The sequence below is a fragment of the Thamnophis elegans genome, chromosome 4 (assembly GCF_009769535.1).
Source record: "Thamnophis elegans isolate rThaEle1 chromosome 4, rThaEle1.pri, whole genome shotgun sequence".
In the NCBI taxonomy this organism is placed as follows: domain Eukaryota; kingdom Metazoa; phylum Chordata; class Lepidosauria; order Squamata; family Colubridae; genus Thamnophis; species Thamnophis elegans.
In genome coordinates this window covers 92,990,220-93,112,115 of record NC_045544.1, presented here as the reverse complement: position 1 = coordinate 93,112,115, position 121,896 = coordinate 92,990,220, and the positions used below count along the sequence as shown (strand labels likewise).

Genomic DNA, 121,896 nt, shown 5'->3' with positions numbered 1-121,896 from the left:
GCTCGCGGAGGATGGGTGTAATGTGGGCGAACCGCGGTGCGCCCACTATCACTCGCGCGGCTGCATTCTGGACTAACTGCAGTCGCCGGATGCACTTCAAGGGCAACCCCATGTAGAGCCCATTGCAGTATTCCAGCCTAGAGATCACAAGGGCTCGAGTGACTGTTGCGAGAGCCTCCCGGTTCAGGTAGGGCCGTAACTGACGGACCAGGCGAACCTGGGCAAATGCCCCCCTGGTCACAGCCGACAACTGATGGTCAAAAGTCAGCTGTGGATCCAGGAGGACTCCTAGGTTACGGACCCTATCTGAGGGGTATAAAATTTGACCCCCCAGCCTGAGTGTTGGAATATCGGCCAAATTGTTGGGAGGGAAACACAACAGCCACTTGGTCTTGTCCGGGTTGAGTACCAGTTTGTTAGCGCTCATCCAGTTCTTAACGGCCTCAAGACCCTGGTTCATCACGTCCACCGCTTCATTGAGGTCCTCTCATTTATTTTGAGAGGGGCATGGAGAGAGAAGGAAAATTTCATAAAGTAAGTTGTACCAAGCTAAACTAGAGAAATTGCCTCATCTGTTATCATGACTAGAAGAGTTGATAATGCAAATGAAAGTAATAAGTGTTTTAAGAATTTCAATGTATAAAAGTGTTCTTTCCAAAGGTTGATTTTGCATAATCAGAAACTGAAATGGTCCCCAGACATTTCACTGTGCCAAGAATTAAAGCCTTTAATAATCTTATTAAATGTGGCCCATTTTATGGAGCATTACTATGTAAACATTATGCATTATGTGTTATTACTGTATATAATTGTTATAGGAAAATATGTGGAATTGGATAAAAAGTCTGAATGGGAATATAATAACATTTTCCAAATATCTGAAAAGGCTCTAATGACACAAAGACTTGCTTTCTGCTGCCCCAAAGAACAGCAAATAAATACATTAGAGAGATATGATACAATGTTTTTCTAGATGTTGCTGAATGGAGTTCTCATAATCCTGACAGAAATTGTACTCTAGTACTAGTTTAAAATGACAGCTTCACTACACCAGATATACTTATTCCCAAATCACAGGTCTGCAAAAAAAATTTTTTTTCGAGAGCTGTTTTGGTTATTCCATGTAATCTTTATGTTTTTGGGGGTGCTGAATCCGAAAATGACCTCCATTTTGTCATAGGACATCACGTTTCCTGACAATTTAGGTAACTATATTAAATAAAGCAATACCTCAAAAAAAATGGAAATAGACTTATAAAATTAAAGTTTTATTACAATATTTTCATGAAAATCCTTTTTTGAACTGAACTGAGCTCACCTACACACACTAAACTCGATTCTTCTTCCTTGTGACGCTCCTCTTGGTGCATTTACGCTTGTGAGTAGCATCTGGGATGTCTCTCTGAAGCATCCAACAGTAGTCTGCCATCATTGTAATGCTCCATTTTTCTTGGTATCTCCTTTCCATCTCTTTAATGTCTTGGTGGAATCATTCACCTTGTTCCTCACTCACAGCTCCCAAATTTTCAGGAAAGTAGTCAAGGTGGGACTGGAGGAAATGCACTTTCAAATTCATCAGGCAACCTAAAGCTTGAAATGCTTTCAGCATTCTTCCGACAATCTTTTTGTAGTGAGGATCTTTGTTACTGCCTAAAAATTTCTGTACGACTTCTTTAAATGCAATCCACCCTTCTTTTTGAGGATCCGTCATGGTATCGACAAACTCTTGCTCAACTATAAGCCTTCTAATGTCTGGTCTGATGAACACACCTTCCTTCAATTTTGCCTCCGACAGGAATGGAAACTTGGTGACCAAGTATTTGAAGCATTCTCCATCTCTTGGAAGTGATTTTACGAATTGCTTCATCAATCCCAATTTTATGTGGAGAGGTGGTAGAAGAACTTTATGGGAAGGTACCAAAGTTTCTCAGAGGACATTTTTTTCACCAACTGTTTCACCCTCAGCTGCCAACTCTTCTTGGTCCAGTGATTTTGTCGGTCTCGACTGTCCCATAGACACAGAAAACAAGGGTATTTGGTATACCCAGCTTGTTGCCCAAGCAGCATGCATAAGATCTTCAAGTCCCCACACATTTGCCAACCATGGTCTTCATATATAAGTTTCCGAAGAACCAATTCCAAGTTCTCATAGATTTCCTTCAAGTGTACGGTGACCTACAGATATGGAAGCGTAAAAACCATTGTGGAGTAAAACTGCTTTGAGACTTCTTTTTGAAGAATCTATAAAAAGACGCCATTGCTCTGAATCATATTGGATTTTAAATTGACCCATCAGACCTTTGACATCGATGCAATAAACCAACTTGTCTTCCTGGGTGAAGTAAGGAATGAACTCCTTTTCACGATGTCTGAACCATGAAGATGACACTCCTGGCAACAATAAATTCCTGCTTTTCAGCCTTGATCCGAGTAACTCAGCAGCATCTTTGGGAAGATTCAAGTCTCTTACCAAATCATTCATCTCCTCCTGAGAAAACAATTTTGGTCTTGTATCATCTTCAAAGTCAGAACTTGATTCGTCATCTGGTTCAGGTATGACTTCACCTTCATCGGAGCTAGGTATCTCTTCCAAGGGAGCAGGGGGCTTGGGTACTGGTATATCTGTGCCATGGGGGATGAGACGAATTGCTGAGTGAAGATTGGGGTATGAAATGGAATGCTTCCTTTTGGAATTAAACCCTTTCACATTGCATGAACAAAAGTAACAGTCATCACTATGGTTCTTTTGCTCTTGATATACCATAGGAATCCCATAACGGAAAGATTTTTTCTTACCCTTGAACCAGTTTCGGAGGTTCTCAACACACCATTTGCATACTTTATGAGGCGCCCAAACTTTATTTTGATCTCCAATTTTTAGTCCAAAGTATGCAGAGTATACTTTTTTCACAAAGTCTGTAATATTCTGCTGTTGCTTCAACACTGCATATTCACCACCGATGAAGCAGAAACTGGCGAATTAATATACTTTCGCGGAGCCATAACATAACGGTTGAAGAATAATGAGCTAACATGAATTGCGATGGAAAAGTGTGAACAGCCTAGAACCAAGAACCTGATGATGATTCGTGCACAAGTGTGGCTTGCAGGAGAGAGCAGCTCTGTGTCTTTACACGAGATGTCACAGTGCTGGCCACGCCCCCTGCACTGACCAGAGATGCTGCTATCTGCCCTGTGTCTCCCTCCCACTGGATTCTTCAGGCAAGATTAACCCCTTCTACCATTAGAAGCACAGACTTAAAACTTGCTTAGCTTATGTATATATTGCTGACCATCAGATTTACAGTGCTATATTTTTTTTTACATAACTCGGACAAACCCTTTAAGGTTTTTTTGGCATTTTATATCTTAAATGCACTTATGTGAATTAATTAATAGTAATTTGGACTTTAAATTGTTTAAAAACCGATAATATAAAAAAATACCAAAATTTTTAAAAAATGATAAATTTGAAGACAATTTTGCATGTTGTATCAAATCATGACATCTAGGAGTTTTTTCAATATTTTATTTGTTTTCAGCACACCAAAATATATGGAAATTAGATGAAAATAATCAAACAGCTTTTTAGTCGCAGACCTGTGTAATGTTTTAGTAGAATAACAAGGACAAACACACATACACACAGAGCCCAAAATAGACATGTTGATTAAAGAATTATTTTTATTAGGCTAGATCTCTGATAAGAAAATGGACTATAATTTTCAGTTCTCCATAGATGAGGTAAAATAGTAAGCAAAGCAAAAGGAAAAGTACAATTGCCATTTACTTACTGGTAGCCTTCCTTAATCTAGTTCCCGAGAGAGATAATAGACCACAACTTTCATTCTTCCCACGCGTCACATATACTGATTTGGGAGAAGGGGCTAATTCTACAAAAAGACCCTCAGAGCACAAAGATGTCTTCTGTGGTATCCTTCCACTTAAGCAATTGCAACTTTTCTCAAAACCAGTCAGCAACTATAGACAGCAATTATGCATGTCCAGGAAAAGATGCATTTGCTTTAAAGATTTACGGGTCGATCCCATGTTTATTCTGTCATGCACTCTGAAGCACTTTTTGGAACCAAATCCAAAACACTGCACAGTGGGGGCATTGGTGGTTATAGTCCAATATATCCATAGGGAATCAAGCTAAGTTACACTCTTAACTTAGAAATGTCAGAAGAGTTTTCAAATACTCAAATTATGTTCTGTCTAATCCACCATCTATAAAGCCTTTTATGGTACAGGTAGTCCTCAACTTACAACAGTTCACTTAGTGACAGTTCAAAGTTACATCACTGAAGAAAATTATGACCATTTTTCACATGACCTTTGCCCCCATGGTCATGTGGTTTACATTTGTATGCTTGACAACTGACTCACATTTATGACAGTTGCAGTGTTCCGGGGTCATGTGATCACCTTTTGCAACCTTCTGACAAGCAAAGTCAATGGGGAAACCAGATTCACTTAACTGTGTTGCTAATTTAACAACTGCAGTGAATGACTTAACAAGAAAAGTCATAAAATGGGGCAAAACTCACTTAACAAATTTCCCACTTAGCAACATAAATTTGGGGCTCAATTATGGTCATAAGTTGAAGACTACCTGTATAGGGTCTATTATAGGGACCATCTCTAGGTCATTGTCCCATAAATTCTAACAGGATTGGTGTATTCTAATCCATCTAATAAATAATACCATCTTATTGGACCCATGAGGTGTGCATTCTGTGTCCTTTGGAATAGCAACAACTTCTGAAGTATGGTTAGCTCTAATTCTGCCGCCCTTCAAGATAGCTCTGAAGACCTCGCTGTTCCCCCCATGCTCCTGGCTAGGGAATGTTTTGCATTCACTGTTGAAAATATATATGTTATATGTGCTTTCAACCATTTTTCTTCGCCTGTTTTCTATTAGGAATTTTAGTGCATTCATTTTTAATCATTTGCTGTATATCGTGGAACATAATAATGGAGTTGAGGCTTCCTTGCTTGCTTCTTACATTTTAGGATATGGCTCAAAGACTTTTAACTCAGTTTTTTTTCCAATGTATTACAATGCAATTTTATGCATGCATGTCCAAATAGAAGACTGAAGACAGAGACAAGGGAAGCACTCTGGTTTTTTCTTTCTTTCTTTCTTTCTTTCTTTCTGTCTTTCTTTCTTTCTTTCTTTCTTTCTCTCTCTCTCTCTCTCTCTCTCTTTCTTTCTTTCTTCCCAGTGAAGTAAAATGGCTGTGCACACACAAACATATGAAGACAGCTAGAAGCAGCTTGTGAAGCAATGGTGCAAATCTTAAAAAAAAAAAAAAGGTCACAGCTCCTTTATTTATTCAAAAGTTGCTTTGGACACATTCCCCTGTATTACAAAACACTTTCTTATTCTATAGAATTTTGTATTACAAAACACTGTCTTATTCTATAGAAAATGCATCAATAGGCTCTTCAACAAACTCCAACATTAGTTAATATACTCTTCCTGTTATAAAGACTTCACACATCCGTTCTTTTAGCATCAGCCAAATGCTGATGATGATTACTAGTACTATTTAATAGTACTAGTGCTATTTTGAATTTTTTTTATTTCACCACATCAGAAGCTCAGGATAGTCTGCTTGGCTTTTTCTAGTTTACCCTGCTAAAACAAAACCCTATCAGATGGGTTAGGCTGAGAGACAGTAATTAGTTTATAGTTATCTCAAAAGGTACAAGCCTCAGCTCTTAATTCGCCCAGTTTAATCCAACACACTAACTACTACTTTCCGCATCGAGTCCTGATGACTCAAACTAGTTATCAAAGCCTTCTGACCTTATTTTGGTCATATAAATCTAGAGGAGGTGGTTTACTGAGTCAATTCACTAACAATAGACATAGAGTTTAAAATATGTATCTATGCTGAAATACTTTACCCTCTTTTGCAACCACTTCCCTTGTGGGATGAAACGGTAAAGTTACATCAGAACATGTGCCCATTATATGAACATTATACACACATCCAGTTCTTTTTCTCCGCAGTATCTACTCCTCACAGTATCTACTCCAACAGTAGAAACCAATTACCTTGTATCTAGTTTTATTGTATAGGGAGCTTCAAACAGAATGGGAAAAAATCTGCAACATCATGTCACCATAGTTTGTTATGAATGCTACTGAACAATATAACAACTACAACAACTGCACAGTTGTAACGTTTCAGTTATTCTACAAATCTCATTTCTATTTATAGTCTCTTTCTAGAAGGATTGCAAAATGCTTTTCTGTCATATGGATTTCAGTTATGATTTGCTTGATGCTCTCTATTTTATATAGTTATAACTATTTTATTTGTATATTGCCTTACACTTGTTAAAGGCAGCTAATCCAAAGGTAGATAACTCATCTCTAAACTGACGGTTGGTAATGGGGAGATACTTCTGCTACTTGGAGAAAAATGGCTCCAAGGAGAATCTGCAGGAAAGCAAACCATGAAAGAATGGAATCTATCATTTTTAAAATCAACTTCTAGTGACTAGGCCATGCTTAAATTTAATAAGAGTGTTGCCTCGGTTCTGGTATTTAAAGCATTAAAGAGTTAGATATGAGAGTAAGCTGTAGTTTTGGATGTTTTTAAATGTTTTATTTAAAAAGTCCAAAAGGACATTTCAAAGGAAGAATGTCCCATTCATAGGTGAGCAAATGTTCATGCATCCTTTACCCCTTTTATAGGTAAAATACAGCTGTAACTGTTTTAAAAGTTGCAAAACCTAAATTAACCAACTCCTTGAAGCAGTTAGCTTCTTTTTCAACCTCATGAGAAAGACAGACTTCTTTCATCACTAGTAGAGGTGCTACACATGAAAGCCATCTGAACTTCTTATTCATTTTCCAAGGATACTCAACCATACTAGCGATGAATGAGCGGAATAATTTACAACAGAAATATTAAAAGAAGCATACCATCAGAAGTAATACTAGTTTCAAACTCAGCAGAAGATTCTTAAACACTTGACAGATTGTCTTGGTAAGAATCCTTCACCATCCCACCTTCACAGAAAGGAGGATTCTTCAACCATTTTTTAAAAGCTAACATTTTTAAAAGAATACAAAGTTACGGAAATCTGAGCAACTGGATAATATTGTTTAGAAAATTCTTTAGAATTCAGTTCATCACCTTAGTTTAAGGCTTTCTTAGTTATTCATTGCTCCTGTGTAGGAGAGGCTGTTCTATAAACAGATAACAGAGGAATGTCCAGCTGGTTAACAAGTGAACTTCTCTCCGTGAGAAACACATACTACACTTTTTTTTTTTACTGTTGTGGGGTCGTCATGATTAAGTCTATAGAATGAAAGGCTGGAAGTCTCAAACCCCAGAGACCTTTTGAGACTATACACCTAACTCCATTTCCTCTTGCTATATAGCTTGGAAATTACTGCTGCCATCTTATTTTTTCAAGTGGATACCTCTTTCTGGTGCAATTCCATTAAACCTGCTTTATGATATAGGACAGTGATAGCTAACTTTTTTCGGATCGTGTGCCAAAAGCGGGCCGGAGCACAGGGATGTGTGGGTGTGGGTGTGCCTACACCCATAAAGCTATGCATGCGACCACACACACACACACATGCATGTGTGAGGGCCCCCCCTGCATGCATGTGTGCACGACCCCCACCCTTCCCCACTTTTGGCCCACGATGGACCCATTTTTTGCCCTCCCCAGGCTCCAGAGGCTTTCTAGGAGCCTGAGGAGTGTGAAAACATCCTCCCCCGCACCCCCTGGAGGCCCTCCAAAGGCTTCAGGAGGCTTTCCTGAAGGCTCCGGAGGGCAAAAAATGGTCATATGGGCAACCCGGAAGTCCGTTCCTGAACTTCTGGTTTATGTGTTGGGGTTTTTTTGCCCTCTGAAAAACAACCAAAAAACAAGGCTAAAGTCAGCCTTGTGTCCCACCCCTTTCTCTCCTGGGAAAATGAAATATTTTAGGAAATATTAAAGAGGCAGAATATTATATTTCACTGGATGAGAAAAGGAGGAACATGTTTTTAAAGTCAAAGCATCTCCCTTTCCACCCGCCCCACTACCTTTGTCAATGGGACATTAAGGCCTGAGCCAGTCTGTTCCACATAATGAACGTTGAATTAACCCTCTACCCATCTCACCATATGGCACCTGGGAAGATTACATCAGCCCGCAAGGCAAACAAGCTTGGGTATCAGGACAGCCTACAAAGTTAGCTAAGACCCCTGTCCCTGGGAGTCTGACAACCAATCAGAATACATTTCTTACACAGGGACAGGAATAGGAAATGGGGCCCAGGAGAAGATATAAAACTCAGGGACTCTCAGTATCTCGGCCCTTTTTTTTTCTTCATCCAACATATTGAACCATGTGATCCCTCTTTTTACCCAGAAGCTCCAAGCCATGTGATCCTGTCCACCATTAAACCATTTTTCCAAGCAGCCTCCATGTTCTCCGGGTCTTTTTCTCCACTTGGAACTGAACCCAGGACATTTCTTCCAACAATGAAAAAGACAGGATTTCCACAGTCTATACAAGAGAAGAAAAAAATGAAATCAGTTCTAAAGCACGACTTCTGCTCCTGCAATCTTGATGTGCGTGACTAGGCAAATCAGCCCATCCTCCTTTGTGGGGAGGTAGACCAATTTCACAAGAGATAAGTAGAATTAAACTTCATATATATATACTAAAATCATCAAATGGTAGAGAATACAAAGATATATTGCTGTTCAAATCACTGACAAATATCTTAAAGGAACCTTCAATAGAGAAATATACAGGAAAAGATAAGACTCTGAATAGATATCAACATGATGCTGATCTTCTCTTATGTGGAAGCAACTCTGGTGCAAAGAGATGCCAATTTGCATAAAGCACACAAAATCTGAGCGTATAAAGATACAATAATAACTACAAATATTAAACTTAAAAACAGAGCAACCACCCCTCCCCCATTCTTCTAAACAACACTTAGAACAAATGTTTCCTTTGTTCAATGTGTTACCTAGAATATTTTTTTTCTTGCTACAAATTCCAACTTTAATAAAAGACTGGGGGAGGGTGTATTAGTTTTCTCCTTCTCCCTCTCCTGTCTGCAGCACAGTTTCTCACTTATCTGTCTTCTGCCAGAAAGTTTCCAAAACATTAAAACATCTTTTGTGTACTATAGACAGGCTTAAGAATGTCTGCTTTATCATTTTAGCTCGCGTATATTCAGTCACTGAACATAGATATAGAGAGATCATACAGTGCCATGATGGCGAACCCATGGCATGCATGTCACCCTAGCCCTAGCCCAACTCCACTGTGCATGTGCACGCATCTCCTGCCAACCAGCTGGTTTTGGGGTCTTGGCTGGGCATGCGCACGGGGGGAGCAGGGGGCATGCAGGAGACATGTGTGCATGTGCAGGGAGTGGGGTGCATGGGGGGTTGTGGACACATGCGGGAGGGTCACACATACATGTGGGGGTAGGGTGTGGGGGGTGTCACACATGCATGTATGGGGATACTCATGCACTCATAATGCAATGTGCATGCCACTTTCAGCATGCAACAACAAAAATGTTAACCATCACTGATACAGTATATACTAACAAATTTGAGTTCTAGTAGATGAGACTGTGCAGACTTCTAAAAAAAATCAAGTATTTAGGAGGCGAGGGCTTGGCAGCATAAGGAAACAACAGCCAAGAACAAGTTAATAACCAGCCATCAACACTCCAATCAACAACTAAAAAGACACACACAATCAGGGACCATATAAATACCACACAGACAATAGCCCAAAGCACATATGCTGGTAGAGAGAAGTTGCCTAACAATGGGCTTATGCATGAGTCGGAAAGCTTGGATCGACCATGACCGACCCAGAAACCCATAGAACCATGCTACAACAAAAACTTAACTTGAATAAAATAGAGAAAGCGTGCACAGAATAATTTCTAAAATTCTTTCTAAGCCTTTTTATATTTTCTTCAGTGTAATAAAGTAATGTACAGGTAGTCCTCAGGTTATGATCCTTTATTCAGCAACCATTCAAAGTTATGGTGGCACAAACCAAATCCCACCCTCCCCTTCAAAGTTATACTTGTTGCAGGACCTCTATGGTCATGTGATCAAAATTTGGTTGTTTAGTCCCTGCTGCCCATGAGTCCTGCTTTGCCCAACTGACCATAGCCATCCTCCTCCTGCTGCTGCTAAGGCACACACAGCCTGGGTCTATGTGAGATAGCTGCTGGCTACCCCTGTCCTTTCTGAGGCCGCTTGTACCATTCTCCAAATAGCACACTATATTTCTTTCCTGAAATATATTTCAGTATGTTTAATTTATATGTGCAGATGCCATTTTAGTAGATATAATGCAATGGTTAAAATTGCCATGAAGTCTAATATATATTAAGAGAGATCATCATATTAAACCCTGATAGATATTTTATGGAGAGAGATAAGCTAATGGGGAAAAAAAACCATATGGCAGGCTAAACTCTTGGGATATCTCTGGCTAACATAAAGCTACCTTATGATGATGGCAGCTTTAACTTAGAGCCTTTTATTTTAACATCTATATTTTGGAAGGAATGGTTTGTTTGTTTTTAATGATTCTGCTCCCCTGTTGCCCTATTTGGAGAACAAATATATAGTGTTACAGCTCTGAAATGCTGGCAAGTTTTAGGGTTCAGGTAAGCTGGGATCTTCATTTTCGTCTTAAAAAGTAGCCAAATACATTTAATTGTTGATAGAAACTGATGCTGGGGAATAACCCATACTTGAAAATAGTGGGGAAGATGTTTCTTTGGAATGCTTGGACTAAACAAGGGATCAATATTTGAAGCAGTTGGCTTCTAACAGTGATTTTAAAGACTTGGAAAGATTGCATGTTGAATATGACTAACCAAGAATATTTGCTTAACAAATTATACAACCAAAGTCTAGCTAAACAGTGTGACCAGATGCTTTAGCAATCTATGAGGCACCTGCAATTTTAGGTTCCTTAAGAAATGCTATGCTGTAACAGAAACCCAGAATCTGATTTTATATGGAATTAAAAAGTAAAAGTAAAATTAGTATTACTGCAGTTGTACACCTGAATTGTGAAATGAAGAACTGCAATATCTAAAAGAATCAATAGATACAAGGGTTAAGAAATGTAACATTTGTTACGATTTAAACATCAATTCATCATAAAATATTATCTCATGTTAATTGGACCTCTTTTAAAAAAAATTTAAAAAGGGGGGGAGATTGAATTGTTCATGTTAGCATTATTTTAAAAAATGTAAAGGATTGTAACTCATATAATACAGTCTTATCTAACTATTATTTTGTTTTGGTTTCAAATTGCCTATGTCAATATTTTGACCAGAAATATACTTAAGGATTTCAGTATGTATCACTCCTTCAAGACAGGCCAGACTTGGAAACCAAGGTCATACATGCTAATACTACTTTCATTATAAGGTTATAGTAACAAAATCTTCAGAGCCTGAATATATACCCTCCCCCCTTTTTTAATGTCTGTGAGAATACAGAGGGTCTTGACTGAGATGTTTATTTTCAGGTTATAGTTTTGGCCTGGATTTTTTTTATCTGACCACGCTCTTGGTTGCAGCTACTCCTCTTGTTTCTTGAGGTTATTCCTTCCTTCTGCTATTACTGTACAGTATGATGAACTATCTTCTGAAAACATGGAAAATGTCATGTCATCAAGAATTTTGACTGTATCTAGCTGGAGGTACAGAAGATTTATATAATTGGAAAGAAACTTATTCTACTGATGTTATTGCATGGATTCAGGATACACATTATCTATTTTTTTAAAAGTATCTTCCATAAAATTGAGAAGATAACCCAATATGTTGTGATGTAGACTAGATTTATTGATAGCCCTAAGGATTGAATTAACTTTATATTGTTATAAAGTTTGACATGGATTGTCCCCCATTTTTTCTTTTGGTCACATTTAAAATAAATGACTGTAAGACTTTCCAGATAGTCCACAAAAAAACAGATGCTGGATTTTCAGAAATGCTACTTTATTGTTTTAGCATTTTTTAACATAAACTTGAAAACTTGTTCGAAACCTTCACTAGTACCTTTTTAAGGTCAACATGTTCAAGTTGAGCCCCTAGTCTTTTTTTAAAAAAAAAATATATTTTATTCATTTTCACATTCCATTTTACAATCACTTATATACAGAGTATTTGCTATAAGAAAAAATAAAAATAAAAATAAAATAAAAAAAAATAAAAAAGAAAACACAACTCATCATTCACAACCCCACCTGACACTTCCATCCTCCATACACCCCATCTACCCCCTCCAACTTTCCTTTCCTCCCTCTAACACTCCCCTCCTACTACTTCCCTTTCCCCTCAAACCTTCCTTCTCCCCTTACTCCCAACACGCCCTCCTTACATTCCCCTTACTCCTTCCTTACTCCTCCCTCTTCTTTCCCTCTACCTCCCTCCTTGGTGTATGCCTTTATTCAAGTGTTGTTTAATCTGATAAAAAGTAAAATAAACCAAGGAAAAAAAAATATAAAGAAAGAAAAGAGAAAAAAAAAGGAAAAAAAACAACAACCGTATATAAGTGCATTCTTGTTCTTATTGAGACTATGTTAACACCCACCCACCCACCCCCCATAAATCCCCATCCCTAATCCTCCCGACTTCCCGGGGCCCACACCTGGCACTGCCTTCTATCTAAAGTATCTTGTGTTCGTATGGATTAAAAATAAAAGTAATATATTAAAGGAAAGAAAAACAAGAAAAAAGAAAGAAAAGAAAAAAGAAAAAAGAAAAAAGAAAAAGGAAAAAAAAAGAAAAAGAACTCATTGTGTTAAGCTCAGCCCCCCATCTTTATCTATGCTTAAATAGTGTAAGTCATTCTATCTATATTTTATTCTCGTCTCTTACTTCTTTGTTATTTACCCCAACCTCCTGTAGACTCTCCCGTTCCTCTTCCTTAACCTTGTATTCAGATAAACATTTGTACAAATTTGTATAGACATCAATATACAATCTAGCTCAAAAATAATCCCTTCTAGTAAAATTTAAGCAACGTGGATCATTCCACATATTCAAATATTAATTTACAGAAGAATATTCAAACTTTCCCTTCTAATAGGATTTAAACAGCGTAAATAATCTTTCTTAACCTTATTTTCAAACAGTAATTCAAAATAATCTAACCAAACTTTCCCTTCTTAGTAAAATTTAAGCAGCGTGAATCAAGTATTACTTTACACAAAAATCAGTTTACATTCTATCTTAAGATGATCCCGACCGGCTTTCCCTTCTAATAGGATTTAAACAACGTAAATCATTCCGCATGCATTTTACCCTCATCCCTTGCTTGTCTGATATTTACCACTATCAAATTTATGCAGACATTAGTTTAAGATCTAGCTCAAAATAATTTCACCAAACTTTCCCTTCTAATAAGAATTAAATAGCATGGATCATTCCACATATTCAAATAATACTTTCAACAAGAATCAGTTAACCTTCTGTTTTAAAAAATAATCTCGTCCAGCTTTCCCTTCTAACAGAATTTAAACAACATAAATCATTTTGCATCCTTTTACATATATACATTCAATATCACCCCACCAATATACGTAAATCATTCCGCATGCATTTTACCCTCATCCCTTGCTTCTCTGATATTTACCACTATCAAATTTATGCAGACATTAATTTAAAATCCAACTCAAAATAATTTCACCAAGCTTTCCCTTCTAATAGAAATTAAATAGCATGGATCATTCCACATATTCAAATAATACTTTCAACAAGAATCAGTTTACCTTCTGTTTTAAAGTAATCCCTTCTAACAGAATTTAAACAACATAAATCATTCCGCATTCATTTTACATATATACAATCAGTATCACCCCACCAATAAGTTCCGCTTTTTCTACCGGAGAGAGGTCGCAAACCCCCATTCAGTCCACAACTTTGGCAAATATTTTAAAATGTCTAAATCCTCGATCTCCGCTTTTCTGCTTCTCCGAGGGAGGAAAGGCTACCCCCTCCATCTTGCAGCCATGTGGTCTGTTGCTTGCCTTCTCCTTCAGCTTGTCTCTCCTCTTTTCCAAGTGAATCAGGAAGTCCCGCCTTCAAAGTCTTGTAATAGAAATCTCGAGCCTCCGAAACAGAGTTAAGACGAAGTCTTTGATTCTCAAATGTGACCGTAATGCCGGCTGGGGCCTCCCATCTATATTGAATCTGTTGATTTCTAAGCTCTTTAGTTAAAAAAGCATAGTCTCTTCTTGCTCTCAACATCTGGAAAGGTATTTCTTTAAAGACAATCAAGTCCTGGTCATCAACTCGCAGACTATTATTATGAAACTTTTGCATGATCGCGTTTCTGGATTCTTTTGTGGAAAAATATATAATTATGTCCCTCGGGAGCTGTCGCTGTTCCGCTACCAACGAATTCTGGCAATAGATTTTCCGAATCTGCCAATCAAAGTTAAGTCCCGGGCTTCCCACCGCATGGCTGAAGGCTTCAACAAAGGTCTGTTTCAGATTCTCTCGCTCCTTTTCGCGGAATCCTCTGACTCTTATTGCGAATGCCTTCTTATTAAAGTTTATCATCACGAGCTGTTCTTGAGTGTCTCTAATTTTTTGTTGTAATATTTGAATATTAGTAGTCAAATTAAAATTAGCCTCCTCCAAGCTTTCCAATTTATTCTCTATTTCAGCAGAATAATCTGACAGGGCAGACACGGCTGCAAACGTATTCGCCTTCATTTGGTCAATTTTAGACTTTAAATCATCATATAGCTCCAATACAAATTCCTTAATTTCTTGTTTAAAATCATTAAGCATTTGAAAGAAAAATTCCTGTGTTAAAAATTCTCCAGTAGAGGGCGTAGGAGACAAGGGCTGCGATTCCAGTATAGATTCTTTAGATTCTTTAGGCACATTTGTAGAGAGACGCTTCGATTTTGACCTGGGTGCCATTATAAATAAACAAATAAACAGCGCTTTCGCTCCCCTCTGTTTCCAAAAAAAAAAAAATTATTTTGTTAAGGAGCGGTCTGCAGGAAAGTAAAACCGGCTAAGTACATCCCCTATCAGTCACCAACGGGGAGAAATCGCCATTTTGAAGTCCGTTTAAACAAAGAAGCCTCTAAGACAAATGGTGCTGGTGTTTAAGATAGTAATAAAAGCATAAATCTCACAGGGGTGGGACCCGCCCGTATTAATCCTAGCTTCAAACAACTTTGCTTTGTCCTGGGGGGGGGGGCTCGCCTGTCTGGGGCTGCAAAAAAGGCAGCTGAGAAGAACTGGCTGGAGATAAAAGCTCCGCTCACGCTGGATCTAATCTCTGTCCACAGCCAAAAAAAAAGAGAAAGGCTGTGAATTACGAATAGACCCTAGCACACAGAGCTACTCCCTGCCCCTTTCTTAGCCAAAAAGGGGTGATATCTATGATCTTATTTAGATATACAGACCAGATCTCTGAGAGGAGCTCGGTTGAGCCCTCCTCGGCAACAGGCTCCGCCCCCCCGGTCCCCCTAGTCTTTTTTCTTATGCTTGTACTTTCCCAGGAATTAATAACTATTTTGCATATCCTATTTTCTTTCTAAGGACATGTTACATTTCTATACCATCACTATATTGCCCACAGTTGCTATGATGCACTGTTTCATTCCAGATCTGAAACTCCAAATATCCCTAGTTATTCCATTTTTTTTTTTGCATCAGTACCAGGGGGGCATATAATAAATCACAATATTCCAATCAATCAAGCCCAGTGTTATGCAGTCTTCTGATGTATTGGGCATTTCCTGATATATTTAAGTAAAAAGTAGTAGGAGAGGGCTGTATAAGCAGGGCAATTTATTACAGATTGCAGGAGGATGGGATGCCCACACACAATTATACAAGGCAGCAAGTTTTCTTCTCTTTCCTCCTGTTTGGGGTCTCTCCATCTCAAGCTATGTGTCTGTAAAAAGTTTCTTGGGTGAGCTATGAACTAAACAAAGTGGTAATAGATAGTTGAAAGAAGCCAGAGAAAAACATATGTTGCATATATCCTGCCTTTCCCTCTAAATGATAATCAAGAATCTAATTATTTCTTGCCCTTTCTCCTGACTGAGAACACTTTTGTTCAATCTGAATCAAGTATCAATTTGCCTTCCTTTATCAAGTCCATAACTGATATCAGGAATTGTTTTAAGATTTGAACACCTTCCTTGGATGTCAGCTTTTGATCATTGATAATCAAAAATATTGTCTAGATCTCCTATTTCCTACTGGGTCTTCTTGGAAAACATGACAGAGTCAACTATGACACTTTATACCCAAACAAAAAGTGCAACAACTATTTTTAAAGGCCTCCAGTCCCCATGGAGTACATCTAAACCTTTCCACTCCTAGTTAACTTTAACAAAACTCTTCAGTATGCCAGTTAAGAACATAATCATAAAGAATCACACACACCCTTTCCCATGGGGATAAGGAAAGTTAAAAAAAAAAAAGGTAACAGAGATGGAACACTTAGGAAAGCTACACTTTCTTATCCCTTGTCACTGGTTTGAGGATAGAGAGACCATTTTTGGGGTTACTGGAACAACTTGTGGTGCTTGCACAACCACCTCCCATCTCAGTGACTAATTGAAGAGTGCTCTGTGAGCAGAACCACAGCAATTATCCCAGCTGCCAATTTTTCATAATTTGAGCTATATGCCTTGATGGACCACTTGCCTTGATGGACCACTTGCCCAACATCTCCAGCCACAGGGAACTGACCCATCACAGGGACTGGTTGTTCTTCAGCATTCAGTACAGACTTTCTTACATAGTATTAGCAAGGGAAGTCCAAGGCTGGGGAGTTTCCTCTTTCCCCCTCCTGTACCAGTCCAAGTCAAACTAATACAACCTTATGCAGGCAAGGAACTTAGGAGTTTATTTTTGAAAGATTGTTGTCATGCTCTGGTACCATGAGAAGATGTTTTACTGGTAGCCAATATTTAAGTATACAGTGGAGGCACACGCTGGAGTTAGATCCAAGTTACCCTTAAGTCTGTTCAAATTCTAGAGAGGTTGATGCTACCCAGCAGTGATGAAACGAGCTAAACACACCACGCGGCCGTCATACTTTGACTGCAGTTTCACAGCAAATTCTGTGCTTTTGACCGCCACCCGACATGTAAAAATTAATTCTTCGGCTACTAAAACGGTACTTGTTCTGCTGTGAAATTAAAGCACGGGAATCTTACGAGGAGAAAAAGCACATAACGTCTGAAAACGAGCCGCCTGGAAGGCTTTCAGTTCCACTCTATCTGACCACATTTAGCGAGAAGTGGGCTTCCTTTTACTGCAATTTAGCGGACGGAAAGGAAAAAAAAAACCACCCCGAGAAAGGCGATTGGCTATAATTAATACAACTTTTCTTTCGCTGCGTTTGAGAAGGGCTTGAGGAGGGAGGGACAAACCGGGAAACGCAGCGCCAATTACAATCCGGTTGGGGGCGCTCCCAACAGCGGTCCCAGCTACGTATTTCACTCCCTTCCTCCTTCCACATGTTTTGCAGTCATGGCGTTGTGAAAAGAAATGGGGGAAAAAGCGTGCAGCACAATACAGCACCCTTCTTAGGCTCACGTGTTACTCCTTGGGAACGAAAGGGGGAAAAAACTAAAAACACCCGAGTCAGCCTTTCTATGGTTTGATTTGAAAGACGTTTACTAGCGAGTAAAGCTACGGGGTAATCTGTGGGACTTACTTTCAGGTGCCTGGAGATCCTCCAGCCCAGCTTGTGGTGCATTGTGGGGAGAAAAGGTCCCTTTTATTTTCTTTTTTGCTGCAGTCAAATATAAATTCATCCGAGACTGCGCCCTGTGCAGCACGGACGGGGTTTACTTTCGAGTAACGTGCACAGGGCAACATCGGGCTCTACTCAAATCCACCCCCACCCTTCCCGGCATGTGCTTTAAACCTTTACATGAAAGCAACCCCAAACCGGTCACATTCAAGAAAGCTTATCAGGGCCCCTCTAAAATCTAGCTACGAGCTGCCAAAGGAGGAAGCGGTGCGACATCCACGCAGTTCTTTTTGACTCTTGCCTGCCCGGAATTAGCCCAATATCATTCTCGGCGTAGCAAGCCGAGCCGAGGCCGCTTACGGGTTGGAGAGCTCGAGTAAATGGGATTCATTTCGTGGGGTGGATCTACAGCTTTTAGGAAAGAGCGAGATACGGGGTAACCGAACCGCACCCCTAATGCCTTAGAATTATCAATGCGATTAACTGGTAAGGGAAGCTATCTAGCCCTGTGTCCTGTAATAGCTATAATAGGAAACGGCACCTTACACAGGCTACAGTACTCCACCGAGGGGTTCCAAGGTATTATTACTAGAGCTATTACTACAGCAGCAATTGCTGCTGCTGCTACCTTACTTCCGGGTTTGCAAACTCAGGACCAGACCCAGACCCATCTCGGCGGAGGGATTCAATTTTCTCTTCTAGCCTCCTCCCCCTTTTTTGCTTCTGCGCTCCCCCCTCTTTTTTTTGCACGAAAATAATTTGACAGCGTTTTGCTGACACTGGAATTTTGTACCCGGGATGGGGGGGAGGGGGCAGAGTTCCATTCTACGAAGCACGCATGGAATTTATTGAAAAGGTAAGTCTAACTCCCTTGAGTCTCTCCCTCCCCCCACGCGTGATCTTGCAATTAGTTATTCCACCCTCCCCAATGCAATCGCCAAGGGGAGGGTACATCGCGCGCTGCTCGTGGAGGGAAGAAGCGAAGGAGGGGGAGGAGGTTGAGTATATTTCCTGGCGGAGCGATATTTGTTTACAGGATGGGCTGTAATGTAAGCAAAGTAGGACCGCAGTAAATAGCACTGTAGTAAATTAAAATTGCAATTGCCTTATCGGTGCAAAACAAATTAAGGGGGAAAAATTGCGCCCTACAGTGATCTTGGACCTGCATGCACTTGTTGCAGAGTTGCACCAGGTAGGCAAACGCTTAAGAACTTCCATTCTTTCATTAACCTACAAGCTCAACTTTTTTTTTAAGTTTGCAGTTTAGTCACTTTCGGTGTGTACGGTTAAGTAGGCGAGGCCCTCCCTGCCTCCTCCTCCTCCTCCTCCTTGCTGCAAGATATCCCAGTAGGAAAAGAGCAGAGCACCAAGGTTGGCAGTTTTTTTTTTAAAAAAAAAGATGTCCCTATTGCTTAGAATTTCCTTGGGCGGTGAGTTGCTTAAAACTGAAATCGTGTGCAGGCGAATGTCTCGAAGGACGGCAATTAAAACTGAAACGACCGTGTGTCATATTTTACATATAGTGCGTGTCTGTGTGTGTGTGCAAGCTCTTAAGTTTGTGTGCGGGCTGACAAGGTACCCATCTGCGTGGATCTGACACTTGATAAGGCGCTGCTGTACCTGCTTGCAATCGGTGGGAAATTGGAAAGCTAGAGATTTGCATCTTGGCCACTCCCTAACTCCCGTACACCCATGCTTGTTTTCCCTATGGCGTCTGCTGCTTCGCAGTCGACCAAGCAAAGAGACACTTAAAGTAAGATGGATGCACTTTTTTTTTTTAATCCGGAGACATGAGTCAGATTTAGTCCTTGAAAATTGAGAAGATAATATGGTTGAGGTTTTTTGTTTTTAAATAAAAGAGGAATACGAAATGTCAGCCCTGAGGCTACAATATGCCTTCTTTCGAGAGACTGGGAAGTTTGATTCAAGATCCTTCTTCTGTGCGTGACATCAATAGAATCAAAGAGTGTGTGTAGTTCTGAGTATTGTAATGCAATGATTCCCAACATACTATCAAGGGTTATGTTTTTATGCAACTTTTGGTTGATACTTGCTGAAAAGTATTGTGGTGTGAAGTCACAAAATTCTTAAAAATGGTTCCACTGGTTTTTGTTTTTTTGGTGGGGGTTTCTTTTCTTTTTTTGTTATACAAAGAGTTCTAAACATGTGGCAGCTGGCCTTCCTACAAATGTATTAGCATTTTTTGTTTTCCTGCACAAAAGCTTCCCTCCCCCGCTTATGGAAAACATTTCCTTTTTCCTTTAGAAACATTTTATTTTCATCCATTGGTCAGTTTAATAAACTCATGGTAGATAATAAGAGCTGAATCTAGACTTTGCTTTTACCATACCTAAACTATTACAGTAAAGCAGAGTCACTATTAATTTGCCGTACTGATTTGAATAATTATAGCTAAGTTATAGCCTAGTTGATATAAAAACAATATGCTGTAATAATACCAATATGCTAAAGCAATCCATGGTGATTGAAGGAATTGATATCCTTTCTACTTAAACAGCAAGCCATTGCTTTATTCCCAAGACTTGCTATTTTGGAGCATATCTCCAGAGTTGCTGGCAACTTAAGATTCACAGTTAAAAATTTCTGAGGTTGAAAAACATTATAGTTTAATAGAAAGAAGGACTAGCGGAGACATGATAGCAGTGTTCCAATATCTCAGGGGTTGCCACAAAGAAGAGGGAGTCAAACTATTCTCCAAAACACCTGAGGGCAGTACAAGAAGCAATGGGTGGAAACTAATCAAGGAAAGAAGCAACTTAGAACTGAGGAGAACTTTCCTGACAGTTAGAACATTTAATCAGTGGAACAGCTTGCCTCCAGAAGTTGTGAATGCCCCAACACTGGAAGTCTTTAAGAAGATGTTGGATAGCCATTTGTCTGAAATGGTATAGGGTTTCCTACCTAGGCAGGGGGTTGGACTAGAAGACCTCCAAGGTCTCTTCCAACTCTGCTATTATATTATTGTATTGTATTATTATTGGTCTGGGCCATACGTATTTAGACCAGCTGTGGAGATGACAACAAATATTGTCTTCTAGTTATGCGCTTCCTAGAGGCCCCTGTTAGCCATGCAGGGGTGTCAAACTCACATCACTTAGACCGGATGCACTGGCCAAGCTCACCCTTGGTTTAGTGAAGAGCAGAAAAGTCATGATACAACATATAACAATGCGTTTGACACCCATGCACTACAGGTAGTCCTTGACCTACAATCATTTGTTTAGTGACAGTTCAAAATTACAACTGCACTGAAAAAAGTGGCTTATGACAGTTTTTTGCATTTAGGACCATTGTAGCAACCATGATCAAAATTCAGATTCTTGGCAACTGGTTCATATTTATGACGGTTTCAGTGTCTTGGGGTCATGAGATCACATTTTGCAACCTTCTGACAAGAAAGTCAATGGGGAAGCCAGATTCAATTAACAGCAGTTATACTCACTTAACAACTGAAGTGATTCACTTAACAACCTGGTAGGAAAAGTCATAAAATAGGAAGCAACTCATTTAACTGTCTCGCTTAGCAAAATAAATTTCATGCTCAATTATGGTTGTAGGTCAAGGACTACCTGTATGTGAACAAGGAAGCTGGAGTAGATACACCTTTTTTCTTTTTTTAAATCTAAATCAGTTTTTCTCAGCCTGGTAACCTCCAAATGTATTCACCTGCAGTTTACACTGTCCCTAGCCAGAGTTGGGGAAAGTTAGTAATTTCAACCATGAGGACTTAAGGGAAAGTAGCCTGAAGTTGTACATAAATGCATTTTATATATTTAGCCTCAAGATTGATCTATATAGTATGGCTCAGTTTCGATGCTCTTCTCAGCTACTTCTGTGTATGTCCATGCACATATGTACAGTGGTATGCATACACGCTAACAGCACACAGTGGCTATTTTAACATGTGCTATAATGTTAAAAGACATAATGATAATATAAGCATCGTGATAATAATAATGGATTGGTAGTGTAGACATTGTGCTGAACCATAATTTTATTTGATTCATGAGTTAATAAAACCCAGCCAGAATGGATTGTCACAGAAAATTTTCCTCACATTGACAGATGCTCTCCACTGCAATATCTCACATCTGAAGACAAAGGCTACATGAATAGATTTTAAATGACCTTTTTGTGGTAACTGTACCATTTGCTTTTAAATGAATACTAATTTAAAAGTAATTAACATGTATTAAATTGCATTTTGCTTGCTTGATTACTGAAGCCTTTTGAATTTCCTGACAATAGAATCCTATGTGCCTGTTCACGTGGGAGCTCAGATCAATGGTGCTTCCTTTCCAGGTAAGCATCAGTGTGGGATTGCTGCAGTCTTATATCTGTGAATTAAAATGGGACTGATTTGGAAATAGACCTGCACAGAAGTCGCCCTTAAATATTGCAGTCCTGTTTGAATCTAATATCTATATGGGGCTCATTTGTAATTCATTAACTCAGGCTTCAGAATTTTGGTCTGACTGTTTCTAATTGGCGATAACTCACTTTTTAGGAACACGGTCAGTTAGCATTAGTAAGTTTTTAATGTGCTTTACAAATATATCCATGGCTTTCTCCCTTTCTTTCTCAGAAAATGACTTTTTCAGTTCCTTGTTATTTTCAGGTTCAAGTATTACACGAAGATGTGGCTTTTTTATTTCCCTCTTTGACTAAAGCTTTGAAAAATTTATAGAATATAAATATAATATATATTTATAAAATATAAATATAAATGTGTGTGTATATATATGCAAATGTATGTAAATATTTGTGCGTAGATGTATATATGTGTCTGTGTTTTTAATATATTATCATTGATTATTTTGCTTTATGAACTTGGGTTTATGATAAGAAAAGCTTATATATAATATTGTTACCAGGCCTTTAAAAGGAATTTGTCATGAGCCAGAGTTTCACTTTGAAATCAGACAAGAGTAAAGTGTTTGATTTTATGAAATTCTGTGCTTTTGGCAGAATCGCAAACATACTTTTATCTTCTAGTGTATCTCTGCATTTTAATGCATTTTGACAAAGTGGATTTGGGGGCTGATTTCAGTGTGTGCAAATTTTTCAGCTAATAAGATTTTTAAAAAGCATTGGTTACCAGATACTGTACCCACATAACATTAGAAGCCATTATATGCTTAAGGCTGACTTATTCAGTAAATTACAATTGAGTTTGCACAGCATGCTTAGTCATAAAGCCATGGTTTACAAACTAACTGCATGGTTAATGCCACCGCTAAATAAACTGCATTATTTTTGACGTGATGCTTGTACTAGATCTTTAATAAAGGTGTACTGTAGAAAAACTGGAGTAGGTCTGGAAGAGAGGAGTGGAAATGTATCCTATAATAGATGGTAGACAAAAATAGCCTAAAATGAATAAGGTAACACATTTCAACTTGAGATAGTTTTCTCATAGAAATCTCACAGATTTTGTTCTTTGCCTTCTGAAAAGCAGGATTTAATATAATACTTTAAAGAGACATGTCCTGTGGGTCTCCCTCGTTGAAAGATTTCAAAGAGAGATTGAATAGTTATATAGAATTTTGGAGATGCAATAGCTTTGATTACTATGTATCAATGAGAATGAGGGACTGGATAGATTGTAAGGCCGCCTTCTCAGAAAAGTTACAGCCATGAAAATTGTTTGTTAGCAACCTAAAATGCATATCACATGGAAGATGGTGAAGTGCTATTTTGTATTGTCCAAAGTGGAAGGGAATGCACATCAAGTTAAATTGCAGGAAGTTGAGTTTCTATTGAATATTAATGGCCTAATGGTAGGAACAGTTTAACAGTACCACCAGTTATCTAGAGCAGTGATCTTCAAACCTTTTGATAGTGCACCCTATCAGGAAGCTGGGGAAAGGGGGCATGTATCCCAAAATTGTATGTATGTATGTATGTATGTATGTATGTATGTATGTATTCATTCACACATACATACTACATACATACATACATTTCGTATATGTGTGAGCTCTCATGATTATACACATTGTGAACCATACTCCAAAATAGAAATGAAAAAATAATGAGACAAAGGTAAAATAAACAGTATTCTAATATTGTCTTTCCTGCACCCGTGTGAATTCTTTTGTGCATCCCTAGGGTGCATACTCCTCCCTTTGGGGACTACCAATATAGGAGAGAATTGTGGTCCCTAAAATAGGTCCAAGTAGCAGCTAGACAAACCATCTGTCGGAGAGATGTTTTAAAATGAAGCTCAGCAATTTGGACTCAATGACTTAGTTATTCCAACTGATTTTTTTTGCCATTGTGCCTCATACTTCATTTATTTTACAGTATTGAATTGTACAGATGATTTCAAGCAAACCGTTGCTTTTACTCAGCTTCAGTGTGAAGACTGAGACCTGTTCCAGTAACATTAAAAACATAGTTTTTTTTAAATTGTGAAGGTATGTTGTGATGGTAGTCTTGTTGGCTTCTTGATAAATTTCACTCTCGATGATTCAATTCAGTGGGTTCAGTGTCATGATGATCAGATGTACCATAGGCACATTGAGTCTGAATTTACATGAGTATTATTGGAGTGTGCATAGGCAAAAGTATTTATGAAATTATAAAATTAGATTTTATATATAAAAATGCAACTGCATTTGATGTAGCTTCAGTTTTAGCCTAAAGGACTTTAATTAATAGAGTTGATACTTGTTTATTGTAGGAAGATATTCTCACTGTTCATTAGCATGTTCTTTCTAAATGCATGAAGATTTGAAATAGCTCAATTGATCATTTTGAAGCCGAAATCAATGGGAAGGATCTCTTAAGAAGAAAAGAATGACTGAATTTTACAGACTGTGGCAGTATTGTCAGCTCTTAACTCTTTGCCAGAATTGGAAGATACAGAACGTGAACAAAGCCTGCCAGTTCACCTTTCACTGTTAGCCTTTATGCATGCCTTCAGCCTGATCTGGATGTAGGGTAATGTTCTAGCATTACAGCAGCACCTGTCTGATTCATAGGTACTCCTTTTTAAACTTCTTAACAGACCATTTCAGAGTAAATCATTGCTTTTACTCAGCTTCAGTGTCAAGAATGTTCCGGTAGTATTAAAACAGTGGTTGCTTCCTCCCGGTCTGGTCCGGTATGGCCTTATTGGTAGTAGTCTGGAGCAGCTGACGGCATACTGGTATGGTGGCTCGTTTGGCCCGCCCACCTGCGTTCTATACCTGTTTTTAAAGCAACCGGCCAATTGCGCATGCATGCACAGTGTGTTTGTTCCCTGCGCAAGCCCCAACAAGCAGCTGGATGTTGCAGGGGTGGTAGATTGTACATGTGTGCGCAGTACACTTGCATGAACAGGATGCATGGCTTCATGAGCAGCATACCAGTAGCAACGGTAAGAGCAACCCACCGCTGTATTAAAACCGTAATTTAGCATTGTATTTGAACCTTACAATGGTATATGCATGCTAGGAATGCACAAAACTCAAAACAATTTGGAAATGGAATGTTCTCGAGAACGTCAGAATATCCCCCGCCCCCCCCGCCAAATCTTTTTCTGGATTCTGCCTTTCTGCATAAACTATTCTGGAAAAATATTTCTAGTTTGCAATATTTATGTGAATAAATCATTGAACTGCGCTCAGAATGCCATGGGCCAAGAGAAGGTTGATGTAGTCTGGAATGGAAACAGAATGTTCCAGAGTTCTTCAGAACATCCATTTCTGAATTGATGAGTTATTCACTTTGCTTATGTATGAATGTTAGGATAAGCTGTCTGTAAAGTCATTAAGGTTATAGTCTTGTAGACAGTTTTCATTAATCTTGGTGAGATTTATTTAAGTTTTAAGTTAGCACCTAAGAACTTGTCTTTCCTGTTCAGCTTAAAATATATATGTCCTTCCTGTTACTAAAATGGGAATTTTAGGAAGTCTATATGGTTAGATAAAGTAATACTAAGAATACTCTCTTCCTAACTCTTGTTTTGAAGGGCTTTTAAAAACTTCATTTAAAATACATTTTTGTTTGGCAAGTTGGTTCACAAGAGTAATCAAGTAGTTTAATGCTTGTTCACTCACTTGCTTACATTCACCCCCCCCACCCCCACAATATATAAATATATAAATGCAATGTTACCTTATTTTATCACAGTGAGTTACAGTAGATATGTTGGCAGAAATTTATTGCATTTTAAGTTTTGTGTAGCAGTCTGAAATTTTGTTTCTGGTACACAGTCTTTTACCCTAGCATAGTCTGAAAATACTTGTTTTGGTTTTGAATCAGAAGCACTGCATAGATTTATTCTGTATTATACGTCTACAGTTTGAAAGAAACATTTTATTTTGTTGAGTTGCATGACAGTTTACCCTAATGATGCTGTTGTGTTTTGCCATAGCATTGAGTTCCAAAAGGTTTGAAGCTGAAATAAAAATCAGTTGTACTTTGCATCAGTGACACCTAAGCTGTTAATTTACTGAGGCTCAAACTGCAACCAAGCTGATTAATTATTAGTTGAAATGCATAGCAAACCACTCTCAAAGCGATGGGAACTATAGTTAGAAGTATCCTGGAAGATGAAAGTTAACCTTTACTTTCTGGAGAAACTCTTCCTTATCTTACCTTCCTCTTATTTCAGCCCCACACTTAATCCACATATCCATTACTTTATTTACAAATATATGCTTGAACATGATTCTCTACCTCTAACAAACCTAAGACAGCAGATTATGTAGAATTTGTTAAATTTGTTAAACTGTCAATCTTAACTGGGAACCTTTTGATTCCGATCCAGTGAATAATCAAGCTGACTTAAATCCTACTGCAATTAGTGGCATAGATCATTCTCTGATAGAACAGAGCCATAGAATTCAAAACATTTATTACATTTATATGCTGCCCATCTTGCTATCTAAAGCAACTCTGGCACCCCTGGAAATGATAGCAGTGCCAGTTCCAAGATGGCTACTTGGAGACATTTTGCCATACCATCCATGCCTTGCTATCTGTGGCCAGGCAGAAAAGCATTTCTCCTTGAGAGGAATAATACAACCATAATGAATTAAACATTAAAGAGCTTGAACCAGTCTCATGATACCCAAAGCACCTAACATTAAATGTTGAGGGTAACTGTTTTAAACTGCTTAGTAATAGGGCCAGCTGCGTCCTCTGTTATTATCCTCTGTTATTATCTTAATATCTTACAAACAAAGCAGTTCGCTTCTTTTACTCCCCCCACAACTATTGTTTAAAAATAAATATCAGTGCTGAACTCTAAGGAGTTGAAGTCCATTTTCTCAAAGCAATTAGATCGGAGCTGGATGGAGTAGGGCAGAATAGTGATAGGATCAATATTGAAAGAGAGTTGGTTCAAACAATTTAGTTATCTAAATAGGGAAACTGGCAGAAGAGCAGATATTATTGATGCCATTTAGAGCCTGCTTTTCTATCCAGAGTTGGGGAAGCAACAGAAAAATGTATAGAAGATAGAAGCAAAACTTGGATACAGTGTTTAAGGGTGAATTTGCAACGTTGGAAACAAGGCCATGTGATAGATTAGACTGGTACATGTGAGAATGTAGCTCATGTCCAATATTGATCCATTCTGCAACTTTGTGAGTTCATTGAGAAGGTCCCTAGTACAGAGGATCATGTAGCTCGCATGTTAAATTTGGCTAATCTTGACCAAAGGATTACATGACAAAGCCTGTAGATTTAAGTCAAGGGATAATTATTAAGGATGCTTGAGATGAAAAGAGGTCACTTTTTCGTGTGTGCGCTTTGAAATGCCTTGCCATTCGAAATTTTCTGTGACTATGAATTCTTAGTGCCATCTTGTTTCTTTGGACCTCTTGCAATCCATTTCCATTTTTTTAAACTTGGAATTGTATTCAAATAATATTATTTGTTATTAACTTTCATTTTTACTATCCCAGAAAGAAAAGACAGATGCATTCTACACTATGTTCTATTTAGATTTTGTCACCTCTGAAGTGTTGACTTGCCATGTTTCAGTTGAAAACTGAAGTTGCAAGAGGAATACAGAAATGGCAGCTGGTTTGCTGTTATTTTTTTTTACTGGTGGTAACTTCAAAAAGAGTTGTTTTGCATCATAGTCAGCTGCATATGCAAAAAGTCTTATTAGTAAGGTTAGAAGAAGTTCCATCAAGAACAAAGTAATTGGAATTAGGATTTACTTGTAAAACTTCTAAGCTCTTACCAACCAAATCATTTCTCAGTGCAATTTAAGAAATCGAGATAACAGAGTTTAAAAATAATTAAAAACACACACAGGTAACTTGCATTTTAAATTTGAATGGCACGTTGAAATTAAATGTTTCGGGATTTGAAAGTTGCTTATGTAAATTCAAATTATGATTGTTTAGCCTTGGCATTGGCATATTTGTGGGCTGATGACAAATGAAATGTTTTCATTTTTTTTCAGTCTGCTAATTATGTTCCTTAAACGACTTAATTGTTTTTATTCCAGCTCATTAAAATATTACAAATATTCCATGTGGTCTAATATTACATTTGTTTACTCAGAAATAACATGCTATTAAATTAAAAAATATCTACTCTTAAGTAGGGCTCTATAAATCACAACCCTGAATATTGTGAGATGTGGAGCTCTTTATCTCAAATTTCATACATCTTAGTTTAGTTATGACCCCAGATCTGATCATTGTGGCGTGTCATCTTCAATGGAAATGAAGTTGTCTTAGAATCCAAAGAATTAATTGGTAATAAATAAAGATTAAAAGGTTAAATTACGTTTTTAGTTTAGCCAGTTTCAGTGGCGTTTAAGAAATAGCTGTGCTTTTTGTAAAGTCTGGTGATAAGTTCTCTTCAGATGTAAAGTCTTGTATATGTGAAGAATGGATGGGATCATGAACTTAGTTGCAAATTCTCTAGTCCTCTAATATATCTGGCTGAGAGTACAGTTATGATAGGATGGTGTGTGTTTTTAAATTTTTGGTTTTTTTGTCAAATAGAGATACGATGTCATTTCGTCAACATAGGGAGATAGGAGTGGAAGAAGAAACTGTTATACATGAAATAAAATTCTTGAAGAGGATTATGCAGTAGTGAGTAGCATGGGCACCCTGAGATATTTATGCCAGAATGGGGATTTCCAACTGGATGTCCTAGTTTTAGTTCGATACCTTGAACCAGGTTTCTACTTTGTTATCAGCTTAGTTACATAGCCCTACAAAACGAGGTTAAAATACTCATAATGGTATGGCTATTAACTGAGTTTTAATGTTCCTTAGATGTACTCAGCAAGGGTGACAATTCATAGGAAACTTGGTCATTAAATAACCACACTTCAAACTACATAAATCAAAGACTGTGTACATGAGTGTTGCTGAGTCTGCATGTTTTTGTGAAAGTGCTTTTTTTGGTGATGAAATGTAACAGCTGAACTAATAGAATTTTCCTTTGCAAAAGTAGGTTGTAGTAGGTTGGATAGTTAACGCTCAAATTGTCCTATTTTCCTTAGTTGCCATAAAACAATTACAATCCACATTTTATGTTGGACATAATACAACGATCTGTATTTTGTTGAAGAACCACAATTTGCTGAATTCGTATGACAAAACTTTGAAGCAAGATGGGTGGCAAATAAATCTAATAAACAAATAAACATTCCATATCTAGCCACATTAGAGATTTTTCACTACCCACCCATAGACAACTTGCTTGAAAATTGACTGGCAACCTTTAATTGGAAGAAAGCAGGGGTAAAATGCTACTGGTTTGGACCGGTTCACCCAAACTGGTAGTAAAAATCAGCGCACAGCTGATTGTTGCACAGCTGACAATCAGAACTACCGGTTCGCCCGAACTGGTAGCATTTTTTTATGTTCTAAAGATCAGCTGTATGACAACAGCTGATTGTCGCACAGCTGATTGTTGGAGCTACCATTGTTGGAGCATTTTTTTTACTACCGGTTCAGGCAAACCGGTAGCATGTGCACGCAAAGCGAACCAGTAGCAAACTTCACAGCATTTCACCCCAGGAAGAAGGTCTTAATTTTTCTATATATAGTTAACCTAACTAGTATAGAATCATTACTTTATGATTTCAATATTTTATTTTTTCTGCATTATTACTTTTATTTGCCTTCTGAATCCAATACAAAGTAAGCTACTATATATGCCCTTCATGACAACTTGAGATTCTGAGGGTTATTGCTATATATTTCCTCCTTCAGGAAAGTTTCAGGTGTTCTTTAATTGTAGGTAAATAGTGAAAAAATATTTTTTTTCCTCCCAGACTTGTGAAATTTAGCCTTAGTAAGCAGAGTGATGATAGTTTTATTGTGAAGTTTGCGTTCTGATTAAGGTTACAGTACAAGTTTGATTTGTGTTGTCTGTACATGTTCCCTGTATCATATACATTTAATTCTTACACTCTGGTAATTAATAAAGACCCTTGGAAATGTATCAAGATTTTGCTTTGACTTAAAAAAAGATCATGACATTATCTAGTGATACTTCACACATTTTCTAATGCCAATTCATTGTCTTGCTTATGTTTCTTAACTTATTTTTCTTAAGATTTTCTTTCTGAATATTATTGATAAAATTACTCTTACATTTTTTTTAAAAAAATGTCCTATTTTTACATATTTACAAAAAGTGCATTTTTCTGAGAACTCTGGTTACTGTAGAAAATTTGAGTTACAATTTTTTGTGACAAAATTCCTAATATTTTAAAATAGCTACAACTCAGATTTAGGGTTTGTTTCCTCCTCTCCCCCCCCCCCCCAATTTCTGCAAGTTATCAGACAGTGCTGAAGCACTATGGAGCAGTATATAAGTCTTATTCCTATTGCTATAAATAAATAAAATGTTGGAATTGGTGTATAACATAACTATTTCAAATTTATCATTTTGGTATTTGTGACACTTAAGTCTATGAGTGTCCTTATGTTGGAAGAAATGTCCATCTGGGTTCAGTTCCAAGTGGGGAAAAGACAGTGGAAACATGGAGACTCCTTGAAAAGATGGTTTTTAATGGTGGACAGGACCACATGATTTGAGGTCCTGGTGGAAAAAATGGGAAGAGATGCTGAGAGTGTCCTGGTTTTATGCCCTCTCTGGGCTTTTGAATTTGAGTTTGTATTCTGATTGGTTGTCAGACTCCCATGGGGCCATGCAAGGGCAACTCTGTAGGCTGTCCTGGCTTGGTTGAGCCTTGCTGGATGATGTAATCTTCCCAGGTGCCATGTGGTGAGATAGGCAGAGGGCTTTGGGAAATTCCTACTATTGCTCTGCCTGAAGGAGATAGATCTTTGTTATATAGCATAGACAGGTTCAGGCCTTAATGGCCTATTGACAAAGTGGGGGAGGCTGAATTTCTGTCTCCCTTTTAGGGGAAATATCTGCCCTTTTAATATTTCCTAAAATATCACATTTTTCCAGGAGAGGAGTGGGTGCTGACTTCCTACACTTACAAACTATATTTAAATGGGATTGCATAAATCTGCAACATGTTGTTTCTAACTTTGAATTCTTGGAGTTGTGTTTTGGATGTGGTTCTTTTGCAGAATTTTTTTTCTGCTTTGCAGGGAATACCTTCTGACTAAGTCTCTCTCTCTCCCCCCTCCCTCTCTCCCTCTCTCTTTCCCCCTCCCTCCTTCTTGCAAATCATGAATTAATCATTAATTAGCTAGGTGGTTTCCATTATCAAAACCAAAATGAAATAATTTTTATGTTTTCCACGAACATGCTTTTCTTCAGTTTCCATACATCTTGCAGTACTAAATTTATAGAGATGAGATTGTAAAGAAGGCTACTATGTGGCCGAAGGTTAAATGTTTGCAGAATTATCTGCATATTCCAGATCTATTATTATATAAGAAAATAATTAGAATTGTGATTTCTTTATCTAGAGAAGAAATAACATTCACTTTGTAATTAAGTGTGCAAGTACATTGTAATTTGCCAAGAACAATTGTCAGCAGTAAGCCTTATGCCTTATTTAACCATAGCTTTTGTTGCATATCAAATTAAATTTCTATATACTTTCAGGGATCCTTCCAGTTCTAATCCTTTAAGACACGAGAAATGAAAAACCAGACAAAGAACATACACAATTTATTTTAGGCATTGTAAAATGCAAATCAGTGTGTGCATGATTTAATAGTTGAAAATTCACTTGCATGGAATATGTTTATTATATGACTAAAATTAGTTTAAAACTAAAGCTCCAAGACTCTCATGCTTAATTGTTCTTGAGCAAGAATATGTAAATAATCAAGAACTATCTCTCCCTCCCTCCCTCTCTCCCCCCCCTCTCTCTCATCATAACTTGAGGACTACCTGTATATCTTTGATGTGCCATGGAGGATATATTTAATGAATAATTACCAAAATGAATGTATTATTTTATGGGAGGGTGAATAAGCAGGCCTCATCAGTGGCTACTTCAGCCATCTGATATTGCTTTTTTATGCTTTGAGATCTGTGATATTTATAATGCAAAAAAACCCTGCAATGTGGGTTCCTGGTAAATTTTGGCAGGAAAGTAAAAAAAAAGTGTTACATTTATGATAGATTTAATCTAATTTTAAAAGTTAAAAAAAAAGCTCTGAGATGGGAGAAAAATTAGTTGAAAAATTACCATTTCCAATAAGAGCATTATAATCATCATTCCCCAAATAATCCGTTCCTTTCTCTTGTTTTTACTATTCATATTTCAAAAGGAATTGTCATGTTTATGTGCCCTTTTCAATCTGTACTGTGCACAGGCATAAGCGTGCCTCAAAGAATGCATATGTGAAATGTTGCACAGCCTTTTAGTACAATACAGGGGAATGCCAAACAGAAAATACGCATCATATTTTTCTGATTAGCTAGGATAAAATTTCAGTTATAGTTTCTTCTACATTGTTGAAATAAAAATGCACAAGTTTGGAGTTAAGCACATTATTTTGTCTGAATGAATTATGGAATGCTTTTTATCTGAGTTGTTGGCACATCACTCTGAATGTTGTAAATTGCTCATCATTTACTGTAAATCTTTACGATGCTTGGCAGACATATGGCTCAATCAAACTATATGGTTATGCATTCTGGGAAGCAAATTATTGTAACCTTTTCTTCAGTGACTCAAAATTGGAAGTATGTTGAGACCGTACAGACTTCTGAAGATGAGAAAATATGAAAACATGCAGCTGTCTTGTGATGTGGCTATTTATTGTAACTTATGATGATCCTGTGAAATTATTATTGGGTTTGGTTCCACTTTATTAAAAGTTGAAGAGAGAGAAGAGAATATATGGCTATTCTGTTTCCAATATGTCCTATAAATGGGAAGATAGAGCCAAGATGTTGACAGGTGAACAGCTCTGAATTTAGGCTTATAAGTCTCTCTTTTCCTTTTTATTTGGTTTTGAAAGTATTAACAGCTGCCCGATTTATGTTTGATTTTTTAAATATATTAAATATCTGTCCTAAATGTGTTTATTTTGAAAACAGCATACAACATTTTACAAATTAAATGTTTACTCTCTCTCTCTCTTAAACAACTTGATTTAATATAGACCTTACCAATGAGACAGAGATGGAAAATAATTCTGCCCTTTTTGAAGGAAAAATTACACAGGTGCTATACTGGTGGAAACTTTTGTTGATGAACCTTTGTTGAAGAATACAGACAATTGGCTTTATACGTAGCTCTATGGTGTATGTGCAAGAAATCGGCTGGCAAGATGTTGGCATGGCATAATGGTGTTAGAATGCCGGTACTAACGATACCCCTGACTAATAATAGAAGAGATTATTGAACATCTCATTACTGACTATGTTTGAATGATGAGGTTTGGGGGGTTTTCTTTAAAGAAAGAAAATAAGATGCAACTGTAAAAGGAAGGCGTATAAGTGTGTTTATTAGACTTAGTTTGTAATAGAAATCTTGTTATTTCTGATAACCCTTAATTGACTTTGATTAGAATAAAATGATGAGGCTGTTTATAGAGATTGGAGTGTGAGATGAAGATACAGTTTCTGTACTTTAAGAGATGGTGATAAGTTGTTAAAGTTATCTGAACTTGCTGAGAAAAAGGGGGAAGCTGTTTCTTTTTCATTTTTTATTTTTCCATATTTTTATCTTTTGCAGTTTGTATTTTATCTAAATAATTTTCTCATTAATAAAATTAGTTTAAAAATGTATGTCAGTGAAACAATAGTGGGAGAAAAGCATGTCTGAAATTAAGAACTGTTAAAAAAAAGGCATATAGTGTATGCCTCCTTTCCGTGTATCATAGAGAAAGAAGAGATTATAAAATAACCAGTAATAAAATTTGGTTTTAGTAGATTAAATTGAGTGGTAGGAGCTAAAGAATAGACAAAATAAAGTTCTTCATTAGTGAATTGTGATGACTGTCATCCTAGTTCAATTTAAAGGGATTTGAATAAGTCAGGGTTGCATAGCACATTGATGGATGGTTGGATTGATTGATTGATTGATTCATCCATCCATCCATCCATCCATTCATTCAGTCATTCATTCATTATGGGCCATCAAGTTTTTTAAACTGCTAGCAAACAGAGAAATAGTTTGTCTCCATGATGGTCTTCCAGTAGAGCACTCATTGCCACTGTAACGTGAGTCCATCTACCTTGCTGTTGGTTGTCTCTTCTACTGTTTCCATCTACCTTGCCTAGCATTACAACTTTCTCCAGACAGCCAGGCATAAAAGTGAACAAAGTGAGAAGTTTGATTTGGTTTGTTCAATGATCTATTTTTCTGTCCACGGTATTTTCAGAAGTCTTCCCCAACACCAAATTTCAAGTGTCAATACTCTTTGATGACTATAAATTGTCTCCAATGTTGAATGCATATTCATCACTGAGGGATTATTATTATCCTTATTTATTTGTGGGTTTCTATGTAGTATATCCAGGGGTGGGATTCTACCGGTTTGGACTGATTTGGGTGAACCTGTAGCTCCGAAGATCAGCTGGGAGCGAACCAATTCACTCCCATGAGGAAGTGGGTCCACCCCCCCACCCCTGCACTTTACCTTTATCTTCTTAGCTGAGTCGCATGGTAGAATGGATTGCCATGCCTCAGCTGTTTTCCTTCCCAAGCAGCAATCTGAAGGTAAGTATATCTAAACCAGTGGTAGTCAACCTGGTCCCTACTGCCCACTTGTGGGCGTTCCAGCTTTCATGGTGAGTAGTAGGGTTTTTGTCCGATACTGAAGCACTTTCCTTTTTTTAATTTAATTGACTTCCCTACTTTATAAATCACCATTACTGTGGAACCGGTGGGCTGTTAGAAATTTTTACTACTAACAGAGATACAAAAGTGGGCGGTAGGTATAAAAAGGTTGACTACCCCTGATCTAAACTCTGCACACAAACGCAGCGACCCAGTTGTTAAACTGGTAAGATCCCACCCCTGAGTACATCTAGTTGCCCACTGAATGAAGCAGAGTGCTGGATTAGACAGGTCTTTGATCTGATCATAGAAGGTTTTTCCTCATGTTACTGAGAAGGAGGATAATTAAATTGGAAGATATAATATACAATATACAGATTATATATTGTTTTCTTGGATCTTGATACTTATGTGACTGCTTGGGAAAAAAGACAAGTCTGTGATAAATGACAAAGAGGATTTTGTTGTTGCTGTTCTGGACAGAATTTTAAAGCATAACAACATGATTTGAGAAAGAGTGTTAATTTTGGTAAACTTTGTTGTTTATTATAATTTAAGTGATCTACATAAATAACAAGGCTGCATAAATAGATAATGTATGGCTTTTTTCCCATTAGTGATAGAGGTGTAATATTTAGGAATAATGTTAGAAAAAATCAGTGAAGCTAGAATTTTCCAGGACGCTGCTCTGGAGTGTCCAAGCAAGGGTTAAATACAGCCAATCCGCCCAGAACTGAATTGAAACTTTAAGCCATGCCTCTGGTGCTGACTATCTTCTGTTTTTTTCAATTCAGCTAGCCCAATGGACACGCTTTTGAGTTTCTCTTCAATTCTACAGATTGCTTGGACTCTCCTAGAGTTAAAAGTAGGGAAAAAATTTCCTTAATTGTGTCCATTACGAGCAGGCTTGGTGAGAGAAAATTCCTTTCCTTTTAATTCCCATTAGTGGTAGAGGTGTAGTATTTAGGAATAATGTTAGAAAAAATCAGTGAAGCTAGAAATATAAACAAATGACATAAACTTAGCGTTAAAACTAGGTATGTCACATGTATGTCTGATTATGCACAAAATCCTTTCATATTATTACAGGGGTGTCAAATTGGTGGTCCACGGGCTGAATGCATTATGCACATTCACAGGCCCACCCCAGTTCCATGAAGGGGAAAAATTCACAACACGTCATGTGACGGCAACGTGACACCACGAGTTTGACGCTCGTGTACTATTACTTCTTTCACCAACTTTTTTCTAGGTCAGTAGCTAACATCAGATACAATTAACAGTCAAGGAACGGATTTATGCTGCTATTTCTTGTGCTATTATAGTATCAACTTGATTTGAAGTATTAACTCAATCGGAAGAGTATGAATAAGGTGGAGCTCATGTAGTAATGCTATTTTGGGAAATATATTTTCAACTATTTTTACATCATCAACTTCTCTTTTAAGCGTGGAGGAACTGACATCCTCCTCTCTGAATTGGGTGAGCCATTTTGTCTTCCACCTCACCAGAGCATAAAATGGATTGAAAGTATATAGATACAATTACATACTTAGTCTTTATTTCATTTTTAAAAAAACATTATAAACCTCAACGATACAATAATGAGAATGGGAAGACATGTAGGAATGGGTAATGCATAAAGATATTAAAACTAGGAAAATGAATGGTAATAAGAGTGAGTGTGTTTTCAACCTTGCCTACAATTATCTTAATTGTATCAAGAACTTAAAATTATCTTTTACTATCAGTTCTGAAATGTTGTTTTGGTTTACATCATCTTTGTCTCTTTTGGAACAATGCAGACACCAGAAAGGCTCACAGTTACTCACCAGCCTGGCAATTTAGTTTCTCTATGACTGGATGAGAACCAGAGACCTCAGTTTATTTAACCAGGTCTGGTTTCAGTGACATTTGGCATCTTTACGAAACGTTATTTTATGTACATGTAAACCAGGTGTGTGTATAGAGAATGTATAGAGAACAAGGATTCGTGGCAAGTAACATTTACAAAGTACATTGAACTGCATTTAGTTACTATGCTTTTTTTTTTTTAAAGACTTCGGGAGTGATGCAGCTCATTCCTTAGTGTTTTACTTGGCAGAACAGGAGCTTTTTTAAATTTAATATGAGTTTGTTTTTTTTTAAAAATTAAAAGTCAGTTTTGGGTAAGAAACTCAATAAATACCAAAGAAAGGAGTCCTGGGGGTGTGTGCGTGCATAAGGTGCCATGTTTCCTGTTCAAGTTGCTTAGCATCACATTTAAAGCAGTGTTTAAATCAATTGTGATGCCAGCCGTGAATTTCCTAGTTAGCTTTAGACAAACTCGACTGTATAATTGTATGCACACATTAACTCTCTGGTGATGTAGTGGTTAAGGTGCTAGAAAAGAAATGGGAAGATGCAAGTCCTATTCCACTCTCAGCTATGGAATCTCACTTTAAGCCAACCATTCTCTCCTGGACTAATCTACCTCCCAGGGTTATTGGTGTGTTTTTGTGTGTGTGTGTGTGTGTGTAATAGGAGCATTGTGTACGCTTATTGATAAAAAACCAATATGTAAATGAAATGAAATACAATAAAATAGAAATGGATCTAAATTAGCAATTTAACCTATATTTTAAAATGTTTACAATGAAACCAAACTTCTGTAGATAACAGATTTAAAATATAAGATATTAATCAACCAATGACAATCGTATGTTCTATTGCAGGGGTCCCCAACCTTGGCAACGCTGGCTCAGGAACTCTGGCAGTTGAAGTCCACAAGTCTTAAAGTTGCCAAGGATGGTGAGCCCCTTCAGAAGCTTGGCCTTCTGAAAAGTTAGAGTCCACTAACAGTGCAACCCTTTCTCTGTTCACACACTATATATAAGAAAACTTTTTTGTAAATAAGAGTGAGGAAGAGTTCATAACATTTCCTGTTTAGTGGCCCACGAAGGGACCATATTACAGATAGTCCTCGACTTACAACAACAGTTCACTGAGTGGCCCTTCAAAGTTACAACGGCACTGAAAAAACTGACATGACCATTTTCCAATACTTATGATGGTTGCAGCATCCCCATGTCACGTGATTTACATTCGGATGCTTGACAACTGACTCACATTTATGATGGTTGCAGTGTCCCGGGACCACGTGATTCCATTTTGAGACCTTCTGACAAACAAAGTCAATGGGGAAACCAGATTCACTTAACAACTGAGTTACTAATTTAACAATTACACTGATTCACTTAACAACTGTGGCAAGAAAAGTCACAAAACAAATGTCTCACCAACATAAATTTGGGGCTCAATTGTGGTCCTAAGTTGAGGACTGCCTATACTTTGTGAAAGATCTGGAGAAAAAACGAGTTCTGTTTTAGCTTTTCTCCAATGTTGTACAAACCATATTAACAAAAATGCTTTTATTTGCCCTTTGGCTTCTAGAATTGAGCCTTTCTGAAACAGAAGTGAAATTGAAATGTATCCCTCTATCCCAGCCACAATAATGAGAAAAAGAAGGAAGAAAATGGATGGGATCTGGCAATTACATAGCTGTATTTTTGAAGTTGGAAGACCTCAGTGGTTAATATATAAAAATTACACTGTGAAAGCAATCACCGTCATCTAAAGATAGTAGATAGTCTTTGGTTGGAAGATCATACAGTATTTCTGTAGATCAGATTATATGTAGCTTACTGAGTTCTGCTTCTTCACGTGCATCCTCTAATATTGGAGGGAAGAACTGATTTTTGATTAATTGATTATATGCCATAAGTGATGTCGACTCCTAGCAACCATAGATCAGTGGCTTTCAACCAGTCCTCTCAGTTCACACATCTCAGTTCACATCTCAGTTCACAGAGCCAAGGTGGCGCAGTGGTTAAATGCAGCACTGCAGGCTACTGCTAGATCAGCAGTTCAGCGGTTCAAATCTCACCGGCTCAGGGTTGACTCAGCCTTCCATCCTTCCGAGGTGGGTAAAATGAGGACCCAGATTGTTGGGGGCAATATGCTGACTCTCTGTAAACCGCTTAGAGAGGCCTGAAAGGCCTATGAAGCGGTATATAAGTCTACTGCTATTGCTATTGCTATCTCACAGGCAGGATGTCCAGGTTATAAAACCAGAAGTCCCGTAAGTGTCATAGGTTGCTGGGACGTGGGAGAAGAAATGGAGGCATTTCTTGGTGATGTCACTGAGGCAGGGTTTTGACTATGTAGCATTTCCTGAGATTTACTTTGGCTCACTGCTACAGTGCACCTGCAGACCTTTTGCAGCACATAAATATGATGTAAGTCAATAGTTGAAAACCGCTGCAATGCCTGTAGATGGATGCCTCCAGAATGTCCAGATGCCTCTTGAAAAAGCACCTTTGGGACAACCATGACCTGATTGACTGGAAATCCCTATATTGACACTTGTATATGGATGTCCCAAAGATGCTTTTTTCAAGAAGTTGAAGAAGCTTCTTGGATGAGAAGCGAAACATATTCAAAGAAAAAACAAAGACCAGTTGCCTCTTGAAAAAAAGCACCTTTGGGACAAGCATGACCTGGATGACTGAGAATCTCCATAGAAACCTGTAGATGGAATTTATCCATGATAATCTGTCCCTAACTTGGTCTTCCAATAATGATTGGGAGAAAGACTAAATATTCTGCTGCCATTTTTAAAAAGATGTCTAGGGAGTTACCTTATATAACAAACTTTCAAAAGCAATAACAACTTTGTATGTGACTGTCAATCTTGTTAATTTAGTTTTAATACTGCTCGTGCTTCTAGGTGTTTCTTTTTATTTAATTTTAAATCCTTCCTTTATTATTCTTATAAATAGCTCAAGGCAGTGAATGTATCTAATACTCCTCCCTCCTCCTATTTTTCCCACAATAACAATCATGTGAGTTGAGTTTGGCTGAGAGAAAGAGTGACTGGCTTAAAGTGATCCAGCTGGCTCTCTGCCTAAGGCAGGACTAGAATTCACAGTTTCCTGGTTTCTAGCTAGCCTAGTGCTTTAAGCAAGCAGTTGACCTAATATGCTCTTTCTCTTAAGACTTTAAACATACAGTACACATACTGATTGTGCATTATTAATTTATTATATAATAATAATTTATTAAACATTATGTTCTTTCCATTTAGCTGGGTACTTTCTTTCAGGATCTTTAGAAATGGTTGATCTCTGAGGTCTTCCAACATTAAAAATAAGATCTTTGTCAGAAAGTTCAGCTTATGCTGTGGCACGTTAATTGCCATGAGAAGAGTAGACATTAACTGGGGTGAAATCCAGCAGGTTCTGACAGGTTCTGGAGAACCAGTAGTGGAAATTTTGAGTAGTTTGGAGAACCGGCAAATGCTACCTCTTGCTGGCCCCAGAGTAGGGTGGGAATGGACATTTTGCAGTATCTTTGCCCTGCCACGCCAACCAAGTCACACCCACCAAACAACATCCAGAGAACCGGTAGTAAAAAAATTGGAATTTCACCACTGACATTAACACCTCAGGGGTTTCGAGTGATCTGTACATTCTGCCAAAGTATTTCATGAACAAGACAACTAATAGTGCAAGAAATAATGTAAAACACATAATTAAACATAACTAAAGCACACCTAAAAATTGAAAAACATGAAACACAATTGAATCATTTATAAGACATGGGAGAGGGGAAAGTGGGGAGGCAAAATAAGAGAGTCATGTTATGTTACTAATATCATATCAAATCGGAATAGATGAATTTTGATCTAGTTTTCCCCTAAAATTGTTCCAGTTTTGATAATGGCAGTACCAAGCATAAAACCTATATTGGATTACAAATTGGATATGTGTTTTTATTCTCAGAATCGCCAAAGAAGAATAACAGATCTACTTAATTTCTTCTTTAGTCTTTCAGCTTTATTTTCTATAAAGCTATTTTAAGACAAGTAGACTTTCCTGTAAGTAAGGAACTATTCTGTAAAAAGACTCCAAGTCCAAGCTCAGTTAATCATTCTAAATGCTGAGAAAAATGCTAACACAACCTGTCTATTTTTCAAATGAAGTCCATAGTAAGAGGTCAACTACCAAGAATCATGAACATGTGGAAGATTCCAGCGTAGATGATTATTTCCCAAAGACAGTTGAATGAATGAATATATGCCCTGGATTTTATGAGATTCTGAGACAGGAGTCTCCTATTCCATTCCAACCCATCAGAGGATCTACAGAAATTCACGCCTCCTCTCTGCCCTCCGTCAGGAAAAATGTCAACAGAACCATACTGCCGGTTATTAAACTGCAGGTGGTCCTTGACATACAACCATTCATTCAGCGACCATTCAAAGGCATTAAAAAAGGTGATTTACAATTGGCACTCACACTTGCAACCCCATGGCCACATGATCAAAATGTGGGTAACTAGCATATATTTATGGTGATTTGCAGAATCCTGGGGTTATGTTATTTGCAATCTTGCATAGTGTAGGAGTGAGATTCACTTAAAAGACCATATGATTCATATAAAAACCACCTTGCTTAGCAGTGGAAATTCTGGTCCCAATTGTGTTTGAAATTCTACAGGACTGCCTGTAGAATCAAGTTGGATGGCCTGTTTTAGAACCAGCTCTGTTATTCATATATCATTCATGATACCGTAACTGCCAGTTGCAAATAGACTTATTACAAGCTATTTCAGAAGGAAAATCAGTTTCTGCAAATAGGAACTCGGCCTAACAGAGAGCTGTATAAATTGAAAGTCGAATTAAGGATGCTGAGTCAGCATGTGATTTGATTTGAAAATGCATGGAGAGAGAAAGTGCGTCTGTTGCCATTATGAATGAAAACACACTATTTCAGGGCTTCTTATGAAGGCTTAGCTAGCATGGAGAAAGGTCAAAATATGGCTTTATTTCTTAACCAGAAATTGTATTGTTGAAAATAATGCTGATGAAGGCAGTAAAAGGTTCTTTTTCCCCTCCAAGCCACTCAAAGACTGAATTGCTAGAAAGTGTCTCCTTTTGTGATATGTTTCTTAAAGTGCAGATAGTCCTCGACTTAAACAGTTCCTTTAGTGACTGTTCATAGTTACAACAGCACTGAAAAAAGTGACTTATGACTGTTTTTCATAGTTATGACCTTTGCCGCACCCCCATGATTGTGATCAAAATTCAGATGCTTGGCAGCTGGTTCATATTTATGACCGTTGCTGTGTCCCAAAGTCAAGTGATCACCTTTTATGACCTTCTGATGAGCAAAGTCAATGGAAATTCAGGTTCACTTAACAACCAGTTACTAACTTAGCAGCTGCAGTGATTCACTTAACAACTATGGCAAAAATGATTGTAAAATGGGAAAAACTCACTTCATAAATTTTGAGCTCAATTGTGGCCATAAGTCGAGGACTACCTGTAATGAACCTTAATAAATAGTCAGTGACCGTTTTCTCAATGGGTAAAGTGCACATTTGTCTTCCTCATTATCCCGATATCAAACCCCCTTTTCCTCCTTTCTGTAGGTCATTCATTTACATATGTAAACATCATTTATTCTTGTTGCTTTTTCAAAGCCTCAGCTGGCTATTGGATCACATGTTTTATGATTAATTTGATGACACTTCTGGTCTAGTTTCCGTGAAGTGTTGCATTTTGAATGGTTCAACTGCTGTAATGTGTAGTATATGGTATGTAGTATAATAGTTAAGGGCCATAATTCCCGTACCATCTAATTCAATAGTTTTCAATATTCAGATATGAATGCAGCTGAATGTTTTAAAAGACATTTAATAATAAATAAATATTTTTGTTTAGCAATAGGCTAAATATTAGAGCACTTGATACTTTTTAATTTTACAAATCAAAGCACATACAGTTATGAAGCATTGTTTTAGTGCCATAGGCATCCCTGTTCTTTAAAAATAGTATTTTTTTTTTTAAAAAAAAGGAAATTGATACTTTTACACCCAAGGATGATTAGGGGAAAAATAAAAAAAATTATACGGAAATATATACATAAGTGGAAAAGGAATTATCAAGATTATGTAGTTCATGTTGAATATGTATATTGGATGGAACACATGTTGTTAGACAGTGGTGGGTTTTGGATACCGTTGCAACCAGTATGGTTGCAATGGGGCCCGGCGTCCTCCACATGAATGCATGCAGCGCATCTGCGTGCACACACAGTGTGCACATGCGGCTTACCCTCCAGCAATGCCTCTGCAACGCTCCAGTTGCTCAGCGGAGTGTTGCACAGGCGCTGCATGCACCATGCATCTGCGCGGAAGCCTCGAAGACTTTAAAGAAAAGTAAGGATGACGGGCAGGCAGATTTGTACCGGAATGGTACCTGGTGCTCCAGGCACGCCCATACCGGGGGGATACCACCTGCAACCCACCACTGATGTTAGAGTGCGTTTCCTTTCATGCACCTCATAAACAAGGATCAGCATTTCATGAGAATAGACATTGAAGCTGTTTCTATAATTTTAACCTTGGTGAGACAGTCTAACAATAACACGAATAAGAAACGGCTTTTTCCTAGGAGATGACCTGATTTTTAATAATTCTGAATTTTATAAGATAACCGTCTGGAGTATCACTGAAGGAGAGATAACTTCCTTTTCTTCAGACAGTGCTTGATGGATGTCATGCAATGATCAGGTTCTTCCTGATTTGATCTGTGTCCTAGTCCATGATTAGGATCCTCTGTTATGATGAAAAGCATTTGAAGTATTTTTCTTTTTTATGGTTTAAAAAAGGGATTATTCAACCGGCTTTGAGTCTTCCTATTTTTTAGTTATTAAAAACTCACATATTTCTAAATAAACAGACAGATGGAAAGCAGGCTTTAAGTCTGATGCCTATTTCTGACTCTCTTTTTTTAAGAGAAGGAACAGATAAATTTATAGCTTATTAAATTATTTGACAGCAGCAATGGGTAAAATGAGATTAATGCTGCAGGAATATATATTACAATATCCTGATTTAGAACTTGACATATCAGTCACATAGCACAAATGAGAAGGATGGATTTTGTTAATTCAAAAAAGATAGAAATGTTTCATCCTATATATTTTGAAACTATTAATTTATATATGTATTATATAAAAGTATGTCCAAGCCTATTTTTGAGGTTAAATCAACTTCCATTCATTTATGCAGTATGCTTTTGTTTTCTTCTATCCTGTTTCAAAGGGAAATAACAGTTGCATGTGAAATGACAAATAATATCTTGCGCAGCAACAATTCACACAAGGCAATTCCAGCCTGTAGCCAGATTTTCAGTGTGCCTAATCTTCCCTAAATTCAATGCAAGATCTATCTGTAACAAATCCTCAACCTTCTATGACTTGGTGATGAACAAACAGACGGACCTGAAAAAATTGGTATGACACTAGAAAAATTATCTAGAATGTATGAAAGTACTTCAAATCTACAGTATGTTAGAAATATGAACAAGAAGGCAAAACATCTTTATGTCTCCTCCCTCATTGCATTTACAGGAACATCGCTTAGGACAAATGATATTCTTTTCAGGTGGAGCCCAGTGTTAAGAATTTCCATCTGGCCATGATCACCATTTAACCCAGCACTTTAATGAACAAAGTTGCTTGTATCCATTCCAATTTTGACTCCACTGTGCCAGATTGCAAGGCATTGAGTGGGCTACTGTCTTGCCATATTACAGTGATGGCAAACCTTTTTTGGCTCATGTGGCAAAAGCAGGGGGAGCGCAGGGGGATTGTGCATGGGCGTGCCACACCCATAATGCAATGCGCAACCCCAGGATGCATATATGCATCACCAGCGCTCCCCCCCCCATTTTTTGCATGCTTTTTTCACCCTCCCCAGGCTCCAGAGGCTTTATAGGAGCCTTCGAGGGTTAAAACAGCTTCTGCCACTGCCCGGAGGCCCTCCAGAGGCTTCAGAAGCTTCCCTGACACCTCCAGAGTGCAAAAAACTGGCCCTATGGGGAAACCAAAAGTTTGGAAACGGACTTTCAGTTTGCTCGTAGGTCCGGTTTTAGCCCTCCGGAGCTTCAGGGGCCTTCCCTCAAGACTCTGGAGAGCAAAATACGACCCTATAAGCAAACTGGAAGTCACTTCCGGTTTGTGCATAGGGTGGTTTTTAGGCCTCCGGAGCCGACAAAAAACGGCCCTCCAGGGTCTTTTTTTGCCCTCCAGAGCCTTCAGGGAAGTTCCTGAAGCATCCAGAGGGCCGGCGGGGGAGACTGCGTTTGCCCTCCCCATGCTCCTATAAAGCATCTGGAGCCTGGGGAGGGCGAAAAATGGCCTCAAAAAAAGGCTGAAGTCAGCTAACCAGCACGCACATGCGCTCAGGTCAGCTGACAGGGCAATGCCTTGCCCTGACAAATGGCTCTGTGTGCCACCTGTGGCACACGCACCAATAAATCCGCCATCTCAGCCATATTACCTGGACCTCTTGGACTATAATGTGACTGAAATGAAAAGGATAATTCACCTTTGGGATTGGGCATTGATGTGGAAGACCACTGCAGTGAATGTGTGCCTATCCTGTGCCTCTAAAACTATATAGCAGTGATGGCTAACCTTTTTGTTGTTGCGTGCCAAAAGCACCCTCATGCGCATGCAACAGTGCGGGTGTGCCCCCGCATCCATAATACAATGCACATGTGACACTCCCCATGCCCAACCCCCTAGTGCATGCATGCTCAACCCCCTGTGCTATCCTTGCCTCCGTGCATGCGTGCACAACACTCCCATGCTCCCTCCACTCCCCATGCCTGTGCACATGAACCCCCCGGTACCCCATTTGGGACTAGTAGACCTCCTTGCAACCCCCTGGGACCAAAAATGGGCTGCAGGAGGAATGCATGGTGGAACTCAGCTGAGGTGATGGTTCATTTGTCTGCAGATAGGGCTCTGTGTTGCCACCTGTGGCACATGTGCCATAGATTCACCATCACAGCTATATAGCTTTTGGTACCATTGACAAGGGTATCCTACTAGACTTTATGCAGAGATTGAAAGGATTGTGCTATAGTGGTTTCTCTCCTTTCTCCATCAGGATTCTGTTTCCTCTAGTACAATCTGTTGAGGACAAGAGATTACCTCTGAAGGAACAAATGCATGAGTTGGAATCATGACTCCTGCTTGAATAGCAAATGTAGGTTGCAACCAGGGTGCTTTGCCTTCTTTGGCTGAAATTGCAGATGCAGATACATGGGTGATACATGGGAAGACTTTGCTACCATGGTTAATTCTCTTTATCACTACCAGTTTGGACTGTTGTAGCATGTTCTACTTGGGGCTGCATTAAGAACACTAGGAAATTATATACAGTCTAAAACAGTTATCTGTAATAACTGTTGTGGGTAGATTTCACCTGTGCTGTAACCTCTATTGTATTGGCTATTGATAAGCGTCTAAGTGCATTTTAAAGACCTTCTTTCAATGTATAAAGTCTTTTATGACTTGACACCAAGTTGTCTTCAGGACTCCTTTCTGCGGCTATAATTGGTTTGACCTGTGTAGTCTTTTCCTGGGTAAAAAGTTCAGGTCTTTTGTAATAATTTCCTGATTCTTCCTCTCTTCTACAAACAGTGAAAAACAGATCTGCCAGAGCATTTATTATTACAGATATTATTGTTTTATTGTTATTTTCTAAGTTTTATTTCTAAATTTTCCATTTTTACTGTGGAAATTTTAGCTGCGCATGTCTGTATTTGAACTTCCAAAAGTCTTTACCAAAAAGAGGAGACGGTCAGCATTTTCCAAAGCACTAGAAGGCGGGACAAGAAACAATGGATAGAAACTAATCAAGGAGAGAAGCAACCTGGAATTAAGGAGAAACTTCCAAACAGTGAGGACAGTTAACCAGTGGAACAGCTTGCCTTCAGAAGTTGTGGATGCTTCATCACTGGAGGTTTTTAAGAAAAGACTGGACAGTCATCTATCTGAAATAGTATAGGGTCTCCTGCTTGAGCAGAGGGTTGGACTGGAAGACCTCCAAGGTTCCTTCCAGCTCTATTTTGATGGATTGATTGCAGTGGGATATCAATGTAATAGATAAGGGAGCAAAATCTACAAAATATCTGCTTCACAGAGACTCCCTATAACTTAGTTCTGCTACATTTTCATACTGTCATAGGTCACTTGTATTTTGACATACCATATTTTTTGGATTATAAGATGCACCTTTTTCCCCCAAAAAAGAAGATGAAAATTTGGGTGCGTCTTATACACCGAATGTAGCTTCCCCCCCCCCCCCCCAGGTCAAAAATGTGAGGCATGGAGACAGCGATGGTCTGTGGCAATCCCTGAAGCCTGGAACAGGTGATTGGGGGTATCCACCCACCAATCAGCTGTGCTGAATCAGACTGCAATAACTGCTATAGCTGACCTGGCTGGTCAGAGTTGGCAACAGCAATCACATTCAGAAAGCACAGTAACTGATTCAGCAGGATTCAAAATAATAATAATATACAATACATTAGCAAAAGCAGGTTTCCAAGGTAGCAGTAAACACAAGCATAACAAATGCAGTTTCACTTTCAGTTCACAGCTAAGCCAGGCTCCTTCCTATCTCCTTGTTGCTCACACGGCAAATTTCAGAGTCCGGATGGCCCTCAATGGCTGATTTAGTTGCTATGCCTATTCATTGGCTGACCTTGTTACCATGTGTCAGCTGAATACCGTGGATGCTGGTAGGCAGAGACAGAATTTTTTTCTTATTTTCCTCCCCAAAAACTAAGGTGCGTCTGATACTCTGAAAAATACGGCATACAATTAGCGCACCAAAATAGTTTGAATCTTCTTTTCCTCCAGTCTCAAAATTCCCTGAATATGCAAGGTAACATCTTGAGCCAGTGGTTACTCATTCTATAGCTTACTAGCAAGAATACAAAGAATATAGTTCAACCAGTGCCACATTTTGACCTTTGGTAAGTCCTGGTGCAACAAAAAAACCCTCTTAAACCCTTCCCCACACAAAAAGGAAATATTTGTGCTATAAAATATCTTGCATCCATATTTGTCAGTATTTTTAAGCCTTTGAGGATTTGCTTAAAAAGAAAAGTCTGACAGATCTGTATGTTTCCTTTATATGCCGCCTTTCTATGCTGACAAGTATTCTAAGTGGCTAAGAAATTTCAGCAATAAAAATAAAATTTTAAACACAGATTAAAAAGTAAAATGGATACTAAAAATTATTTAATAATTGAAACCTTAGCGAAAGAGATGCCTCTGTGGATTTCATGAATACTAAGGAAATAGAGGGCCGCTACCATTCTTTTCGTAGACTGGGTAGTGTTATCACAGTGACAAGCTACACAAGGGAGAACAATTGTAAATAAATAGACATTAAAGTATTGAAATCCCGTAAAGATTCCCCAGCCATTTGGCAGTATTCTGTTGCAATTAAAAGCTCTTCTAAAATGTGAAGGCTAAATGCTTGTTTCTTGATATCTAAACTGCCTTGATATCTTTGAGGAGTAAGGGATTAAGCTCTAGAAAACAGATGCTGGACATTTGAAAGGGGAGAGAGAATTATGGCTGGTTTGAACAGTGAATTAGGAAGTAAAACACATTCCTGCTCTTGAGTTGGTCACAGGGTTTGAAGAAATGTAGCAATTCAGTTTAGGTCTTTAAATTTGGCAGTTTAAAATAAAGCAGTCTAGGGTTAAAAATCAGCTTGGCTTCTCTGAAGACAGGTGACATGAAATGTGGACTGGATTGTATATTCAATCACAAATATTGAAAGAAGAGGAAAATGATTATCTACCTTTCTATACAGACTTTTTTGGCATGCACAGTTGTTATATGTCTATACATATAAGTAATTTTCAACTTATATTGGAATAGAACAGAACACTGATGGAGAACTTTTTTCTTATGGCGTGCCTAAATTGTGCGCGTGCGTGCATACACACACACACACACACACACACACACACACACACCGTGACCATAACTCAATGTGCACTTTTTTTCTGCTTTCCCATGTCTTGGCTAGCAAAGCAATATATTTCCCAGCATACAAGCTCAGATGAGATTTATTGCAGCAACAATATAAGGCCTTTATGAAAAAATATCAGCAGTTATTGTCTATTAAATATGAACTCTCTTAATACAATCAGATTTCTTGCACCTCTTCCACCTAAAGAGTTAAAATAAACAATTGGATGGAAAATAACAGTTACTGTATATACTCGAGTATAAGCCTAGTTTTTCAGCCCACTTTTTGGGCTGAAAAAAGCCGCCTCGGCTTATACTCGAGTCAGTGAAAAAATTTGCCCGAAATGGAGGAGAAAAAGGGGCGGGGCCATGCCGCTGGGTGACACTCGTGAATGGCCCAGTGCCCCTGTGAGTTTCCCCTCCCTCTGTGTCAGTTTGCCGCGCAGCGCGCACCGCACCATCCCCCCTCCTCACGTTCTAATGTAATGCAGGGCTGTCTTACGATTCCCCTTCCTCCCCCTCCTGCCGCTCTGCAACGATGTCCCACCTCCTCCTTGTTATGGCAAGCAGCCACATAGCGATGTCCCACCTCCTCTGGTACAGTGATCCAATGATAGGAATCACTGTGCCGTGTGTCATAGGAGGCGGGACATCGCTCCCGCGGCTGCACGGGACATCATCATCACAGCGGGACATCAGCATCATGAGGTGAATGAAGTATTTCATTGAATACACCGCTAGTTTACTGTTTTTCTTTGAAATAAATATTCAAAAACATTATTGGTATCTATTTTTATTTTTGAAATTTACCGGTAGCTGCTGCATTTCCCACCCTAGGCTTATACTCGAGTCAATAACTTTTCCAGTTTTTTGTGGTAAAATCAGGTGCCTCGGCTTATATTCGGGTCGGCCTATACTCAAGTATATACGGTACAATACTGTGGCCAGTACTGAGTTTAGATGGATTACATTGATAAACACTAATAAGTGTTAATGCTATTCCTTTGTATTGTCATTTCACTTGGAATAATCTTGTATTGAAATTATTATATATCTGAAGTGTTTTAAGTACTTCATATTCTTTTGGCGTGTATCTAAGAACCTATAACCCTTTGAAAATAAAGAATGGCATATACAGGAAATGTATCTGGGGGACAGATCACAAAATATAGTGCAGAAACGTACTAAAAACTATAGAACTGATATGTAGAAACTCAGAATAAGCTGAAGTCCTTGAAGGATGCTAATAATATAAAAAAGAACTTATTTAGATCTGGTCAAAATAAAAAATAAAAGTAAATGAAAAGAATCAGTAAGCCATATGCTCAACAGTAACACGTTAACAGATAACAAAAATAAAAGCTGCTTGGCTCTTATTTTGGTTCAGTCATCTACAACAGAAAAAGGGTCTTGTGAAAGAGATTTGTGAAAAACTAGAACATGATTGAAGTTTGAAATTGATAGAAATGTAATCAGAAAATGCTTCCTTATTTGAATGAGTTGAAATCCCCAGGACCCAATTAATTGTTTCCTAGATATTAAATGATGGTCTGACCATTATGCATTATCCTTGAGATCCATGAAGTCCCAATTGACTGGAAAGAAGCACATGTCCCCAAGTTTAAAAGCAGCAGAGGAAGAAGATGCAGCAAATTACAAACAATTAAGTTAGTCATAGATTCCTGAAAAGAATTTAAAACACATAGTAAAGTGATAAACCGCTGATGAAATTATCAGAAGATGGCACAGATTTGTCAAAAATAAAGCATGTCAAAGCAACCATACCTTATTTGTTTGATCAGGTGGAAATGCTGTAAACCTAATGTATCTTGTTCAGTAAAGTGTTTGACAAGTACTCCATATTGTTCTGATCAGCAAGCTACTTATCCATGAGTTGGATGACGTGGTAAAGTATGACAGGCTCAAATCATACTGAAAGAATGCTCATCAGTAAATTCTTATCAAATTGGACAGTATTATCAAATAATTTGCTACAAGGATCAGTCTTGGGTATTCCATTGTTCAATATTATGAATGATATAGATGGATAGGTTGAGAGAATACTTACCATACCATATGTTTGATTTATTTGTTACATTTATATCCCATCTTTCATTCAGGAGCAGATGTCAAGATGCATAGTTATTCTCCTTTCCGTTTTTCTCCATAAGATCCTGTGAGGTAGATTGGATGGTGAGAAGAAATGATCACCTCTGTGGTCTCTCAGGAAGTTTCTGTGACTGAGGATGGACTTGAGCTTTGGTCTGTCTGGTACCAGTCCAACATTTGGAATAGCTAATACCATAGAAAATGGAAACACTATTAAAACAATATGGCATTCATAAACAATGCATACATTAAAACAATATAATGATAAATACAATTAAGTATAGGAAGTGGAGGGTTAGAATTATAAGAAAACCAAAAACACCAGCAAAGCAAAGAAATCATTGCATAGTTTTTACCAGCTTGGAAAAGTGCAGCCATGATAGCTTGGATAAAAGGAGGAGAAAAAACCTGATTTTCCTGTGTGCTGCTTGGAGAGTCCAAGTATGGGTTTAATAGGGATAAGAGAGAGAGAATCAAGATCACATGAAGTGTTAATACTACTTTATAATGCCTTGGTAAAGCCACACTTGGAATACTGCATTCAGCTTTGGTCGCCACGATGTAGAAAGGATGTGAAGACTCTAGAAAGAGTGCAGAGAAGAGCAACAAAGATGATTAGAGGACTGGAGACTAAAACATATGAAGAACGGTTGCAGGAACTGGGTATGTCTAGTTTAATGAAAAGAAGGACTAGGAGAGACATGATAGCAGTGTTCCAATATCTCAGGGGTTGCCACAAAGAAGAGGGAGTCCAACTATTCTCAAGGCACCTGAGGGTAGAACAAGAAGCAATGGGTAGAAACTAATCAAGGAGAGAAGCAACTTAGAATTGAGAAGAAATTTCCTGACAGAACAATTAATCAGTGGAACAGCTTGCCTCCAGAAGTTGTGAATGCCCCAACACTTTAAGAAGATGTTGGATAGCCATTTGTCTGAAATGGTATAGGATTTCCTGCCTAGGCAGGGGGTTGGACTAGAAGACCTCCAAGGTCCCTTTCAACTCTGCTATTGTATTAATTCTGTCTGACTGCCCTGGACTGAATTGAAAGATCTTTAGCCACGTCTCTGCTGCTGGCACCCCAGATTTTTTCAATTCAGTCTAGCCCAGTGGACGTGTTCTAACATGGTTCCTAAATTATCAATTACTTGGACTTTCCAAATCAGCCTTTCTTAGTTTCCTTATTCCTACCTTTCCCTTGTAGAGAGCAGTTTGGTGAGCGTTTTAAAACTTTTTTTCTCCTTTCCTCATCGACAATCGCTTAGCCGACGTGTCCTGGGTTCTCTTGGGTGCGCATGGCCATCAGGTGGCTATGGGCCACAGGAGCAGGTCAGAGTGCTGACGCCCTCACAAATCGCCCGCCATTCTGTGCAGTGGTCAGTGGTGCGAGGACCCAGCTGCTTGCGCTATCGTCATCTTGCCGCAGTGGCTAGCCGAGTCCTCAAGCTTTCCCTGTGTTGCGGTGGCATTTTCTGAGTTCCTTGAAGGTGGAGGCCATTTTAAACGGACTAGTTCTGTGGCTTCAACAGTGGAACGCTGATAATGAGATCCAAGTGGAAGTTGGCCTTGGCACCCTTCAAGGAAACAAAGCTCTTTGGAGAGGCTTTCAACCCGGTTCTCATTGAGAAGAAAGATAAAAAGAAGGTCATGCCTTCTGCGACCAAGAGGGCGGAGCGCAAAGGATCTGGCTATTTCAGAAAGCAGTCCTTTTGTGCCCCTGAAGCATCCACTGGCACAAGTCAGTCCAACCATCCATATGCCCAGGGATCTGATCGGTCCCAGGACCGTCAGCCATTTCAGGACAGGGGCCTACAACAGTCCTTCTCCAAACGGCCCTTTCGCAGCAGATCAGGCTCTAGGCCTTTCCGTCGCTACAAGTGATGATCAACAGTTGGCTCCCATCGGAGGTCGCCTGCAGCTATTTCAGGCCTGATGGGAGCAGACCACGTCAGACCAGTGGGTTCTCCAACAATCCAACTGGGTTTGACCCTGGAATTCATATCCCCTCCCCCACCACTTCACCCGCTATCCCACCCCTTCCTCCCCAACCAAAAGGTCCCTGATGGAGCAGGAGATCCAGCACCTTCAGGAGATAAGGGCCATAGAACCAGTGCCAACGGGACAAGAAGGGTCAGGCTTCTACTCTATCCTGTTCCTGGTCCCAAAGAACTCAGGAGGGTGGAGGGGGATATTAGACCTAAAGAAATTAAATTACCACCTACCGTACAAACTCTTCAAAATGCAGTCTCTCCAGTCAATACTGGGCTGCATCAGACCAGGAAATCTGCTAATTTCAATAGATCTCCGAGAAATCCCAGTTCGCAAGGCTCATCCCAGGTTCCTGAGATTTTATTACGCAGGCCACCATTATCAATACAGGGCTCTGCCCTTCGGCCTGTCATCATCCCCCAGGACATTTACAAAGATTTTGGCAGCTGTAGTAGCGTCCCTGAGGTCACGTCCAGTGCGACTTCAAGCATACCTGGACGACATCCTCATCCAGTTGTCATCTTGCCAGCAAACAGTCCGAGACCCCCAGGTGACAATGAGAACTCTTCAAGACCATGGATTCTCCATCATCCTGGAGAAAAGCCACCTCAACCTCACCACCAGGTTACTGCAGCTCGGGGCTATAATAGACACTGCCAATTGCCAAGTCTTCTTGGCTCAGGAGCGGATCTCCAGCATCAGATGGCTGATACACCAGGTGCGGGCTTCGCGAACTGCGCCCCTTGCCCTGTTACCAAAGCTCCTAGGCAAAATGATCTCTCGCCTGTCAATAGTGACGTGGGCAAGGTTGCACTCAAGACAGCTACAATGATGCCTTCTGACAAACCAAAGGGCCAAGAACAGCAACTCTCCTGCTCTGATTCCTGTTCCCCTCAAGGTTCAACAGTCCCTGCAATTGTGGCACTCCCCTGCACTGACCAAGGGCAGTCTCTTCAAACAAACCAGTCTAACCATCATGACAGATGCCAGCCTGTTCGGATGGGGAGCTCATCTCGACAATCAAGTTGCACAAGGCAGATGGTCCACCAGCGATCTCAAGCACAGCATAAACTGTCTGGAGCTAAAAGTGGCGAAACTATTCTATTTTATCAGTTTTCTCACTATTTAATTGTATAGAAATGCTCCAATAAAGATTTATCATTAGTTGTATTAATTAAGTTGTCCTTAAATCACTGCTATAGCATCATTTTTCTCAAAAAATCTCTTGTTTCTAAATCCAAAAGTGCCTTCTACTCCTTTAATTAAATTTTGCTTTTAAATCTTCTCTGATTTGCTTATCTTTTAATATTTATGTGCTGTAGCTTCAAGCATTTTTGTTAGATATATGCTCAGATATAATGTCAGAGGTATATAAATTAAGTCTATTCTTTTAGATTAAGCAAGTAAACAGTCTACATATATGAATATTTTTAAAGTTAAATTTTAGGGACTTACTGGGAGGTTTATAAAATTAGGACATCTTTGCAATTATATTTTCCTTAAAGTGAAGGAAAGTTGATTATAATATAGCCTTTTTTATCTATATGCAAATGAAGAAAGAAATTAGGAAAGATTACCTATAGCTACTATGAGAGCCCAAAGAATATTTTTCTTGTAATGTTGATGTGTCACTAGTAATATGTCTAGCCAGAGTCATTATACATTAAGACTCTATTCAATGACTGCCAAGCAACAGCAGGCAAGACATCACACAAATTGACAAACTTAACTTTCTGAGATTTTTAAAAACTATATCGTTCTTCTTGCTCCTTCCTTTAAGTACACGAAACCTATACGTAGGCATTACACAGTTTACTTCTGTTGTATTCTGATGGAAAATGTTTGCCATTGATATTAGCAACATGCTAATATCAAAGTTCAGCAGAGGATCTAATGTCCATTTAAGGATCAGGGGGTGCACAAGATACAGGCCATGAGTTTTTCTGTAAAATCTGACCAGAGTTACAATGGACTTCCTATTCTTGAGAGGAAAGTCCCCCTGCGGATTTTACTTTGCTAGTCATTGCCCTATGTGGGACAGTGCTGATCTCTGTTTCAAGGCCATTGAGCCAACGTTGTCCAAAGACATTTCCATGGTCATGTGGCCTGAGTAAGGTCATGGAGCTCTGTTAGCTTCCCACTGAAGTAGTACCTATTTATCTACTTTCATTTGAATGCTTTCAAACTACTAGATTGGCAGGAGGTGGGGCCAGAACAGGAGCTCACCCTGTCATATGGAGCTCGTGTTTCAAACCTGGGCTGCCAGCTTTCTAGCCAACAAGTCCAGTGTTTTAACTGCTAAGTCACTGCACCATCTTTATTCTTCCGAAAGAAAGGGAAGTAATTTTTTAAAAAATTACATTACATTTTCTATGATGAGAATCTCTTTGGTTGAGAAAGATAACTCACTTTTGAGAATTCAGTGTTTCAGTCATGCCTACCACATTATTGGGACATTAATTTGCACCCTTTCAAATCCATCAGGCGTAGGCAGAAGTAAGAAAAAGTGAGCTACGAAAAAGAGGCACACATTTTTTAAAAAAAAACTCTTAAATTTCATTTACACTAATTCATTCACTATAACTCTTCATACGGTTTTAGTAAATTATTGAATAATTTCCATCATATTAATACATTGTCTCTGATTCTTTCCATTTTCTACTTCCTTCTTTTTTAGCATGTAATAAACTCCATCAAATCAGCCTGTTCAATGTTTCCTTTCTTGGATATGCTTACTTTGTACTGATTACTTCTTTTTTTATTTAAGCCACATTCATTTGACACCTATTTATTCTTGATGCTGTATTTTCTAGTCGTGTTTTGATAGAGGGGAACTTGTTTCCTCTGTCTCTTGACCTACCCAGTTCCCCTACATAAATAAAATGAGCAGAAGCAAATTCTTTTTATATATCCGTTCCCTTCTTTATGAAAATACTAGCCAATATCCTGGTGTTTCCCAGGTATTTATTTATAGGGGGAAAATGTCCGGACCAAACGTAATTACTAATGTTGGATTTTCCCCCTTACCAGAGGGATCCCCCTTGTGGAATACTGTGAAGCAATTACCATGGCAACTACACTGTGCTGTACAATAGAAGCCATTTTATGGCAGTACAGTAGAAGCCATTTTAAGACACAACAGGCTGTATACACCCCAAGGGATTTTAGAGGTGTCTTACCCCCACAGTATTTGTTTGCAGAGTGTAAATCATTTCCGTATCAAGTTTGGTTGAAATTGCTTGAGTTCCAGAGTTATTGTGGAACATACAGACACAGCCATGTATGTATGTATGTATGTGTGTGTGTGTGTGTGTGTGTGTGTCTGTGTGTGTATATTTTTTATACATACATACATACATATATATATACATACATACACATACATACATACATACATACATACATATATATATATAAACTAATACTAGTGCCTACATATTTTAATGTTGTTTTTTAAATAAAATTTCCAAAAAAAGTCATTTACAAAGAATGAAATTATCCACATATTCTTGAGAAATTTAACAAGGATATACATTCCTTTCATAACTTGCACTATATATGTTCTCATTTGGATAATTTTAAATATCTCAATCTGCCAGTAATTCTATCAAAAATGATTTTGTGAATTATCCCTATGTATTTTTTTTTCTATTCTACTCTCACTAAAAGAGCTAGTTATATCCTGATTGGGGTTTTATAGGAAATGTTAAATTCATGTTAAGAGGTATTTTAATAATTATTAGAAGATTCTAAGTTTGTTGAATCACAGCAAAACTATTTTTTTAAAAATATGTGATCAACAAATAAGATTACTTGGAAATTTTTAAAAGCTTTCTAAAGGTAATAATTTGGCATATTATTGGAAGAAGAAAAGGAAATAATTTTATCATAATAATGGGGAAAAGAATATAAAAGTAACTTTTGATATATGTGCTGGTAATCACATTTTGAAATTTCAGACTTGCTTGGTTGGCGGTTGATGGTTTGCATGCTTTGATATGGATATTTATTGAAGTATATTAATATAGTAATTAAGGAGGAGACCTTTTTGTGTTGCAGTACCCGCCTTTTGGAATGATTGGCCCTGTCCCTATTTGCCTTTTAAGGCTCCGAATATGTCACTCTGTGTTCAAGCCTGTGGATTGGTTATGTTAAATGTCTATGTTGGATTTCTGATATTATTGGGGGTGGTGGTGGCTGCTATTGGTTTTATATTTTTAAATATATTTTTATTAATTTAATCCATTCATCATTTCATTTCATTTATTCGATTTATAGGCTGCCCAATCCCGGAGGACTCCGGGCGGCTTACACAGAACAAGAAAAGAAACAAACAGAAAATAAAAATAAAAAATTTAAAAAATTCTCCAACACGCATACGTTCAGATTGGGGCTGGACCCTACATAATAAGGTCAACAGCCCCAGGCCTGCCGGAACAGCCAGGTTTTAACAGCTTTTCTGAAGGCCATGAGGGTGGGTGAGGTCCGGATCTCTGTGGGCAGCTGATTCCACAGGATCGGAGCAGCCACAGAGAAGGCCCTCCTCCGAGGCCCCGCCAGCCGACACTGTCCGGCTGACGGCGTCCTAAGGAGGCCCACCCTGTTGGATCTTATCAGCCTTTGGGGGGTATGTGGCAGTAGGCGGTCTTGCAAATACCAGGGTCATATGTGAAATGGGTAGTTATATGAATTGATTAAATACACAAAAAAATATAAATAAGAATTATGCAGACTAGTTGAAGACAATGGGGAAAACAGGTTAATCATTGGGTTCTCAATTGAAACAGTTGAAATGGTGTAATGTACACCAAGGCAATCAAACCGGTCAGTCCTAGAGGAGATTAACCCTGGCCAGATCCTGGCCAGATCCTGAAGATGAAACTCAAATACTTTGGCCACCTAATGAGAAGGAAGGACTCATTAGGTCCTAATGCTGGGAAAGATTGAGGGCAAAAGAAGAAGGGGACAACGGAGAATGAGGTGGCTGGATGAAGTCACCGAAGCAGAAGGTATGAGCTTAAATGGACTCCAGAGGATAGTAGAGGGCAGGAAGGTCTGGAGGAACGTTGTCCATGGGGTTGCGATGGGTCAGACATGACTTCGCAGCTAATAACAACAATGTATATTTGTATACTACAAGTGTGATATCTATAGAGCAGATGAATATTTTTTCCAAAGAAGTAAAGATTTCTCATCTTCATTCAAACCATTTAACTGTGCTTCTAATGCTGAGGGAAACATTTGATACAATTAAACCTGTTGCATCCAGGAAGCTCCCTGGACCATAGAATAGTGTAAAAAAGAAACACACAAAGAGGTCTTGATTCCTACTATACTATACTATTTAGAGATATAGGATAAGTGTTCTGAGAAAAGACTCTTGCCTTATCAGTCTGTGAATCATTGATTGATTGATTATATGCCATTAAGTTGGCACTGACTCTTAGCAACCACATAGATTTTCTGCATGACTGTGAAGCATATATAATGGTTGTACAGTAATGGGAAAGAACCCAACAAATTGTGCACATTATCATCTGGTATCTGTATTAAGCATGGATGCATATATTATATCTATAATCTGGCACAAAGATTTCCAAAGATACTACCATCAATAATTTAACCTGTAGTCTGGTTTCATGGAGAGAAAACTGACTTATTATTAATATTAGATTATTGTTAGATAATTTGACAAGTGTATTTAGGGAATAATGAAACATCTCGAGTGACTTCATAAAAAGTAAAAAAGCCTTTGGCAAGTTATACAAATGGATTTCCATCAAATTCTGTTTTTTAGATTCAAATGTATGAGGTTTTCTATTCAGGTGCTTATGCTTGCTGGGGAATTCTGGGAGTTGAAGTCCACACAACTTAGAGTAGCTAAAGTTGAGACTACTGCTCCAGGGAGAGTATAGTTTAACAATTCATCAACAGCAGTGGGATCTGGCTGGTTTGGCTGCAGAGACAGAGCACAGACACTTCTAGGCTGAACAGCACTGCTTTTACAGAGTTGCCACCCAGCTTGTAGGCAGGTCCTACTTCTGAGGTGGCACACGCTTTTCTGAATCGGGTCATTGGGGAACGGAGACTTGACTGGCAGGCTTGTGCTCTCCAAGGAAGAAAAAGAAGCAGCAACCAAGAGGGACCAGGATTGGCCATCACTCTGTTAGGCAAGGGTGGGAAAGAGGACAAGCAAGCCACAAAATCATAAAATTGGAAGGGATTTTGTTGAATCCCTTGGTTGGGGCAGGAATCCTCATACTATCTCAGACAAATTGTTGTCCAGCCTCTGCTGAAAACTTCCAGTGATGGAGCACTCACAGTTTCAGTATTTAACTACTATCATGTTTCTCCTTAGCCTTCTTTGCTTTGAACCAAACATTGCAGGAACAACAAAGATGATTAGAGGACTGGAGACTAAAACATATGAAGAACGGTTGCAGGAACTGGGTATGTCTAGTTTAATAGAAAGCAGGACTAGCGGAGACATGATAGCAGTGTTCCAATATCTCAGGGGTTGCCACAAAGAAGGGGGAGTCAAACTGAGGGTAGAACAAGAAGCAATGGGTGGAAGCTAATCAAGGAGAGAAGCAACTTAGAACTGATGAGAAATTTCCTGACCGTTACAACAATTAATCAGTGGAACAGCTTGCCTCCAGAAGTTGTGAATGCCCCAACACTGGAAATCTTTAAGATGATGTTGGTTAGCCATTTGTCTGAAACGGTATAGGGTTTCCTGCCTAGGCAGGGGGTTGGACTAGAAGACCTCCAAGGTCCCTTCCCACTCTGCTATTGTATTGTATTGTATATCTAGTTCCTTTCACTGTACTTCATAGAATTTAGTTCAAACTCCTCATCTTCTCTTCATTACTCTTCTTTGGAGGTTTTTTTTAAAGTTCCTTAGCATCCTTCTTGTATTGGGACAACCAAAACCTGACACAGTATTCCAGGTCAGTCTGATCAGTGCAGTAGAAAGTGGAAAAATCACTTCTTGTGATTTTTATCTATGCTGATGAATTAATTGGCTCATCCTTAATCTCTAGTCTATAGATTACATAGAATGATCTTGGCATCTTGCTTCTGTGCTACTGTTGAGCTAAGTATCGTTTATCTCATACTGATGCATCCTGGTTGTTTCTCAGCCTAAATGCAGAATCCCAAACTCTACATTTCTTACCATTAAAACAACCTGTGAATTCTATAAATTCTATAAAGACCCTCTTGCACTTTATGCCTGTCTTCTGCAGTGTTAGCAAAAAAAAAAACCTTTCCTGTGATTTACAAACTGGGTGATAATCATCCTTCATATCCCGTTGTCTGCCATTCATAAACATGTTGAGCATTAGACACTTCCATGTTCATATAGAACTATTATGGATCACATATTGAGTATGGTTGGTCAGCCACCTGTAAACCCATCTGATAGTGGGACCATGCATCACACATTGCATTTTATCGAAAAGAAAGCAGTGGTCAACTTTATAGAATGTCTTGTGGTTAAATCACCACCTCTGCAATCTTCCACAGTTCTACTACATCTGATAAGGTAAAGGTTCCCCTCGCACATATGTGCTAGTCATTCCTGACACTAGGGGGTGGTGCTCATCTCCGTTTCTAAGTCGAAGAGCCAGCGCTATCCAAAGATGCCTCTGTCATCATGTGACCGGCATGACTAAACACCAAAGGCACACGGAACTCTGTTACCTTCCCACCAAAGATGGTTCCTATTTTTCTATTTGCATTTTTAAATGCTTTCGAACTGCTAGGTTGGCAGAAGCTGGGACAAGTAATGTGAGCTCACTCCTACATCTAATAATTCTATTCAAAAAGCAGTATGTAGCTGTCTTGCCTGTTCTAAAAAATGCTAACTTCTAACAGTCACCTTGTTCCAAATGCTTCATGATATTGTCTGGAATTTTCCTAATTAGGTAGGAAGGACTGATCCAAGCAAGAAAAGAGAATAATAGGGTAAGTGAACAAGAAAGTACCAAAAGGAAAAAAATATTTCTTTGTTCAAGGAGGGAGAAGAAAAGTGGGAATTTGACAGATCTTAATGAGATGGATTTACTAGTTACATCATTCCAGATGAGATCATGATAGATAACATCATCCCATTAATAAACCCAAATACTGTTGCTCTGGTTAATGATAAGGCTACAGGCTAAAAAGTGAAAAGGAAATGTTTTGCAGCTGTTTCACAATAAAGTGTATTTCTCTATTAAATTTATGTTTAATGGCATACATCAATTCATTTGTCCATTTGTTCATGTTCATTTTATGCTCACTTTTGTATCTCTGTAGAATTGTAGAGTTGGAAAGACTAGCCAGACCTGTTATTTGCACTGTGCAGAAAAAACATGTAAACCATCTAGAGGGGTGGTTATCTGATCCTCTTATTAAAATCCTCCAAAGATGGAGAATCCACAAACAGATAGATTGTTCCACTGATGTATTGATCTTACTGTCCAAATTTTTCCTTAAATTTTCGTAGTTGTAAGTTGTAACCATTATTTTTTATCCTAGTTTCTGTAACCATGGAAATAGTTCATGATCACCTTTCCTGTACTGTCCTTTTAAGCACCTGAACACAAGTTGCCTTTTCTTCAAACTGAACATCCCAAGTTCTGTTGACTATGCTTTTAAGGAATGTCCAATGTCTCTATATACTTTTTGTTGACTTCAATATGCCTCTGTTGATATGCTTTTGGAAATGGTGTGCTCAGATTCATACAGTAGCCTGGAGTAGTCTCACTAGTATCAAACCGTCTTAATGGTCATATCCAAATCCTTCAACTGGTGTTTCCATGCCACGAATCCTCCCATTTTGTCTATGCATCTTAACTTTTTTCTCCCTAAATGTAGTATCCTTACATTGTTCCCTTTCAAATGATACTCTTATTCCTCTCAGACAGTCTTCCCACCTGCCCAGGCGTTGTACAGACTTCCAGTTGCCAAAAACAATATTAAAACAGCAATTTATTAGCTGGTACGGTCAAATGGTGAGAAAAGACAGGACGGGTCTCCCAACTTGGTCATAAGGAAACGTTACAGTATAAAGATATTATGTGAACCAACTTGTTTTCAAGGAGTCTTCAATAGAAGTACCTACAAATAAGAAATGGGGCACAATACAGAAGAAATTAATTTTGATGATCCTGTTTTGTCTTATTTATTTTGTCTTGCTTACATACAACAGCTTCTTTATGGAGGGGGTGTTGAAATGTACAGTCTGTTGTATCATTTGACGTTGGTTTCTTGTTGTTCTTCGTTTTTAGACCAGCTATCTACTCTCAGTAGGGGACTGCCTGGTATATATTCACATTAATTCCTAAAAGATAAACTTTGTTACATACTAACCACAACAGATTAGCTGGCAGTGGCTTGGGGTGGCCGTTTCTTCTGAATCCATATGGGCCCAACTACACAGTTCTTCATATCATGAAGTTTTTGAGTCACGCCTCTGCTGCCTTTTTTTTTTGAAGCTGAGATAGCCAATCATAAGTGAAAAGCTTACAGAGAGTACATCATACATAAACAGGATGGAGGTTTGTGAGAGGCATTTGCAAATGCTGCTACAGTTGCCATGGTGCATGAAAGAAAAGATTTCCCTCATGTAGTGTAGTATTTGTTTCTGTCCTGAGGGTCACAGATCATCACACCAGATCATCTCTTGTAATAGAAATTTACTCTAGCCAGTCTCCAACAAGTAGATTGTAGTTAGCAGAACAAAGGGCTCCATTGGGATGCTAACTCAAGCTCTATTCCAACCTCTATGGTCATTTTCAGGAGCCAGTTTGCAAGAACTGCCACTGACTGTGAGATCTGGGAGATTGTGTTTGGAAGAGATTGCCCTGGGATCAGTCTTGCAAGATTTTTTTGGATGGTTTAGGCTGAAATATTGGACTGGGAGAAAGTTCCATTGAACTCAATGGGACTTGATTTTGAGGAGACATATAGGACTGCACTCCATTTTTTTTATAACGACACAATCTAGTTTGAGACCCTTCCATCAATCACCTTGGGGCATTGAATTAACAATGACTCAGACTTTTGAATAAAGGCCCAATATGAGACCTAATTGTAAATTGATTTAATTCAACCCTGCAAGCAAGTTAGTCATGCTAATAATTTATGGTCTTGAAAAACAAGTTTTTACAAATTCCTTTACCAACTTACTTAATGGAAGGTAATTCTTATTTGTCACAAATAATTGAGACAGAATCATACATGAGAAAATGGAAGTTGGATCTATGTAGCATAGGATGTAGCCGAGGCTGCTCCTTCAGCAAGTTATATTACTTTTCAGCCTTAATTTCTGAATCTAAACTGGAAATATAAGCTGTCTTGTCCATTGAGACATTTGTCATCATTTCAATTACTAAGAGTTCTATTAGTGAAATGGTTTTCTTGGTTGAGTAGTAATGCTAAGCAGGAAGTGTGATTATTTTTTTTAATCCTTAAGGTAATGTTACATGAAGAAACAAAATAAAATATTACATCACCAGCAATGCTGTTACTAAGAAACTATAGCTAGTTAGAAACTGCTTGTAATCATCTTCTGAAATAGGAAATATAAGAAACCACAAAGAACAGTGTCTCAGTAATACTGAAGGCTGGCTAAAGCTCGAAAATAGAATGACTTTTGTTAACTTAGTCAACTTCAACAGAATTAGATGAACTAATTGAAGAGAAACTATTAATGCTCATTAACTGAAAGAGCTGAACAAATAATCCAGATTCACGTACATCTTATTTTTTTTTAATAATATCAGAAAATGACAAGTCTTTGATTTCAGGAAATTTGTAAATGCAGACGTTTAGTTATCAAGGATGCATAAATACAATTTGTCAATTATGATTGAATTACCATACAAGACTACATAATATTGTACAGCTGGAATGGTCAGGGACCACACCTAGGATCAGAGGCCTGCAAAGTAAGTGGAGCTATATCACAGCAGTGGAAGACTAATGATTTGAAATTTATTTTGTGATTTTTGAACTATTATATGCCTGATTTGGGGTTCACTCTTAATTGTTTCAAACCTCAAAATGGAGAACTGTGTAGTCAGTTTTCAGCAACCATGAGTTCCTTGGGCTGAAATAAAGGGCATTTGAGAGTTGCAGTTTGTTCCTTATCTTTTAGAATTATAGAATTACTATTTATTCATTCCACTTTTACAATCTTGCAACCCTTAACTGTTACAAGGTCATATCAGAATTAAAACAACTTTTAAGCCAAGTTGCAAGAACAAAACCAACGTAGGAGATAAAAGCAGTGAGAAAGGCGAGGCATGGGTAACATTACAGAAAGTCTCTTTGAAAAAGCTTTATTTTTAATAACTTCCTAAAAGTTCTCAAGAAGGGAGCTCATTCTACAGAGAAACAGCACCTTCTAGCTTCAACTCCCCTGACATCCTATTAGCATGGGACAATAAGGAGCCCTCTCTACATCTAAGAGGCTGTACCATCCAAAAGAGGAGGAGGTCTAATAGGCTTTATAGTTTGTATCTAAATTGATTAAAGTTGCAAGCAGCCCATAGTTTCATGACTCTTGAGTTGGGTGGAATATAAATTTAATAAATAAATAAAAATAGGTTAAATATCACTTTACATTCCATTCAGAATGAAACCAAGAAGCTCTGCAGGACCCATAGTACAAGTTTAATGTATTTCTTGTGTCAAGAGCTAGTTAAGAGGTGAGTAATTTATAGGTAGCCTTTAAAGACGGCATCACATAAAGTATAACAGTCTATCTGGGCAGTGATGAGAGCATGAGTTAGTGATGTTAGATCCTCCTGCACCAGATAAAGATACGCTTTGGTGAACTACCCAAAGCTGAGCAAATGTCCTAATCACAGCTTCCATTTGCTGTTCAAGAAGGTTCCCCAAATTTCAAACTTTCCCCCTGGACAGGTAGTCCTTGCCATCCACAAAGAACTGCTATGTACAACCAGCAACTCTGTCTTGCTTGGATTTAATTGACTTCCATCAATCCCCACAGCCTCTGAGCACCAGGATACAACATCAACAGCATCTTTCTCAGAACGTGGAATAGTGGTATATAGTTGGGTGCCATCAATATATTGATGCTACCATATCTTAATTCTCAGTTGACCTCCCCCAGAGGGTTCAGCTAAAAGAGGAGACATGAACTGATTCCTGGGGAATTCCATAATTGAAGGGCCAATCAGCTTACCTTTCCTTCCCCTTTATAGATTGAAATTATCAACAAAGGAACAAGTGGAAGCACCCCACAACCCAGGATAGCAATATAGGGTTGGGTATCATCATCATTGATGGTTCCATACATTGAATTCTCAGTTGACACATAAACACACCCCCAAGTTAGTAAAGTCAAATAATGCTGGTTGGGTGATAGTCCACTAATGCAATATGAGAAATAATTTCATTCACCTTTCTTGCTGCCATGGAGTAAGCACAAACATGGTCATGTCCTGGAGATCAGTCAAATTTGCTTTTCATCTTTTTCTGCCAGCAATCCAGGCACACATCTGGCTCTTCAGTTCCCAGGGAAATGTTTGAGTAACCAAGTCATATGCCTCATTCACCCCCCACTGCCAGTGGTATGTCAGTTAGCATTTGAGCACATAAGTCAAAGCATCTTCTCCAGTAAATTAGGAAAGGCTATCACTAGGAACCTGGTGGGATGAGTGACTACTACATCATGGGAAACTCTTTCAGGGTCCCTGTGACATAGTTTAAAAGAGACTAATAGAACCTTTACAGATTCAGATATCTGGGTTTGTTGCCTGACCTAATTCCTTATTTTATCATAGTTCATGTGAGAGTCTGGTTCAAGTTGGGTAGTTTATGCAAGTAAACAGGACTTTTCACCCTGTTCAGCATCATTGTTCGGTATGCGTAATTTATTAGTAATATGTTTGAATGAAATGAGCTGTAAATGTAGGTGACAGCCAATGTTAGTCTGTGTTGTTTTTGTGGTCTCTCTTTGAACAGATGCTCCTTGGGAATTGATTTAGTTCTATTGATTTTTCCATTGGCAGTACCTTTTGAGACAAAATCAAAATTATATCATAGTTTTGGATTACTTGTTTCCATTTATAATTGAAATAAAATGCACTTCTCTAGCACTGAACATCACAGGAAATGATTGTTTATAATCAGAATGGGGTAAATGTACAAACGTGAGGCTTTCCAAAGTTAGTTAATGTATGCATTTTCACATAATATATATATGTTAATATTTGTTGGGCATTTGTGTGTCTCCAGTAGAAAAGAACATATGTAGTTGAGGGTTGAACTGAGAAATCCTTGATGCTCTTTGAGTTTGATTGTTTGTTTGCTTGCATTCAATTAAGTAATAATATGATGATAATGTTACTTAGTTGAATAATGAAATGTCTGCAAACAGCCAAGCCCAGAGATACCACGGACTCCACATTTGTATGTCTGTTGTTGCAAGAGAGAACAGGATACTAAAGAATAAGAAGAAGGGCTGAATACCAGTCCTGGGCTTGCGTCTTTGCTTCTGAAAGAGAAGTAAAGAAATTGGAAGGTGGGCTACGTTTGGGCCTGTGGCTTCCTTTGAAACATGTCCATGCATGTAATCCTGATATGCAGAAGGATAGAAAACATGCGCTCAAACTTCCTGGAATTCTCCTAATAAAAAACATTATCTGACAAACACTTTCAATAAAACCACATTCTTCCTTTCTGAAAGAGGAAGAACATTTCTGAAGAATAAGGAGGAGGAAAAGTATGCCTTTTTCTATTACATCTAAGAAGAATACAGCTCTTTGGAAAAACTACATCTTGAAGTTGTATGATCAGCCCCTCTTTTAAAACCCCTTTTATTTCCAATAAAAGCTAATTGAGAAATGGAGCATTTTTCTCCAGGTATATAAAGCATTTAGAAACATGCAAGTAGGCTTTTTGAATGTGGTGTTCTCCAGCCAGGTTGTACTGACATCTCAACCAGCATGGCCAAGGCTATTCTGTCTCTTCTTATATCTGGAAGATGTTAGATTGGAGAAGGATGATCGGTGGAGTACTGAGCACCTACAAAAAACAATACTTTTTATTTGGGCTTTGAAACATATCTAGCTCTTATCTGCCCATGACATTTTGCTGGGTCTAAGAATAATATATGAATCTATATCTTGATTAACCTTTTGTTAATTTCACTAAACCATAGTTACAATTATTCATTGCTTCTGTTATTCCCAGTCCTCAGGTTTAAAGTGTCTATTTATTGCATTTGTGTACAGTGACAAAAATGCCTTACACTGACTGCTTGCATACAGCTGCCCCAAATTATTCCATTCATTTTTAATGCATCTTAGGCTGGACTAGCATTTTCTTCTTAGTGGAAAATAGTACACATATTAGAAGCTGAAGTACATTATTCAAAGCAGTATATTCTTGAGACTTTGGGTGGCAATCTCATGTTGGGGAGAGATTGTGGGAAAATCTAGATTTGTGCTGCTCGGTGTAGATAAAGTTGGATGACCTAGAAAGCTTATTACGTGCTTGATTTCAATCTTTTAAATGCCTGTATTGTATATGTTGTTGCTTACATTGGTTTTAATAATTTCCCCTGGTTGTAAATGATTCAGGGTTTTAAGCTCATTTTTCTTGTCTTTTAATACAGACCATAAATAACTATTTTTATTTTTGTAGTCTCTTCAAGAATAGAAACACAGTATATAAAAGTCTTCAAAGAAATATAGATATATTGCGTATAATTCCATCAAACCTAAGTGTGAAACAAGGTTGGCCTGCTTTTTTAAAATGGGACTTTTGAGTTTGAGTTTGAGTTTTATTGAACACTTATAGGCCGTTCCCTGAGGGGACTCAGGGCGGCTTACAATAATAAGGGAGGGGAGTGCAAGACAAGACATAAAAGAAAATGTGAGTAAAAAATAATTAACAATAAAAGCACAACATTCACTCAGCATTCGGGCGGGGAGAGAGTAAAGTCCTATCCCCAGGCCTGACGGGATAGCCAGATCTTGAGGGCCGTGCGGAAGGCCTGGACGGTGGTGAGGGTGCGGATCTCCACGAGGAGATTGTTCCATAGCGTCGGAGCTGCAACTGAGAAGGCTCTCCTCCGCGTAGACGCCAGTCGGCACTGACTGGCGGATGGAATTTGGAGGAGGCCTACCCTGTGCGATCTGATGGGACGCACTTTCAGTTCAAGAAGCCTAATAACCAGAAGTGGGTTGCTGCAAAAACGTGCCCATTTTTTGTCAAAAAATTGCATGCATAGCCCTATGGAGTGCTTATAGAATGCTGTGGGGGGAGCAAAAAACACCCAGTTTTTTGCTCATTTCTGCCCTCCCCAGCCCCCAGGAGCTCTCTAAAAGCCTCCATAAGGGTATGCACGGCCATTTTGGTGAAGGGGTGGGGTTTCAGGAGGCAAAAATGCTGTATTCAGTGTATAAGACACCCAGATTTTCAGCCTCTTTTTTGAGGAAAATAGGTGCGTCTTATACTCCAAAAAATACAATACTTTTTAAAATAAAAAATAAAATGTTTTCAAGTTTCTTACACTGATTTTTCTTTAGGCCACAATTGTTATTGTTATGGTCGATTGCATAGTCAGCCGGGTGTTCAGTCTGAATTTGGCATTTTTGACCACTTATCAAGTCGTTCCCAAGAACCTGGGGTAGATAGATGTGGATGTTTGATGGTGTTACAGATATTCATCACAGGATGTAAGCTGTTCTGAGTAAAGCTGCCTTTTGCAATCAACTGATGGTGATTTTGTCACCAGTGGTGTTCAAGAGATGCTCCATATATTTTGGGATTTCACCCAAGGTGCTTATTTATCACTATTGTTGCTACCTTTGCTGTTTTCCCCCACAGTTGTTCAATTTCTGTTTGCAGGTCTTTGTATTTTGTTTATCTTCTCCAGTCCTTTCTCTTATATTATGTTGTTATTATAATAACTCCAACAACTCTTGCTGGCTCACAGCAATGAAAGAAATTATAATAAAATCAATTAAAATAAGATAAATGATGGCAAGAATGTTGAAGCAAGGTGTCTCGTTCCCTTGCCAAAGGCCTGGGTAAAATACATGTTTAAAGCTCTTCCTTTTATTATTTCCTTGATGCCTGTTTTTAAAATCAGAAAAGCTATAGACACTGAATGGGAAACCTATTGATTGGTTAGCTAACCCTGGATTCACAAACAACAGCAAGGAGTGCTTTTCATAGCTTCTGGTGTGCCAGCTGTGTTTCTTCTTGATCTAGTCAGATTTGGTTATATTTATCCACTCCTTAGCAACATCCTATTCTGATGATTACAATACTGTATAGAGCTGACCTCAGGGGAAAAAAACTCTTGAAGATGAACTTGCTACAGAAGGTTGCAATTCAGAGAGTTAACTGGGTCTGAGTACATGGATCATATGATGCTTAAAAGAAGTCCTACTGAAAGTTCTTTATAGGTTGCCAATTGTTTACCAAGAACAATTCAAGGTATTATGTTTGAGGCTTCGGATGCTTAAAGTCTGAGTATCTTATGGATAATCTCTCTGCTTACAAACCCATAATGTTCTTTTTAAGATTAGCAGCAGAAACTGTTCTGAATATACCCCTATTGTCAAAGGCCATGTTTTGGCAAGCTGGCCAAGACCTTCTCCTGCATAATTCCTAGACTGTGGAAAACCTATTTTTGGAAATTGTAGGTGGGACCCCCATTTTCCCAGTATGTAAGAAATCTTTTAACGTATATCTTTTTCAACAGATTTATGTCTATACAGATTCTCAGTCAACCAAGTCATGGTTGTCCCAAAGTGGGACTTTTTCAAGTGGCAATTGGACTTTCTGGTTTTTCTTTGAAGATGTTTTGCTCCTCATCCAAGAGGTTTCTTCAGAAAAACAAAGTTGCCTCTTGAAAAAGCACTTTTGGGATGCCAGAACTATGCTTGAATTTATTGATTCATATATTTATTATGTTTGAATGTATTTATATCCTGCCTTCTTTCTGTACAAATCAAGGCAGGATATAGTGCTCTTTCCTATTTCACCCACAACAGTAACCCTTTGTGGGAAGTTGGGCTGAGAGATGGTGACTGGCTCAAGGTCATCCAGCCAATTTCCATGCCTAAGGATTAGATGTCAGTCTCCTGCTGCATCAAATTGGTTTTATTTATTAGACAACTTGAGTATTTATGTTAAATTTAATTATGTGTTTATTTATTAATCATGCTCTCAGAGCATAAAGATGTGATATAAATTATATTTGCTGCAGAAGTGTCTTGGAGATGCAGTGTTGTTGATGGGTGTCTGCAACTGCCAGTTTTGCAGTTCGACTGAGAGTCCAACTCTATCTTTCCCCAACTATCTGCCTTCCAGTTTTGTTCAGCTGCCATGATTCTCAAGTACCGTATAGTATGTATTCCCTTGAAAATACAGGCCAATTCTACTGTACACCATGTTTTAGGGTTGCTGACATATTAGCAGTGATCACTGTAATGTAATCTCGTCTTTTGGATAAGCTGATTTTCTTCCAGATAGTTTGCAAAATAACTCAGATATAGAATTTGATAATTAGGGAGCATATGGATAAATAAAATAATAAATATATCACAAAATGAGATTTTGGATTTGTGGCAGAATTAGATGAGCATTTCTTCTTTGTGGGAATTGTTGTCTCGCCTGCCTCCCATCCCTTGAATCTATATCTAGTGAATTTTACAGGCAACTTAATATACACACCCAATCCTAATCATTCTAATCGGTTTTAGTGAGTTTTACAATTCTCGTAGAAAGACTTCCTATCTTGATTTTCCGTTCTGATTTAATCAAAGTGCACTGAACTGTTATCTCTATCTCCGTGTGTCTGGTCTCAAGTGAACCATTACGTTCTCTCACCCATGCACGTACATGTGCGTGTGCACGCAGGTTTACACGATAGCTTACAACCAAGATTGTATCTGTTGGGAAAACAGTAAGGCTGCAAAACAATGTTGTTTGCACCATACCTTACAATAATTATTAGCGTGCAGGAAGAATGGTGGAATCCTAGATTCTTAAGGGGCCTTTTTTGCTATCAGGTCAATCTATTGCTAAGTGAAAGAATCCAAATTAAATAATCTCTGACAAATGGCTGCCTAGTCTTCATTAGAATGGAATGGGACAACTCTCAATGGGACAATTCAATGTGGTATAACTCAAGAGAGGGACAAATGGCAGCTCAACCCAAACTCGAGAACTTCTACTTTTACATTTACTCAAATATAAAGCAAAACAAAGCCTTCTGCAATTCAGTTGTCCCTCTCTTGAGTTATCCCACATTGAATTGTCCCATTGCAAGTTGTCCCATGGCAAATTGGCTGTGGTGAGTTGGTCTAGACCTTCACTAGAAAACAGCCAGTGAAAGAGAATCCACCATCCTTTTGCTTGATCTCACTCACACATGCACACATCACTGCTGGGGTAAAGGTTTTATCTCCATGCCAACAACCACACAACCTCCGGGAGTTCACAGCTCAGTCCAGGAACAAACCAAACATGAATCCATGGAACAAGACAAGTCCACAAGGCAGAGGCAAGGCTAGGGCATTTTGTAAGGGAAAAGCAAGTCCACGAGGCACAGGCAAAATCTGTGAAATCCAGAGGCCAAGGCATAAGCCATGTTCCAAAGTATATAGTCAGGAAAGAAGATTCATGGGAAGAGGCAGTGAGGTTGATGAATGCAAATCAAGGAAACAGATGCCTTTCCCCCAGCGTTGTTTCACTCCATTTGCTGAGGTAAATAGCCGCTGCCCGGTGAAGTCCATCCAGAAGAGTGACGCTGCCGCCTCACCAGTACTTGTCATGGTCCTGTCAGATCCCAATTTGGACGAGGAATTGGAACCAGGATAATCTGACAGATATAGCACCCCTGGAACTTTTGGAGATGCCAGGGGCTGAGCTTGATGCTGTCCCAGGCCCCCCCGTCATTGGGGAAAGTGGTCAACCAGATAGGGATCTGCCTGCCTTCATGAAGGCAGAGGATGATCCTACAGACAGGCAGTGGTGGTGAGAAACAACAGATCTCCTGTGTCAAGGAACAGCTGCTCTTGTGTTTTTTTTGTAACATTCAAATTGGAATCTGCTCCTCTTTAACTTAAATGTTATTAATCAACATCCTTTACCCTGAAATGATGGAAAACAGACCCTGACCTTGTTCTGTGTGATATTCTTTCAAATATTTGAACAGTACTGTCATGGCCACCCAAATCTCCTCAAGGCCAAACATTTCTAGGTCCTTTGATCTTTTTGGTTGTTGAATTGTCAGTCTCTGCAACAACTACCCAGACATGTTAAATAAGAATCATTATTACTGACTAGAATGAGGTTGCTTAGATAGCTTCAAAATGAGAGCATGATCCATTTTTTTTAACTCCCCATCTTCCTGTGCACTCAAGTGCAGAATGTCCAGATAACATCTGGAAGCACTCAGTCACCTCCCTAATTCACAGAATTACAAGAAGGAGGAGAAGGCACTGCACAGAAAAATCAGGCTTGAAATATTCCATTATCGTAATCAGTACCAATAAAAATATTGTAGGCATCCTGCGGAGTTGATTTCTTGGTCTGGTCTACTTAATAGGGCTCACAAAGCTAAGCTAGGGTATCAACACAGTAGTTATAAGCAAACTCTGCACAGATATAGAGTCAGCCTTGAGGTTTAACACAGAAATGAAAAACAATTCTCATGATGGAATTTTTCTTTCTTTCAATCAACTGTCAATGATGGGTTGAGGAAAGGTGCAGCCTTACATCTAGCAATTAAAATAGGGCATCAGAAAGTTTACACTGGCCCAACTCCTTTGTTGAGGGATACTTACCACTTTAAAAGGTCTCATTTGGGTTCCCTGAATATGTAACTTGAATATTGAATGTAATCAATACCTGGGGAATATAATTATAGTTCCTTTACATTAATGATCCCTGATTAGTTTTGTATTATTGATAGCCTTTTCACCAGATACACCAGTCTGAATTCACCAGCAGTTGAAGCAGACTGAGTCTTGCAGGAAGGTATAGCATATATGGTAGGAGGTCCAGGAAGTTGGCTGCTAGGATTAAGCCTTGCTTTAGTTTGGATTTGATTCGTTCCTGTCTGACATTGTTAGGAGAAATTTTTGTTCTGACTGCTGTTTTACAGCAAATGTAGAGGAACCTGTTATCCGGTTCCTAGACTGTGACTTGGGACAATGTGACCATTAGAATATAACTGCACTGATTTCCTGAGAGAAGCTCTCCACCCCCATTCCCACACCAGAATCTGAAGGTGTCACCAAGTTGGGAAGGGAGGGGAGCATGAATTATTAACCTAGGTAGGAGCCAGGTTTAGACTTTTGTGTCTCCTGTGTTTTGGGTGAAACTGGGTTGGGAAAGGCACAGATAATTGTGATAGAGGGTTAGCTGTGTATGGTATGCAGCATGGAAGATGACTTTGTTTTGTTGGAGTAATTAAATCTTGTCTGAAGTTACCTACTTAATGATTTCCTGTGCTGGATGGTTAAGGAGTTTCCTGGATGGGAAGGAAGTGCAGGCCGGAAGGGACAAGGGAACTTCAAGAAAAGAGGTTGTGACTGTAGGAAATTAGGAGGATGACCACTTCAGCATTCCTGATCTTGAAAACCAAATATTGAGATACTCATGCAAACCTATAGAGGAGTAAGAAAGTTCTTCATCAAAGGAACTGTAAGACAACATTCTGTTGGATGAACCGTCTGTCTTTTATTTACTATTGTCTTTGGCAAGCTGAACTATGCATTAATATTGAACCATTCAGCTCTCTAGGGTGCTACTTGGGTCTGATATATTTATCTTATGAAATGGCTTATAGTTGTTTTCATGCATATCTTTTACACCAATCAGCAAAAGAACACTAAATATTTAATAATAAAAACATTAATGTACTGTATAAAGAACTGTATAAAATATCAGTGGCTCAAAACAACAAATTAAGTCAACCTGTTGAAAGCCAGTAAAATTAAAAGGACTTTTGAGATTCTTGGTGCTCTCTGAGCTTGGTTGTTTGCTTGCAGATATTTTATTATTCCACTACGTAGCATCATTGGTGCTAGTGGGTATGGGGTTTGTTCCCTGTTTATATAGAATATCTTGGCTTGCCAATGTTGGTGCGTATATGATTTTCTCCTTGGTTTTTCCTTGATTAGAGTATTGTTTTCTGTTTGATTGTTAATCCCTTTTTATCTGGGTGTTGGCTGCTGGAGAGGATATGTTCTCCTCTTTTGATTTCTCCCTTAGCTTGTGTATCCTTAGCTCTTTAGACTAGTGTGTAAATATGGTGGATCTCTATGTGTCTTTGCCTAGCCCTCCATAGACGACAACAGTGTCAGCTGTTACACACTGGTAGAACATCCCATAAGGCTCTCTTTCTATACATGAAAGTATTTTTTTCTATGTGGCTATTCTCAGAACAGAAGCAGGATTCTCAAAATGCTGTGCATATATAGAGACTCCTGTTGGGGATTTAGTTCCAAAGCAGTGTAACACATTTTGAAATATGTTACTAAATAGATAGCCAATATAGCCAGGTTTAATCATGGGCCAGCTTTCTGGCTAATACTGAAGATTTAGCTCAGTGTGGGTAAACATAAGCATATATATTGAATAAGGACTGCAGTGGCTGAAACGGCATTTTTTCCATTTGGAGGTAGGAGGTGTGTCATTTCTCAAAGAAGGCTGATGCACTGTTTTCTTCTTTGTTCTTCCCACCCCCACAAATCAATAGGAAATTGATCCACTGTTTCTTGAAGTTTGCCCTCAAGATTGGGCCTTGGTTCCTAGGGATTATAAAGAAGTCTGCACTGGGGCTATGATCTGTAAATAACCAAGCCCTCATTAGCATAGGCTGCATGCTGTTAAAGCTATTTAAACTTCCAGAAACAAAGGTATTCCTAGGAACATATTAAACTATGAATTTATTCTTTTCAATGAGTGGGCAGCATAGTCTATTGCAGGGGTGTCAAACTGGCTGCCCCCAGGCTGGATGCATCACACACAGGCCACACATACCCCAGATCTGCAAAGCGAAAAAACATCACGAAACGTCACGTGACAGCAGCATGACATTGCGAATTTGAAACCCGTGGTCCATAGATTTCATATAACCCTGGTTTCTCTTTTATGTCATTAGAGCACCTAGAAAATGGCAAACCACTAAGTGACTAAATGAGATTTGTTGTTGAGATTTTTCAGTAGGGAACATTGTGAAATTGATGTTTAGGACTTAAGGAACCATAACAACAAGATATTTTCATCTTTGGAAGAAGAAAAAACTCACCTTCCTGAATCTTTGTCCCTATCAGAAATGGGACAAACCTTCTTTCACTGGACACTACAGCCCAGCACTCCCAAATAGGAATAAAGTTTTGAACAGCTGTGTTTGTGGGGATATAGGATGATCGCAATTATATTCCTTTCTTTTTCCTTTACAGGTGACTAAAGCACAACAAATATCTTGGTTTCAGTAAAGGCTTTTTTTCAGGCCGAAGTGAAATTCACCATCCATAAAAAAATTCAGTTCTCCAGAACAAGTGGTCAAAAGAATAAAATAGGTTTGCAATGTTTTAGTTTTAAGTTCTCGCAGGACTATATTATTTGATTGTGTTTTAAATGGTTCTTGCTGAGAGAAGAAGTGCTGAAAATGGGGGATCAGCAGGCGTATAAGACAAACCACATAGTTAACAATAGCGAAAATGTATATTACCAGCAGCAGCACTTGAGTCCTCTGGCATCTGCAAACCACAGCTATGGAACTTCAGCCATGCATACGTCTCCAGAGTCTCCTCTCTCTCCTTCATTCCCTCATGATACCAGGGAAAACATGTCTTTGAATGTTGGGCCCAAAGGTCTTGGGCTAATGGATTCTCCCAGGCAAACAGACTGGGCCCATTTGGTGTCTGGAAACCACCTCCCAGTAAGAAACAGTCAGCATGTCATGTGGAATCCAATGGCTCAAAGTGAACCGGTTGATGGCTTTGACCATCTCTGTTCCCAAAGCAATGACCTCAGGTCACAAAAAATTACCAGTGGGGTTTTGCATAAATTAGACTCTTTTGCCCAGGTGTTTGCTAGCCAAAACTTAAGAATCCAAGTGAACAATGTGTCTCAGAACATTCAGTCGCAGCCTCCAGTGATGGAGAATGCTGGCGATAGCGCGCTTCGACAATTGCTGTCTCAGAAACCTGCTGTGGAACAACAACTTGTGCCGAGATACCAGCAGATGCCACAGCAAGTCCATCCTGGGTTTGGAAGTGCACAGCAAAAGCAGCAGATGCAGCTAATGCAACACCAGTCCCCTCTTTATTATGATAACCAGCAACATGTTGCCCACATCCCAATGCACTCTGCCATGCACCAGGGACAGACCCACTTGCAGCAAATGCATTCTCAACATTTGCTGCCACCACAGCTACAGCAAGATCAATACTATCTGCAGCAACAGCAACCCCATCAAGGACAGCACAGGCTCTTGGTACACGAGATGCAGCCTCAGCAGCAGCAACAGAGGCAGTGCCCCATGCAAACAGCTCAGTATTATCCAATACAGCCTATGATGCAACAGTTACAACAGCAGCAGCAGCAGCAGCAGATACAAACACAACTTCCTCCCTACCACCGGGATACTAACCAGAAGCCTCTGCACGAACCTCAGCAATACTCCCAAGATCGGGGTAATTCCATGCATCTTATACAGCTAGGAGCAGTCCCTCCGTATTTCTATCAAGATCAGCAGCAGTCCTTCAAACATTTGTATCCACAAAGTGTTCTGCATCAGCAACAGCCATCCGGTGATGCCAGTCAGCCTGATCATTACCAGAGTGATGGTAACACTCAGACATTGATGGATGAGCACCTGGGACTCCCTATGGCAGAGGGGACTGAAGATCCAGCAGCACAGGGCCTGAATTCTGTGGACAGCACAATCTCCCAACCATCTCTTAGACCTTCAACAAGTGTTCTGATGAATAACAAAAGACCTCAGCAGTTGTCTCCCAGTGCAGTATGGCCACAGGTATGTAAAACTTTGTATCTTACTAGTACTTTCTGATAACTAAGTTTAGAAAAAAATCTGTATTGTCTTATAACATACAGCAGGCATGCACAATTGTTTGTGAAATGTATACTTGGATTTCAATAATATGCTGGGACAACACCCCAGAAAAGTAAGTGGAGCCAGAACAAAAGCTTCATTCAGTATCGCTCCCATTGAAATTAAATGTAAAAATATGTTGGAAAAAATTAACACTTTCCCTTTTGTTGCATTAAAAATGATAATTCAGTAGCAGATTTTGGAAGGCTTTTGGGATAGGTGCCTTCAGACCTGGGGTTTCCGTCTTTGCATTTTATCAACAATAGTTGTCCAGTGAAATAGAAGAAGCCTTTTATGGCATTGAAATTTATGTTCTCTGAAACCATGGAGACAAACAGATGCTTCCATTGGCAGAGCCATTTTGTGAATATTTAACAATTTATTCCAACTGTCCATCTACGATGAACCAGTCAAACTGGGTTAGATGCTTCTAGATGTGATTAAAGAGTGTTTGCGGGTGGAAATCTGTATAAATATAGAGATTCCACTGGAAATTTTAAAATGACTCTGTGCATTGGGCATTCATAGAGGCCTACTTCCTATGGAATCTGTTGGATAAGGCACCACCATCCATTTGGCTAAGAAACACAATATCTGGAACAGGAGGCCTTTTTGTTTCTTCTCCAAGAGTTCAAATATTGCTTATTGCCTATTCACATCTGAACTATGCAGGGTAGCAAAGTGATACCTTTAATGCACTCCACAATCTTCCCAATATTTTAGACCAGGTTTTTTTTCAAAATGTGTTTTGATGGGGTCCCATGAGAAACAACTAAGGACATTAAAAAAAAGAACTCATTCACTTGACTGTAACCAATTTCCTATCACTAGAGCTTTGCCTCTTGATCAAGGTATGCATACGTACATTTGCCTAGAGTAAGAAAAGTGGTGCAGACTATAATTTAACAACTTACTGGTTTACTTAAATTTCTCCTATCTTTTTAAATAACAGATCCAGTTACTTGATGGCAGACTTCCATCAGTTTCTCCTGAACAAAGGTATAGTTGTGATTAATTACTGATGTCTTCTAAAAATCCAAAATAGTGGCCGAAAAATCCAAAATAGTGTACAAATAATCAACAATCTTGTAAGCAATCTTTGAGAATGCTATATTGAAATATGGCAATAATTTTGGTGGCCGTTATATCAATCTGTGGTAGAAGACCATATGACAATGATGTAGCCTTAGTTGTTAAGAATATAAAACTTAACCCTTAGCATGTGAATTAGGTTTGTTCTATATCTATTTAACTATTCTAGGTCAAAGCCTATCTGGCAAGCTTTCACAGGAACCATCTAAAGATCATAAGTGATTTTAGATTCAGGAGGGAAATTCCATTTATCTCCAGTCATCTTAGTTGTGATCTTAGATTTAGATTTAGATTTTAGATTTTATTAGTATTTGTAGGCCGCCCTTTTCCCTGAGGGGACTCAGGGCGGCTCACATAAAATCGGGGAAGGGGAATACAGACGTTAAGATAGAGACATATAATAAAATAGTAAACAACATACATTCATCATTCGGGAGGGGTAACTATCCTTGTCCCCAGGCCTGACGGGCGAGCCAGTTCTTAAGGGCTGTGCGGAAGGCCTGGACGGTGGAGAGGGTGCGAATCTCTACGGGGAGCTCGTTCCAAAGGGTCGGGGCTACTACTGAGAAGGCCCTCCTCCTTGTAGTTGCCAGCCGACATTGGCTGGCCGATGGAATGCGGAGGAGGCCTAATCTATGTGATCTTATTGGTCGCAGGGATGTAATTGGCAGAAGGCGGTCTCTCAAGTATCCAGATCCACTGCCATGTAGGGCTTTATGGGTGACTAATAGCACCTTGAAGCGCATCCGGAGATCAACAGGTAGCCAGCGCAGCTCGCGGAGGATAGGTGTTATGCGGGTGAACCGAGGTGCACCCACAATCACTCGCGCGGCCGCGTTCTGTACTAGCTGAAGTCGCCGGATGCTCTTCAAGGGCAGCCCCATGTAGAGCACATTGCAGTATTCCAGCCTAGAGGTCACAAGGGCCCGGGTGACTGTTGTGAGAGCCTCCCGATTCAGGTAGGGTCGCAACTGGTGCACCAGGCGAACCTGGGCGAATGCCCCCCTGGTCACAGCCATTAAATGGTGGTCAAACGATAGCTGTGGATCCAGGAGGACTCCCAAGTTGCGAACCCTCTCTGAGGGGTATAAAATTTGACCCCCCAGCCTGAGAGATGGAATATTGGTCGAATTTTTGGGAGGGAAACACAACAGCCACTCGGTCTTTTCTGGGTTGAGCACAAGCTTGTTAACCCTCATCCAGTCCATAACAGCTTCAAGGCCTCGGTTCATCACGTCTGCCGCTTCATTGAGTTGGCACGGGGCGGACAGATACAATTGAGTATCGTCCGCATATTGATGGTATCTAATCCCGTGCCTGCGAATGATCTCTCCCAGCGGTTTCATGTAGATGTTGAATAGTAGGGGGGATAAGACCGAGCCCTGAGGCACCCCATAAGTTAGGGGCCTAGGGGACGATCTCTGCCCCCCCACTAACACCGACTGCGACCTGTCCGAGAGGTAGGAGGAGAACCACCGCAACACGGTGCCTCCCACTCCCACCTCCCGCAGTCGTCGCAGAAGGATACCATGGTCGATGGTATCGAAAGCCGCTGAGAGGTCAAGGAGGACCAGGATGGAGGAATGTCCTCCATCTCTGGCTCTCCAGAGATCATCGATCAATGCGACCAAAGCGGTTTCTGTGCTGTAACCGGGTCTGAAGCCTGACTGGAAGGGGTCTGGATAGTTTGCTTCCTCCAAGGACCGCTGGAGCTGGAAGGCCACCACCTTCTCAACAACCTTCCCCAGGAAGGGGAGGTTGGAAACTGGACGATAGTTATTAAGGATAGCTGGATCCAAAGATGGTTTCTTCAGGAGGGGTCTCACCACCGCTGCTTTCAGTGCAGCGGGGAAGTTCCCCTCCCAAAGCGAGGCGGTCACAACCGCCTGGATCCAGCCTCGTGTCACCTCACTGCAGTTAGTAACCAGCCATGAGGGACACGGATCCAGTACACAGGTGGAGGTACTTACAGCCCTCATGGCCTTGTCCACATCCCCAGGGGTAACGTCCTGAAACTCAACCCAGAGCTGTTCTGGTTGATCCTCCTGTGCCTCGGCTGGAACTGCGGGGGTGGAGTCCAAGTCCGACTGAAACCGAGCAATTTTGTCCGCTAAGAATTGGGCATAATCTTCAGCTCTGCCCTGCAAGGGTTCCCCCGCTTCCCTTTTATTCAATAGGGAGCGGGTTATCCTAAACAGGGCGGCTGGACGAGACTCAGCGGACGCAACCAAGGTGGCTATGTGAGATCTTTTTGCAGCCCTAAGTGCCCTGGTGTATTCCTTGGTGCAGGTGGTTACCATTGCTCGGTTCGATTCGGACTTATCGGACCTCCAACGGTGCTCTAGGCATCTCCTCCGGCGCTTCATTTCCCGGAGTTCCTCGGTGAACCAAGGAGGTCTCCGGGATCCGCCGCCTCGGAGGGGCCGCAGTGGCGCAATCCGGTCGAGGGCCTCCGATGCTGCCGAGTGCCACGCAGCAACCAGAGTCTCTACCGGACTGTGGGCGAAAGTGTCAGGAATAACCCCAAGCTCTGTCTGGAACCTTGACGGTTCCATAAGGCGCCTGGGGCGGAACCACCTGGTCGGTTCCTCCTCCCTACAGTGGGGGTTTGGTCTCCGGAAGTCGAGCCTCAGTAGGCAGTGGTCTGACCACGACAGGGGTATGATGTCGTTCCCCCTCAGACCAAGATCACAAATCCACTGCTCCGAGAGAAATACAAGGTCAAGCATGTGCCCCGCCGAATGGGTTGGGCCTCGAATTACTTGGGTCAAGCTCATGGCTGTCATGGAAGCCATGAACTCCTGCGCCCCCTCAGAGTTTTCACCGAGCGACGGCAAATTAAAGTCCCCCAGGACCATCAACCTAGGGAACTCAATTGCCAGCTCGGCTACCGACTCGAGGAGCGAGGGGAGGGCTGTTGCAACGCTGTTGGGAGGCAGGTACGTTAACAGCAGACCCACTTGACCCTTGAGGTCCAACTTTAACAGCAAAGACTCACACCCGACAATCTCCGGAGCAGGGACCCTACGAGGAACTAACGACTCCCGGATAACAGCGGCCACACCCCCACCCCTTCCCTGGGCTCTCGGCTGGTGTAGCACCTGAAATCCTTCTGGGCACAGCTCTACAAGGGGGACTCCTCCCTCTGGGCCCAGCCAGGTTTCAGTAATACATGCCAGGTCTGCCCTCTCGTCTAAAATTAAGTCCCGGACGAGAGGAGCTTTATGTACAACAGACCTGGCATTTAGCGACAACAGCCTGAGACCAGGGTCCTGACTGCTTACGCCATCTGGTCTCGGAGTGGGACTCCTAGGGCCGGAAGGAGGGATCTCTGTAATGTAGCGAACCCTCCTTCCCCGGTAATGGCCTGCCCTAAAGTCCCCGCCGTATCTGCCCCTCCCTGTTACGACCGTAATACCCCGACCCTCTCCCGTGTCTCTAGTCCCCTCAACCACCCCCATGGCCCCCGCATCTCCCGGCAGGTCCTCCGAATCATGCATACTCATACACTCCCCCAAACAATCCCCACGTAAAAAGTTAAAAAACACAAAAATTTTACAACAATATGATCATAAAAAGTGGGACATTCATTCATCTCACGCATATCTCATACATATCCCATACAAAGAGAGAAGAAAAGATGAAAGAAAAGAAAGAAATTAAAAGTTGCGCAATTGATTAATTTAAGGTGCGAGTTCAGGTGGTAAAAATCGGCTCTCAATGTTCGGAGTTGAAATGGTTGAGGACCAGTTATAGTTCAGGTAGAATATATGGGGGAGTGTCTTATAACCCCTCTCTTTTTCTATAACTTTGTTAGTCTGAAGGTCCTGTGGGGGTTCAAACCAAACACGCAATGCAATCATCATCTGTCCACCCGCAGTACAAATCCAGAGTCTTCCTTCTGGAAATAAGGCCACTCCAAGAGGTTCCCAGGGGCACACCATTGAAAATAAATGGGAAGAGATGGAACAGGCGTTGTAATTGCCTAGAGACCCCGTTTCTGTTTCCAAGATGGAGCTTGCTCCCTCAGTGGTAATTAGCCAAGGCAGCCTAAAAAGCATCGGAATCTCTGAGGCCAATGGGGTCCTCCAGGTCTGCAGGATCCAGGGGTGATCTTAGTTGTGATTGTTCTTCCTCCCCTTTCTCTTCTGAAGCTATGCCTCCAGCCTTTGCCTTCAACTGTAGGAACTGTATCATGGATAAATGTGACAAACTTTGAGGAGCCTCAAGCATGACCATCTGTGGAATTACAAGAGATCTTCTGATGATGCAGTGGCACCACTGGAAATGGGGATCCAATTTAAGACACGCTATAGTTTCATTTTCGCTCAATGTTTTTTGAAAGTAGAACTGAAGGCATCTTGTTCATATCTCAAAATTAAAAAACCCTCCCATTATATTAAAATTGAACCAAATTGTATAGAAAAGTTCAGTATTTGAGAGGAGTGGTTTGTTTTCAAGGAGCCTCTTTTTTCATAATTATTTGGGGGGGGACCACCACATCATCATGAAATTCCGCAGCAATATGCCCAGTACCAAGATGATATAAGTAGAATTTGTATTTGGGCCACAGGAACTCTTGTGTTTAGTTTATTACTGTACATTTTTCAGATCTTACATAATTTTTCTTTAAGAATTGCTAACACAAGGGTTTGGTGCATACAGTGTTTCTACAGAAGGCTGTTTTGTCTTTCCTCCCAAATGAACTAAGCAGTTTTTCACAAAGTGATGTCTCAACTTTCCCAAATTCAATGGTGTATGAGGTGGAAGTTCGTTCTCCAAGCTTGTGGATTGGTTTCTATTTCATTACCAGGCTATGTAATATCTTCAGTGGAGTTTAGGGGATGTCAATGTCAGTGTTCTTCTGCTTATAAGGGCTTTGTATGGTCAGTGTGATGAGAGGTCACGTCGGGTGAGGATCATGTCAGGAATTACCCTTCTGATGTGACCTCCGCATCACAAGACCCACTGGCCACACGTAGCCCTTACAAGCAGAAGAACACTGCCGCTGGCATCTCCTAAACTCCCCTGAAGATGTTACCTAGAGTGGTAATGAAATATTTGGAAACAAAGCTACAATCTTGGAGAACAAACCTCCACCCTCATTCTATACCTCAGTTACAGATATTCACCACTATCAATGGTGCATTCCTTAGGGTGGTCCCTTGTTGAGGGGTGCTTTCTCTTAAAAAAGTATTTAAACGTTTTTTTGATACCTAGCCAGGTATTTGTCTCTTAGATGGCGGTGTCCTTTTTATATTAACCAAATTATAGTTTCACTTATGGATGGTTTTTCCCTGTTTCTTTTTTAAATATGCCTATCTGAAATAAAGGATACTTGTTAGAAGTGGCATGGCCATTGTCATTTCTTTAGCTGGCAAGAACACATGCCCTCTGTCTCTTCATAACTCATGGCTAGAACACCATGACCCAAAACATCTTCTATTGATGTATGTTTATTCTACTAAAGAACAACAACTTTAGCACCTTTGCTCAAAATAAACTGGTTTCAGATATTTACCCTATGCTATAGATGTTGAATGAAACTTTTGTGGACAAACTAGTTCAATGGATTGTGTTTTGTGAGGCACTTCTGTCTGTCATATTCAGGAAAGATAATTAATGAGAAAATGCCAAATTGTACCTATGCAGATGCACAACCTATTTGTGTTGCTCATGTATTAAAAATCATCTAGAAAAAATCTTACTTTAAAACATTATGCACCATCAGTTAGTGTAGAATTTAATTGAGTCATTGCATAGAGCAAAGAATTACGGAAAAAGTTTGTCGCTAATTTAATGTTTCAGATTTGGTGAACTGATGAAGCCCTTTATAAATAAAATATATTTATCTGCACTCTTTTGCATTTAAAACTTAGATTTTTATCATTCCTTTTTTGTTAAATACAACTTGCTAGTTGCTTCAAAGATCTGATTTAACAAACTTCCTTTTCTTTGTTATGATCATGACTTTCAAGTTACTTATCAGTTCTTATTTTCTCATACACAATCAGTGTAATCAGTAAAATTGCTTCATTCTTGACATTGAGTAATTAACATCAATATCAATGTTACCAATTTTAACAAATCAAAAGAAAAGTAAAGGTAGGGAACAGCAAGTAATTTAAAACAGCCCTCAAACCATTACAAATTAATTTAAATATTTTGTTTATATAAACAAGTAATTAAAATGATGCTTTTCATCCATTTTCTTTTATATACACAGAACTGAGATTGCTACATTATTGCAATTAATACAACACTATTTTCTGTTTCCTTTTTAAATATCCATATTTACAACATTCAAACTCCACTATATTGTTGCCATGTGTGATTATTGCATGCTTTGAGCTTGATCACAATGTTAACATCCCACTGGCATGTTCTTACAGTCAATATCCAAGTACTGATTCTTACTAAGATTACCATAATGACATAAACTCATAGCTGAGATTAAATATAACTTAAAGGTTTTTCAATATCTGTTGTATTACATGCTTTCAATCATTATTTGTTACATTTCAGTTGCATTTAGATGCATATGGTTACAACAGTTTCTCACAAAGCCTTTAGATGAATACACAAGTACATTGCTAGTATAGGCTCTGACATCAATTATGCCACTTGTCATGGATGCCAACAAGTTGGAATAAATGACTGCACTATCAAAATATATACCGAGGCTTCCATCTGGCAATCAAATCTGCCACTCGTCGGGTCTTACATAGGCGTTTACATCTGCAGCAAGTGTTGATGACTGAAAGATGGGGTTTTCGTAGGTCATCTAATGGATCTCTGAGTAATACATGAAGAGTGTTCCTATTTTTCAATATGATCCTGTATATAATTACTCCAGTATCTCTCTTAGTGGGAATTACTTTCCAAGGATAAAACTTTAACCCTGTTGTGTCTTCTCTGCATATTGAGAACACTGCTATGAATATTTACTCTGCTGTTCTGTAGATGTTTATACCAGTACTTGTTATAAATTTAAGTCCTGTTTGTTTATTCGTTTACCTTAAGCTTTATTCGTTTACCTTAAGCTTTGTTGACTTTTCAGTAAAGGTAGTAGTACATTCCCACAGATTTGAAACTTGATCTTCTTAATAGTTATTGAGGCCTTCTAGAAAACACCTCCAACAACTGTTTTAGTATAATACATGATAGCAAGATAGGAATTAGGGGATGGCTGAATTAATCGTGACTATTTTGTTTGGGTGTTTTATTGGATTCAAACATTTGATCAGGCTGAGGTTTCAGAGTCCTCCCATTCCAAAACTGTTCTGTGTATATTAATTATAATGTATTTAGGAGAACTATTTCTAAAACAGCACCTTTTTTCTCTATCTCTTGTAACAGCAATGCTTGCGATAAAGAAACCTACATTGAAAGATCCGAACCCAAGAGCAAACTGACATGCTCTGTATGTTTCAAAGAGTTTAAAAGTTTACCAGCTCTAAATGGTCACATGAGGTCCCATGGAGGGATAAGGGCATCTCCTATCTTCAGACAGGTATCAATGCTTGTGTATTTCTTCCCCTTTTCTAAAATTTGCTGCTTGCTTAACTATGTCTGTCGTTAAAAATATATATTCTGGAGCTTGCTATTGTCCAAAAAAAGTCTTTTTCCAGCTTTGCTTCCAAGTGTATTAATTCTCCATTGTTGACGTGTTAGCTGATGTTATATATACGAAAAGAACTACATCTCCCATAGGCTTTGGCTGACCTCCAGTTGAACAGGGTTCCTCACTGAGTATACTTCAATATCCTCCTTATTGTTTGAATAGTTTTAAATACAATAAACTTTTCAATACAACTATGTTTTTTTGTTTCCTTCTGTCCAGTTTTCTTGTGTTCCTTTTGGACACAGGTTTCCAGTGAGGATATGTTTTGTAACGGAGGAATCATGTTAAATCTTTTGCAGCAACAATACTTGAGGCTTAATTCATTTATCCCAAGGAACTTACTTTAGTCCCTGCTAATATTTCTTTTAAAATATTTCTTTTAAAATGCCACAATGTTCATGCTGCCTATGAATATTCTAGTGATGACCAGGCGTTTGAAGTTGTGGGTGAAAGCTTTTAATAATTGTCTGTACAGGAGGATGGGGAGAACCTGCCACAGCAGCACCAGCAGGAACAGCTGCCCTCCGAAGTGGATAGCTTTGCGCCTATCGTCATGCCTGTGTCTGTCCCTGTAAAGGTTCTGTCGCCTGAGCCCAGCAAGCAGGCCAGTGATGGCTGTGCCCTGGTCAAAGACAAGCCTGTCTCAGATGATGAGATGCCTGTCCTTGTGAGGATGATCTGTTCTCCAGCACATTCCCCTAACGCCATCAGCCCGTCTACCTCTTCTGTGAGTGTTCTCTTCTTGCCACTAACTGTGCCGTAGGAGCCTAATAAATCCCTTTGCGTTACATCAATGCTTTGAGAACTTTTCCAGTTATTCCAAAGCCAGTGTTAATTACTCTTCTATAATGGTCCAAAAATTTCAAAGCAGCAAACACAATGAAAAACAACAAAGGGATTTGTTATCTTTAATGTTCTTTGTGCTGGCTTATTTTACTGTTGCAGCTGGCTGAGAGCCAGTTTGTTTTCTTCTTGAAAACAGTCTACTTGTGTATTTGTGTGCATGCCTGTGTGCCCATGCATTTTGCCAGGGATTGTTTCCAGAGAATAAGCATTGTAAAAGGCTTGAGCCTGATACTTTCTTTTCTTGAGATAAGCATCACTTTTTCTTCAATAAATTACTGTTATAAGCCTGTTATAACTGTCTGCTGTCTTAAGTGTAAAATTTGTGTCATGTAGCATGCAAGTCCAGGAGAGGCTACTGAAGCTGGTGAAACTTAAGCAGCCCTAACCTCTGTCTTGGATCTCCCATGTCAGTCAGCTGCCAGTTTAAATTTTCAAGTTGGGTTCTCTGAGAGATTATGGAAAACTCATATTAATAATTGCCCATGAAGGGCTTCTCTTTATTTGTAAAGGCCATCTTGTGTATGGACTTAGTTCTGATATCACACACGTTTATCCAGAATTACATCATTCATTCTACCCTGCTTTAACCAGAAAACAGTGCAGTTTTATTGAATCCAGAGGAACAATTAAATAATCTCACAGAAACAGAAAGAAGAATGCATGAACTTGTCTTCCACTGTTTTTTTTTTGTTGTTGTTGTTTTTTGCATAATTCCTTCTTGGGAAACTGATGCTATATAACCAACTTTTGGGGAAGTGCAGTCTGAAACAGTAGGAGCAGACAACAGATGATCTTTTAAAATCTCTAGCCCAGGGGTAAAATTCAGCAGGTTCTGAAAGGTTCTGGAGAACCAGTAGCGGAAATTTTGAGTAGTTCGGAGAACTGGCAAATACCACCTCTGACTGGTCCCAGAGTGCGGAGGGAATGAGGATTTTGCAGTATCCTTCCCCTGCCATGCCCACCAAGCCATGCCCACAGAACCGATAATAAAAAAATTGAATTTCACCACTGCTCTAGCTTTCTTAGAGTATTCAACCTAGGGAGTCTTTAACAGAATTGCAGTGCATTGGTTCTCCCCTTTTTTGTTATTTAATTTAACAGCAGCTTCAGACAATAATTTGGAAAGAAATCTGTAAGGTCCTTTTGCATTACTTTCCTAAGAAAATTAAACACACACTCCAGGAAAGGACAGTTATGGGGGAATGACTCGAGAAGGAGCAGCCTCACAGTATTAGATTCCATTAAGCCAATGTCTGACTTTCTAATGCAACTCCTTCTAAAATTATAGGACAACTTTTTAACAGATTTTCTGGATCATTCTTCACTTAATTACTGATTGATCATTATTTCTTGAAAATTAAATGGTGTCTTTGTCCAATCACCCTGTAAATATATTGTTTTACTTTTTGTATGTAAAGAGTTTTGTGAAATACAACTATTAAAAATGGGCAAAATATGAGCAATAGTAAAAATAATTAGTGTCTATCAACAAAATAAACAGGAAGCAAAATCTACAGCACTTATTTTTAAAAAGTGACATAAATGTAAATACAGGAAGTCATGCATCAGTAAGAAAGGCCTGACTACTTTTAATAATGAAAGTTTATTACAAAACTAAACCAGCGGATAAAGCTGTACAAGTTTAATAATAGTTTTATATTTTTCAGGCTGTGCTGATGTACCCAAAGAGTGGATCCCAGGTCAGCAGAAAGGTCTCTGGTTTACCACAGTCCATGCTAAGTTTAAGTTGGTGAATGTGTCTCACCAATTGAAAAATCCCTCCCTTGATATATCATGAACAAACTAGGACAAGATGGGACGAATGTTATTATATTTTATTTATTTATTTATTATTGTTGCATCCTGCCTTCCGCTAAGATGTGGGGTCACGCCTTATTTTATCTTTGTAATCTATGTGCGAGTTTGATCTGTGAGAAAGAGATTGCCTTAAATCAGTGGTGATAACCTTTTTGTTGTCGTGTGCTGAAAGCATGCGTGCCCAAACTCATAATGCAATGCATGCATGCGCCCACCCATGCGCTCCGGTCCCCCATGTGCATATGTGTGTCCCCCATACACATGACCCCTGCATCCCATTTTGGGCCTACCAGGCCTTCCTGCAGCCTCCTGGGACTAAATTAAATTTAAATTAGATGAAAAAAAGGGGCAGAGACTAAAATGCAGCAGTGAAAATAAATAAATACTACATTCCTATAAATGCCTTCATTAGTAAATAGTAACTTAAGGAAGGATATTTAAAAGTTAGGCAATCCAGTCTCCGAGTGAGGAAATTTCATCATGAAGATAAAGCCATTCTTGAAGCTCTTTGTTCCCGTCACTGGTCTTCATTATAGTCCTGGCATAAAAAAGTACTCTCCATTGGATCTTAAAATTCTGGCAGACTGTCATGAGAGGAAGTAATTTGGGAAATCCTCTTTAAACCTGTTTCCCAATAGTAAGATGAGAGTAGATGTATTGCTCTGTTGAAGCCAGAATGCAACACCTGTAAGTTGGAAGATTCATGTTTTGATGTTTCACTGAAAAATGGTATTGGGCTAACTGATGTATGCTTGAATACACTTACTATTACAACAACAACTTTTGTATTTTCAGGAGCCCAATAGAAAGCATCAGCAAAGTATCACCAACTCTGAAGAAAATATCAAATCTTTTCAAGACAAGAAAAAATACCGCCACAGACCCGAACCACTCTTTATACCACCTCCTTCCTTCAATCTCAGTGCATCTCACTCAGGGGCTACTCTGTACCAAAGCCAACTTCGCTCCCCCCGTGTTTTAGGAGACCATCTAATTGACAAGAATCATAATCCTCCACCTTATACACCACCTCCCATGCTTAGCCCCATACGGCAAGGATCTGGACTCTTCAGCAGCGTCATCATATCTTCTCATGGTACATCTCACCCCCAGCTGCCCCTTACTCCCCTGACACCCACTCCACGGATTCTCCTCTGTCAATCTAGTAAGTATGTTGTAGTGTAGTATAGATGTTGCTCACATAAGAACTACCAGTTTTATACACTGGTGGATGATAATAATGTTGGCTTAAATTGATTCTGCTTTGTACTTCTTTTAGTGTTCTAGATATAATTACTTTGTTTCAGATGGGTTCATGAAGAAATGCAGAAAATCCATGTATGCTGATTCCTTTATCTCTTAAATGTGGCTCAGAAATTCAGTTACAGCAGTCCTTGTTCAGTGACCAGAATTCAGTCATAAGCAAAGTGATTGCTCAGTGAAACTGTGACCGTACTTATAATCTTACTTCAGTTTTGCTTTGCTTTGCTTTGCTTTACAGACCTGTGAAGGTCCTAAATGCAAGGGTAGGTCATTAAGTTAAATTTTTCATCACCGTGGACTTTCCATTTTTACTGCAATCAGTTGATGCAAAGAATCATGTCCTTGAAACTAGCAAATTGGACAGCTTTGCTACACCACATGGAAACATTTTTTTTTAATCTCATTACTGCAGATACAAAAACATTGCTTGCAGTCTTGAATAATTGTCTTGGGGGGTGTAAAATAAAATAGTCTTACAAAGTAGTATATCGTGCAAGGATCCTGTTAGTAACTGTTTTCTAAACAATGGGGAATCGTATGTAAAGATACAATTGCCGGTAAAGGTAAAAAGTAGGTTTTACATGATCTGCTGGTCTGTTTAATATCATTGGTTTTTTTTGTGTGGGGGACTGGTACTAGCTCCCCAAAGTGACCTTCCCTACTCCAACCCCTTCCAGTTACAAACTGTCTAGTTTGGTTCTGCAACCAAACAAGACAAACACGGACTTCAACGGATAATTAGAGTTGCAGAAAAACAATTGCTGCCAAGCTGCCTTCCATTGAGGTCCTGTAAACTGCACGAGTCAAAAAGAGGGCTGTAAAAATATCTACAGACTCCTCACATCCTGGACATAGATTGTTTCAACTCCTACCCTCAAAACAACGCTGCACTGCGCACCAAAACAACTAGACACAAGGACAGTTTTTCCCCCGAACGCCATCACTCTGCTTAACAACTAATTCTCACAACACTGTCAAATAATTTACTAAGACACTATTACTATTATTCTTCTCTTCCTTCCTAGTATCTCTCTATTCCCAGTTATTACTATAACCATGTTGCTTGTATCTTTCAATTTGTATTGTTTTATTTGTTTCCTAGTATGATTTGATAGCTTATTAGTGTAACTTTGACTATCACTAAGTGTTGTATCTTATATTCTTGATTATTGTATTTTATTCTCCTTATACACACTGAGAGCATATGCACCAAAGACAAATTCCTTGTGTGTCCAATCACACTTGGCCAATAAAGAATTCTATTCTATTATAGAGGAGAAGTCATAGTATCCCTAGCCAGGCCTTGACTCAATATATTTGGAGGGCATTTGATTGACAAATACTGTGTTTCCCTGAAAATAAGACAAGGTCTTATTTTCTTTTGACCCCCCCAAAATAAGCACTTGACCTTATTTTCAGGGAGATATTATTATTTTTGCGGTGTAGAAGGTGGTCATAATAGTCACCTCATGGCTGCTGCTGTGTTGCAATATTTGGGGGAGGGCTTATTTTAGGGGGAGGGCTTATTTTAGCGCATGCGCTCAAAAGCCCAACTGGACTTATTATCCGGGGAGGGCTTATTTTCAGGGAAACAGGGTATCTTCATTAGAGCAGTTTTCTTACCACCTGATAACATTTCTTTCAAAACAGTGCCAAAAAGCTCAACTGCATATAAATGGGTACTCACTCTATTATTAGGGTGAGAAATATTCCTTATTTAAGTATAATGTTGTTTTCTGTAAGAAAAGAAGGCAGACTGCAGAAACTTGGTTAGTGAGCAAAGACAAAATGGGAAAATTATATTATCATTTTTCTTGCAGATAGTATTGATGGAAATAGTGTTCCTGTGACCTCAAGACCTGGAGAACAGACTATTCATATTGAACCGTAAGTCTTTTATAGAGAAATGTAATATCCCCGGCAACACAAATTTTATTGGTTGGGGGTTGGAGGGGAGTGTGTGTGTCTTTTTGAAAAATGGTTAAGATACAAATCATTCCTGCGAATCTCTCAGGTTTTTGTGTATGCATCAAGGCCTCTTATCTTATTTTGTTTATAATCAACTGGTTACATTGATAGCTACTTTTAAATGGTTTTCAGAGGAACATATTTAAATATTATAAAACTGCAGTCCTGAACTAAACCATGAAGTATGACCTCAAATATTGGCCATCAGTAGCATTTTGGGAAATGAGAGCTCAACATGGTTCTGGGCCCTCATTTTACTGACCTCAGAAGGATGGAAGATCCTTGAGCCTGTCCGGGTTGAACTCCTCACAGTGGGCAATCAGCCTGAAATACTGCATTCTAACCACTGTGCCACCACAGCAATTGGTTGTTCCAGAGGGCAGATTCCATGGCAAAAAGCCTCATCTCTTAGGTCCTGTCAGATGGAACTCTTTTGCACATGGGACCTACAATCCTGCAGGTTTAAAGGGGCAGGTAAATGTAATCAGGAAGAGATGGTCTTTTGAATAAGTCAGGGGTGTCAAAATCAAGGCCTGCGGGCCAGATCCGCTGAAAGACCACCTTGTGGTACCTCTGCAAGTGAAAATGGAGCTTGGGAGGGCCATGTGCCCCCCTCCCCCAAGCTCCATTTTCTCTGGCAAAGGGTTGCAGGAGTCTGTCACGAGTGATGAGCTGGTCATGCCCAACCCAGCCCCCCCGAGATCAAACAAAGCCCTGATGTGGCCCTCAATGAAATTGAGTTTGACACCCCTGAAATAAATCATATTGTTCATTCATGATCAGAAGGTGATGTCCTTGACAGACTGTTTTTCTGGCTCCTTTTTGGATGATTTTGGTGAAGAACATAGTATGTCATCTATTCAGCTTGATTCTGTAGGGAAAGAATCCACTTTATATGAAGTTTCTGCTTCGTTAGTTTTATCTTTGCCACTTCTGCTTTCTGCCTTAATGTCTTTTTTGGCTACACGAGTGATATTTTTTCCTGCCATTATTTTCTTCCTAAGTCCTTCTCTTTAGACTCCTCTGAGGAGAAGGACTTAGGAAGGCTCTGCGGTAGACTTACATTTTTAATGCTTTAAATATTTTTTTTCTTTAAGGTGTATCAACATTGGCTCAAGATTTCAGGCTGATATCCCTGAATTTAAAGATATAGCAATGGTGGAGAAGGAGGATCACAAGGCAACTTTAGTTTGGAAACCATGGCCAGAACTGGAGGACAAAACTTTTGAACAAAGAGGTACTATATTTTTATACCGGTACTACCTAAAATAGTGAATTTTTTCTTTGCTATGTTTTATGTATATCGCCACCCACTCACCAAGATCGCTTTGAGTAGCTAATAAGGATTAATCCCAACTCCCAGTTTGAAATAAAAAAGTGGGTGTTTTCAGTATTGCTGTCTGTTAAATTTAAAAATTTAGATTTTCTTGATAATTCTGCCAAAACAGATTTGAATCAAGTCTTATGTTCAGTAGATTCTACTGTTAAAGAATGGGAGTAGGTAACAGTTTACTCTGATCTCCTTCTATACTCATAATTTCTGGAGATTAATGCCAGCCACCAGAGGAGGAAAGAGAACCAAGGAAAATGATTTGTTTATCCATTTTCTTTAGAAGCAAGTCTCCATCAGGTCCTTCTCAAATAGAAAAGACCCTTGGATACTTGGACCTGACACATAATACAACATATAAACCTCTAGTATACATTGAACCCTACATTGTTTATGTAAATTCTTCATTGGGCTATCCTTGTACTCCCTAAATTTGTTTCCTTCAAAAGACTCTATTCACTAGGAATAGTGAATATCTCTATATCCTTTGCAATATTTTGTGATGGGAGTTAACACACATTTTCTCAACATGCTGTTGTACACATGTTCATCAGAGAAATACCATAGGAATAAACAAGAAAAGAGTTACAAAAAGAAAAGAATCCCTTCCAGATGTCTTGAAGGGGTATAATTACAAAAATGCTATTTTCCCCTTTAGCCTGTTTTAAGAACTGTGTGAGAAAACAATACTTTCATTTGTTTTATCTGCTTCTTCTTCATTTTAATAAGAATGTATTGGTTTTCTGACACTTCCTGTATGTGTGTTTTCAAAACTGATATACCACAGGACAACAGAATTCATAATTATACAGCAGCACATAAAATGTGTGTGGCTTTTTTATTTGTGAGATCTGCATCCTTGTTTTAAAATTACCATAAATACGTCAGAAAGCTTCTAGGTTCCATTTCAGCCCTTCTGGCCTAAGAATATTTCTTTCTTATCCTCTTACCTTCATACTCAAATCTACTTCTCAAACTGTGCATTTCTACTACGTATGCTTTCTTTGTTTATCCTTCCATTCGGCTGATTTGTAGAGTGACAATTAATTGCTTTCTTAAACTGGTACTTAATCTTAAAATCATACTCTATAAGAAGGGAGCTGAGAATCATCAGTCCTCAGTGCAGAAATCCAACGCCATAACATCCCTGACAGGTGGCCATTCATCTTCTGTTTAAGCATCTCCAACAAAGGAGACTTCATAATCTCAGTAGGCAATGTGTTTTATATACAGCACAAGTTTGAAAGTTCGGAAGACTAAACCTCTGGTCCCGGTGACCAACCCAGATTGGTTGTTGTTTCATTTCTTTCCATCAATCTAAAATTCATAATGTCCATGTCCAGTCTGAAAATGGCCCATAGGAGGCAATCCTGATTATTCTAATCCATTATGAAATATTTTCTGATTCTTGCCAAAATATACTTCCTTATAATCTTTTGACATTTTCTGCCCTATTCTGCCTGCATCCTATAGTTGAAGTTCCCTATCTTCCCATCCTTTTTCCAACTGTGTGTCTTTCCAACAGATGTACCAGTGGTGGTATTCAGCCAGTTCGGGCAAACAGGTAGTGGCGATTTACAGGTGGGCCTGCTTGCCCACCCCAGCTCTACGCTGTCCTGTTTAGCCACATTTTCTAAGCCGCGTGCATGCGTGCAATCCACATGCATGCGTAAAGCACATGTGCAGAATTGGCTGCATGCATGCAAAGAAGGCACACATGCTCACGAAGCAAGAGTGTGTGCGCCCGCGCACTCACAGCTTCGGTGCACAGCAAACCGGTGGTAAAATTATGTGAAACCTACCTCTGAGATGTACCTTTAACTAATTTACCTTTGCTACAAATTGGGAAGTACTGGTGCAAACAAGTAACCTATAACATCTTTTACATCATGTTCAATTGCTACTTTGCTACTTGATTTATTTCACCATTGCCTGTTCTTGTTTTATTTTTTAAATGTAATATTTTCCACCTATGTTCATCAACCCATTTTAAACAAATTAATGCTGTTCCAAAGATGTGTATTCCTGAATTTGAGGTGATTATCTTATTTTTCAGAGTATAAGAGGCACCTTTCCTCCCTCTAAAAGAGCGTGGAAATGTTGGTGCGTCTTATATACTGAATGCAGCCGTTTTTGGCCTCCCGAAGTCCTGCCCCTGCATCCCATTTTTGCCAAAAACTGAGGTGTTTTAGCCTTCCCCCAGCCCCCAGAAGCACTCTGCGGGCTACAACAAGGCTGTGGGAAGGCAAAAATGCCCCCGTTTTTGTGAAAAATGGCTGATTTTCTGCCTGTTTTTCACAAAAATGGGGGCATTTTTGCCCTGCTGAAGACTGCAGAGTGCCCCTGGAGGCCGGGGAGGCAAAAACTTTTTTCTTACTTACCTCTTCGAAATCTTGGTGTGTCTTATACCCCGGTGCATCTTATAGTCTGAAAAATATGGTAAGTGGAGTGTGTGAATGTTTTGGCTTTCCATGCTTCTGTTAAATCCAGGGGGCAGCATCCAAAGGGAACCCTTCCCCAAGGTGGCGCAGTGGTTAAATGCAGCACTGCAGGCTACTGCTAGATCAGCAGGTCAGCGGTTCAAATCTCACCGGCTCAGGGTTGACTCAGCCTTCCATCCTTCCGAGGTGGGTAAAATGAGGACCCAGATTGTTGGGGGCAATATGCTGACTCTCTGTAAACCGCTTAGAGAGGCCTGAAAGGCCTATGAAGCGGTATATAAGTCTACTGCTATTGCTATTGCTATTTTCAGATTGCGAAGCATGGAGAACCTGTAGACTTCAGAATGATGTTTAATAGAAAAGTGTCATTCACCCCTCCCCCCCCACAAACAATAAAGCAAGCTAAAAACTACCACAGAGAAAACTTCAAAAGAATAGAAAAACAATCACATCTGGAGGAGGAGAAATCTCAGCAAGTAATTAAAATAAACTGCCTCCTATTGTGCCCCAGCTGTCTCAAAATAGGAACTCATACTTGTTAGAATTAGTGTCTTTACTCTGGCTTTCTGCATTCTTATTATGTTTCTGCATTCAGCAGCTGAATTGTTTGAGAAAGTTAATTTTGTTTTCTTATTACAGTGACCAATCTCTTAAATATGTGCTGCTCGAGCATATTAACTGGTGGAGGAACCAATATAGAATATGGTTTGCATTCTCTCTTTGAAGCTAAAGGGAATATTATGGTAGGTTACAGAACATGTTAAAAATAGTAACAGATTTTGACATCAAGAAAATGTTTGAATAACTAATTGTAAAATAGTCTCACTTGCCATTAATAAGATTTTTCTTTCTTTAGTGCAGCTTCCGAATAATTTCTAATATGATGTTTTATTTTAAAAACACATATCCAGTTTTTCTTTAAGGGAAAAAAACCCTATGGCTACAACTGTCTAGTAACTAATAAAATATCTTGTATTTTATGTTCACTCAAAAATACATTCTAATTCCATTCCAACTGTTCAGAGGAAAGCAACTTAAACAAGAAACAACCTAGGTCCATGATGGCAAACCTATGTCACGCGTGCCACAGGTGGCACACGGAGCCCTCTCTGCAGGAATGCAAGGCATCGCCCCAGCGCAGCTCCACCATGCATTCACAGCACCTCCCATCAGCTGCTGATTTTTGGGTCTCTGTGCACATGCAAGAGATGTGCACTTGCGCAGGGAGAGCGCAGTGCCCCCCGCACCCCATTTTTGGCCCCAGGAGGCTTCAGGGAGGCCTGCTAGGCTCAAAATGGGGTGCAGGATTTTTTTCACATGTGTGGTTTTGGGGAGTCAGCTACACATACATAGGGGGACAGGATGCATGGGGGGGCTGAGCGTGCATTGCATTATGGGTGTGGGCACACGCACACATGCTATTTGCACACGAGGACAAAAAGGTTATCCATCACTGACCTAGGTCAACAAATCACTGCATGAACAAGTCCACAAGAACTCTGCATTTTAAAATGTAACATATGATAGGCACAGTGACGTGCGGTGAGGTTTATGGTTGGTGAGGCACTGACACAGTGGTGGGTTTCAAATTTTTTTTAGACTTGTGGACTTCAACTCCCAGAATTCCACAGCCAGGCATGCTCAGTTCCGATTTAAAGCGACAGCATTTGTTTTTCTCCTTTGCAAAAAAGTTTCCTTCATTCTTTTTCTTCTCCCTACCCCTCCTCCCTCCCTCTCTCCCCCCTATCTCAAACAGACACATGGACATAGAGAAGTTGGATTGGACTATCTCTCCTACCCCCTTCCCTCTCTCACTCACTCTCTCTCAAACAAACACAAACACAGAAGTTGGATTGGATATATTTTCCAATGGCTTGAAAGCAGCTCCTCTGCCATACCCACCCCCCCCCCCATTCCCCTGCTGCCTTCCCCAAACACTTCCACCATTGCAAATGCAGCCTGCTGTCTGGGTGGGAAATGCCTGAAATGCAATAAATCCCACCCACCCACTCATCTCCTGCTTGCAGACTAGGGTGAGAGAAGAGGCAGAGAAGCCAGAGGGGAGCCAATCCGAGCCTTTGATTGCAGGCGGAGCCACGTTGCCTTTTCAAACTTGTAATCAGTGAAGCTGGGCTTATATAGTTTTATCCAGCTGTGTGTGTGTGTGTGTGTGTGTGTGTGTGTGTGTGTTTGTGTTTGAAAAGGCAATGTAGCTCTGCCTACACTTGGGGAGGGATCTACACTTGAGGATGAAATTTGAATTCCTCCCCCTCCCTCCGACCCACATGTACCTTTTCCAGCTGTTTCAGAGAGGATTTCAACTCTGCTCTTGCCTGAAATTTTTAGGCTTTTAACCCTTGCTTAACTCTGCCCAGATGATCATAAAACGCCTAAAGTCAGACTAGATGAGGTATGTTGTTCTCCTGCCTCCTCTTGTAGAGGGTGCTTTTTAGAGGCTTTTTTAAACAGTTAAGCAGAGTCATCCACGGTGACTCTGGCAGCAACTAGCTCAGTCTGACTCAGCTCTTGTCTTTTTCCTTTTACATTTTTTTTCTTTTCATGATGATGGTGATGAGGTTCTGCCTCCCCTGACTGCACGCCCCTTGATAGGCAAAGGAAATAGGAAAATTGGAAATGTATTAAAATAATTGTTACAAGAATCAGTGCAGTTCTAATAATTACAAATCACATACAATTCTGATTTGCTTTGTCTCTGTTAATATTGCAGGCTGCTCTGGAAATGCTTCTTCTTTTGAAACCAAAAAGAGCAAAATCACACCCTCTAGCCAATTACCATTATGCCGGTAAGTAGTAAAATAGAGAGCCTGCCAATTCCTCATGGGAGCATCTATCAGGGCAGGTGCTATTGGCTGAGCACAGTGAAAAAAAGTCACTCATTTGACAGAAAAAAATATAATGGTTCTTACCTGTTCACTTACTTCAGGTTCTGACCAGTGGACACCCTTTGAAAGAAAATTGTTCAGTAAAGCACTGGCAACATATGGCAAAGATTTCATTTTTGTGCAGAAAATGGTGAGCTATTCCTCTTGTTTTCATGATCTTCTGGATACCACTTATTATGCATCTGTTAGGCTAATTCTGTGGGCATAGTTTTTAAGTGAAAGTTTGTATGCTTAGACTTAGACGAAATCCCAACTGTAAGAATTTGTTCTTATTTTTAAAACACTTGACAATTTGACCATGAATTAATTCCCTGAATTGGAGTGAAAAATTTTCTGTCTGTCTGTCTATCTCATCTCTACATACCTACCTACCTACCTACCTACCTACCTACCTACCTACCTACCTACCTACCTACCTCTCAGATTGTGAAGATTTGGGTTGTAGTCCCTTGCTCAGTTTTTAAATCCGCTCTTTGATTTCCAACAATTTATTCTCTGTCAGAGTTTAGTCTGTTTCAAAAGAGGAACCATAAAAAATGGTTTAACCCTTTAGTCATGCATGTAACTTGTTAGTAAGATCCAAAACCAAAGTTTAAATTTTTGATACTGTTTCAAAGTTTTGAAATTGTGATTGAGTATACAGTACTAATGAATATATCTGAGAAAGTTTTATAGTGTGTGTGCTACATGTTTATGTTGTATGTTATCTGGCAATGTGCTAATGCAGAATCTGAATTATTGTATGATTGTAGGTGAAGTCTAAGACAGTCGCCCAGTGTGTTGAATACTATTATACGTGGAAGAAAATCATGCATTTAGGACGACGGCACAGAACTCGGCAGGCGGAAGTAAAAACTGAATGCCCAGTAAGCCTCACTTCCCTTAGTTTTGAAGTACATAAAATTATTATTCAGATATTTATATTTTTATATTTGATTATTACTTCTCTCATGTGAGAAGAAACATTTTAGTAAGATAGTTATACATATGCTGTAACACGGTCCATGCTACAAGAATGTGTGTTGTTTTATCCTAAAATAATTGATTGCAGTTCTTAGCAAACACCACAAGTAGTAAACAAGAGTATTTCTGGGTATAGAAATTGGTGTTAGTGCTTCTAGTTTGGAATTCCCAACATTTTCTTGGGAGATCCATATTTGTACGATAAACTGCCATATATCCGGAAGGAACTGGAACTTCTAGTTTTAAAGAATCACGAAGCAACTGATAATCAAATAATTCTACTTAAGAGCCATTGCTAGTCAGAATAATATTAATATATATGGATAAGGAATTGAACTTCCTATAAAGCAGCTTACCTTGATTTTTCCAGTGCAGAGAAGTTGCCTTTCTATATAATATAGAACAGTTTCAGAGCAATAAGAGGAACTAGTTAGTTATTCTGAATAATATATTCTGTAAGGAATAATGATGTCAATCAATTTTCTCTCCAATTAAATATGGTTTTGGAACCTGTCTCACACCTTCAAAACAGATTTTTAAAAAACAGAGCTGGAGAAGATGTGTCTTTATTTAGTAATTAATAATATTAGATCTACCTATTGATCTTGAAATGAAGAACGGGTAGCTCTCGACTTTGGGCCCACAATTGAACCCAAAATTTCTGTTGCTAAAAAAGACAGTTGTTAAGTGAGTTTTACAACTTTTCTTGCTACAGTTGTTAAAGGAATCACTGCAGTTAATCACTGTTAAGTGAATCTGGATTCCCCATGGGACTTTGATTGTAAGAAGGTCACAAAGGTTGATCACATGACCCCAGGACACTGCAGCCATTGCACAATAATAAATGTTTTTTCTATCTATTTGATAAGCTCTAGCATGGATACATTCTTTAATAGCAGCCAGGGACTCTGGATGGCATACATTATGAAACATAAAACAATAAAATAATTACATCAATACAAAATAAATATACAAGGATTCCAAGTAAGACTTTTGCAATAGAATAGAATATAATAACAGAGTTGGAAGGGACCTTGGAGGTCTTCTATCCAACCCCCTGCCTAGGCAGGAAACCCTACACCACTTCAGAGAAATGGTTATCCAACATCTTCTTAAAAACTTCCAGTTTTGGAGCATTCACAACTTCTGGATGCCCTAACATTGGACGTTTTTAACATGTTGGATAACCATTTGTAATCCTTGTATATTTATTTTGTATTGATGTAATTATTTTATTGTTTTATGTTTTGATCACATGACCATGGGGATACTACAAAGGTCGTAAATGTGAAAAATGGTCACAAGTCACTTAATTTCGAACAGTCACTAAAACAAACTGGTAAATCAAGGATTATCTGTAGGTACATATGAGTTACTTCAATCCTTCTTTAACATCTCTATATATAGGCAGTTAAAGTTTCTCCACTATCATCTAGCATGTCTTTGAATTTTAGACAAGTGGTGAAGATGAGGAAATGGAAGCTGAAGAGCAAACTGAGGAAGAAAAAGCATCTGTAAAAGAAGAAGATACAGAAATTCAAAATTCCCCTGACCCACCGTCTATTGCTGTTGCATCACCCATTAACTCTCCCTCTCTGCCAGGCCTTGGGCTACCTGCGACCTCTTTTATCTGTGAAATGCCAGACTGTGGGGCTGTAAGTGTAATTGTTAATACAGTAATACACACATAAGGTCATAAACTAAAAAGACCCGTAAGTAGAAAAGAATCAACTGTGGCTAAACAAAGCAGTGATAGTACAAAATAGTAATAGGTACCTTGGATGCAATCCCAAAACATCTGGAGTACCATAGGCATTGACAAAATTGCCATCAGTCAATTGCAAAAGGCAGTTTTTCTTGGACCAGCTTACAATCTGCAGTGATAAATTTAACACCATCAAATAACAACACCTGCCTATCCCTTGGGAAGGACTTGATAGGTGGATAAAATTGCCAACTCCAGGCTAAGCATCTGGTGGACTGCAACCAATCATATTACAAATATGTTAATACACATATGCAGAAGTGTGTGGTTACAGATAAAGCTAAACTGTGCAGTTCTCTAACTTCACAGTGTGCATTCAGTAATTGATGTTGGATGCAAAATCTCTTACATTGATGCCCAGAGTGGCATAGACCTTAAGATATCAGATGCAAAACACCAGAGACCTAGGTTCAAGTCCACCCTCACCCATGAAAACATATTGGGAGTCTTTGAGTCAGCCACATACACAGTCCAACTTGTATCAGATATTAAAGAAATAGACAGATAAAATAATTTTAAAAAGGATGCCAAAGGAGGGACAAAATAAAATGTGAATGACAAAAATTAAAATAAATGTTTAATTATTTTAAATAATTAAATTGAATTGTTGAATTGTCCCACAGAAGTTGTCCTGAGACAAGTTGGCCATGTTGAGTTTTCTCACGGTCAGTTGACCCTGGCGAGTTGGCTGCTGCAAATTTGCCATGGTGAGTTGACTGTGACAAGTTGGCCAAGGCAAGTAGGCTAAGAGAGAGTTCTCTCTCATCAACTGCTCTGTTCTTCCTTCTTTCCTCCAAAGTTGAATGTGGCTCCAAGCAACTAAAAAAAGTTGCATATGATTGGTTTAGCCTATGCCTGGGATTAACCTTACGAATAATAAAAGTAAAGTAAAACTTGGATCTCTTCTGTCATGGATATTAGTTTAGAAATTTTCACAAATATGTTCCTGAAGCCCAAGAGTTATTGTAAAGACACCGTTGGCCATTTGGCTTGACGAAGGTGTGAATGGTTGATCTCTCTAGATATGTGGTTTTGATCATAGCTGTTAGCCAAGATAGCTAAATGACAATCTGTTCAAAAGCTGTGCTGAGGATGCATGGTGAAGCTGTCTTCAGGCATATAACTGGCCAGTCAGAAATAAAAAAGTTCAAAACAAATTATCTTGTTATATAGTGGTAAAATATAATGTAATAAAATATAATATAATGCAATACAATTTACACGGTCAAATTAAGAAAACAGGCAAGATACCATTTGAAGAACTCTGGCACATTGTTACAGATTTTTTTTTTAACTTTAATTCAGAAAACCCATTTTTGTTTTATTTGCCCTCTAGGTCTTTACTTCCAGACAAGCCCTGAATGGCCATGCACGTATTCATGGTGGTACAAATCCTGTGGTCAAAAACCGCTGTGGTGGCTCTAGCACAAAACAAAAGTCGAATTCTCAGAATGACTACTGCTCTGTCAAGAGTTCCCCAGCTCATAGCACAACAAGTGGTGAGACAGATCCACCTACAATTTTCCCCTGTAAAGAATGTGGCAAGTAAGTAAAGATATCTACACAGAAACTAGAATCTGTGATGCTCTATGTAGAAAACTCAGTGGAAAACACTCCCCAGCAAAGTAAGGAAGTTGCCTTAATGAATAAGAGTAATTCTAATGCAGCCTTAACCAGTGTGGTACCCAATCATACTTGCTGGGAACTCTGGGAATTGTACTCCTAAAATATACAAAGGGCAATAAGGATGCAGAAGATTGTTCCAAATCACTGTATAATAGAGTGGTAAAATATAATGTGTAGAATTTAGACAGTGTTAAGGTGTCATAAACCAAACCTAACCCTCTTTTGGCTTGAGGTAGAGGTGGAATTCATACTGTATATCATGTGGTTTTAGCTTAACATAACATGTCAATCCAGCCAATGTTTACAAACCACAATTTTTATTTACTGCATACCACAGATTTGCTCAGGATTATGTTACTTTAACCATTTTTGCATCTAGCTTTTGGGGAGGAAAACAAGGGGGGGAAAATCTGCCTCTGCCTCCCAGCAATTTGCTTCCTTACAGCAAACAGTACATACGATATACACTGTGGTGTTACATTTCAGACTATGCTTGTACAGATGCTGTTAAAATTAATGTCGCTTTCTGGAAGTATACATTAGTCTCTGCTATTTAAAAGAAGATACTAGCACTGGGCCTCCTTCAGTTCAAGCATTTATTTTAAGAAGTTTATTCATTTTGTTAAGTTGCCTAGAATAATAAAGCAGGCTTTAAAAAATAAGTCTAATAATTTGGACATTCTATAGGCATTTATAGTTATTGACTTGCTCCTTGCAGCAAACAGCAAACAGCCTGTTTCAGTTTAGCCTGATTAGAAAAAAAAATCTGCCTCTTCCACCCAGCAGTTTGCCTCCTTGCAACAAACAGCAAGTTTCACTTTCAGTTTCAGCAGGGCCTTGAAGATTCAGCTTTTTCAGGCTGCAGAGATTGCCATAGCCTATTGCTGCCTCTGCAAGCCCCATTTTCCCCATTTGCTGCAAGGAGGTAAATTGCTGAGAGGCAGAAGCCAAAGGATGGGGGCCGATGGGTGGGCGGGGCTACATTCAGTGTATAAGATGCAACCAAATTTTCACTCTTTTAGGGGGGGGGGGAAAGGTGCATCTTATGCTACGAAAAATACGGTGTGTGTGTGTGTATTCTTAACCATTTATGTCCCTTATAGAATCACTTCTCCCCCAAATAATAATTCCCATTGCTTAATTTGGAGGGGGGGGTTGTTTTGAAATAATTGTGAATTGAAATTGTTGCTGGTCTCTTTCAAAATCCCTAGGGAAGTACTACTGATTAGGGATGTACATGAAACAAATGTTTTGAAGTTGAACAAGACAGTCCATGCGTTCTTGCTTATGGTAGCCTGTAACATCTCAAGAACATGCTTCTCTGCCACCCTGTTAAATCATTCTCTGTAATGCACGTAGTCCTTGAGTTATGAATGTAATGGAGTCTGCCCATTCCATTCGTAACCCGAAGATTTGTGGCAGTGAATCTCGTACCTTGAACGGGATCACTCCCTTCTTTCGCCCACGCATTTCGTTAATCGAATGCAAGGCTCATTAAGTGCACATGAAGTATTTCAGGGTATGGAAGGCCATGGAGTGGCCCACGCGCTCTACATGGGGCTGCCCCTGAAGAGTGTTCGGAGAGTACAGTTGGTCCAGAACACAACTGCGCGAGCGATACTGGGTGTACCTAGGTACACCCACGTTACACCTATCCTCCGTGAGCTCCACTGGCTTCCTATCAGTCTCCAGACACGCTTCAAGGTGCTGGTTATCACTTTTAAAGCCCTACATGGCCTAGGACCTGGATATCTCCATGACCGCCTCCTGCAATATACATCCCAGCGCCCAATAAGATCGCACAGGGAGGGCCTTCTCTGGGTACCGTCGGCTATGCAGTGCCATCTGGCGGTTCCTCGGGGGAGAGCCTTCTCTGTTGCTGCCCCGGCCCTTTGGAACGATCTCCCCCCTGAGATCCGGACCGTCCCCACTCTCTTGGCTTTCCGTAAGTCTGTTAAGACCTGGCTGTTCCGGCAGGCCTGGGGCTGTTGATCTTGATTGAACTCCAGCCCCATTAAAACTGAGTGTGCGTTGTGTTTTGTTTTTTAAGTCTCTGTCTTGTATTTTTAAATCTTTTTTTAATATTTTTAAACTGCTTTTATGTAAGCCGCCCGGAGTCCTTCGGGATTGGGCGGCATACAAATCTATTAAAATTACAAATTACACTGAAATACCTCACAATTACTCCTTCCCCCCCGCCATGCCGGATCACTTACCTTGTGAAGATCTAGCAAGCAGTCTCCTCTCTAGCCTCTCATCTGTGTGCGCCCCTCTGCAGTTTTATTTGGGCCTCCGCAGGCCTTGCCAGCAGGTTGTCAGATGAAATGGAGCTTCTGAGGGGTGGATCCACCCCTCAGAAACTCCGTTCAGGCATCCAGAGAACTCCCCCAGCCCATTGCAGGCCAAAATGGAGCTTCTGGATCCAGCCCCTGGATCTGCCCCTCAGAAACTCCATTTCGGCTGGCTGTGTACAGGATGAATGTTGCAGCGCCTCTGTGGTTGTTCGTGAGGATGAACAACTACCATGGTGCTGCATGATTCATAATTTAGGAACTTGCTCACAAATGCTAGGGGCCGCTTATTGCGTAACTTCAAATGTTTGATAAGGGAATGCTTATAATCGGGAATTACCTGTATCTGATCAGCAGTGAAGGATCAGCCTCTTCTTTCTCAGAGATGTAATTCTTGGAGAAAATGTAATATACCTCTGTAATTTATATAGATTCCCTTTTGTCCCCTCCCTTTTCATATTGTATAGGATATTTTTCAAAATCAAAAGCCGCAATGCTCATATGAAGACCCACCGCCAGCAGGAAGAACAACAGAGGCAGAAAGCTCAGAAGGCTGCCGTTGCAGCCGAAATGGCAGCCACAATTGCAAGGACTGCTGAATCACCAGGGCACAGCTTGATCCCCCTGGATCATTTAGACTTGATAAAGCAAGTCGAACAGGGAGACGAACTTGGCAACGATGTTGTACAGGAACTGGGTGAAGTAATTGACAGTGATGAAGTGATGAACCCCAGCATCTTATTGGTTGAAGGAGAATCAGAGTTGCTTCAGGATGATGTTGAACTGTAGACAAAATGAGCCACGTCTGTAACATTACTGATACCAGTTGAAATCAGTTTCCTCCAGTGAAAAGGCTATATTTCTTACTTCCCTTTTATTTTAAACTGTTTCTATAGCTGAATTCTTTTAAATCCAGAACTGGCCGAACACATCTGTCTTGTGATATTCTTTCTTTTGTTTTCTTTTTTAAAAGTGGAGGGGAATTGTTGCATTCTAAAGGAATCTTGTGTAATATATTGGAATCAAATATTCTGAAAAATCCATATATCTTAAAACTTTTAAAAGAAACATCATATTCTTTCAATTCCTCAGGAGACTTTCTTTTGTTCACATTTGTTAATTCTGGCTTCAAAAAAGCCTGCAATAGGACCGTGAGACGGCAAAAACAAGTCAGTGATACCTGCATCTTCAATCCAAGATGGACATGGAATAACTTGTTTGTATCTGGCGATTTTGGACTAGGGCAACAGCAATGTAATATGGTCCTTCTCCTTGGGCCTATAATCAAGATAATCCAATTCAATTATTTACTCTCACACCAAACGTTTGACACCAAATGAAAATTCTGAGGAGATCTTGATTGCCTTTCCTAACAAGATTTTAATGGATGTTCTGTTTGCTTGAACACAGGCTGATTAATAGCAATATATCCTGTTCTGCTTTACTTGGTTCTGAAAGGAAGAAACAACCATGAAATCAGAAAGAATGACTAGATTATAGGTGTCAGACTAGATCCTGTCGTGGGCCGCATCGGGATTTTGTTTGTCCTTGGGGCACCGGGAAGTGCATGGCCTGCTTGTTGTGGCTAGCTGGGTGGGCATAGCCATGCCTAAGGCAGCAGAGGCCGGTCCCTCACTGTCTCTGTGACAGCAGTCAACTCCACATCCTATCGTTGGCCGGATCTCGCCCACAGGCCACGTGTTTGACACCTCTGGACTAGAACATTCCTCCCAGCAAAAGTTTTTATTATCACCAAATTTAATATGTATACAATTGTTTCTTTTGAAGAATTTCCATAGTCATAATCCATACTTCTGGGCTTCCAATTTAGGAGATTCAGAAGGAACAGCATCACTGAATGTGGGAATATCTAAGAGATTATAGATAGATTTTTGATTTTAGAGTGACAGAATGGCTGAAGTCAACTCACCACCTTTTCATATAAGATTCCTGAATTGAATGTAAATTAATAATTGATGTAGTGAAGTATAGGCAATTTGTACAGTAAACCAGTTACTAAAAAGGTGTCTTTGAAAGTATAGGTACAATATGCTATATTTAGCTTCACAGCAATGTTTTCCTGAAAAGGGGCAAGTCAAAAGTTTTCTCACAGAAAAACGAGGAGAAAAATGTCCTCCTCCAAATACATACATACATACATACATACATACATACATACATATATATATATATATATATATATATATAATTAAATTATGTGGCTACTGTGTCTCAGTGGCTGCAGAATGTACATATGCAGTTCTACGCAGACTTTGATGCAGTTCCATTCACTTTTGTAAATTGAATTATATATCATCATGAAAGTGTGCGCATAACCTAGATGGAACCATGCAGGTTTTGGTGATTGCCAAAGAGTTTAAAACTGCCAATATAATTTGTTCACGAGTTTAGTGTAAATGTATTGAACACTGTACATTTTATGCCTGCCAATTGTCTTTTATAGACTCACAGGTTTGAAACTAAAAATAACTCGAACCAGTTCCCTCGCTGCCGCGTGGGCGCCGCCATTTTGGATTTAAGTGACTGTGTATGCGCAGTTCTCTGTAAATTGTTCTGTGCATGCATGCAGAACAATTTACAGAGAACTGTGCACACGTGTGCATGTTGTGCACGGGTTGCGAACCAGCAGTAACACCAGCAGCTACCCACCCCTGGGTGGTAGGCACACTGGTGCGCTTATGCCACACCCCTTACAGACCTCTTAGGAATGGAATGAGGTCAACAGTAGACAGTCTTAGGTTAAAGTTTGGAAGACCTACATTGTTTTATGTGTTAAGCTTCTCATTTTAATTATACAATTAAAATGCATAGCCATAATTAATGTTCTAACAGTTTTCACTTTAATAACTATTTTGAAATTCAGATTTCTTTCCATTTTGTTTTTATGTTGCTATTTTAGCAATACACGAGGCTGCAAATTTAAGTACAAATTTAATCTCATCCAGTACAGTAATTGTGGTTGTTTCTTCCCTTTCCTGATTTTGTTACATTAGTTTTTAATATACACAGAGTAGTGTTTTATGATAATCTTGTGCTAAACCAATAATGATCAAAATCTTCCCCAACTCTTCCTTTCCTGTTGTGTTTGAGAATGATTAGATGGATCAGTATGGTCAGGTTTGGAATATCCTAGCTAAGCAACTCTTTCAACATCAGGAGTGGGTTCAGTTTTTAATATAATTCTCTAGCATAATTTATCAGTGAATAAAGAGTTCAAAATTATATGTCAGCATAAAATTATTCTGTTTGCATAATCATGGATATTTTCTTGGGAGCCAGATCTTAGTATTTGATAATTTAATAGTCTTAAAGATACCTTTTGTGAAAGTCAATTTTATGTGGCCAAATCTAACGTTCCTACTCTTCAAAGCTTTGCTAACCATGGCTATCCATAATTGTTCTATTTGTGATAATTACTGTGTTCAAATCAGTTCTGTGCCCAATTATAGATTACACGCACCACATGAAAAGTAGCCAAGTTGAAATTATCCGTAATACCAAGTTTCCTTTCACTAGTCAGTAGGATATAAAGTGCAAGCAATCTGATGGGTTTCTTTCCAGTGGTGGGATTCAGCCAGTTCGCATTACTTCAGTAGAATCTGTTCTTAGCTTTTTGAGCAGTTTGGTGAACTGGTTGTTTGAAGAAATCATTAGGGCAGAAAACTGGTTGTTAAATTATTTGAATCCCACCACTGGTTTCTTCTTCTGATGTGTATTGAATCTTTAACAAAGAAATTGAAGAGAGTTGATTAATATGATTCATTGTGTAGTTGAGCAAATCTTCATATTGGTTTTGGCTTTTTTTCCCTTTTCCTTTTAACCTATCGAGGCTTTCCCAAGGACCAGGGATTGGCAGATGTGGATGGTTGATAGTGGTAAAGGCCCAGAGGTTGGGGATCTCTGTTAGAGACAGTTGTTATGTCTGGGGTGTGGCAGGTTTGAAACTAAAAATAAGCCCAATAACATTACCCAAGTTTGGGAGCACCTATATTGTGTTTATGTTCTAAGATTCTCATTTTAATTATATGACCAAAATACAAAGCCGCAATTAATGTTTTAACAGTTTTCACTTCGGTAATATTGAAATTCAGATTTCTTTCTGTCTTTTTGCCCATTTGTTTGAATTCTAAGGTCCCAAAGCTTTTTCATTTTCTATTACTTTCTTTTTTTTATGGTCCCATCAGTCCTTGCTTGCAGGCAAGCAAGTAAATGGTATTTTTTTCAGATCATTCATTGCCATTGTTGTTACTTTGTCATGAGGTTGTTTGTAGTTAACCTGTGCAGTCTTCTTGCAGCAGCTAAACAGGTGATCCATTGTTTCCTCAGTTTCTTTGCAGAAACAGGTTTTACTATCTGTTACTGTCTTCTCAACTCTGGCTTTCAATGCATTGTACTCTTGACCATTGCCAGATCTTATTATTATCTGCTTTGTCTGCTATTTTTAAAATATTATTATTATTATCAAATTTACTTGCCACCCATCTTGCAGTTCAAGGTGACTCCGAGTGGCAGTAAGATAAAATATACAAATATCTGACAATTATAAATATAAAAGCAGATTAAAATTACAAACATCAAAGCAAATTGAAAAACATGAGTTTGGAGAGGTGGGTTTGCCTGTCCTGTTGATGCATCAACCATCTTCAGGACCTCATGCCAGCTGGCATAGTCAGGTTTTAAGGCTTTTCCTTTATAGGCTTAAAGAAAAGAGGTGGATATTATCTCCTATGGCAAGATGTTCCAAAGAGCAGAGGCCATAACAGAAAAGGCTCTTCTGGATCCCACCAGCTGAAATTCATTGGCTGATGGATCTGCCATAGACCCAGCATGAGTGGGATAAACCAATCCCCCAAAATGGTTCTGCCCATTTTTTCACTTTGATAAAAGTGCAAAGCACACAATAGATAATTCCAAGCTGATCTATATTATTTTCATATAAAACTATAAGGCAAATTTTTTAACCTTCATTAAGAAGCCGGTCATTATCTTCATTAAGCATCAGGCCATTATTCATCTAAATAAAATTAGGTTTTAGTGTTCCACAAACTACGTCCATCAGATGAGGTGAGACTGTGTCTCAAAATTTTCATCCAGTGTGAAAATTATAGTCCAGCATACTTGGAGGCTCTTTCAAGATTTTATAAATTTCTAGGTTTCCTTAGAATAAGGCTCTAATATAAAATTGTTCCTGATTATTTCTTTAGATTTATAACCACACTAGTGCCATTGGATTGTATTCTTACAATGTACTGGAAGGTATTAGTAAAATTGACGGTATTGCAATTGATCTTTGGACTAATTCATGGTGAACCTGATAATGCATGGTTTCATTTTAAATTATATAAAGCAATTATTCTGGATATACAGAGATGTCATAAAATACATATTTTACCCTAAAGGAATCTCAAAAAATCCTTGAAAGTATATTGGTACTTCTATAAAAATGTTGTTGAGATATGCTTCAATATTTTGCCAGAAAGTCTGTGTGTGGGGAGGTTCTATTACTGAAATTTTGTGTTTATCACAGTAATTTCAGTAACAAATTAGTTAAAAAGTGCACATAACCTAAGAAAAAAGGAAAATATATTTTAATGAAAAAATCTTATTTTCAGAAGTATTTAACTGCTGATTGATTGTTACAAAAAGTTGTAAATTTCTGAGGTATAGTGTAGTGTAAAAATATTTGGTTTAAAAACATTTAGCATTTTTTATTATTTTGTTTTATAATAAAATGTTTGCCTGTTATGGCTTAATTACACCTGAGTTGCATGTGATTTAATTTCAGGATGTAATAGGGTCAGGTTTGCACTAAATTCTTAATTTCATAATATATTACATGGGAGGGGGCAATTTCCTTTTTCTCTGATGAGATAGAATGAAGCATGCATTGTACCTGGTACATAATTAAAAGCAAGTACTGTGTATAGATTATATAGCTTTTTTTTGACAGGCAATTGTAAAATCAAAGGGATTCTGTAAGAGTTTGCAGGGAGAAACAGTATTTTATACTTTTGATAAGAGATACTTTGTTTAAAAAATGTTCATGTGATGGAAAAAAATCTTTTAAATAAAAGAATCAGCATTTTGTTTTTTGGTTTCATATTTTCAAACTGCGGAATAGTGAAAATAAAGGAGTTAACACGGTACTTTTCTGAACCTGAACAGGATCAAATTTTGATATAAATAGGGGCAGTCCAAAAGAGAGTTTGAAGTTGGTTAGAAAAAGAATACGGTAATTCCCTACTGCATCCTTAGGGAGGAGACAATAGGCCAGAAACTCAGAAAATTATTAAATACTGTACACCAATCTAAGCCCTCTTCCCTCCAGTCGTGTGATTCAAATTCCAATACACACATACATAGTGAAGTATGGCCATTGTTGCTAAAGCAAACAAAAAGGATTCCAGAACCTATTTGTTACATCTTGCTCTTTGCCTTTTGCCAACAGAACTCACACTTGGGCTTCATTTACTATAGCTATATAGTAAACAATGCTATATTGTACAGCGAGAAGTCCTACAAAAACAATTTGATTCAAGGCCCCCATAATTTGGTTATTCCAGACTTAAAACCACACCCAAATGACCAAGCAGATCTTCAGGGAAAATCCCAAGCTCCCTCCAAATTTAACGTCACTTGGGGTGATTTAAGTCTAAAGGCTCTACTTTCCAGGAGAAGGGAAAGTAGCACCAACAAGGCAAAAATTGACCTTTCCTATAGTAATGTCTTTCACCTCTACCTTTTAATTATTCAAACAAAATAATGTGTAACCTTAATTGTGTTGTGCCTTCAATTATTGTGTCAGATTAAGGGTGACCATGAACTCCTGAACTGCTACTGATTTCAGCTCACTTGGGAGGAAGTTAAAATACCAAAGCACTATCAGCCTTGGGATTTCACTGCAGTGGTGGGTTCCAGATCAGTTGTAACGGGCCCGGCAGCATCCACATGGACGCACGCATGCATCTTAGCGCCTCTGCAAGCCTCTGCAACGCTCCAGCTGCTCAGCGGAGCATTGCACAGGTGCTGTATGTGCCATGCGCAGAAGCACCAAAGACTTAAAAGACCGATAAGGAGCTCAGGCGGGCGGGCGGGCCCTCCAGAGCACCGTACCGGAATGGTATCCGGTGCTCCGGGCAGGCTCCATTACCCCCGTACCAGGGTGTACCAACTGCAACCCACCACTGTTTCACTGCACTGGAGTGCAGTGGTTTGGACAGGGATGAAGCTGCATAGGAGAGAGGGCAGTGCAGCAGTTCAATGGTTCCTTTGAACCCAGCTTCAGCCAAAAGGGTCTCACATCCAATTATTTCTGAAGCAGAGCCCCAGATGACAACCATCACCCCATTTCCCCCATAGCCAATCGCTGCAGTCATGAAGCCCAAGTGAACTTATACCCTCTCCTCTTTGGCCCACTAGGTCTCAGTATATGCAACAAGTCATAAAAAAGAGAATATAGAATAATAGAGTTGGAAGGGACCTTGGAGGTCTTCTTGTCCAACCCCCTGCTTAGGCAGGAATTTCTACACCACTTCAGATGAAGTCAGCCATCTCATTCATTAATAGATCATGTGTATGTGTGGGTCAGGCTTATTACAAGCCAATCTTTTATTCAGAAGCAGCAGCAGCAGGAACCCAGGGTTACCAACCATCCAGTGATCTGGCTTCAGGGGCAAATACAAAGGACTAGATGGTAGGACAGTTGTCAGTCAACAATCCCATCTTTTTTTAACGCAGCCTACCAGACTGCTGCTGTAACTTCAACTGCCAATTGCACCCTCAATGTATATCGGTGGGTTGCTAGTGGTTTACTACCAGTTCACTCATGTTGGTGTGCTCGCATGCACGTGCAACACTTCTGCACATGCGCAAAAGCATCCAGGCAGGTGGGCAGAGCCTCCCACTGCCGCCACTACTGGTTCGGCTGAACCGGGCCGAACGAGGAGCAACCCACCTCAGTTCCTCACCTCTTTTCTCTCTGCATCCTACTTCCATCTACCCTCAAACTTCCAAGGCCAAGGAACCCAAACATTCTTCTACAAGCACCTCTCATAAACCACCTTACCAACTGATCTCAATTGTCGACAGATCTATACAGGATTATGTAACAGTTTTGGCCTGTGCACCTCAAAATGCTGTGTGTATTGGAATTAGTATATGTATATATGTATATATGTGTGTGTGTATGTATATACCGTATTTATCGGTGTATAACACGCAGTTTTAAAACTAAAATTGCAAGCTTAAACCCTGCCTGCGTGTTATACGCCGATACTCCGGGTGGCAGAAGCCCGGGACCCAGTCAAATTCGCTGCGCAAGGTGAAACGGCCGGCAGCAGCCCTGCTCTCCTGCTGCGGCTTCTGTTTCAATAGGGAAGAAAACTTCCTTTCGCTTCCCGGGCTTCTGCCGCCCGGCAGAAGCCCCGGGACCCAGTCAAATTCGGGAAGCGAAAGGAAGTTTTCTTCCCTACTGAAACAGAAGCCGCAGCAGGAGAGCGAGGCTGCTGCCGGCCGTTTCACTTTGCGCAGCGAATTTGACTGGGTCCCGGGCTTCTGCCACCCGGCAGAAGCCCCGGGACCCAGTCAAATTCGCTGCGCAAGGTAAAACGGCTGGCAGCAGCCTCGCTCTCCTGCGGCCAGCGTCCGTTTCAGTCGCTTCCCTTGTCCGTCTTGATTGCTGGAAGCAGTAACAAACGGCGCGTCCGCTCCGCATCGCCCTGACAACCACCCCAGCCGGCGGCTGCCAGGCCTCGCTGGAGTCAATTGCAAAGCTGCGTTCAGCGCTTTGAGGACCTGAGGCATCTTGGGAAATGTAGTTCCCTATCAGAAAGAATGGAGTAGCTGCGAATTTGTAACAACATAATATAACTTGGTGCTTCGCAGGTTACGAAAATCTCGTTTGATTTGCACACTGTTTTTTAAAAGTTAGATAAAGAAATTATGCTGTGAAAGCGACTAGATAGCCCCCCTCCCCTTCCTGTGTGTGAGAAAGGGAAGGAGAGGAAGGAAGGAGGGAGGGGGGAGGAAAAGAAGAAGGGAGGGGGGGAGAAGATGGAAGGAGAAAAGATGGATGGAAGGAGAAAGAATGGAAGGAGAAGGAGGAACATGGAAGAAGAAAGGAAGAAAAAGAAGAAGGGAGGGAGAAGGAAGGAGGTAGGAAGAAAAGGGGAAGAGAGGGAAAGAGCAGAAAGACAAAGAGGATGAAGTTGATAGGCAAGAGGAAGGGGGAAGGAAGGGAAAAAAGAGGGAGAGAGTGAAGATGAGGAAGAGGTTTTTGGTTTTCCAAAAAGCAGTGATTCTGATTAAGTTTTTTTGCTCAAAGAGGTGTTTTTTCATTTCATATTTGCCTTTTAAGAGGAGTTAATGTTATAATTCATGTTCTAATGTTATAAATTTTAATCCAACATTAAGTTCCGAGCTTCCAAGTCATTTATTTTTAATGAAAAAAATTTTTACTCAAATTTTTGTGTTAAAATGGGGGGTGCGTGTTATACGCCGGTGCGTGTTATACGCCGATAAATACGGTATGTATATATATATGTATGTATGTATATATATATATGTATATATATATATATAAAGGGATGAGGTTGAGATTATATATATATATATATATATATATATATATATATATATATATATATATATATATATATATATAATCTCAACCTCATCCCTTTATTTATTTATCAGCACAAATACAACATATTTATTTATTTATTTATTTATTTATTTATTTATTTTTAAACCCCCGGTTACTTCCATTCTCTGTCCTTCGGCTCGTCACAAGAGACCATCCAGACAAAAACCCAATATTTTTACTGTTGCCTTTTTGTTACATTTGTTGTATTTGTGCTGATAAATAAATAAAGGGAGACTAGTATAGATCTGTAATCTTAATAACTAAAGTAAAAATATTGGGTTTCTGTCTGGATGATCTCTTGTGACGAGCCGAAGGACAGAGAACGGAAGTAGTGATCTTCCTTCCATATTTAGGCATACCGGGGGTTGTAACTCTAAATAGATACCTTTTACCCTGGCTTGGCTGATAAGGAGTTGAACTCTGTGGCTTAGTGGTTAACACATCTGCCTAAGATGCAATACAGCACAGGTTCGATTCCCAGTAAGGGTATGGCTAGCTGATGAGAGCTAAATAGCTTGAAATAGATCTATACTAGTCTCCCTTTATTTATTTATCAGCACAAATACAACATATATCCCAATTCCAATACACACAGCATTTTGAGGTGCACAGAATGAATACATACACACACACACACACACACACGTATATATAGCGCTTAATGAGGGAGCTAGTTAATTGAAAAAGTAAAATTAAGGATCAAAAGTATTTTTAATGAATTAAAACATAAAGAAGGTCCTCATGATTTTGTGAATAAGGAACCTAAACCTTGCAGCCTTAAAAACTCCCAGAATGCTGGCTGGGGAATTCTAGAGCATAAATTCACACATCTTAAAAGTTGCTTAAGTGTGAAAAATATTGAACGTTTGACGTGTTTTTCTAAAGTTACTGGAAGGGTTCCATAAACGCAGCTGGCGGTTTTCTGCTCCACCTTCTTCCGGTGTCGTGTGCTCGAACTCTTCGTGGGCGCCCGTCTCTTACACAGAAAGACAGTTGATCAAGTTTTGTGATCTACTGACTGCTTTGGATCCTCGCGTTCACATGATTAAAACCGATCGCTTGCACAAAGCACTCCCGCAATTGGACGGGAGTTGAATCCAAGCGTTATCAGCCGAACTCGAACAGCGAGAGGGAGACTGAGGCAAGCAGACCGTAGAAGCGCCACCTTAGCCAATTTCCTTTCCTTTTCTTCTACGCTGTAACCCGAGCGTTAAGCTTTGGGTTCAGAACTGGGCGGAAATGCAAGGGCGGCACACTGTAAAGCAGCGTTGAACAATCCTGATAGAAACATTTCACCAATCACGGTCGATTACGGCATAATTCAGCCCTTTTATTAAGATGTTAAGATTAGCGACCGGTCTGAAATTTGATTACGATACTACAAAGTGATTTCACTGCTGCTTTCACCATTATCAAGCGCGATCGGAAACAGCAGGCAGCCTCGTCCTTGCTCCGGAGTCGGGGCGTTGGGGCGTGTAACCTCACGAGGCTGCCCTACCATGGCGTAGTAAACTATGGATTCGGTCTCTGCGTGTGGCAAAATGGTGATCCCACTGTCCCCTTTCCTTTTAGCATCCCCTTCTCGGAGAGATTTGTTGGAATGTGCACCAAAGACAAATTCCTTGTGTGTCCAATCATACTTGGCCAATAAAGAATTATATTTCTATTCCTATTCCATTCTATTCTCTAGGACTGTCATCCAACCTTGAGTAGCGCTGCCCCGCTGTCTATAGGCGGCAGTCCCTCAACCTGGTCACAGTGCGGTGCGTCTCTCAAGCCTCGCCCCACTTCAGAAAGGTTTGTATTGACAGTCCCTGCAGTGCAGGTTTATTTCTCCTGGACGTATTTGCAAAAATAATAATAATAATTAACAATAGTCCCTCATCAGCTTTGGAAAGCAAAGTAACTGGGGCTCTTTGCGTCAATGGATCTTTTTTTACACCGTCTTTTCTTGAAAGAGATGAGAGCTCGAAAACGGCGTAGAAAAACCTTTCCGGCGGACCAAGGAGGACTTACCGCCCCCTACTTTCACTTTTATAAGTCGGTTTCCTGAGGCCGAAACCGACGCTCTAGGCTGTCTGAGTAGGGAAACTCCATGGTATCTCGGCAAGAGGAAGTTGTGGAAGGGGCGGGCAAGATGGCGGCGCGAGCGGCCTTGACCCTTCTAAGCCGGCTTTGGCAGGTAATGTTGATGTTTGAGGGGTTTCCGGGGATGGGAGCAAATTTATATACCAGCCTTTGCCGGCTACGCGGTTTGTATTGATCTTAATCAACCGGCTGGGAAGGTTAGTTGTAATTCGGTGCATTTGAACCGGCGCCTCGGCTGGGAAAGAGTGGTCGGGTAGTTACCCCTGCTTCTTCACAAAAAGCAGAGAACGCCAAATTGAGTATTTACATTTCTAACAAACAATTGTAACGTGCTGGCACTTAAATAGCTTTAAATAATACCTCTTTGGTTCTGTTTATGGGGCAAATTTTGCCTAAGCGAACTTAGACTGGTTCTAAAGGCACATTAGCAAACGGGAAACACATTGTATGCTGCTGTTATAAGTCAAAAAGGTAGATCAGCATCAGAAATACATCCAAGATTTAGTTAACTCTCAGACAAGGAAGTTGACTGGGTGACTTGGACTTGTCTCCTTCTTTCACCCCAGTTCACACTCAGAGTGGTGCCTGGGCAAAAGTGGGGGAAGAGGTGCAATATGCATCACCTTGAACTCCTATAAATCTGACAATAATAATGAAAGGGGCTCATGGATTTGAATCTTCAATTGAAATGTTTCAACCTTTTGTTGGCAATTACTGCAGAATTTTAAACTTGCTAATCTTTAGATTGATTTTAAGCACAATTTATATTTATTTGAATTGGACTGGATTGGATTGCAAAATAGTCTAAAGGAATCTAGGGACCATTCTTTCAGTGGTCCATAGATTTCCTTAGACTATTTTGCAATCCAATTTAACAAAATTAAACTGAGCATAGCTATATGTTTGTATAAAACATGGACACATGCATAATTACTGCTCTTATCTTTATACCAGCAAGTTCAATGTGGCTTTCATCAGTCCTGGGTGACATTTGGCTGACTTTTTTAAAAAGATTTGTTTTTTGGAAATTTATGTTTATGCTTTTCAAAGCTATGTAATAACACACCACATATGAAGAAATCTCTTCTGTAAACGATTAAAGACTGACTTCTATATTAATAGAACTATAAACTCTAAAACTATTGTTACTGTGTGTGAAATAATAACAATGTTTCACTCCCAATGAAAAATTTTGTCGCTATAGAAAGCACTAAGCACACATGGATGCCAAATCATGTATTCTTGAAAAAGCAAATCTTTTGGTCTGAATGGATGGTAAGAGACCCATTGGATCTCAAGATGCAAGTCTTCAGAGTTGTTTAGTTAATCATCTATTCATCACATTTTTACACCACTCATCTCAGTTAAGCTCTTGTTGAAGCAGTGTTGACCATGAACAAAATATGTTAAAGATTCTATAATCAAATGAAGAGGCAGTTTGTAGATATGTATTGGCTTTAATATCAATAATGTAGTTTCCCTTTTTGCCTTTTTAATAAATCTGTAGTTTGAGATAAAATTCTGGAAAACTACCAATGATAAAGTACATGTAATATAATATTAACTATGTACTTTTTATTTTTTAGGGGCCAGAAAAATTTCTTGTAGCACGCAAAGTTCCATTAAAGCAACATAACTTTCTTAAGTAAGTTTGCCACATTGAGTTAATGCTATATTAAAGCTGCAACTTCAGTTTTTATGACCAATGACAGTTCCAAAGTAACTCATACTGATTTTCCTTTTAATTTTCAGAAATAATCACTTGATATGGATTCAATCTTCAAGGGCCAACAATAATATTCAACAACCCGCAAAGAATCCGCTGGTATGTGTGATGATTTTTAGTGAATACTTTTTCAGCAACTAAGAAATTAAACTATGATCTAAATTTTATTTGTACAAACTGAAAAAGGTGGAAGAATAACAATTACTTAATTTTAACATGTATCAGATAATTTATATTTAAACCATAGTAACTGTATTCAGGGTGACACCTTTAGAATGCTGATGCTAAATTATTTCTCTTTGCTTCCAAACTAGGTATCTGTTTCGGATGAGCCAGATATATTATATAAAAGACTGGCTATTTTAGTTAAGGGGCATGATAGAGCTGTGTTGGACAGTTATGAGTATTTCATGGTGCTAGCTGCAAAAGAATTTGGTCTCTCCATTGAAAAAATGTAAGTACTGTTGATCTTTATACTTACTCAGTCTTTCTAGAGTTTTATTCTCAAGTAGACTAACTCACTGCATTACATACTTCCAAATCTTATAGTTCCACTAATTGTCTAAAGAACAAAAATCAAACTGGAAGAACACAATTGTAATGGGCCATTTAGGCCACTACTCTGTGTTCAGTTGGAGTTTCCCAAATTAAAAAATACTGACATAATTTTCTAGTATGTCCAGTGAAGGATAGTCCGTCACCTGTCAGTGTAATTGAATCCAAAATCAGCTTGGGATAAACTGCTCTGAGTTACTTTTTATTTCATATTTATATCCTGTTTCATTCCTTGTAGACTGTAGACAGATAGAAGATTAAAGCAGTAACCAAAATTAATTTTTTTTAAAAAAGAATCAATAATAAGCATCATGATGCCTGTCAAAATAAACTAAACATAAAGTAAAACATGGATTGGAAAAATATTGGTCTGATTGTAAACTCCCTTTAAATTCAGGGCTACATATATCTGGGAGGAAAGCTATTTGATAAAATGAGAGTCATTGACCAGGTCAGCTGTCTACCCATGTTTCATGACATTTGCAAGGAAAGTGGCTTCAAAATAGGGAGTTTTCAAGTTTGATGTCTTTGTTTTAATAGCTGCCTTTTGTACCAGTTATAGCATCTGTGTTCATCTCCAAGGGTAGCCACACTGACCCTATTACAGTAATCCAACCAAATGATGATCTGGGCATGGATTATTATTACTAGGACCTCTTGGTCTAAGTAGAGTTGGAGCTCAGTGAAATCTACTTTGACTACATTTATCACCTGTTATGTATGCAGGAGCTGAAAGTCCAGGGAAATCCCCAAGTCAGGAACCAACTCCTTTGTGATGAGTGTGGCTCCATCAGGTGCAATTGCTGAGCCAATGTTATTATGTTATCTAGATGTTTATGGACAACTAGCAATTTTGACTTGGTGGAATTTAATCTCAGCTTGTTTTCTTATCCAGATCTTTCAGGTACCAATTTAAGGCTTTTATATTACCTTCAGCTTAGCCTAGAGTAGGAATGTATGATTAGCAATAGCATTAGCACTTATACAGGTAGCCCTTGCCTTACAACAGTTACTTAGTGACTGTTCAAAGTTAGGTCATTAAAAATGAGTTATGACCATTTTTCACACTTACAATCTTTGCAGCATCCCCATGGTCATATGATTTATATTCGGGTGCTTGACAACTGACTCGCATTTATGACGGTTGCAGTGTCCTGAGGTCATGTGACCACCTTTTTCAGCCTTCTGACAAGCCAAGTCAATGGGGAAACCAGATTCACTTAACAACTAATGTTACTAATTTAACAACTGCAGTGAACAAATGTGGCAAGAAAAGTCATAAAATGAGGCAAAACTCACTTAACAAATTTCTCACTTAGCAACATAAATTTGGGGCTCAGTTGTGGTCATAAGTTGAGGACTACCTGTATACTGCTTCATAGAATTGATGTTTGCCTTGCCCCAGCCCTGCTGAAGCCTGCAGAGTGCTGTTGGGGGCTGAGGGAAGGCAAAAACTTTTTCTCTTGAGTGGTTTTCAATGTCAGTATATTGCCACCAACAATCTGGGTCCTCATTTTATCGATCTTGGAAGGATGGAAGACTGACTCAACCTTGAGCTCATCACGATTGAACCTCAGACAATGGGCATAATTAGGTATATATTGATGACATTTCAGCTCAAACCACTGGCAATTTCATATACATATTTAATAATATATGGGGAAAGCCCCATGTCCTAAGGTATTCTATGTTATTGTTCCCAGGAATCTGAATCCTAACCCATGATAGAAACCACTTGCTTAAACAGTAGAATCACCACAGAACAGTGTACTCAACTCTCAGTTCCTACGATCAGTGAGAAAGGTATAATGATTGATTATATTAAACACCGTTGAGAGTCTAAAAGGGAGACATTCCCCACATTTAGTCCCTACAGAGGTCATTGACCAGAGCAACCAATGCTGCTGTTGTAGAGCCAATTTGAACTCATGTCTTAGGAAAGAGTGAGTCTTAGAAAGAGTCTGGACTAATTAAGCTATATGAACTTTTGTTTGTAGGCTTATGACCTAAAATAAAACAAGTCTTGATGTTATATAATCTGTTTGAATAATTGTTTCAAAGTAAACTTTAAGCAAAGTCACCTTCCATTCTATCACAATTGAATTATATGTATATTATAAAATTGATGTTTGTCTTGCCCCAGCCCTGCTGAAGCCTGCAGAGTGCTACTGGGGACTGAGGGAAGGCACAAACTTTTTTTTCTTACTTACCTCTTTGAAATCTTGTTGTGTCTTATACACGGGTGCGTCTTATAGTCCGAAAAAATACGGTACCTCGATTTGAAGTTTTACCTTTTCATTTATATGCATTGTCTGTTGCCTACTTCCAAGATCTGCACTTCAATACATTACACTACATTAGATAATCTAGATCCCAAATTATGTAATTTAACTGCTACATAGCCTGAGTAGGAAAGAACACATCCCCTCCAGATGAAGGCTCAATTTAATTTGTTCTTTTTCTTTTTCCAACTTTCTAAATAATTGCAGTTATTTATATTGTTGGCTGTAATTTCAGAAATAGATGACTACATGATTAAAATGTTATTATTTTTTAGAGAAAAGCCTCCTAAAAAGATAGAAAGATTAACGCTTCTGAAATCAGTACACATTTATAAGAAGCACAGAGTTCAATATGAAATGAGAACACATTATCAGTATATAGAGGTAAGTAAACAGCTGCATGTTCAACTACAAAATAATAGGTACATAGAACGCACAGAAAATAGTGTTTTTGAAAAGAGTGTATACCTTCTCTCAACAAATTAAATATTTGTTAACATGATAGATAGTTATAACCACATCCAGGCTTTATATTTTGATTTTCTGGAGTTAAGTAAATGTAAAGAAAATACAGGGTGATTCAAGCTAGGAGAAAACTCTTATTAAGTAAGACACT

At 39.2% G+C, this 121,896-nt stretch overlaps 2 protein-coding genes across 4 annotated transcripts in view; both read left to right on the top strand.

Annotated features, from left to right (window-relative positions):
• Positions 1 to 18,808: 18,808 nt before the first annotated feature.
• Positions 18,809 to 111,073, top strand: TRERF1 (transcriptional regulating factor 1). Of its 3 annotated transcripts, XM_032216283.1 has the most exons (16): positions 18,809 to 18,969; positions 75,378 to 76,957; positions 77,988 to 78,034; positions 85,487 to 85,640; positions 86,227 to 86,478; positions 88,265 to 88,309; positions 89,211 to 89,580; positions 91,499 to 91,565; positions 92,744 to 92,883; positions 96,057 to 96,160; positions 98,146 to 98,221; positions 98,362 to 98,450; positions 99,073 to 99,186; positions 100,738 to 100,938; positions 102,385 to 102,593; positions 105,433 to 111,073. In XM_032216283.1, exons 2-16 carry the CDS (start codon positions 75,587 to 75,589, stop codon positions 105,752 to 105,754), a joined length of 3,561 nt encoding a protein of 1,186 aa, XP_032072174.1. In that variant the 5' UTR covers positions 18,809 to 18,969; positions 75,378 to 75,586; the 3' UTR covers positions 105,755 to 111,073. The 3 variants fall into 3 exon arrangements, with proteins under 3 accessions (XP_032072174.1, XP_032072175.1, XP_032072176.1); XM_032216284.1 differs by lacking the exon at positions 88,265 to 88,309; XM_032216285.1 differs by lacking the exons at positions 86,227 to 86,478; positions 88,265 to 88,309.
• Positions 111,074 to 116,708: 5,635 nt separating this feature from the next.
• MRPS10 (mitochondrial ribosomal protein S10) overlaps positions 116,709 to 121,896 on the top strand; it is a 6,483-nt gene continuing 1,295 nt past the window's right edge. Inside the window, exons 1-5 of the mRNA XM_032217061.1 lie at positions 116,709 to 116,811; positions 118,304 to 118,362; positions 118,470 to 118,542; positions 118,758 to 118,897; positions 121,556 to 121,664. Of these exons, the coding sequence (XP_032072952.1) occupies positions 116,725 to 116,811; positions 118,304 to 118,362; positions 118,470 to 118,542; positions 118,758 to 118,897; positions 121,556 to 121,664 (468 nt within the window). The 5' untranslated portion in view covers positions 116,709 to 116,724. The remainder of the gene's footprint in view (positions 116,812 to 118,303; positions 118,363 to 118,469; positions 118,543 to 118,757; positions 118,898 to 121,555; positions 121,665 to 121,896) is intronic.

Bases quoted from the DNA above. Each gene is read 5' to 3' on its own strand.
- TRERF1 (XM_032216283.1), top strand. From the start codon at position 75,587: ATGGGGGATCAGCAGGCGTATAAGACAAACCACATAGTTAACAATAGC. The intron at 76,958-77,987 runs GTATGTAAAACT...TTTAAATAACAG, and splicing joins CCAGTGCAGTATGGCCACAG to ATCCAGTTACTTGATGGCAG. The intron at 102,594-105,432 runs GTAAGTAAAGAT...CATATTGTATAG, and splicing joins CCCTGTAAAGAATGTGGCAA to GATATTTTTCAAAATCAAAA.